The sequence below is a fragment of the Bufo bufo genome, chromosome 2 (assembly GCF_905171765.1).
Source record: "Bufo bufo chromosome 2, aBufBuf1.1, whole genome shotgun sequence".
NCBI lineage: Eukaryota > Metazoa > Chordata > Amphibia > Anura > Bufonidae > Bufo > Bufo bufo.
In genome coordinates this window covers 191,607,789-191,751,967 of record NC_053390.1, presented here as the reverse complement: position 1 = coordinate 191,751,967, position 144,179 = coordinate 191,607,789, and the positions used below count along the sequence as shown (strand labels likewise).

General features: G+C 44.7%; 1 protein-coding gene across 1 annotated transcript; it reads right to left on the bottom strand.

Moving 5' to 3' along the window:
- Positions 1-48,067: 48,067 nt before the first annotated feature.
- ISOC1 (isochorismatase domain containing 1) lies at positions 48,068-111,511 on the bottom strand. The gene is made up of 5 exons (XM_040415983.1): positions 111,054-111,511; positions 64,473-64,592; positions 62,992-63,195; positions 56,308-56,424; positions 48,068-48,592 (listed from the first exon to the last, which is right to left on the bottom strand). The coding sequence occupies exons 1-5, from the start codon at positions 111,330-111,332 to the stop codon at positions 48,446-48,448; spliced, it is 867 nt and encodes a 288-aa protein (XP_040271917.1). The 5' UTR covers positions 111,333-111,511; the 3' UTR covers positions 48,068-48,445.
- Positions 111,512-144,179: the final 32,668 nt, after the last annotated feature.

The window sequence follows — 144,179 nt, the reverse complement described above, 5'->3', positions numbered from 1 at the left end:
ACCTTCCTCTTGACAGCGCCAACACCTATCTGACGGTATCAAGTGGATTCTATATAAGAAGTCTGGTGTTCTGTACCATCTAGCTATAATTTTAAAGGAGTTCTCCTGGAAACGGATACACCTCGAAAATCCATGAGAGTGCTTCAAAATTATATTGGCTTCATCGTCTGAAAGAGATATCTGCAGCTCCTGTTCCCAGGCTCTTAAGTATGTGGGTTTTTCCTTTGAGGAGTTTAATATAAGTTGGGAGTACACCTTGGAGAGAGTTTTTGTGGGGGGGGAAGGAAGCAGAACATAGTTTTCTAGCCAAGTGGGGTCATTATGAGGTTTCGTATGTATCTTTCTATATTTTTTGCAGCTAAGCTCTAGATCCAACTCCACCAGTCTGGAACGTTGAGATTCAGGTATTTTAGTATATATCTTCTCCAGGAACTCCTGAAGGTTTTTAGTTTTAACCAGGTCTGAAATTTTAAGATCTGAGAGGTATACCCAAGCTTTATGAAAGTCACATCTATCTTTATTAAGATAATGTGGGAGGACCGATAAAGGAGCTAAGGGGGATAATTTATTAGTAGATATTGATAAAGCCTCTGAGCTGTTACAAATTTGGAGCAAGCTATTCGTAAGAGCACTAAGAGGTTTCTTTTTCTTTCTAGTTGGAGATGGGACCCAGAGCATGTGAGTGGCGTCCTCTCCCAATAGAGCTTTTTCCAGTGCCACATGCATTGAGTCATTAAGGGGTCTAGCCAGTTCAACCCATCTCTCCAATTGTATGGCATGGAGATATGTTCTTAGATCAGGTAAGGATAAGCCTCCTCTATTTGTCTTCCTGATAAGTAGGGGGTATGCTAGTCTTGGTTTTTTGTTAGACCATAGAAAGTTACTGAAGAGAGTCCGAAAATTAGACAAAAACCTGTTTGTCAGAGGTATAGGTACGCATCTTAGAATATAAAGAATCTGCGGGAGAACGTAGGTCGCCAGCAGATTTTTCCTACCTAACCATGAAAGGAATGGTAATTTGATAGAGGCCAGAAAGTTTTTGATTTTATCAAATAAAGGAACATAGTTAAGCTTGAACATGTGTAAGGGGTTAGCCGGAATCATGATTCCCAAGTGTTTAATAGCCTCTTTCGGCCATTGAAAGGTGGTGTGTTTTTTAACGTCTATCATATGTTTATTCGGTGCTGAAATATTGAGTATCTCAGATTTATCATAGTTGACCTTAAAATTGGATATTTCTCCAAAATTCGTGAAAATTTTTGTCACCTCTGGGATTGCAACTGCTGGATTTGTAATGAAAAGGAGCAGGTCATCTGCGAAAGCTGCCAAAGAATGAGTTTTCCCCTTCACCTGGAGTCCCTTAATGACCTTGGATGTTCTTAATTTGCAGAGGAGTAGCTCTAGGGTCAGTATAAACAGAGCTGGAGAGAGAGGACAGCCCTGTCTCGTTCCGTTAGAAATATTAAAGGACGGAGATAAGGCGCCATTAATGAGAACCCTAGCTGAGGGTTTTGAGTAAAGCGAAAATATAGCAGATATAAATAAGGGTGAAAAACCAAAATGACGCAGGGCACTGTCAATGAAAATCCAATTGACCCTGTCAAACGCTTTTTCAGCATCGGTTCCTAACAGGGTCAACGGGATCTTGTGTTTCTTTGCGTAGTATATGGCGTGTAAAACTCTGCTCACATTGTGCTTCCCCTCTCGTCCTTTCACAAAACCTACTTGTTCTTCACCAATCAGCTTAGGGAGAAGTTTCGCTATTCTATGGCTTAGAAGTTTGGCCCATAATTTAACATCTACATTAAGTAGAGAGATCGGTCTGTAGCTACTGAATTTAGCAGGGTCTTTCCCTTCTTTGGGGATAACTGTTATGTGAGCGATTAAAGATTGTGGTGGGAGGGAAGTGCCGTTTAATAATGAATTGCACAGCTCAGCTATATGTGGGACCAGGATATTTTTAAACTTTTTGTAATATATTATAGGTAATCCGTCTGGACCCGGGGATTTCCCTGACGGGGTATCTGCAAGGATTTCTAGTACCTCCTCTGGCGTAATCGGGGATAGTAACCTATCTCTTTCAAGTGAATCTAAAGTCGGGACTTTAATTGTCTCTACAAAGGTCTTAATTTTGGCCAATGTATGTTCTGGGTTATTGGATTCTAAGTTGTAGAGTGAGGAGTAAAATTTAGCAAATTCTTCCGCTATCGCAGGGGTGTTAGTGATCTTATGTCCCTTTTCCGACTTAATTTCCTGTATAAAAGTTTTCACTCTTTGTCCTTTAATCATTTGTGAGAGAAGCTTGGAGCCCCTGTCACCATGCATATAGATTTTGTATTTAGCAGCTCTAAGGGCTTTGGCTGACTTAATGTTTAATAAATCCCTCAGTTGATTTCTTAGTTTGACAAGTTCTTTATAATGGGAATCTGAGGGGTCTTTTTTTGTGATGTTTTCTAGGACAGATATTTGGGTCAAGATAGAGTCGACCTGAAGCGTTCTCTGCTTGCGCACCCACGACCCCAAGGAAATCAATTCACCTCTCATAAACGCCTTATGGGCCTCCCAGATCATAGCCTTATCCATAAGAGGAGTACAGTTTAACTCAAAGAAGGTCCTAAGTTTTCCCTCTAGCCTAAGTCTGTCTCTGTCATTCTCCAGGAGAGTCTCGTTAAGTCTCCAAGACCATGCTTTGGGAGGGAGTCCTCTCAACTGGAAGACAAGAGAGACAGGGGCATGATCTGATATTGTAATTTGCCCAATAGTTGAGGATTTAATCCTATCCAGGACATGATTAGAGAGAAAAAGATAATCAAGACGTTGAAAGGACTTATGGACAGCTGAGTAAAATGAGAAGTCTTTGTCACTGGGGTGACTCAATCTCCATGTGTCTGTGATCTGATGATCAGAGAGTGACCTCCTTAGTTTACGAAGTTGCGCAGCAGAGTATTTGGGGGAACCCGAGGTAGAGTCCATGGGGTGATCTAAAGTTAGGTTCAGATCGCCTCCTAGGACTAAAATCCCCTCCCTAAAGTCTTTAAGCGATTTTAATACTCTAATCAGCCAGGGAATTTGTTTAGTATTGGGAGCGTAAATGTTTACCAGAGTCAGTTTATTACCAAAAAGTGTGCCCTTTAAGAATAAGAATCTGCTCTCTGGGTCTACATATTGCGCCTGGATCTGAAAAGGAATGTTAGCTCCAATGCCAATGGATACTCCCCTAGAGGCTGAAGAATGGGAGCTATGTATCCATTTTGTATATTGTTTAGAGAAAAGGGTTGGAATATGGTTGTGCCTGAAATGTGTCTCCTGCAGGAACAGAAGGTCTGCCCTCTCTCTCCTTAGCATCTGGAAGACCTGGCTTCTCTTCTGAGGAACATTAAGCCCATTTGCGTTTAGTGAAGTTACCTTCAGGGAATCCATGAGTTGGAGAAGTTTGTGTTACCACATGAGGAGTTGCATCCCAGAGGATCAAAAATTTCTGAAATCAGTACCCATCTTGAGAAACTATATACAGAACACATAAAAACAGAATTAAGTTTGTTAATATTTGAAGCCATCAGTTAGTGACCTCCTCAAAGGAGGCTTATTCAAAGGAGAAGGTAAACAGGGAAGAGGCGGAAGTTAATAAAGGGTTTAAAGAAATAGGTAAAAAAGAGAGTAATTAGGTAGAGGGGGGGGAGAGACTGTGAGAAACACAAAGCCTGTGTGGGCCACCCACAGCACAAGCGTATTAACAGACAATGAGATCCCATGTTGATAATGTCTGGTGCGACCCATGCAGAGCATGAATCCCCCTGACATCTTCAAGTAGTGGGGTACGAACATGGTATCAAAACTATCTCATCAATTGAAATACTATTGCATGGTGGAATAATAGTACAATATGCTAGGGCCATTAGTTAAACAGAAGTATATGGTGTACCACTGCCGTCTTACTTAAGTAGAGATGTCCCTTGTAGTATTTATTCTCAAGGTTCTGATAGTATTGGCATCTCAAGCAGTATTTTACCATAAGAGGTAGATATTGGGTAAAAGGGCAGTGGTATATAAAGAAAAGGGTCACAGTATAGTAGCTTGCAAACAAAGACAAGCTTTTTAAGCCCCTTATATTACTCTTGGGGTTATGGTGGTAATCAGGTTAACCTCGGGACATCTCCCTAGGGAAGAAAGGCATTAGTAACAAATATAAGAAGGCATTCAAGTGTCCTGCAGTTCTGCCTGGCGTTTCTTCGCTTGCGGCGATTTGAATTTCTTAGCTACCTTCCATTCTTCTATTGCAGGTAACGGTGGCATCTTCAAGACACCTGTCATAGGTAGCCAGGAGGGGATATCTAGAGGGTCTATCTGGAGAGCGTCCCACATTTTGACTAGGTCATCTGGGTGACGGACGGAGATCTGTTTTCCGTTAATGGTGGCGCAAAGGCCGAACGGGAAAAGCCAGCGTATTGGGTGTCTTCTCTCCCCTAGGATTTCGGTAAGCGGCTTGAGTTGTTTCCTCTTCGCTAAGGTGCTTGCAGCGAGATCTTGATATAGCTGTATTTTAGCGTTTTCAAAAGACAGTTCGCCCTTGTGTCTAGCGGCAGTTAAAATGGCCGCTGTGTCGACAAAACTTAGCAAGCCGCATATAATATCGCGTGGCGGTGCGTCTGGTAAAGGCTTAGGCCTAAGGGCTCTGTGAGCTCTCTTAATAACTATTTTTTCTGCCCTTTCTTGGCCCAGTAAGGAGGCGAATATTTGACTGACCGTGTCTAAGATGTCTTCTCTTTGCACGTTTTCAGGAACCCCTCTGATACGAACATTCTTCCTGCGACTCCTGTTCTTCTGATCTTCCAGGTACAGGTATGTTGTGTTCATATGTTCGTGCATTTCCTCCACTTTCGTTTGCAAAGCACGGCTATGCTTAGTTATGGCTTGCTGGGAGTCTTCTAGGGCTGCTACTCTTTGCCCCGTCTGCTTAAACTCGGTTTTTATAGCCGATAATTCTTTCAGAACTGGCTCAAAAGCAAGGGCCAGGGATTCTTTGAGGAAGGCTCTGGTGATGGGTGTCGAGCCTCGATCGCTACGTGTCTCAGACATTGCGCACGAGCCTTCATCATCTGAATCTTCTGTACATGTAGCGGCGGCCGCAGCTTCCAGCGCCATCTTGGATCTAACTGTCGGTGAAGATAGTTTCTTTCTAAGGAACTTATCCAAGTCGGATTGTCCCCTGGCTTGTTTAGGCGTCATCTGGGCCTCTTTGGACTTGTCCCTGTTCGGTTTCCCCATATTCAAGCGATGCGGGATCTCGTCTAATAGCTTATAACAGGGTGCTGCTGTGTGGAGCTCTCAGTTCAGGCGGCCATTCCCTGACGCGGCTAGCTCCGCCCCCCGGCAGAACGTTTTATTAAGGCAAGCTAAGGTCCTCTTGTAGGTGTAATCTTTTAAAATGGGAATAGGAAGGTTAAACTGGTTTTTATTCAAGAACAAGTAGAAATTATTCTATTTAAGCACAAGCTTTCATTTAATTATAACATGCAGACATCACTTTGCACTAACAGATTATGCTTTCCCAGTAAGAACTATGTCACAAGTCATTTGTTTAATGTCCTTTTTATAAATTAAAACATTATGTAGAACCACAAAGCAGGAAAGAATATGCTCAGATCATACTTAAAGGGGTTCTGCACTTTGTTTTAACTGATGATCTATCATCTGGATAGATCATCAGCTTCTGATCGGCGGGGGTCTGACACCCGGGACCCCCGCCGATCAGCTGTTTGAGAAGGCAGTGGCGCTCCAGTAGCACCGCGGCCTTCTCACTGTTTACCACCGGCCGAGTGACGTCACGACTAGTATCAACTAGCGTGGGCGCGGCTAAGGTCCATTCAAGTGAACAGAGCTTAGCCCCGCCCACGCTAGTTAATACTAGTTGTGACGTCAGTGGGCCGGCGGTAAACAGCTGATCGGCGGGGGTCCCGGGTGTCGGACCCCCGCCGATCAGAAGCTGATGATCTATAGAGGATAGATCATCAGTTAAAACAAAGTGCAGAACCCGTTTAAAGGCTATGTACACCTTTGGGGGCAATTTTTATTTTATTATTGCATTGTACTTATTTTGAGCTAAAATATATAACGTAACGGATGCGGACTCATACTTAGGCTACCATCACTCGACCGTATGAATAAGGGTTTTCTTTCTTTATTCCTTGTCCTTTTTCTTTTTCCCTGGTAGTACACCAAAAACTAAAATGAACTGAATATAGCTAAGGCTACTTTCACACTAGCGTTCGGGGCTCCGCTTGTAAGTTCCGTTTGAAGGCTCTCACAAGCGGCCCCGAACGGATCCGTCCAGCCCTAATGCATTCTGAGTGGATGCGGATCCGCTCATAATGCATCAGTCTGGCACCGTTTGTCCTCCGCTCCGCTCAGCAGGCGGACACCTGAACGCAGCTTGCAGCGTTCGGGTGTCCGCCTGGCCGTGCGGAGGCAAACTGATCCGTCCAGACTTACAATGTAGGTCAATGGGGACGGATCCGTTTGAAGTTGACACAATATGGCTCAATTTTCAAACGGATCCGTCACCCATTGACTTTCAATGTAAAGTCAAAACGGATCCGTTTGCATTATCATGAACAAAAAAAAAAAAATATATATTTTTTTTTGTTCATGGTAATACAAACGGATCCGTTCTGAACGGATCTAAGCGTTTGCATTATAGGTGCGGATCCGTCTGTGCAGATACCAGACGGATCCGCACCTAACGCAGGTGTGAAAGTAGCCTAAGCTGCACGTTATGTCGCCAGCCCCTGCCTGCCACTATCCCCCTCACATAATGGACGCCATTCCACTCACTCTGCTGCTGCCATTCCAATGTTACGGGTCCAGTGGCCCTCCTCTGCCATCCAGCAGATGGTCTGGCCACTGGAGTTTCCTCTGCCAAGCAGGATGAAGCCTGATTGTTGCCTGAATAGGCCTCCCTTTCCTCTCTCTAGGGCATGTGTGCATGCTCCCTCTTACAGAGCCAACACGCACCCTAATTCTTCCCCTACCCATGTCTGGTTATCCCTGGGTATTTCAATCACCTTCCCCTAATGGAGGGTGCCTGAGCAATAGGCTATTCTAACTAGCTAGTGTTCTGGTTCTGATCAATGGTCAGGTAGGTTGATACACTGCTCCAAATTAGATAGAGAGAAATAACACTGACACTCTAGATAAGGTCAAAGCATAACTCTAATTTATTAGATGGGGGCTTCACATTATATACCCTCCATATTAGTGGGAGGAGTGGGCTCACATGATTGGTCTTTTAGCAAGAAGGAATGTAAACAGGAAATAAGTTTAAGGCATGTCTATGATAGACTCAGAGGAATTCCTGACAGTTTCAAGTCTTTGCTGCAAATAGTTTCAATCATAGAATGCATACTGGGGGTTGTCTCTCGGACAGACACCATTTTGTTAGTGACAAGCAAGTGTCTATTATATTCCATAACACTAGTTCCTGTGAAGGTGTGCTGTTCTGTCTGCCAGTGGACTGACTTCATCCCAGTTTCTGATTCTCTGCTGCCTGACCTGATTACTGAATTTACTTATGCGCTGCCAGCCCTGATCTTAGACTGTTCCTTGAATTGTCTGTACTCTGCCCTGACCACAGCATGTCCCTGACCGTGATTTAGTTTGAGCCCATTGAGTGAACGCACGCGTCGGTCCCCGTGGGCGTAGGGCGTGGTGCGTTCAAATGCGTCGGCAACCGACGGCTGGCGCCGGGCGGCTGTGGAGGCAATAGAGAAGGGTGCCGTGGAGGAAGAGGTCTGGCTTCCGGTACCAGTACCTCTAGGGGAGGGAGCGGGAGAGTGGGTATGCATTGTTGGAAGGGGTTGGGGTGGCTGCAGTACAGTGGCAGGAGCTGCTGTCCCCTGCGCACTGCTGGTGGCGCTGCTATGACCACCCTGCATCTGTTCCCACTCCTGCCAGTGGTTTACTCTTATGTGCTTGGTAAGGGCAGTGGTACCCAGCCGAGCAACAGACCTCCCTCTCCTCACCATGGCATAGCTGACAGATGGCAATTGTTACATCGTCTGCTGCCAGGGTGAAGTAGGCCCAAACAGGCGACTTGCGCACCGGGTGGTGCTGACTTGTGCCTGTTAGGGCTTGGTGCGCACAGGTGGAGCTGGCGGCTGCCTCCTCCTGCTGCCATTACCAGTGGAGCCCCTGACACTGGGCTCACTGGAGACCTGGCGCACCGTTTGCCTTGGGTGCCTGACTTCCTCATCAGTGCTGCTGTCAACTCACAAGGGAGGTGGCGCCCATTCTAAATCACCCTCCTCTTCATCGCCTGTAATGTAAGACCCATGGTCGACCAGTGATTCACTGAGGGGAACAGCAGACGTGGAGCCCCTGAACTGGCTCCGATGTCCCCTCACTGACGCCTGGGTCTGACTAGATGTGCGGGTTCTGTGGCTGAAACCACCAGCACCAGTTGGAAGGTATATCACTGGGGTACTGATGGGAGGTACCCCCCCTCCTCCTCCTCCTCCATCCCTTCCAAAAGGTCCTGACCATTCGGACCAAGCTCTAGCCCACACTCCTGCATTACCTCCCCCAAGATGTCGCTGTCAAACAGCATCAGGGTCGATTCTTGGGGGCTGGGCCTGCAGGAGGTGGAGAGCTGCTGAAAGCTGGGGCAGAGGACTCCGTGCCACTGGTTTGGGTCACGAATGACACCACCGCCTAGGCATCCTGCGATGAAATGAGGCGGCTGCTGCGCCCGAAGAAATCACAGATGAGGCGGATGCCCCAGACACCTGCGCCCACCCCTCTGTGGGTAGAGTGGTGGCCCCGTGCTGGCAGCGGTACAGCACTTGAACCCACTCCACTACCACGGCTGCCTGCACAACCACGTCCACTCGCGTTGTGGGTTTATATACACACCCAAAAATAAATAGAGGGAATTTGTGCAAACTTTAGTGGGGTGGGGATAATGGGGCAATAATGAACTAAAATATACAATAAAACTGTAAAACTAATTTTTTTATATATATATTTTTTTTTCACCCACAAAAGACGCAGACACTAATCACAAAACAGAAAGCCTAAAACACTAGGACTAAAAGACTTTTTTTTTTGTCTTGTTTTGTTTTTTCCACAGACGAAACAGACAGCTAAACCCTACACTATACTATATCCCTATGTAACCTAAAGTACACCCTGCCCTGGAAACGATCAGCTAAAATATTCCCTAACTAACCTACACTATCTAGCACTAACTATATGGATTATATATTTAAGCTAACTAACTCTATAACCTACACTACACCCTACACTGGACCATATCAGTTATTCAGCTACACAATTCCCTATTACTATCTAACGCTAACTATCAGGATTATTTATATGCAATTTGGAATGTAATTTGAAAAAGCACAGCACAGTATTCAAGCTCTTCTCTTTCACATGACACTTCACAAAATGCCTGCTGGGGAGTGTCTTAAAGGGGTTGTCGGCATTACGAATATATAGCACTATATTCTAAATATTTGCGAATTATCGAAGTGCCGATATTTGTGATAAAAATTTGTATTACGAATATTCGTGCTCAACACAATTGAGGTATTTTAAGAAAACATTCTATCATGTTCCATAGAATGGTATAAGAGATGCTGAGTTTTCCCTAATGAAGTCAGAGAAAAATCTTATCCATGTAGATAAATAATTTTTACAAGCGATAGTGTAAGTACTGTATTTCGCCTATAAAAACAGGTAAGGACTAGTAATGGACGAACATCGGTCGGGGCGGTTCGCGAACGCGAGTTCGCAATCAAATGTTTGTGAAGCGCAAGTTTGCAGCGGGCCCTTTTACTTTAATGGCAGGCAAACCGGAAAAACCTTCAGGTCATATTTGCAGCCACCAAATACTTGCAAGAAGTGCACAAATCGTCCCACAACATGGACAGTTACATACCAAAGGGGGATAAATGGCAAGAATTCCCCCCAAAAATATGTATTTTAATCAGGGGCTATTTTTATGTGTCTTAAAGGGAAATTCTCGGAAATGTGTCCTGCTGGAGCCTAGAAAAAAATTATTTTAGGCCATGGGAGTACGGTCCTTAAAAATTAGGCATTCACCTGACATAAAAGAAATTGTGATTATGTGGCTCGAGCTGGGGTGTCGTTAGGTCAAAACATTTGAGGCTGGAGCCCCGAATGTTTTGTCCAGTTCCCCGAATGTTTATGCTGGTGGTGGGCATAGGCGTTGAGGTTGTGTCATGGCCGGGAAGCGCTATACTCACCTCTTCCTTCCTGGTTCTCGGCGCTCCACTGTGAAGGCTGCGCACAGTGTGAGGCCGGGCTGTGATGTCACACTGTGCGCGCCCACACAACAGACTATACAAGAGGATTACCGAGTGGGGGAGGTGAAAAGCGGCAGCATCCGGAGCAGGGACGGTAAGTGGTTGGTTTATTTATTTATTTTTTATTTGGGAGCTGATGTGGGGCTGCTGGTGGGCTGATGTGGGGCTGCTGGTGGGCTGATGTGAGGCTGCTGGTGGGCTGATCTGGGGGGCTGATGTGAGGCTCTGGGGGGCTGATGTGAGGCTCTGGGGGGCTGATGTGAGGCTCTGGGGCTCTTATCTGAGGTCTGATTGGGGTCTGATCTGAGGTCTTATTGGGGTCTTATTAACATTGGGGTTCTTATTGGGTCTGTCAGCTGAGGTCTGATTAACATTGGGGGTCTGATTGGTGGTCTGACCTCGGGTGTAATGAAAAATATTTTTTTTCTTATTGTCCCCCCTCTAAAACCTAGGTGCATCTTATAGGGCGAAAAATACGGGTACGTTTAAAAATGATTTCTTCTCCCTTCATTATATTAATAGTGCGGGTCTGTATGTATGCAGAGTGTATTTGTGTATATATATGTATGTGTATATAATATATACATACACGCGCGCAAACCCCTCCAACTATAAACTAATCCCACAGATCATCCCCCAAACCCCCTTGTACTTGTTCCGCTACTTGCAGGCTGCGCGAGCATGAGTTCAGAACTTCAGTCACTTCGGTCCGAAGTTCTGAACTCATGCCCGCGCAGCCTGCAAGTAGCGGAACAAGTACAAGGGGGGTTGATGGGTTCCAACTTCTGTGATTAGTTTATAGTTGGAGGGGTTTGCTTAATTTAAAATTAGGCTGATCATAGGTTAGGATGATCTGTGGGGTTGCCCAGACGGCTAGGCCCTTCACTGTAGTTATTAACCCCTTTCAGCTGTCCCCCATTCACTAAAGGGTTGGTTAGTTTGATACAGCCTCATTGTGATTAGACTTTATGTAGGTGTGTCATTCGATCTAACTGTCGATTGGATCATTACGATTGTGGGAGTTACTAGTTTTTTAGATTTATATGTTGGTTTTTCATTTGTAACATATGCTTGACAAAGGCTATACTTAGCCGAAACGTTGCCATTGTTTTTACACTATGCTGTGAAGTTTTCGACAATAAAGAAGAAATTGCTGGAAATTCTGCTGTGGCCCTCCATTTCTACTCCATTCACTAAAGGGGTGACTGCTAAAAGGGGTGGACATCTGTCGGTCTAGTCGTTCCCTGAGGCTGGATCCGGAGCGGCTGTCGATGAATTGGCTGCAAGAATGATCTCATATCTGAAGTGACCAACACATCTTCAAACCGCCCTCTTTTTACATGCGCTGTAGGATTGGTACTCGCAACTGTTTCTCTATGGGTGGAAATTCCTCTGCCAGTGCCCGCAACAGCAGAATGCAGCATCTCTCACAGCAAGGCCTGGAAATGCTGCATTCTGACAGCCCTCTGTGATGCTGATAACATGTCCGCCATTTTATGTTTGTACCAGGGTTTTAAGTATGTTGCCACCCAGTACTGGTCCTTGCCCTTTATGCTTTTTATACGGTGGTCCCTCTTCAAACTGGAGCATGAAGGCCCCATTTGCACAAAATTGGAAGTGGTGGAACGGCCTGGCTCCTGCCCATTGCCCAGGAGAATGTCGTTCTCTGTCTCCTTCCCCCATCCACGGACAACACCAGGGATCCCTGAAAAGTTTCAAGCCTGGTCTTCTTTCTCCTTTGCTCATCCTTCCCCCCCCCCCCCAGGGTTGCCACCTTTTCTTCAAGCCAAACCCGAACAGAAGGGAGGGAGGGCCCCCTTCCAGGCCCCGCCTCCAGCCACGCCCATGTCCCGCCTCCAACCATCTCCCGTCTCCACCCCTGGTCGCTGTCGCACCGCGATCGTTACGCCCCTGATCCCACGCCTGCGCTGTCCCGTTCAAGATCTCGCGCCTGCGCCATAACAGTATTCAGTCGGCGCAGGCGCACTGAGAGGACGCTCGCTCGGCCGCTCCTTCCTCAGTGTGCCTGCGCTGATGACGTCACATCTACACCCGGCGCAGGCGCACTGAGGATGGAGCGGCCGAGCGAGCGTCCTCCTCTCAGTGCGCCTGCGCCGACTGAATACTGTTACGGCGCAGGCGCAATATCTTGATAGCAGACAGGGCCAGCCAGAGAAAGATCCCGTCCGCTGGCCCTGTCAATCAACATGCGGAGGGGGCGTCTTTATTATAGGAGGATGCGGCTGCTGCCAGCAAGTAACCGCCCTACTTGCTGGTAGACAGGTAATTTACATATTATAAAAGTCTGTTTTATTCATTAACTACTGAACCAAAATGACTAATAACAGTATGTATTCATATATCACAGTATGGGGATTATAAGAAGGCAAAAAAAAAAGAGTTTAGTGGGGTGACAGAAGCCCACACTGTTACATACAATTACACAATTCAAATGTTTTATATTTATACCTTTTTAGAAATAAGTGAGTGACTATCTAGGACAGGTGTCAGGATTCAGAGTCAGGACTGTCTTGGTCAGGTTGTCTGCAGGCAGGGCACAGTGGGCACTGGGCTGGGCACTACATGGGCAGGCTGCTGGAGCTGGACTGGAGAGGAGAAGAAGAATGATTTCAATTCTCCCACGGACCTGACTTCCTTATCAGAGAGAGGGAGGGAGGGACTGGGAGGCAGGCAGGGGAGGAGCGAGGGAGACCGGAGACACTGAACAGTGAGTGAGCAGCTGCGCTGCCTGGCAGCCGCATCACTGTAGTGTAGACTGGAGGGAGGAGGGGGGAGGCTCGGGAGCGCTGCGCTCAGCTGATCACCCGGCCGCTGCAGTGAGTGACAGCTTAAATATGCCATCCGTCCACACTGCAGTTTGAATGAATAATCCTGTGCCCGGGTCTAAGAAAAGCTTGTACCCGGGCACAGGATTACAATCCCGGACGGGTGGCAACCCTACCTACACCCCCAGGCACCATCCTCCTCTGACTCCTGCTGACTTGCCTCAGATGGAGTAGTTCCCCCTGGGAGTTCATTCTGCATTGCGACTTCCTCATCTTCCTGCTCCTCGACAGCTTGATCATTGACATGACGCAATGCACACTCCAGAAAGAAGGCGTAAGGTACGAAGTCACTGATGGCGCCCTGATCGCGCATGAGCAGCCACTGGCGCGGTGAAAAGAAACCAAGCTCGCCAGAACCTGTCCTGTCGCAGAGTTCGTACAGGTAGTCGTTAAAGGATGTTTATGCTGGAGCAGCCTATAAAGCATGTACAAGGTGGAGTTCCAGCGTGTCGGGCAGTCATAAATTCTGACGTGCAAGTGGTGCCGCCGCTGAACGTCAGCAAGGCGAGCCATGGCCGTGTAAGATCTTCTAAAATGGACAGAGCTTTTCCTGGACCCCGGGGTATTTGGCACCGAATCGCTGCACGACTAAGTTCAGGACATGTGCCATGCACGGCACGTGTGTCATTTTGCCCTGTTTTAGTACTCTCAGCATATTGGCACTGTTGTCGCGCACCACTTTACCAACTGTGAAATTGAGCGGGGTTAGCCACTGATCTGCCTGTGACCGCAGAGCTGAAAGCAGTGCAGGATCGGTGTGGCTCTTGATTTCCAGACACAACAGCCGCAGCACAGCATGGCAACGTCTCACCTGGCACGTCGAATAGGTTCTGGGGAGCTTGGCGGGTGCAGCGGAAGAGGCAGTAGCAGTGGAAAAGGAGTCAGCCAAGGTGGAGACGGAGGAGGAGAAGAGGCAGGCCTGCATGCAATCCGTGGCGGTAACACCAAATCCACACTGGTGCAACGGGTTACATGCTTGACTGCTGTCAGAAGGTTCACCCGGTGGGCAATAAGTTATGTACCTTCCCTGCCCGTGTTTGCTAGACCATGTGTCTGTGGTCAGATGTATCTTGGCACCAACACTGTGTGCCAGAGATATATCTGACTTGCCGCTGAACGTGGCCATATAGTTCAGGGATGCCCTTCTAGGAGAAATATTTCCTTCCGGGGACCTTCCATTGCGGTGTGCCAATGACCACAAATTTTCTAAAGGCCTCCGAGTAGACCAATTTATAGAGCAATAGTTGGTGGGCTAGCAGTTCTGACAAGCCAGCGGTCAGCCGTTGGGCAAGATGGTTATCCGGCGTCATCAACTTTTTACGCTCAAACATTTGGGCCACGGAAGCCTGCCTTGTACCAGATGAACGCTACAACGGCACGGTGGAAGGTGGAGTGGAGGAAAAATAGAAGGAGAAGATGAAGGACGTGGAGTGCCGGTAGTGTGGCTTTGTTCTGACGGCGTTGCTCCCACTGGGCTCAGTGATGGGAGGCCGGGTGCCTTCTTAAGGCAGTCGTCCCTAGGTGAGTGGTGGGCTTATCGCGACTTATGCGTTGACAGCACAGGCTGCAGATGGCAACACTATTGTCAGCAGCTGACATATTAAAAAAAGCCCACACTGCGGAGCCAGCAAGATGTGACCGTGCATGGTGGATGGCTTGCTCCAGATACATTTGCGCTCTGCTTTTTGCCTCCTGTGCACTGCAAGTTCTCCCTGTTTCTCCCCCTTCTCCTCCCTATCTGATGCTCCGTCTCTCCCTCTGAACTCCCCTCCTCTTTCTCTCTTGTGGGCACCCACGTGACGTCTATCGATGCATCATCGTCACCTTTACCAACACTGACATTACAGATCTCTGAGTAGGCAGCAACAGCAGGTGATCTGGGTACTGTCTTTAGACCGCTGGGTGGTGGCCGTTGCTACCTCCTCTTCCTCATCAGATTCCAAAAATGGTTGCGCATTGGCAAGGTCTGGAAATTGATGGGAAAATAATTCCTCTGACTCGAGTGGAGGGGCTATGGTGGTGGTGGTGTCTTTGGGGGTGCACACAGCAGAGAGTGAGGAGGGTGCAGAAGCGGAAAGCTGAGTGAGCCACTCAACCAACTCTGGTGCGTCCTTTTACGTAATCGCACGCACTTTCTCCAACTTAGGCTTCGGCCTGGTGCACCTGCCCGACCCCCCTCCCTTTTCTCCCCCTACCACCCCTGCAGAATGGCCTGCCTCTTCCTCTGCCTTTCATTTTCAAAATGACCCTGCGCCAAAGTCCCTAGAGAAGAGCAGTATTTGTGGAAGCAGGTATATAGAACCCCTTAATCCTTTTTTTGGGGGGGGCAACTGGTATATCACACCAGTTGCAATTAGTTGTCCCAATGGCGTTTGTTCCTCTGTATATCTGTGGTATGCTGCACAATACAAATGCACTATATACAAATTATATTCTAGGTACATCGCACCCCTGCCTCAATCAGATTTTTTTTGCCTTTGATACTGGGAAGGTTTCCAGCCACCCTGAAAAGAGATCCACACACAAGGACAAATTCATATACTCTTACCTTAGGCAGTTGTATATAGTCTATCTGCAGTCTCTGGCACTGGTAAAGTGGCCTAGAGGTTTGCTTGCTTGGAGTCCTCACCACTTGACCGGGATTGTTCAATCCACAGACCATACATCCTTGTACAAACCGAGCGGCTACTGTAAAAAATCCTGGAGCAATCCACCCTGCATTAACCTTTTACCATGGCATCTTTTGATAGTTGAGTGGGCCCATGGGCCTCCTGAGCCATAGCTGGGTATAGAGTGCGCGGTAGACAAATTGTGTCCTTTTCTCCAAATTCCATGTTCATTAGGTTTGGCCCCTTGTTTTGCCCAAAGTTCTTTTTCCTCAGGAGGGGCTTGTTCGAGCATTCTTTTAAATGTACTTACTGAAATGTCCTCAGGTCTCAAGGCTCTCACCAGGGTCGTCAGCATTTAGTCGCTGGAGTGCAGCTTGTTTGGCTGCCTTGTCTGCTCGATCATTGCCTTTTGCTTTTACCGTGGTACGTCTTGTGTGAGCCTTTACCTTAATAATAGCGACATCCTCTGGTAATAACAGAGAGTTTATAAGTTCAAGTACAGAGTCTTAATTTTTAATTGGCTGACCTGCTGATGTTAGAAAGTCTGTTGCCTGACATATGGGTCCATAGTCATGTGCAATACCAAAAGCATACCTTGAGTCCATGTAGATGTTCACCTTCTTCCACTTGGCCAATTTACTTGCCTCAGTGAGTGCCTTCAACTCCGCCTCTTGCGCTGACGTGAGGTGGGCGTGGTTCAGCTTACCCTACCTCATGCTGTGTGACCACTGCATATCCATTGTGGAACCGGCCGTCCTCTCCCATCAACCTGCTTCCATCTACAAAATACTCAAAATCAGGGTTATTTAATCCTGACGTTTCATTTGGCATTAATTGTACACAGTCATGGGGGTCATGTTCCATCATGCCATTTAGGAGGATGCCTGTACCTTCTATGCCCCCTTCCCCCATTTCTGAATCTGTGATTGGTAACAAAGTAGCTGGATTCAGAGTAGTACATCTTTTGAAAGAAATGTGAGAGGGCATGAGGAGTGCACACTGGAGTCTAAGTTGCCTAGCCATAGAAATATGCTTGGGTTGAACCTGTGTTAATATGCACTATATGTCATGAGGACTTTGTACAATCACCGGGTAGTCTAACACAATTTCTGAGGCTTTTTCTATCATTGCCTGCACTGCCCCTATCGCCCTGACACAGGAGGGGGCTTATCTGGCGACAGGATCTAATCTGGCTGAAAAGTACGCCACTGGCAGCTGGCGGTCACCATGTTTCTGAGTCAGTACAGCCGTGCTGTGACCCTGCACTTCTGAACAGAACAACTGGAATTCCTCATCATATTTTGGAATACCCAGGACTGGGGCCGAGGTTATGCACAGCTTCAATGTATGAAAATTATTCACTGCCTCTTCTGTCAGGTGAAGTGGGTCAGATGACAGACAATCATATAGAGGCTGCATTAACATGGAGGCATGTCTAATCCAGGGGCGACAGTATGACACCAGCCCCAAAAACACCCTTAGGCTTTGTGCTCCTTTGGGCACTTGTATCCTTTCAACAGCCTCGTTTCTTTCTGGGGTTAGGTGGCGAGCTCCATGGGAGAGACAGTGTCCTAGAAATACAAGCTTGTTTTTACAAAACTGCAGCTTCTGTTTTGAGGCTTTACATCCATTCTGATGTAGGAAAATTAAGAGATATAGTTGCTTCACAGCAAATTTCATGGTCTTCAGCGCACAGGAGAAAATCAACCACGTATTGTAACAGGACTACTGAGCCGGGAGGTGCCCAGTTTGTAAGGACAGATTGCAGAGCCTGTGTATACATGGTCGGGAAGTTCTGAGCTCCCTGAGGCAGGATGGTCCAAGTATACTGGTTACCCTTAAATGTAAAGGCAAACAGAAACTGACAGTCTTGGTGCAGCGGGACACTAAAGAAAGCATTTGCCAGGTCTATCACTGTGAAGCACGTAGCGGTGGATAGAACATGTGACACTAAGGTATGCGGGTTTGGCACTATTGGAGTTTTAGCCTCAGGCAGGCCTAGTGTCGCTATTAAGGGACATAATACTTCTTCTACACGGGCAGTGCCATCGGGGTCAAAGTGTATATGGGCTCCCAGTGCTTGCAAAACATCAGTCCCTAAAAGAGGTTCTGGCAGGATCCTTTATCCAACCACGTGTCCTACTGAATCTTTTCCAGACTAGCTTCCTCCCTAAATCAAGATGCCACCGTACTAGTACTCCTAGGGTTAAGATTCCCATACTTTATCCCTGCCTTCTCTAATCCGTGCAGCTTCTCCTTCCGTTTCTCCTTCCACCCCCACTGATGGGAGGGGAGCCCCACATGCTAAACAAGTCTCTTACATCAGGGTTTTGTTGCCCACATTGTCTACAAATCCATCAAGCTGGGCCAGTGCCATTTTAGGGCGCTGGTCGCCCTTCTCCTTTTGTATATTTTCAACTTCTCATCTTTCTGATCCACCATCTGCATGCCATATGGTACCAAGCTTGTGCGGCTCCTAACAATCCTTCATCACTCAAAATCTCTTGTTTGTCTCTAACAACTTTCTTCCATAATTCTGGTTCCAACTTGCCGCCTTTATTACAACTTGCTATCTCCATCAGTTTTTTACAATTTTTCACATGCTTTTTCCCTTCCCCCTCGGCCACTAACTGCAGAGCAGTATATTCACCAGGCAACAAAGACACGGTACTTCCCATAATGTGGAAACACTAGAGACACACACAACGTTCTCTGATAGGGCCAGTCACAACCGGACTCAACCTTTGACCACTAGCTCCCACGTCTGGTCTGCTAGCACAGAATTATCCTATCTGTCCCTGACCTTCACACCTTGGGAAAGCCAGTACAGGAACTTATAATCCTCTCACTCGTCCCACTGTCAGGTCGCTCCTTCTCTCCCTCCCGCCCTTTCTCAGAGAGGACAAATACTTATCTCAGAGTGAACAAAAATTCCTTTGTGACTAGGGTTCAACCAGCAAAAAAGACTACCATAGCACGGTGGAGTATAACAAGAGGTAGATAAGATAACAACCACTTTTCTTATCTTCTCCTTGGGGCTGCAGTCCCCGTCTTTAAGTGTCATCCACCAGGCTCCAGGAATCTAAACTTTTGGCTACAGACGTTACTTTCTCTCGAGCCCCACATTGAGCGCCATCTGATATCGATGCTCACAACCACACCACAACATCAGCTTGAGGGATTAGCCAGTGTTGTCAGTTGCATATCATTGTGGTGCACCTTTCGCAGTGATTTATGTATTATATTTTTATCCACACATGCTTTTATCTTGTGTAGGATGCTCTTGTGGTGCATGTGGTCCACTGCCGACATCCTCCATTGTATGCATTTCTGCTGGGGATTGCCGTTAGCAACGGATCACATGCAGAGGAATTGCTCCCCCGGTTAAAAGCACGCTACAGTGTTTGGGGTTTTTGAGCATTTCCTCCCATTTTGGCCACTTTATTTCAGGGATTTTTTATATATATTTTTTTCTTTATATGTTTGGAATGTACAATTGCGTACTGCTGGTAACATTTTGTTGCACCTGGTAGCCTGTGTCAAATGATCTGTTATAGGTGGGGCTTGCATTCTTATCTCTCCCACTACATGAGTGATTTTACTATGGAGGTATGTGGGAGTTTGGCTGGATCTTAGCACCTTTTTAGACCGTCTTTACACACCATAGGTAGTCTAGTGGTAGGAACCCATGCCACACTGAGATACCTTGACGGTGGTGCAAAAGGGCTCTGATGTGTTCCTGACTGGAATACATTGGCTAAAGTCTCAGTTTTTAACATTAGCTTGAGGGATTAGCCAGTGTTGTCAGTTGCATGTCATTGTGGTGCACCATTCGCAGTGATTTATGTATTATATTTTCATCCACACATTATTTCATCTTGTGTAGGATGCTCTTGTGGTGCATGTGGTCTGCTGCCGACATCATCCTCCATTGTATGCATTTCTGCTGGGGATCACCATTAGCAACGGATCACATGCGGAGGAATTGTTCCACCGGTTAAAGCACGATACAGTGTTTGGGGTTTTTCAGCATTTTTCTCCCATTTAGGCCACTTTATTTCAGTGATATATCTACAGGGTGGCCCACGAAAAGGTAGCCCACCTTCAGTGATAGTATGACCAGATGAACAAGTAAGTGGATTGTTTTTTCTTTAATTACCCACAAGTCACAAAAGATGCTGAAAGTGGTCCCCGTTCACGTCTATGCATCTTTGGGCACGTCAGATTATGTTGGCTGATACTGCTTGTGATGCTCTGGACAGCGCTTGTAATGATTTCCTTGAGTTCATCCAGGGGATGTGGATTGTTAGCAAACACTTTCTGTTTTAGATTTCCCCACATAGACGTGATTTCCCTGCATAGACGTGAACAGGGATCACTTTTAGCATCTCTTGTGGGTAATAAAAAAATTAATAAAATCCACTTGCTTGTTCATCTTCTCATACTATTGCTGGAGGCAGGCTACTTTTTATGGGCCACCCTGTAGAAGGGAAAAAAATCTCACAAACTCATTTAAAGCATCAGTGGCATCCTATTACACTACCAAAATGAAATTACGTGAGCTCTTTAGAATGACCCATCCTTCGCCTTCACACATGTTTGAAAAGATAGACTGCATCACTAGATGCTGGATTTTATATACCTATAGCAATAGGACTGAATGAAAGACCTTAATTCAATGTTTTTATCTAGTGTATATGGATAGGGATGAGCGAACCCGTGGAAGTTCAGGTTCGGCTGAACATCAGGTCAAAGTTCGGTTTCGGGACCCAAACTTGACCCCCGAACCCCATTGAAGTCAGTGGGGACCCAAACGTCACTTTATTATTTTCCGTTTTAACATCGTTATATCGGAAAATAATAGCATTCTTAAGACAGAATGCAAAAGAATATGGCCGTTTAGGGGTTAAAAAAACTCACCTCATCCACTTGATCATGCTGCAGCCGTCTATTCTATCTTCATTCAGCAGGACCTGCCAAAGTACTTGTGATATAAGTGATGATGTCACCACGTAAGCGCAGTGACGTCATTGCGCACATTGCAGGTCCTGCTAAATGAAGATGGAAGAGACTGCTGCAGCGCGATCAAGTGGATAAGGTGAGTTTTTTGTTTTTTAACCCATAAATGGCCATATTCTTTTGCATTCTGTCTTAATGCTATTATTTTCCGTTATAACGATGTTAAAACGGAAAATAATAAAGTGACGTTTGGGTCCCCACTGACTTCAATGGGGTTCAGGGGTCAAGTTTGGGTCCCGAAACCGAACTTTGACCTGATGTTCAGCCGAACCTGAACTTCCACGGGTTCGCTCATCCCTATCCATATACACTAGATAAAAACATTGAATTAAGGTCTTTCATTCAGTCCCGAACCCGAACTTTGACCTGATGTAATAAGATCACCTGGACACTGAACCCGGACTTCAGTGAAAAAGTTCGGGTCTGGGTACGCGATCTCGCAAAGTTTGATACAAACCCGAACTTTGTAGTTCAGGTTTGCTCATCCCTGTATATTAAAACTGCTTCAGTGCATATTATGTACCTGTACAGAAGTACATGGAATTAATACAATACCTGTATGCAACACCATATGGACACATACAGATAAAAATACCAATTACACCTTCACAAATGCAATTTGCACATCTGTAACATCAGTTCTAGGGAAAAATGACAAATGATCATCCAGTTGAAGTTTTGTGTTTTGTCTCTTGAAACCAGCCTTCTGTGATTCTGAATCTATACTGTCCTTTATTCTTTGCATATGTAGGTCAAGGGCAAATCTGTGTGTTTTCATGAAAAACCTTCACATTGTGTGAGTTGTGTATAACCTTTACAAATCGGTAACATCAACGGAATTTATATTCAAAATAATATCTTGTGCCATTCTCACAATTTTATTTTTAATTTTTGTGTCCTCTGTGCAATAATCATTGTAGTGATAAAATTAGCAAAACTGTATGTGGCAATATTACAAATTTAGAAAAACAAATTATAGTAAAGAGAAGACTACTTGTAGAATTCATTAGCAAGGGCAGCATTGAATGATTTCATAAAGAGAAAAGATATCTTGTTTTGTAGCTAGAAATGTATAGCTTGGAAGAAAGACGAGACAGAGGGGATATGATAGAAACTTTTAAATACATAAAGGGAATCAACTCGGTAAAGGAGGAGACAATATTTAAAAGAAGAAAAACTGCTACAAGAGGACATAGTTTTAAATTAGAGGGGCAAAGGTTTAAAAGTAATATCAGGAAGTATTACTTTACCGAGAGAGTAATGGATGCATGGAATAGCCTTCCTGCAGAAGTGGTAACTGCAAATACAGTGAAGGAGCTTAAGCATGCATGGGATAGGCATAAGGCCATCCTTCATATAAGATAGGGCCGGGGGCTATCCATAGTACTCAGTATATTGGGCAGACTAGATGGGCCAAATGGTTCTTATCTGCTGACACATTCTATGTTTCTATAAATGATTTAGGGATGTACAGGGAGTGCAGAATTATTAGGCAAATGAGTATTTTGACCACATCATCCTCTTTATGCATGTTGTCTTACTCCAAGCTGTATAGGCTCGAAAGCCTACTACCAATTAAGCATATTAGGTGATGTGCATTTCTGTAATGAGAAGGGGTGTGGTCTAATGACATCAACACCCTATATTAGGTGTGCATAATTATTAGGCAACTTCCTTTCCTTTGGCAAAATGGGTCAAAAGAAGGACTTGACAGGCTCAGAAAAGTCAAAAATAGTAAGATATCTTGCAGAGGGATGCAGCACTCTTAAAATTGCAAAGCTTCTGAAGCGTGATCATCGAACAATCAAGCGTTTCATTCAAAATAGTCAACAGGGTCGCAAGAAGCGTGTGGAAAAACCAAGGTGCAAAATAACTGCCCATGAACTGAGAAAAGTCAAGCGTGCAGCTGCCAAGATGCCACTTGCCACCAGTTTGGCCATATTTCAGAGCTGCAACATCACTGGAGTGCCCAAAAGCACAAGGTGTGCAATACTCAGAGACATGGCCAAGGTAAGAAAGGCTGAAAGACGACCACCACTGAACAAAACACACAAGCTGAAACGTCAAGACTGGGCCAAGAAATATCTCAAGACTGATTTTTCTAAGGTTTTATGGACTGATGAAATGAGAGTGAGTCTTGATGGGCCAGATGGATGGGCCCGTGGCTGGATTGGTAAAGGGCAGAGAGCTCCAGTCCGACTCAGACGCCAGCAAGGTGGAGGTGGAGTACTGGTTTGGGCTGGTATCATCAAAGATGAGCTTGTGGGGCCTTTTCGGGTTGAGGATGGAGTCAAGCTCAACTCCCAGTCCTACTGCCAGTTTCTGGAAGACACCTTCTTCAAGCAGTGGTACAGGAAGAAGTCTGCATCCTTCAAGAAAAACATGATTTTCAGGACAATGCTCCATCACACGCGTCCAAGTACTCCACAGCGTGGCTGGCAAGAAAGGAGAAAATCTAATGACATGGCCTCCTTGTTCACCTGATCTGAACCCCATTGAGAACCTGTGGTCCATCATCAAATGTGAGATTTACAAGGAGGGAAAACAGTACACCTCTCTGAACAGTGTCTGGGAGGCTGTGGTTGCTGCTGCACGCAATGTTGATGGTGAACAGATCAAAACAATGACAGAATCCATGGATGGCAGGCTTTTGAGTGTCCTTGCAAAGAAAGGTGGCTATATTGGTCACTGATTTGTTTTTGTTTTGTTTTTGAATGTCAGAAATGTATATTTGTGAATGTTGAGATGTTATATTAATTTCACTGGTAAAAATAAATAATTGAAATGGGTATATATTTGTTTTTTGTTAAGTTGCCTAATAATTATGCACAGTAATAGTCACCTGCACACACAGATATCCCCCTAAAATAGCTAAAACTAAAAACAAACTAAAAAACTACTTCCAAAAATATTCAGCTTTGATATTAATGAGTTTTTTGGGTTCATTGAGAACATGGTTGTTGTTCAATAATAAAATTAATCCTCAAAAATACAACTTGCCTAATAATTCTGCACGCAGTGTATAAGTACTGTATTAATACCATTCAAAATGTTCTACTTTAAGAATAGGAGTATTAATTGATCTTTAAATCTCCAATTTAAGGTCCATTCACACGACCGAGTGTGAGTAGTGTCCATTTTGCGGTCCGCATATTGCGGATCCGTGGTTCCGTGCTGATTTGTTATTATTACATTGTGTATCCATGTCCGTTCCATATGTCTGCAAAATACGGCCATTTTCTTTCCGTATGTCTTCCATATTTATGGTCCCCCCCCCCCCCCAAAAAAGGAAGGGAATTGTCATAGTTGCCTTGGTTACAAATATAGGAAGATCCCATGATCGCTTAGGCACCATTTTCTTGTGCCTTTCTTATCGTATAGAGTTTTGTTAGACTCCTGTGCTTGCCCGCCATTGGTTTCTGGAATTTTCTTTGCGACCTTCCTGTCAAAAGACATTGCGAATGAGGTTCTCCTGCACTGGCAAGTTTCTCAGCTATTTGGACGGACGGCAGTCCACGATGCTGGACGAAGAACTGGGGAGGAGAAGGCAGTGGGCTCATCCCATTGTCTCCCAGAGGCTCAGAAAGGGCCACTTTCCGACTTTGTACACTGACCTGCGGCAGCATCCTGATAGATTCCACAGCTAGGGTCATATGCCAGTGGATACTTTCGATCGCCTACTTGTGTCTCTGTCCTGACTTCATCTTCCAGGATACTACGAGGCACAGCATAGCACCAGAGCTAGAGTTCATTGTCACGTTGAGGTTTTTACCTTTTCACATAAATTTTTTTTTTTCTTTTTTAATTTCCAGATTCCTTGGGTCTGGAAACTCTCTTGTACAGACACTTACCAAGTGATGTGCGCTCCTTCGGTTTAGAAGTTTCCCATTCGCTTCCAAGAAGTGCATAGATGACGGTAGTGGTAGAGGTCGCTGCGGGTATCCCATAGTTCACCTCTTTCTTGACTAAGGGCAATTAAACATCCACTTTTGACATTATCTCAGAGGAAGGTCAGCAAAGGCCTTTGACTGTATGCTCTGCCTTGGTAGTCTGCACAGTTTGCACATGGTTTCAGTTTCATGGCAACGGATCGGCAAAATAACTATTTTGGACCACTCCTCTGTCATTTCTACTAGACGTTTACGACTGGCCAACTGAGTGTCACCAGCTAAGGTATATTTCTAGACCATCTGACATGGTATGATCAGAGTTGCCAGTGGCAAGGGCACACCATCAATGGTAATACACAGATGGCAATTCATTCATAAACCTCTTGTAGGAAACATTGAGGAATGCAGGATAACAGGCCGAACTGGATGGACAAATGCCTTTTATCGGCCTTATGTACTATGTTACTATGTAATGCTCCAGAACTGTTAATGCATGGGAAATGCAAATGCCCCAGCAGAAGCAGGATTGTGAAACCCAAGTTGGTTGGGACCAGCCATGTGTTGATGGTGTCAGTGTGAGCTGCAGTTTACATGGTTTTAAAGGGGTAGTACAGCGGCTTAATATTGATGACCTACCTTTAGGCTCCATACACACGTCCGCAATTCCATTACCCATTTTGCGGAACGATTTGCGGAACTATTCATTTCTATGGGGCCGCACGATGTGCGGCCCGGATCTGGAAATGCGGACCCGCCTTAATGTTTGACATTTTGTGAGTACAATAAAACCCTTGCTTGGAGGGTTCCCCTGTTGCAGCAGTGTTTCACTAATAGAGGCACAAGTTTCTTGCTTTCTCTATAGGAATGCAGAAGATGTGAGAAAAAGGTGTTTAGCTGTTACTATTGGCAATGGCATGATCTGATGTCAATCGGGAAAATAATTCACACTTACTACAAACTAGCAGTCATTGAATATTTCTGACTGCTCTTTTGGAGGAGAGCAGCGCAAGTTTCATTTTTATCTTATAGGTGTATTGGAAGTATTGACCTCCATCTAAAATGGTGTAGAGCTCTTACCGAGTCTATTGCTATAGATTGTTCCTGAGCCATTGTTTTTATAAGGGGAATGCATGCAAGTTATTACTAAAAGATGTTAAGAGAGGTGACAGACCTGTTGAAATCGGTGGCCTGTCCCTTGCCTGCTAAAGTTAAACTGCTGCCAAAAATGCTCGGCACATACGCCAGAGCAGAGTCATGAGCTGCCAGAGGAGTCATATTTATTCATGAATGTTTTCCACACCTACCAGTCAATGGTTAACAGTTCTCTCCTTAATTTTCTCCCCAGAAGAAACTGTCAGTCTTCAGGGTGAAAAGAGCAGGAGCTCATGAATAAGCACTGCCAATCTTCAGGGGTGGGTGAGAAGAGCTCATGAATAAGCACTGCCAATCTTCAGGGGTGGGTGAGAAGAGCTCATGAATAAGCACTGCCAATCTTCGGGGGTGGGTGATAAGAGCTCATGAATAAGCACTGCCAATCTTCAGGGGTGGGTGAGAAGAGCTCATGAATAAGCACTGCCAATCTTCAGGGGTGGGTGAGAATAGCTCATGAATAGGCACTGCCAATCTTCAGGGGTGGGTGAGAAGAGCTCATGAATAAGCACTGCCAATCTTCAGGGGTGGGTGAGAAGAGCTCATGAATAAGCACTGCCAATCTTCAGGGGTGGGTGAGAAGAGCTCATGAATAAGCACTGCCAATCTTTAGGGGTGGGTGAGAATAGCTCATGAATAGGCACTGCCAATCTTCAGGGGTGGGTGAGAAGAGCTCATGAATAAGCACTGCCAATCTTCAGGGGTGGGTGAGAAGAGCTCATGAATAAGCACTGCCAATCTTCAGGGGTGGGTGAGAAGAGCTCATGAATAAGCACCGCCAATCTTCTGGGGTGGGTGAGAAGAGCTCATGAATAAGCACTGCCAATCTTCAGGGGTGGGTGAGAAGAGCTCATGAATAAGCACTGCCAATCTTCAGGGGTGGGTGAGAAGAGCTCATGAATAAGCACTGCCAATCTTCGGGGGTGGGTGAGAAGAGCTCATGAATAAGCACTGCCAATCTTCAGGGGTGGGTGAGAAGAGCTCATGAATAAGCACTGCCAATCTTCAGGGGTGGGTGAGAATAGCTCATGAATAAGCACTGCTAATCTTCTGGGGTGGGTGAGAAGAGCTCATGAATAAGCACTGCCAATCTTCAGGGGTGGGTGAGAATAGCTCATGAATAAGCACTGCCAATCTTCAGGGGTGGGTGAGAATAGCTCATGAATAGGCACTGCCAATCTTCAGGGGTGGGTGAGAAGAGCTCATGAATAGGTACTGCCAATCTTCAGGGGTGGGTGAGAAAAGCTCATGAATAAGCACTGCCAATCTTCAGGGGTGGGTGAGAATAGCTCATGAATAGGCACTGCCAATCTTTAGGAGTGTGTGAGAATAGCTCCAGCACGTCTGTCACAATACTATGCTGCCCAGTTGCAAGAAAAAGTATGTGAACCCTTTGGAATGATATGGATTTCTGCACAAATTGGTCATAAAATGTGATCTGATCTTCATCTAAGGCTACTTTCACACTGCCGTTTCTGGGTCCGCCTGTGAGATCCGTTTCAGGGCTCTCACAAGCGGCCCAAAACGGATCAGTTTAGCCCAATGCATTCTGAATGGATAAGGATCCGTTCAGAATGCATCAGTTTGGCTCCGTTCCACTTCCATTCCGCTCTGAAGGCGGACACCAAAATGCTGCTTGCAGCATTTTGGTGTCCGCCTGGCGATGCGGAGCCAAACGGATCCGTCCTGACTTACAATGTAAGTCAATGGGGATGGATCCGTTTACATTGACACAATATGGTGCAATTGTAAACGGATCCGTCCCCCATTGACTTTCAATGTAAAGTCAGGACGGATCTGTTTGACTTACACATAGACTTAGACTTTTTTTGGACAGAATAATGCAGACGGATCTGTTCAGAACAGATACCAGCATTTGCATTATAGGTGTGGATCCGTCTGTGTAGATACCAGACGGATCCGCACCTAAACGCAGGTGTGAAAGTAGCCTTAGTCACAACAATAGACAATCACAGTCTGCTCAAACTAATAACACATGTTGTTTTTATTGAACACACCATGTAAACATTCACAGTGCAGGTGGAAAAAGTATGTGAACCCTTGGATTTAATAACTGGTTGAACCTCCTTTGGCAGCAATAACTTCAACCAAACGGTTCCTGTAGTTGCAGATAAGACGTGCACAACGGTCAGGAGTAATTCTTGACCATTCCTCTTTACAGAACTGTTTCAGTTCAGCAATATTCTTGGGATGTCTGGTGTGAATCGCTTTCTTGAGGTCATGCCACAGCATCTCAATTGGGTTAACGTCAGGCAGGGCCGGCCTTTGGGGTGTGCGAGCTGTGCGGCTGCACAGGGCGCCATGACAACAGGGGTGCCCGGCGGCCGACACAGCTCGCAGTCGGTCTCTTACAGCAGGCCGGCCCGAGATTGTGTGAGGTGAGTCTGGCGAGCTGAGCCGCTGCAGCTGCCAGGTCAGGTTCCGGAGCGTGGAGGAGGAGCTTAGGGGCGCAGGCACAGCGTCCAAGTGCTGCGCCTTCACAGAGAGCCGCGGAAGGATCCGCTCAATGTGTGAGGGCGGCGGCCGGTGCTCTGCAGACAGGGAAGGAGCAGAAGACTTCAAATAGTGAGTACCTGTTCTTCATATATAGAATATATATATATATATGTTAGAGTAGGTCCCATCTGATAAGAATCTACCTTGTCGTCTGGTAAGTGGGCCCGACATATTTTTGATCAATAACATGCGCTAAGAGCTTCTTCACTGCTTATTAGCAAGTATTGGCGTCATGTATTTGACCCTGTTCACACATTCACCTGTTCACTCAATCTTAGTGCATTTAGTGGTGTGCTGCTACTTTATTTGTTTGCTGTATTATTGCCGGGTAGCTTGCACCTGCGATTTGTCTCTGGAGGTGCTGTTCGGTTTTTTGGATATATATATATATATATATATATATACACACACACACACTCACCTAAAGAATTATTAGGAACACCATACTAATACGGTGTTGGACCCCCTTTTGCCTTCAGAACTGCCTTAATTCTATGTGGCATTGATTCAACAAGGTGTTGATAGCATTCTTTAGAAATGTTGGCCCATATTGATAGGATAGCATCTTGCAGTTGATGGAGATTTGAGGGATGCACATCCAGGGCACGAAGCTCCCGTTCCACCACATCCCAAAGATGCTCTATTGGGTTGAGATCTGGTGACTGTGGGGGCCATTTTAGTACAGTGAACTCATTGTCATGTTCAAGAAACCAATTTGAAATGATTCAAGCTTTGTGACATGGTACATTATCCTGCTGGAAGTAGCCATCAGAGGATGGGTACATGTTCTCATTCCGTTTTACTCCAAATTCGGACTTTACCATTTGAATGTCTCAACAGAAATCGAGACTCATCAGACCAGGCAACATTTTTCCAGTCTTCAACAGTCCAATTTTGGTGAGCTCGTGCAAATTGTAGCCTCTTATTCCTATTTGTAGTGGAGATGAGTGGTACACGGTGGGGTCTTCTGCTGTTGTAGCCCATCCGCCTCAAGGTTGTGCGTGTTGTGGCTTCACAAATTCTTTGCTGCATACCTCGGTTGTAACGAGTGGTTATTTCAGTCAACGTTGCTCTTCTATCAGCTTGAATCAGTCGGCCCATTCTCCTCTGACCTCTAGCATCCACAAGGCATTTTTCCCACAGGACTGCCGCATACTGGATGTTTTTCCCTTTTCACACCATTCTTTGTAAACCCTAGAAATGGTTGTGCGTGAAAATCCCAGTAACTGAGCAGATTGTGAAATACTCAGACCGGCCCGTCTGGCACCAGCAACCATGCCACGCTCAAAATTGCTTAAATCTCCTTTCTTTTCCATTCTGACATTCAGTTTGGAGTTCAGGAGATTGTCTTGACCAGGACCACACCCCTAAATGCATTGAAGCAACTGCCATGTGATTGGTTGACTAGATAATAGCATTAATGAGAAATAGAACAGGTGTTCCTAATAATGAGTGATGAATTAGGTGAGTGTGTGTGTGTATATATATATATATATATATATATATATATATAATTATATTTTATTTTTTTTACCAAATATCTTAACTGAAAACCTAAGTCCAGCCCTGAGGTCAGGACTCTGACTGGGCCACTCAAGAAGGCATACTTTCTTCTGTTTAAGCCATTCTGTTGTTGATTTTCTTCTATGCTTTGGGTCGTTGTCCTGTTGCAACACCCATCTTCTGTTGAGCATCAGCTGGTGGACAGATGGCCTTAAGTTCTCCTACAAAATGTCTTGATAAACTTGGGAATTAATTTTTCCTTCGATGATAGCAAGCCGTCCAGGACCTGACGCAGCAAAGCAGCCCCAAACCATGATGCCCCCACCACCACACTTCACAGTTGGGATAAGGTTTTGATGTTGGCGTGCTGTGCCTCTTTTTCTCCACACATAGTGTTGTGTGTTTCTTCCAAACAACTCAACTTTGGTTTCATCTGTCCACAGAATATTTTGCCAGTACTGCTGTGGAACATCCAGGTGCTCTTCTGCAAACTGTAAACGTGCAGCAATGTTTTTTTTTTGGACAGCAGTGGCTTCCTCTGTGGTATCCTCCCATGAAATCCATTCTTGTTTAGTGTTTACTTTACAGTTCGGGTTCGGTCAACCCTAGTTACAACCAGAGTTTGGTAATTAATGCATTTGCTCCAGAGCTATATACAGAAACATGTAGGCTCTCAATTATTGGGTGTAGTAACCTAGGCATAAGAATGGATAATGAACATCACTTGAAATATCATGTGGATTATCAAGATGAGATGAAATTCACTGCAATGAGATTCTTAGCATGGTCCAAAACATACCCTCATCATTCATGTGTCAATTGATTACTGCTGATGATGAACTGCTGACAGTACTATCTTTTGTCAAGCTTTTATTATCAGAGATAGGGGTATCACAGTCAGTAGTGACCGTGGCATCTGAGTTTACAGAGGAAGTAACCTCCCTCTCTGCTCCATCGGCCCCCCACAATTTGGTTGCATAGTCCCGATGCTAGCCACGGCAACAAGAGGCCTTAAAAAAGCCTCCAGACCATTCATGTACCAATCTCTACCAAGCACTGATAGGGCCAAGTGTCAGCGTAAAACTGACACTGCAATAGATGACTTTGAAGTGTATTATATCAGTGATTGGACAACTGTAGTTTCAAGTCCCCAAGTGACATTTAAAACTTAAATAAATAAAAATAAATAGCTTTTTCCCCATATCCATTCCTTTATAATTGGTTAAAAACATCGAAAAATTTAATAAAAAGTGATTAAAAAGTAATACAGTATGTACCCCAAAATGGTACCAATAAAAACTACAGTCCATCCTTCAAACAAGCCCTCACATAGCTACGTTACTGGAAAAATATAAATGTTATAGGTCTTAGATATGGTGATACAAAAGAAATATTAATAAATGATAAAGTAGTAAAAAATAAAAACTATAGAAATTTGCTATCTCCATCATTGTATCAACCCGCAGAATAAAGTTATATCATACATGGTAAATCCCATAAAAAATACAGATAGAATTGGAATTTTTGCCTGCCTCATCTGCCAAAAAAAATATAAAAAGTGATTTATAAAGTCATATGTACCAATAAAAAAACCTACAGCTTGTCCTGCAAAAAACAAGCCCTGACACAGCCTAGTCAACAACCACAAAAAAAATAAAAAAAGTTTATGGCTGTTAAAAATCAAAATGTGGGCCACATTCACTTTAATGGCAGGCGAACCTGAAAAACCTTAAAGGTCATATTTGCAGCCACCAAATACTTACTAGAAGTGCACAAATAGTCCCACAACATGGACAGTGACATAGAATAGGGGGATCAATGGCAAAAATTCCCACAAAAAATATGTATTTTAATCAGGGGCCATTTTTATGCATCTTAAAGGAAAACTCTCAAAAATGTGCCCTGCTGGAGCTTAGAAAAAATTTATTTTAGGCCGCGGGAGTACAGGCCCCAAACATTAGGCATTCACCTGACAGAAAAGAGCTTGTGATTTTGGCTGGAGGTACATTAGGAGGTTATTGGATTCAAATTTTACTGTAGGCCAGTACCAGTCCCAAAAATTAGGCATTCACCTGACAGAAAAGGCCTTTTATGCCACTGTATCTACATAAGACAAGGACCATTCATTGTTCTGGGTGGTGGCGGATATGTGTTCTTGCAGGCGCGGTAGGATTGGTACCTGCACCTGTTTCGCTGTGGGTGGAAATTCCTCTGCCAGCGCCCGCAACAGCAGAATGCAGCATCTCTCGCGGCAAGGCCTGGAAATGCTGCATTCTGCCAGCCCTCTGTGATGCTGGTAACATGTCCATTTTGTGTTTGTACCGGGGGTCTAAGTACGTTGCTACCCAGTACTGGTCCTTGCCCTTTATGCTTTTTATACAGGGTCCCTCTTCAAACACTAGAGCATGAATGCCCCATTTGCACTAAATTGGAAGCGGTGGAGCGCCATGGCTCCTGCTTATCGCCCAGGAGAATGTCGTCTTAGGTCTCCAGCCACGGATCCCTGAAAAGTTTAAAGTCCCCCTCAAAGCCTGCTCCTCTTGCTCCTCCTCCTCCCCCCAGCCTCGATCATCCTCTGACTCCTCTTCAGATTCCTGCTGACTTGTCTCAGATGGAGTAATCCCCCCATGGAATTAATTCAGCATTGCAACTTCCTCATCTTCCAGCTCCTGCTCCTCAACGGCTTGATCAATGACACTACGCAATGTATGCTCCAGAAAGAAGGCGTAAGGTACAATGTCACTGATGGTGCCCTGGCCTGCCGCAGGATGACCTAGACCCTGGGGTATTTGGCAACGAATCTCTGCATGACTGAGTTCAGGACGTGTGCTATGCACGGCACGTGTGTCATTTTGCCATGTTTCGGTGAGCTCAGCAGATTGGCACCGTTGTCGCACACCACTTTACCAACTGCCAAATTAAGCAGTGTTAGCCACTGTACGGCCTATGACCGCAGAGCTGAAAGCAGTGCAGGACCGGTGTGGCTCTTGGCTTCCAGGCACAACAGCCGCAGCACAGCATGGCAGCGTCTCACATGGCACGTCAAATAGGTTCTGGGGAGCTTGGGGGTGCAGCAGAAGAGGCGGTAGCAGTGGAAAAGGAGGAGTCAGCCGAGGAGGAGACGGAGGATGGAGTAGGAGGAGAAGGAGAAGAAGAGGCAGGCCTGCATGCAATCCGTGGTTGTAACACCAAATCCACACGGGTTACATGCTTGATGGCCGTCAGAAGGTTCACCCAGTGGGCAGTAAAAGTTAAGTACCTTCCCTGACCGTGTTTGCTAGACCACAAGTCTGTGGTCAGATGTATCTTGGCACCGACACTGTGTGCCAGAAATATATTCACTTGCCGCTGAACGTGGCCATATAGCTCTGGGATGCCCTTCTAGGAGAAATATTTCCTTCCGGGGACCTTCCATTGCGGTGTGCCAATGGCCACAAATTTTCTAAAGGCCTCCGAGTCCACCAATTTATATGGCAGTAGTTGGCAGGCTAGTAGTTCTGACAAGCCAACGGTCAGCCGTTGGGCAAGAGGTTTATGTGGCGTCATCAACTTTTTACGATCGAACATTTGGGCCACGGAAGCCTGCCTTGTGCCAGATGAACGCGACGACTGAATGGTGGAAGGTGGAGTGGAGGACAAATGGGAGGAGAGAGGAGAAGAGGCAGGATGTGGAGTGCCGGGAGTGTGGCTTTGTGGGTTCTGACGGCGTTGCTCCCACTGGGCTTGGTGATGGGAGGCTGGGTGCCTTAAGGCGGGCTTACCGCGACTTATGCGTTGACAGCACAGGCTGTAGATAGCAACACTATTGTCAGCAGATGACACGTTAAAAAAAGCCCACACTGCGGAGCCATGTGACGGCGTCCTGGGAGCACAAGATTTGACCGTGCATGGTGGATGGCTCGCTCCAGATACATTTGCAGTCTGCTTTTTGCCTCCCATGCACTACGAGTTCTGCCTGCTTTTACTCCTTCTCCTCCCTATCTGCTGCTCCATCTCTCCCTCTGACCTACCTCCTTTTCTTCCTCTTTTGTGGGCACCCACATGACGTCCATCGACACGTCATCATCGTCATCTTCACCACCACTGACATTAGAGATCTCGAAGTAGGCAGCAACAGCGGGGACCACCCTCCTTGGGCTGATCTGGGTACTATCATCAGACTGCTGGGTGGTGGCCGTTGCTACCTTCTCTTCCTCATCCGATGCCAAGAATGGCTGCACATCGGTAAGATCTGGGAATGGATGGGAAAATAATTCCTCTGACTCGAGTGGAGGGGCTGTGGTGGTGGTGTCTTTGGGGGTGCACACAGCAGAGAGTGAGGAGGGTGCAGATACAGAGGATGAGGAGGGTGCAGAAGCGGAAGGACGAGTGAGCCACTCAACCAGCTCTGATGCGTCTTTTGACGTAATCGCACACACCTTCTCCAACTTCCCACTTAGGCTCCGGCCTGGTGCACCTGCCCGACCCCTACCACCCCTGCGGAACGGCCTGCCTCTTCCTCTGCTTGTCATTTTCAAAATGACCATCTGCCAAAGTCCCTAGAGAAGAGCAGTATTTGTGGAAGCAGGTATATCGCAGGCCTCAATTAGTATTTGGTGGAAAAAGGTATATAGAACCCCTTAATCAATATTTTGTTGTCCGTCTTGCATAACGGGACCCAGACGGATCCGTTATGTTTTCCCAAAGACTTCTATTAGGATGGAGCAAAACGGAATGCCTTTTAAAGGCTTCCGTTTTGAATTCCAACCTATGGATTCCGTTATGTTCCGTTATAACGGAATGCCATAACAGACTCCATAACGCTAGTGTGAACTCACCCTAAGAGGAGTGTCTCAAATTGTGCATATAAACAGGTTGTTCACAAATGAAAAGCAGAAAATATTATTTTTTGCTCAAAATGAGTACAATGCAATAATAAGAAAAAGTTGCCACCAAAAGGTGTACATAGCCTTTAAGGGTCCTTTTACATGAACAGCTTTTCCATCCCGATGCAATGTGATTCATTTCAATGGGTTGGTGCACATGAGCATTGTTTTTCACACATCATATTTGCGTTCAGGAAAAATCGTGGCATGTTCTATATTGTGCGTTTGCCACGCAACCCTGGCTCCATAGAAGTGCATGGGACTTGTGTGAAAAACGGAAGGCGTCTGGATGTAATGCATTTTTCACTGATGGTTGCTACTGTAGATGCAATCCAGATGGAGCAAACGAACACCCTGAATGCAATTGCAGAAAAAAACTGATTCAACTTGCGTGCAAAACCATCAGTTCTATCCTGAATAGATCCTGACATAATATGTATCGCTCGTGTGAAAGAGGCCTGACAGACTACTAAAGCTGAGGTCTCTGATCATACCTAGGGCAGTCACTTGTGTAGTATTAGGAAATGGCTGCTTTCTTCGAGAAAGGCCTCATGCACACGGCCGTTGTTTTGGTCCGCATCCGAGCCGCAGTTTTGGCGTCTCGGATGCGGACCCATTCACTTCATTGGGGCCGCAAAAGACACGGACAGCACTCTGTGTGCTGTCTGCATCAGTTGCCCCATTCCGTGGCCCCGCAAAAAAAAATATAACATGTCCTATTCTTGTCTGCGCTTTACAGTCATACAGTCCTGATCAAAAGTTTAAGACCACTTGAAAAATTGCAAAAAATCATATTTAGCATGGCTGGATCTTAACAAAGTTCCAAGTAGAGCTTCAACATGCAACAAGAAGAAATCGGAGTGAGGCAAAACATTTTTTGAGCATTCAATTTAATGAAAACAAAGAATAAACTGAAACAGGCTGTTTTTCAGCTGATCAAAAGTTTAGGACCACACAGGGCCGGCTCCAGGATCATGTGGGCCCTTGGGCGATAAAGTCTCAGTGGGCCCCCTTACACAGTGGTAACTCTCTGAGTACAGATAATACAGTAGATATCACCTGCAGTCCTATGTAACAGCATAGATAACACAGTCATGGCTATCTGAGTACAGAAAATGTAGTAGTGTTACCTGCAGTCCTATGTAAAACCACAGATAACACTAGTGCTGATAATGTGATAGGGTTACCTGTAGTCCTATGTAAACCACAGATAACACTAGTGTAGATCATGTAGTAGTGTTACCTGCGTCCTTAGTGTGCCTCCCTGTGCCTCTACCACAGACTCCATGCTGGCGGTGCTGCCTCCTCTTCCATCTTCATCTTGCCCCGCACAGAATGTCCTGATGCAGCTGTGTCAAGACAAAGGGAACACTGTGGGCATGGTGATGGTGACACACACACAGGGACAGACACACACACACACACACACACACACAGGGACAGACACACACGCACACACACACAGGGACAGACACACACACACACACACACAGGGACAGACACACACACACACACAGGGACAGACACACACAGGGACAGACACACACACACACACACAGGGACAGACACACACACACAGGGACAGACACACACACACACAGGGACAGACACACACACACACGGACAGACACACACACAGGGACAGACAGACAGACAGACACACACACACAGGGACAGACAGACACACACATCATGGCCCTCAGAATACACCTGGATCTGTATGATAAACCCCCTTAATTGCACCAGATTCCACTCCACTTGAACCCCACTGCCCCTGAGTGCTCCACCTGCCCCCCTCATATCTCAGCTTCACCTGCCCCCTCATATCTCAGCTCCACCTGCCCCCCTCATATCTCAGCTCCACCTGCCCCCCTCATATCTCAGCTCCACCTGCCCCCCTCATATCTCAGTTCCACCTGCCCCCCTCATATCTCAGCTCCACCTGCCCCCCTCATATCTCAGCTCCACCTGCCCCCTCATATCTCAGCTCCACCTGCCCCCTCATATCTCAGCTCCACCTGCCCCCTCATATCTCAGCTCCACCTGCCCCCCTCATATCTCAGCTCCACCTGCCCCCCTCATATCTCAGCTCCACCTGCCCCCCTCATATCTCAGCTCCACCTGCCCCCCTCATATCTCAGCTCCACCTGCCCCCTGATATATGAGCTCCATATGCTGCCCCTCACAAGTTCTGGTTCTCCAGCAGCACATCCTACCTCACTCTGCATCTTGCAGGCACAGCCCCTCCTCCTTCAACAAGCTGCTGCTGCCGTCAGGGTTTGTCATGTGACCATGAAGGAGCATGTGACCAGTGATGTCACAGAACTCCTTCTAACAACTACATTCTAGCATAGGATCGATCATCTACCGAAACAACTCCATCTACCCTGTTCTGAGTCCTGGGGCCGCCCACCCCAGCAGTGCACATGGCGAAAATGGTCTGCATTGCTGGGGTAAGCTGCCCCAGAACTCAGAACAGGCAGGACACAGCTGCAGAAGTGAGCGGGCACAGTGGGCCCCCCCAGGAGCAGGGGGCCCCGGCATTTGCCCGGGTTTGCTGGGTGGTGGCGCCGGCCCTGGGACCACACCTCCAAAAAAAAACTAAACTCCCCCAAAACAGAAATCCAACTTCCAAACATGAACTCAGTAATGAGTAGCTCCGCCGTTATTGTTGATCACTTCAAAAATTTGTTTTGGCATGCTTGATGCAAGCGTTTCCATGAGGTGAGTGGGAACATTTCTCCAAGTGGTGAAGACAGCCGCACGAAGGCCATCTACTGTCTGGAACTGTTGTTCATTTTTGTAAACTTCCCTTGCCATCCATCCCCAAAGGTTCTCAATTGGATTTAGATCAGGACCAAAAGAGTGATGTTATTCTCCTGGAAGAAGTCCCTTGTCCTGCGGGCATTGTGTACTGTAGCGTTGTCCTGTTGAAAAACCCAGTCGTTACCACACAGACGAGGGCCCTCAGTCATGAGGAATGCTCTCTGCAACATCTGGACATAGCCAGCGGCCGTTTGACGCCCCTGCACTTCCTGAAGCTTCATTGTTCCACTGAAGGAAAAAGCACCCCAGACCATTATGGCGCCCCCTCCACTGTGGCGCGTAGAAAACATCTCAGGTGGGATCTGCTTGTCATGCCAGTAACGTTGGAAACCATCAGGACCATCAAGGTTAAATTTTTTCTCATCAGAGAATAAAACTTTCTTCCACCTTTGAATGTCCCATGTTTGGTGCTCTCTTGCAAAGTCCAAACGAGCAGTTCTGTGGCGTTCAAGGAGACGAGGTCTTTGAAGACGTTTTTTGTTTTTGAAGCCCTTCAGTCTCAGATGCCATCTGATAGTCAGCACCAGTAAGGACCTTAATTTGGGTCGAGGATCATCAAGTGTCTTGACTGACAGCCAATTGGATCCTCCGGCTCAGTGCTGATGAATTTTTTTTGGGTCTTCCACTCAGGGCCGGATTAACGTAGGGGCGGATGGAGCTGCAGCTCCAGGCCCCTGCATGAAAATAGGCCCAGCAGCCCGCCTCGCTGAGGTTGCCTGGCGGCCGCCCCGCTGCCCTTTAGTAGGACCGAACCGTGCCAACTGTCAGATGATGACAGGGCCGGCACGCAAGGAGAAATCTCCCAGGCCGGCCCTTTACAGAACTCACCAGGACAGTGACAGCTGACAGATCAGGTCAGGTGACAGGTCAGCTGTGCACGCTGTGTTGCGTCATCACGTCAGACTCCTCCCCCTGGGGCCTAGGCCATGCCGTAAAGTGAAAGACCGGGACGGCTGCTGCGCGCGGGAAGTTCAAAATTCTTCCTGCGTGGAGTCAGGGGTGCTGCCAGCGGTGAGTCGCGTTCAGCAGCCTTCCGTGTACTGCCCAGAAAACAACTCATAGGCGGTAAGTAAATCAGCATTGGCTCACCTCACCTATTATACTGTATACTGTATAATTTATACATGTCATTCAGGAGCATGGAAAAGCTGGGTGATGATTTTTTTCACCTAGCTTTTCCATGCTCCTGAATTGCATATCTGCTTATAGGCATATATATCTTTATAATAGCTGAGCCTGATCTATTATAAACAGATATGCCATTCAGGAGCATGGAAAAGCTAAGTGAGAAATAGTCACCTAGCTCTTCAATGCTCCTGAGTGGTATATCTGCTTATAATAGATCAGGTATTATAAACAGATATGCCTATAGGTAGATTTGCCACTCAGGAGCATGGAAAAGCTAGGTGACTATTTCTCACCTAGGTTTTCCATGCTCCTGAATGGCATATCTTCTTATAATAGATCAGCTATTATAAACAGATATGCCTAAAGGCAGATTTGCCATTCAGGAGCATAGCATGGAAAAGTTAGGTGAGAAATAGTCACCTAGCTCTTCAATGCTCCTGAGTGGTATATCTGCTTATAATAGATCAGGTATTATAAACAGATATGCCTAAAGGCAGATCTGCCATTCAGGAGCATGGAAAACCTAGGTGACTGTTTCTCACCTAGCTTTTCCATGCTCCTGAATGGCAGATCTGCATATAATAGCTTGGCTATTATAAACATGTATGCATATAAGCAGATATGCCATTCAGGAGCATGGAAAAGCTAGGTGACTATTTCTTGCCTACCTATCTTTTCCAAGCTCCTCAATGGCATATCTGCTTATAATAGATTAGCTTTTATAAACACATATGCCATTCAGGAGCATGGAAAAGCTAGACGTGAATAGCTTTTTCATGCTCCTGAATGACATATCCAGCAGCACTAGTTAACTCCTTGGGGGGTGGCTATACATAATACAGCCATCTATATAGATGGCTGTATATTTAAACTGTGACCAGAGATGTACACTTAGGCTAAGTTCACACAGCAGATTTTTCACACGCAAACCCATGCGTAAATCTGCTTCAAAATTACGCATGAACTTTAGTCCAATAGCCTTGAATGGGATTACGCAGACCCGTTCACACTTCAAACTTTATGCATGCGTATTTTCACATGTGTAATTTTGCGTAAATTCACACTTTATTTGTGCTATAAAAAGTTGCTCTGCGTTGCGTTTTCATTTTCTATAAAAAGGCCCATTAAAATCTTCTGCACCAGGCCCATGATGCTCTTAATCCGGCCCTGCTTCCACTTGACTTTTTTGTTCCATAACCCTCAGGATCATTTAAGAAATTCCAAATGACTGTCTTACTACGTCCCACCTCAGCAGCGATGGCGCGCTGTGAAAGACCCTGCTTATGCAGCTCAACAACCCGACCACGTTCAAAAAGGGAGAGTTTTTTGCCTTTGGCATCACAACGTGTGACTACCTGACAGAAAATGACAATGAATCCACATCTTTGCACAGATTTGGCCTTTTAAAAGGCATGTGATCCTAAAATTTGGATCAGCTGAAAAACAGCCTGTTTCAGTTTAAAGGGCTTCTGTCACCCCACTAAAGTCATTATTTTTTTTGGGCTACTTAAATTCCTTATACTGCGATATATATCAATCTATAATGCTCTTACTCATTTTCGTTCAGTAGTTTAATAAAAAAACTGACTTTTATAATATGTAAATTACGTCTCTACCAGCAAGTAGGGCGGCTACTTGCTGGTAGCAGCCGCATCCTCCTCTCATAAAGACGCCCCCTCCTCATGTTGATTAACAGGGCCAGCGAACGCGCTCGTCCTCTGACTGGCCCTGTCTGCAATTCAAATCCCGCGCCTGTCTTCATTCGGCGCAGGCGCTCTGAGAGAAGGAGGCTCGCCTCCTCAGCACTCCCTCAGTGCGCCTGCGCCGATGAAGTCACCGAAAGAGAAGACGTCATCGGCGCAGGCGCACTGAGGAGGCGAGCGTCCTTCTCTGAGCGCCGAATGAAGACAGGCGCGGGATTTGAATTGCAGACAGGGCCAGTCGGAGGACGAGCGCGTTCGCTGGCCCTGTCAATCAACATGAGGAGGGGGCGTCTTTATGAGAGGAGGATGCGGCTGCTACCAGCAAGTAGCCGGCCTACTTGCTGGTAGAGAGGTAATTTACATATTATAAAAGTCAGTTTTTTTATTAAACTACTGAACGAAAATGAGTAAGAGCATTATAGATTGATATATCGCAGTATAAGGAATTTAAGTAGCCCCAAAAAAATAATAAATGACTTTAGTGGGGTGACAGAAGCCCTTTAATCATTATTTTCAATTAATTGAATGCTCAAAAAATGTTTTGTCTCACTCTCATTTCTTCTTGTTGCATGTTGAAGCTCTACTTGGAACCTTGTTAAGATCCAACAATGTAAAATATAATTTTTTGCCATTTTTCAAGTGGTCTTAAACTTTTGATCAGGACTGTATTAAAGGCTGTCTGTGCCGTTCCGCAAATTGCTGAACGCGCACAGACGCCATCCGTGTTTTGCAGATCCGCGATTTGCAGACCGCAAAACACACAACGGTCTTGTGCATGTAGGCAAACAGTGACATACCTGAAAACTGTCTCTTCTGACCTCCCTGTAAATATGCTTGTTTGGCTTGGCAAAGAGAGCGAAACACTTTTGTCAGATATCTCTGATGGCATTTATCTATATGCATAGCCACAAATCCACTACAAAAAGTTAGGGATATTTGGCTTGTGGGTAAAATTTCTGAATGAACCTAAAATGTACTAAACCTTTACAAGTGAATTTAATGTGACCATCTCTAAACATTTGAATGCACATGTCCAACTGTTAAATGTTTCAGTACCTTTTGCACAACTTTTCTAACAAGGAGCTTAAGGGCAAAATTCACAACAGGTATTTGATCCATGAATTACCCAATAAATTTCCAGGTTCAGTTAGAATTGGTATTCGAACAGTCCTCCTCATCATGCTGTTCGCATTTTGACATCAGGAGACCAAGATGACACCTAACAATTGATTGACTGTACCTTGCCATTGCGAAGCTTTAAGCAGGATGTTCTCAGATGGAAGTGGCCACTGAGCCACATTGAGTGTCATCAATAGGTTGCAACAGAGATAGAGAGAGACTGGAAGAAGTCACATAAAAAGGCATAGAAATGGACGTCCTTTGGCCACATCCCACACTGATGACCGTTTTGATTGTGAACAATGCCACACAACTCCAGGCACATATAAGGGCGGGGTGAGAGGCACCCAAGTGTCACGTTAGACCAAGGATGGCCAACCTGTGGCTCTCCAGCTGTTGCAAAAGTACAATTCCCAGCATGCCCAGACTGCTTACAGCTATCAACCTACAGCAGGGCCTGGTGGGAATTGTAGTTTTACAAAAGCTGGAGAGCCACAGGTTGGCCAGCTCTGCGTTAAACCATTCAGAACAGTTTACATCAGCGTGGTCTGCATGCTAGACAACCTGCAAGGATACCTGAACACAGGCGTCATCGCTATGCATGGGCCAGGAAGCATCTACGCTGGACGAAAGACCAGTGTGCTTCAGTGCTGTTTACTGATGAGTCACTCTGCGCAGAAAATGATGGCCGCCAACGATGCTGGAGACGTCAAGGAGAACGCTATGCATCAGCCACTGTTGTCACCAGATGATCCTTTGGTGGTGGCGTTACAGTGTGGGCAGGTGTGTCTAGTCCATACAAAACTGCCCTACACTTTGTGAATTGTACAGTGATAAGCTCATACTACTTGAATAACATTCTTAATCCAGTCATTGTGCCTCTGTATGTACAACACAGGTCTTATTTCATCTTAATTTATGACAATGCGCCAGCTCATCAAGGTTGCATCATTAGGGAACGGCTGCTGGAGACTGGGGTACCTCAAATGGAGTGGCCTGCACTTTCTCCAGACCTGAATCCTATTGAAAACCTATGGGATCAGCTGAGTTGCTGTGTAGAGACTTGTAACTCTGTATCCCAGAACCTCAATGACCTGAGGGCCGCCCTTCAAGAAGAGTGGGACGCCATGCCTCAGCAGACAATAAGTCGATTTGTGAACAGCATGAGACGTCGTTGTCAAGCTGTGTTTGATGCTCAAGGCCACATGACAAGTTTTTGAGACATTGGGCCAGATTTATCATTACTCTGACAGCTCACTCCACTTTCACATATGGCTAAAATCAGATTTATGATCGGCCCTTTAAGACTGTAATAAATGTGGTTTGATGGTAGCAGTTTATCCGTCAGTAAACAGCTTTACAAAAGTCTCACTTCTTTACAAAAAAGTTGCATGTTCTATTAAAAAGTCTCATAAGATAAGCATGGTCCACACTGGAGTGAAATTGCGTGTTATTTTGCGACTTTTTAAATAGTCGCAATAGTAAATCTGTCTAGAGATTCATTTACATAAGAAAACATGCCCACTTTCAGAAAACTGGCGAGCATAGTACAGAGCAGAAAAAAGTCGCAATTTTTTGCGCAGTTTTAGCGATTGCGCAAAAATCTGCAACTTTTTCACTCCATTATTCTGACTTGAGCTAATGATAAATCTGGCCCATTGACTTTTCGGGGGTATACCTACCACTGCTGTTGGCTTTTGTTTCAAAAAATTTTTGATATGAGGAAATATCCATAGAATGCTTCTACTTAAATGCCCTACTTTCATAATATAATATCACTGTAGCAGGAACTTTTAAAGTTTTCCATAAATTTCACCCGAAAGCCAAATATCCCTTTTTGCGAGTAGTGTAATTGATCGGCCATGCTCGATTCACATATCCTCTACATCTGTTTTCAGGGGGCAGCTTGGAGCACTCCACAAACACTAGATTTGTTGGTGGATCATGCTGAAATGAATTAAATGCATATGTGACATAGAATTTAGGATATACAGGTGAAACTCGAAAAATTAGAATATCGTGCAAAAGTCCATTTATTTCAGTAATGCAAATGAAAAGGAGTTGCATTAATGCAGCTTAAAATTCAAAATTTGTGAAAAAGTTCAATATCCTAGGCTTAAAGTGTCACACTCCAGTCAGCTAATTAATCCAAACCCCCTGAGCAAAGGGTACCTCAAAATTGAGACTTTGGGGTTTCATAAGCTATAACCCATAATCATCTAAATTATAACAAATAAAGGCTTGAAATATCTTGCTTTGCATGTAATGAGTCTCTCTCATATGTTAGTTTCACCTTTTAAGTTGCATTACTGAAAAAATGAATTTTGCACAATATTCTAATTATTTCAGTTTCACCTGTACTGCACTGAAGGTGTTGCTTAGATCAAATACAGAAAAAAATAAGATAACTTAAATCAAATAACATACATTATAAATAGTAGGACTTAAATCAACTGCTATGAGGAAAGACAGGGCACAAAAGAAAAATCTCAAGTTTCTAAAATGATGTTAATCACTCTATTCTGCCATCTGGTTTTAATTTCCCTCCACCTGTCATGTCATTTGACATTGTAAGCACTAAACAGAATGGCTGCATTAATCTAACGTTTCATTAACAAAGCAGACCCCACCCCAGACTGATGTTTTCCAGATGGAGTGATATGTGAGGGACAGAAGAATGAGATTAAGACAGGATGTAACGGATTGTCTGCAGCACAGTAAACCACATTAAAAGGGGTTTTCCAGGAATTAAGAAAAGGAAAATACGTAAATATTACTTATGGTCCTGAATACAGTTTAATATGATCTTCAGCTGAACCTCTGTAGGAATTAAGTTTATAAGGAGATATGAGGTACAGAGAGGACGTACAGGACAGACTGTGGTAATGGAGACTACATACAAGAGCTGCTGCTCATCAGCCACATCCCCACCTCCTCTCTGTACCTCATGAACTCCATTCCTACAGAGATTCAGCTGAATATCATATTAAACTGTATTAAGGACCATAACCCCTGACAAGCAGAGAGGAGGATGAGGCAGCTCTTTTTAGCTCAGTGTCGTGAAGTAACTTGTCCTCCTGTGTGATTAGGACAGGTTTTGTGTGCACTAATAGGACGGCGGCCATTTTATTTCTCCTAATGATTGCTCCCTAGACAAAACAAGCCATTCTAAGTAATAAAAAGGTATTTGGGAATATATTTCTAAGAAAATAATATTTAGGTATTTTCATTTTCTTAATTCCCGGAGAACCCCTTTAATCTAAGCTTCATCTGCATCAAAGAACAAAACTACGGTAGAACGTAGGTGGAAAAAAGTCACATTTTATTTAACAAGGATTCACCAAAAATGGAAACGTACAAATACAGAGTGTACAAACTAGAAAGATTTTCACACAAAAAACTGCACTTTATAGAGGTGTATTCCAACCGAGGTACTGTACAGACGACGCAGGCACCGCACTGAGAGTCACTCCTAAAGTGACATCATAATCATAAGTACGTTACTGGACAATACAAAGTGTGGAGTTTAAATGGAACCATAATAAATCCATTGACTGACATCTACTGTATGTGACCACATTCTCTATTACTAAAGCAGAATTCCCTCTAAAGTCGTAATCAATACAACATATCACCAATATGAATGACCTGTGTGGTTCAGGCACAAGCGCTTCCTTCTACCACAGGTCGTAAACTACTGTAAGTAGTAACAGGCAAAAATTAGAGAGCAAAGCTAACAAATTATTTAAACATAGCAATAAGTTTGTTGTACACTTATCAGTAAAATAGATTTTTTGGAACTTTACATTAGAGGTTTGGTCCATCTAAAACATTGATGGCATATTAATAGTATATGCCACCAATTTCAGATAGGTGTGAGTCCCACCTCTGGGACCTGCACCTATCTCCAGAATGAGGCCCCAAAGTAAACGGAGATGCAGAGAGGAGCTCTGGCTTGACTATTTCCGGCTGTCCCACAGCAGTGAATGGAGCGGTGGTCGCACAGTGCACTCTCTTTTCCCAATGTGGAACTTCCGAAAACAGCCGAGTGCGCTCGCTTGGCTATTTTTGTTAAAAGGAGAGCATGCTGCACATGTGCGGTGCGCTCTCATTCACTTTGGAGGCCCCATTTTGGAGAAGGGAGCAAGTACCAGAAGTGTGACCCTCACCTATCTGACACTGATGGCATCTCATAGTAATATGCCATCAATGTCCCAGATATGTAAACCCCTTTAATGGCACATGGTGGGGGTCTCATCCCCCAAACTCTAACCAATCTGGAAAACAAAGGGGGAGCAACAGTTGTTCCAGTGAAAGTCAATGTAAAGTCTCAGAAAACCTCTTTATTCTGTTTGTAACATCGCTCTTGAATCAAGCTCTCAAAACCAAATATGGAACATCTGCAGTTTTCAGACCATACATATAAATATGGGTTTTAAGAAGTGTTTATACACATTCGGCATTACCTCTGCCACATTGAGGAACTAAACCTGCCATATTTATATAATCACTTTAATAAAATGTACAGTCTCTGAGCATACAGCCCATATTGGAGATTTTCTCCTACATCTGGACCAACAGCTTGAATCCACATCTTGTCAATTCCCAGGGTTCATTTTTTTTCAAACTGAATGAATCAATCATTACTGGAGCACAGACCTAACTGCTGCCGCATAGATATGTCCTCTAAATAATACAGAGGATAAACTCGCCTTAGTATTTGATCTTGTATTAGTAGTAGTCAGAGAAGTAGACAGCTAAAAAAAACGTACACAAGGATCATGCGTTTTATCCAAGCCCAACATTCAAATTAAAGCACAAATGGGAAGACTGGAGCTTGTCATCTTCTTTAGGACATGTTTTTGGAGAAAACCTGATTATTGTTTTACCTCTAAGCTCCCTTGAGCACAGAGATGGATGGATGCTGCCATAGAAATGAAGGATAGACCATTAATGAGCCCGAGACAAAAAACAGGACATGGGAGAAAAAGGCTGCAGAGATACAAAAGACTTGACTGTCTCCTTATTAATAATAGTCCTTTCTACCTACGTTAGTGGAAGTTTGACGTCCTTAAGGTACAACAATCTTTGGTTCCGAGGTGACCATTGTATTTTGAAACCATTGCAATTTGAGTTAATAACTTTACGGAAAACTAATAATTGGTTCCAAAGCCCCAAATGTCACCCTAAGATGTGAGAAATGAAGATTTAACAAAATAAGCAGATACATGCAAGAACTTGGTTTAACAGACAGCAATAGATGATGAAAGCTGTAAATCATTTTCTATGATGAGGACAGGAGCTTCTTCAGGGTCCTATATAGCACACAGTGTACCAGAAGAATAAAGTGGAGCCCTCCTCCTCATCTGACAACCAAAGGAGCAGCTCATCCTGGAACAGGCAGAGGGCAGTACAGGAGATGTAGTACCACACTGTACTGTAAAGAAGAGATACTAGGCAGCCAATACAGGTTTTACCTGTGAAATGGCCAGGTTGATTGGTTGGGTCTGAGTCATTGTTTGTTGAGTCTAGTTTCTTGTTATGATGATCCAGGAATAACCATTGTAAGGTGAAATATTGTATCCTGAGGTCATTGTATCTTGATGGACCAATGTACAATTATTTTTTAAGCCGAGTTACAGCTGGAATCTAATAGTGCAATATATGAATGCAGGTGACTGCTATAATAATTTGGTTGGTCACATAAAAACCATTCATGTTATGTAAAGTACTTGGATCTTGCAAGTGTTTATGTTTATTTCCAGTAATGACTAAAGAGGCTCTTAAAATCCTGTTCCTATACATGGTCATGCATCCCTAAGCCCACATTTAAGGCTGTATCAGACAGCCCAATTCTGAAAGCGCTCATCAGAAAGGAAGCGTTCCTTCCTGGCAATCGCCTGCTCGCTAGTGGAGGAAACCTCTGCTATTACATGCAGAGATCTCTTCAACAGCATGGGAGGAGCGATCCTTATACCATCGCTCGTCCCCATGCTGTCCAGGTATTTGCCGGCAGCACATTGTGATTAGACACCCCGATCAGCCACCTGCAAACAATTTTTAAACCAGTCAAAAGATTTGGATTGCCCGATGAACGAGCGCTTGCTGGTTTATCAGGTAATCGGTGGCAGTATTACACTGCCAGATCATTGCTTACGAGCGTTAGCAATGATTGGCCCGACAATCGCCTGGTGTAATGCAGCCTTTAGTACACATATGGCACAATAGGGGTCATTTACATAAGAAACTGGGGCAAAAAAGTTGCAAGCCCATGGTTTGCAACTTTCTGAACACCACTGCTTAAATCTGGGTGCAAGTGGCGTTTAAATGCTGCTTTCGACACTTTCTGAAAAAGGGGAGTGGTGTCGGTGTGGCCCCAGAACACTCTCTCTTAGCAATGCCAGTTTTCTGGCATAAATGCCAGCTGAAATCTACTCCAGCTGGGGTACACTGCAATCTTGGGACTAGGCCTAAATTAATAACATCCTCCGGAGGCACAGGGGATATCTAAGACTGACCTTCATAAATGATCCCCAGTATGTTTTTTTTTTTTTTTACCAATCTGTGGAATATGGACCAAGTGATTGTCGCCTCTTCATGCCATATACCTTTACCAATCATCCAGCCTATACTTATGCAAACTAGACTCCACAATCTACAGAGTCCTGCAAGTTGCTCTGAAAATTGACCAAATTGACTGCACACGGTCCTGATCTATCACATATAACTGCTCTCATAGTTAATATCTATAAGAAGCTAGACAACATTACAATATTCACTTCATTTGACACGCAGGCAAACAATAATTTAGTTTACGGAGGAGTCCGTGAAGATATTGGAGTCGTTAGTTTGCTCCAAAGTATAATCATGCAGTTCTGTAATTATTCTGTACTGGAAAATACAACGAGTAAATGGAATCCAATTAGGAGAGTCATTTCATTTGTAGTTAAACTTTAGAAAGGAGTCCTGACTCGGGAGCACTTGCTTTAATAAGGTTTTGGATTTCTTTGAACTTTGGATGGTCCTTATCAGCAACCAACTGCAGGAGTACAGCCTCGCTTGTGGTGATTATGATTCCATTCCTTGCAAGGCGCTGAAAAACAGAAAGGTGCAAGCATGAAAGAAAATATAGTATACATCATGGTGCACTGTGAATGTTTACATGGTGTGTTCAATAAAAACATGGTAACATTTAATTCTTTGTGTGTTATTAGTTTAAGCAGACTGATTGTCTATTGTTGTGACTTAGATGAAGATCAGATCACATTTTATGACCAATTTGTGCAGAAATCCATATCATTCCAAAGGGTTCACATACTTTTTCTTGCAACTGTAGATAGCTGTTGGGCGACTGCTATTTTTCCCAACTTCTCATACACAAGCATACTCAATGTTCTCTTTGGGGATAGGAGAATAGTCTGCTGCTAGGCACATTTGACAACATTCTCCCATGAGAACTAGAACAAGGCTTCTAGGGCTGCACTGTAGGAGAGCTTAGCGCTGGCATGCTCCTAGAAAGCAGCGGTGTGATCTCATGTGGAAGCACAAAAAAAATCTGGGGAAGGAGTGGTATCAGTATTGTGCTCACCTGGGTTGAATGTGAACACTACATTGATGTCACTAAAGTATGGTATCCCTGGTGCTGGTTCCTATTGTGTGGGGGTTTGGAGTGCCTGAGCATTTTGTATTAAAAGGGGGAAAAAAAAAAGAGCATGGCACTCACACATAATGATTAGGCCCAAAAGGACTAGAATGTGTTCCCCAGATATCCAGGCTTAAAGAGCTCTCATTTAGGTCAATTTCACACGTGTGTATTCAGTCTGGGAAACACGCTAGATGCGAGTGCTGTATTTTCTGGACTGAACACTGCTGCTCTGACGTGAGCTCACTGCATCATAATGACTTCTGATGCCGTGCGTTCCTGCTTTACTGTAGGTCTTCTGCACTGTAGGGACGGTACCAGGGTGGATAAAAATAAATGATTTTTATAATTAAATTTTTTTTTAATTTAAATCGGATTTCTTTTTATATAAAATGCTTTTTGAGGAAAATATATTATCATCCAAAGGTTATTCCATCATGAAATAAAGATTCGTTTTTTAATTATGTAGAATAAGGCTGTACGTGGACTCCCATATTGTTTAATGGATCAGGCAGTGGCTGAGGGACAGACAACAGAGGGTTGTAGTCAATGGAGTATATTCAGACCATGGTCTTGGTACCAGGGGGGTACCTCAGGGATCTGTTCTGGGACCCATATTGTTTAATATCTTTAGCAGCAAAATTGCAGAAGGCCTCGATGATAAGGTGTCTTTTTGCTGATGACACAAAGATTTGTAACAGGGTTGATGTTCCTGGAGGGATACACCAAATGGAAAAGGATTTAGGAAAACTAGAGGAATGGTCAAAAATCGGGCAACTAAAATCTAATGTTCATAAGTGCAAGATAATGCACCTGGGGCGTAAAAACCCAAGAGCAGAATATAAAATCAGTGATACAGTCCTAACCTCAGTATCTGAGGAAAGGGATTTAGGGATCATTATTTCAGAAGACTTAAAGGTAGGCAGACAATGTCACAGAGCAGCAGGAAATGCTAGCAGAATGCTTGGGTGTATAGGGAGAGGCATTACCTGTAGAAAGAGAGAGGTGCTCATGCCGCTCTACAGAGCACTAGTGACACCTCATTTGGAGTATTGTGCGCAGTACTGGAGACCATATCTCCAGAAGGATATTGATACTTTGGAGAGAGTTCAGAGAAGAGCTACTAAACTGGTACATGGATTGCAGGATAAAACTTACCAGGAAAGATTAAAGGACCTTAACATGTATAGCTTGGAAGAAAGACGAGACAGGGGGGATATGATAGAAACTTTTAAATACATAAAGGGAATCAACAAGGTAAAAGAGGAGAGAATATTTTAAAGAAGAAAAACTGCTACAAGAGGACATAGTTTTAAATTAGAGGGGCAAAGGTTTAAAAGTAAAATCAGGAATTATTACTTTACTGAGAGTAGTGGATGCATGGAATAGCCTTCCTGCAGAAGTGGTAGCTGCAAATACAGTGAAGGAGTTTAAAGCATGCATGGGATAGGCATAAGGCCATCCTTCATATAAGATAGGGCCAGGGGCTATTCATAGTATTCAGTATATTGGGCAGACTAGATGGGCCAAATGGTTCTTATCTGCCAACACATTCTATGTTTCTATATGTGTAATTTTTTGGGTAAATAAATTCCATTAATCCATTCACAACGTCATGCTCTTCCAGGGGTTTTTGTAAGATTATTGGGCAGTTTCTCTGCCTACAAGATATTATCACAGATGCTTGGTTTACTTTTGCAGTTCTCAAAACTGAATTTGACTCAGCAGAGATCACATGCCTCTTCTTCACAGCAAAAATGTTATAACACGAACAGAGTTGAGAAAAAGACCTTAATCCTAACTTCTACAAACCTATGAATGCAGAATCAATCTAATCAAACTAATATGAAAAGTTGTTATTCTAAAAATCTTCATCTACTTGCATATTATAAGTTATACCAGCAAGAATTAGTCTTTATGTAGAAAACTATGATTTAAATCAAGCCTTACTGACTAGTGATTTAAATCGTGATTTAAATCATTTTGATTTAAATCAAATCCACCCTGGACGGTACTGAGTAAAGTTACAATACACAAAACAGAGTTACAATAAAAATAAAATAGTTGCTGGAATGGTCCTGAATTTTCACAGACAGTCCCAACAAATTAGGCTTCACCAGGCTTGACAATGAGTGGGGTTTATGAAAAACCCAGCCAGAACTGAGTGTTCTCAGAAAGGTATGGGACGCCCTATGTTCGTAAGTATGCAACTATAAAGTAATAAACATTCAAGAACAACCAGCACACCAATTACGGATCATGTCTACTCTGCAGCCCGCATTATATCAGCATACCTCACAAGTCAGGGGGTAGAACAACATCTGCTGCCCAATGCAGAGCAGCTCCAACAAGATTATTAATTGTGAGCATTCCAAGCCAGAATATCTGATAGCCCCTCAGGCCTAATCATTATGTGTGACCTACTACTACTCTAGGAAGCGCACATTTCTTCTTTCCATTATAGTGCACGAATGCTGAGATGGAAAGAACGGAGGCCCTCAAAAACAAAATTAGCTTGGTACTGAAGGGATTAAATAGCAAATATAAAAATAGCATTTTCAGTAAAAAAAAATCTACTGTATCAGAAAGCTTTAGCTCTGCAGCATATAAACCACCTTTACCTCTAATCCTCTGCCATTTACACAAATCTAAATGCCATTTTGTGCAATGATTTCACAGTGCACAGCAAATGATGCATGGATTTTGCCCGCAGTGTGTGCCTTTCAAAGCTGTAAATGTCAGCGCAGTGTGTATTCAGAGGATTCAATTTGCCCTTATGCCACAATAATTTAGTCGCTTAGTGTAGAAACTAGCTGGGGGCACAGACGGCAAGGTCTTATCGCAATTTAGCTGGGTCATTCAAAGCTCTAATGCTTCTACCCACTTTCACCATCTCAAACTGGCATATATCAGCTAGCAAACTGCTCATCGCTGGTTCTGACACTGGAAAGAATACATTATCTTTACAATATAACAGGATAATAAATCAGAGCAACTTCAACAAATTCTACAAACCTTCAGCCCAGTTATTTAACCACCAGCTATAACCTACATTTTGGTTTTAATAACCCCCAGTGGGAAGCATGTGGAGAAAGCTATGCCGATGTATGATGTGGGACTTTTCCACTAAAAGAGTGATATTCGTATAAAAGTGCTGGAAACAATATAAAGTGAAACTCTGCTGCTTAAACGGAAAACCTTTGCTTCAGAATCAATCACTGCTGTGTAAAAAATGTCATCAAATGTAAATCGGATCTATCATTCATAATATGCTGCCCTAGTTGAAGGGGTTGTATGGGAGCAACAACAAAAACAAAAAAAAATTGGCCAAGAGGAAGAAATTGCACAAAATCATAAAAAAACATTACTCATCTACCTCAACGCTCTTATGACCCTACAGGAACGATATCAAGTCAACTAACATGATCGCCGCAGCCAATCACTGGCATCAGTGGTGATGTTAGGATGAATGCTATGCGGCCGATAAGCCCAGCGATTGCCTGCAGCAGTCATGAGAATAATGTACATCAAGACATAGCTATAGTTCCAGCGGGGACCAACAAGTGGAAGTTTAAAAGATGAAAAGTGATTTTATTTTTATTTTTTATACCATTTTCTGCTCTTATTAAAGTTTATTAAAATCCCAACCCAGACAACTCCTTTCAGCTCTAGGTGGTCAGAGAGCGTAGCTTGTGCATACACCAGGCCCTCTCATTTTCTAGCTGGATTCATAAAACGATCATTGTAATATCAGGCCAGAAAACTTATAAAAAGGACTGTACAGCCATTATGATATGGCTTTCAAAAAAAGTACATCAGCCTCACCAGGTCTAACAGCTATTTAATAATGAAAGCAATCTGGACTGTGAAATCTAGTGGCACAGATCCTATTTAATACCACACTAGAAAGAAGGTAGCAGACTGGTGCCGTTAGTCCTCTGTATCTATCAAGACAGCACTCTCCCCCTCCCCCCATCTTTAACTGTGTATAGTGAGGTGGCTGTCTCAGGGCTTGTTTTATGTGGGAGAAATGCTATTTTTTGGCATTGTTTGAGTAATTGTTTTTGCTGTGGATATATATATATAAAAAATGATTTTGGTGTATTTATTTTATTTGTTTTTTACGCTATTCATGTTTAACACGAAATAATCTGATAATCAATTTCTTTGGATTATTATGAATATTATCAACATGTGTATTTTTATTTTACAGTAAATAATGGTGATTTTTGTGTGTGAAAGTGTGGAATATGCTAATACATTATACACCACATCACTACAACAGAGGCTGCTGTTAGGACAACTGTGGATCGCTCCCCCGCTCTCTGATTGGGTAAGTGAGAAACCTGGTGACCCCACTGGAGGTGGAGACCACTTTGATCATGCTGCGATAGACCGCGGCATGATCAAAGGGTTAACAGCTGAGGTCGGAATGTCCTCCGACAATGGCTGTGAAGCGCAGGAAGTGCTAAGAAGGCATGTTGTTAGTAACAGACGGTTCTTAATGTGTTCCGGCTGCTTTTAAGGCCTCCTCATCTGGGGACTTGATTACAATATTTTCCAATATTATAGTAAAAGAACAGGTTTATTGGGGAAAACTGTACAACTGAAAGTAGGCTCCAGGCCACCACTAGCCTGGATGGAAGATATGATACAGTTGGGCATGGAGGAATATAGGTTCCATATGGTATCATTCTGCACTTTTGCTCACAGAAGCTGGCATCCCAACTGGTCCCATAAATACTAAATTGGCAATAAATCTGGCGATCTTCTAGATTTAAAGTGGGGGGTTCAGTCAGCACAACCCTGTATGCAGGTGCACATCGCTATGGCGAAATACACATACAAACGCAAAAACACAAATGCAATAGCACTCTGTAACCAGCACTCTGCCCTGCCTCCATGCTGGATGTTGAATGAGGCATTGGTGTACATTTTGGCCAAAGCGTAATAAGCCACTCACCACGTCAAGGTCGCCTCTATGAGTGGTCCCTAACACTAGTACCTACCAGTTATGGGCAATGATAGCCACACAAAGTCCAGGGAGCGCAGGTACATCATGCACGCCAGGCACACTCTGCTTTTAACCCCGTCCGGTGCCGTGACAGCTTTCATCGGATCCAGGGATGCAAGTACCAACATGCATGCTGAGCCCACTATAAACTTCTCCTGGAGCCAAATGGCTACTGGTAGGCGCTGTAAAAGTAGACTCAGTTTTATACTGACTTTAAAACCAGCCTCCAGGGCAGACTAACTGGTCAGGTTTGAATGACTGCATGGCGATCGCCACGCCTCCAATATATACTACAAAGAAAAAATGTGGGGGGTTCAGTCAGCACAACCCTGTATGCAGGTGCACATCGCTATGGCGAAATACACATACAAACGCAAAAACACAAATGCAATAGCACTCTGCAACCAGCACTCTGCCCTGCCTCTATGCTGGATGTTGAATGAGGCAGGTTCCATATGGTATCCTTCTGCACTTTTGCTCACAGAAGCTGGCATCCCAACTGGTCCTATAAATACTCAATTGGCAATAAATCTGGCGATCTTCTAGATTTACTTCTGCTAAGTGCCTGGATATGGTCCAGGCAGAGACAAGGGTGTGTAATGAAGGTGCAACATGTGTCTGGATGGTGGACAATAAAACTGTGGGAGCTGCTCCTGCTTGTTGGCGGATCAAATGACCTTTTCTACTGGTTGCCTGTCTGGGCCATCCAGAGCCCTCACGTTACTGCTCCCAACACCTCCTAACAGCTGAGTCAGAACCGCGTAGATGGCAGGCACTTCACCGATTAAATGACCATCCTGCTTCTCTCAGTCCATCAATATGCCCCCAGTTGAAGTCTATCAACTGAACAAAATGTCTTCACATACATCGCAGAGGCAGGTCTAACAGTCAACAATTTCTCACCAAGTACACTACACAAAAGTAGCCTCTGAGAGCCTTTTTATAGGGCAGCAGGGGAAGCATTTTTAATCCTCTTTTTGCAAGATCCAGTGTCTAACCTAATACTAATCTAATCTTGTGGCAAGAACCAGTGTCTAATCAGAATGCACCTGTAAGCAAGCATTTATGAATCAGTGGGACATAACAGCACATTGAATTTTGCAGAAAGCTGACATTTCTACCTGGATGCAGAAGCACACGGAAACATCTCTGTGTGCTTCCGCATCCATACTGCAAAACATGGGAAATATCCTAAACTACGTCAAAACATTTGGACCACAGACCCATTGAAGTCAATGGGTCTGCACTGTGATGCGGTGTGTACACAGTCAGTATCTGTGTTTTGCAGATCAGTGGTTTGTTGAAAGCAAAACAATTATGGTTGTTTGAACTCACCCCAAGTCCTTATTTACACAGTCAGTGATTTCTATTAGTGATTGTGAGTAAAGACAGGTGAAGAGTAGTGTTGAGCGAACTTGTGTTTTAAGTTCGGCGTCTAAAGTTCGGGTTCGGGTCATGGAAGAATCGCTATGGATTCTAAATTCCGTTATGGTCTGTGGTAGCAGAATCCATAACGCGATTCTTCGATAACCCGAACTTTAGAAGCCGAACTTAAACACAAGTTCACTCAACACTAGCGAAGATCTTTCCCTTATGTCTGTAGAGGCTCCACTCCTGGTTTTGGCTCACAATTACTGACCAAAACACTGACGTGTGGATAAAGCCTTAGGGCTAGTTCACACGACCGTGCCGTTTTTTGAGGTCCGCAAATAACGGATGCCGCCCGTGTGCCTTCTGCAATTTGCGGAAAGGAACAGGAGGCCCATTATAAAAATGCCTATTCTTGTCCGCAAAACGGACAAGAATAGGACAGGAGAACGGAGCAACAGATGCGGACAGCACACAGAGTGCTGTCCGCATCTTTTGTGGACCCATTGAAATAAATGGTTCCATATACGGAACGCAGAAAACTGTCCGTATACAGAACGCAAAATACGTTTGTGTGAACGAGCCCTTAGTCTGAGAGAACAAGCACCAGTGTGTTATGTCTGTTATACAGCTACGCGAAAACTGCCTTTTCAGCGTCAATTACCAGCACTATAGTTATATGTGTATTCCAGTGCTCAACAAGCCAACATTTTCTATAACACCAGTAAACCTAGAAAATTAAGAATTGAGTGAATGCCATTAATACAAAGAAGTGCATTCTTACCTCTAAAGCAAACATCCTATCCATCATGCTCCTTGATGAAGACGCATCTGCCACAATATGAACTTCTACCCCTCGGCCAATCAGATCCAGTGCAGTTTGTTGAATACATACATGAGTCTAAAGACACAAAAATGTAGATTATTAGAAGTCAGTAGTTTGAAAAAGTTATACGAGAAAATAAAAGCTCCATTTAAGGGAAGATTTCTGATAAAGTATTAAAGAGCAGCTATTATCACATACAACTAGAAGTTTATCAATTTCGGGGTTACCACAACATATGCCCATGAGTGTCCCTTCTGTGGTCTCTTTTCCTTCTGTTGTCCTACTTGACCACTAAGCAGCACCTTGAGGACTCGTATCATATCTAGTTTCCTTTCAGACACCTTCTGATTAATTACCAATGTGTTAAGAAAAAGTAAAGGACCACTGAAGCCAGAATCAAAACCAATAAAAAAACTATACCATGATCTCCTTTAGAGATAAGCGAATTTCCACTTATGAAATTCGTTTGCACTTCGCTTGTTGGTAAAAGGTGAATTGCATTATGGATTCAGTTACCACGGACCATAACACATTTAACATAGTAACATAGTACATAAGGCCGCAAAAAGACATTTGTCCATCCAGTTCGGCCTGTTATCCTGCAAGTTGATCCAGAGGAAGGCAAAAAAAAACTGTGAGGTAGAAGCCAATTTTCCTCACTTTAGGGGAATAAAAAATTCCTTCCCGACTCCAATCAGGCAATCAGAATAACTCCCTGGATCAACGACCCCTCTCTAGTAGCTATAGCCTGTAATATTATTACACTCCAGAAATACATCCAGGCCCCTCTTGAATTCCTTTATTGTACTCACCATCACCACCTCCTCAGGCAGAGAGTCCCATAGTCTCACTGCTCTTACCGTAAAGAATCCTCTTCTATGTTTGTGTACAAACCTTCTTTCCTCCAGACGCAGAGGATGTCCCCTCGTCACAGTTACAGTCCTGGGGATAAATAGATGATGGGATAGATCTCTGTACTGCCCCCTGATATATTTATACATATTAATTAGATCTCCCCTCAGTCGTCTTTTTTCTAAAGTGAATAACCCTAATTTTGATAATCTTTCAGGGTACTGTAGTTGCCCCATTCCAGTTATTACTTCAGTTGCCCTCCTCTGGACCCTCTCCAGCTCTGCTATGTCTGCCTTGTTTACAGGAGCCCAGAACTGTACACAGTACTCCATGTGTGGTCTGACTAGCGATTTGTAAAGTGGTAGGACTATGTTCTTATCACGGGCATCTATGCCCCTTTTGATGCAACCCATTATCTTATTGGCCCTGGCAGCAGCTGCCTGACACTGGTTTTTGCAGCTTAGTTTGCTGTTTATTAAAATTCCTAGATACTTTTCCATGTCAGTGTTACCGAGTGTTTTACCATTTAGTATGTACGGGTGACTTGCATTATTCCTTCCCATGTGCATAACTTTACATTTGTCAGTGTTAAACCTCATCTGCCACTTATCTGCCCAAGCCTCCAATCTATCCAGATCCCTCTGTAGTAGTATACTGTCCTCTTCAGTGTTAATTACTTTACACAGTTTAGTGTCATCTGCGAAAATTGATATTTTACTATGCAAGCCTTCTACAAGATCATTAATAAATATATTGAAGAGAATAGGGCCCAATACTGACCCCTGAGGTACCCCACTAGTGACAGTGACCCAATCTGAGTGTGTACCGTTAATAACCACCCTCTGTTTTCTATCACTCAGCCAGTTACTTACCCACATATAGACGTGTTCTCCCAGTCCGAGCATTCTCATTTTATATACTAACCTTTTATGTGGTACAGTGTCAAATGCTTTGGAGAAGTCCAGATATACACGACATCCATTGATTCGCGGCTGTCAAGTCTAGAACTTACCTCCTCATAGAAACTGATTAAATTAGTTTGGCATGACCGATCCCTCACGAAGCCATGCTGATATGGTGATATTTGCTTATTTCCGTTGAGATGCTCTAAGATAGCATCTCTCAGAAAACCTTCAAACAGTTTACCCACAACAGATGTTAAACTTACCGGCCTATAGTTTCCAGGCTCTGTTTTTGGACCCTTTTTGAATATTGGCACCACATTTGCCATGCCTTTAGAGGCATTCCGTCATAATAGAAGTCTATGGGCTGCATAACTGATCTGTCCCGTTTTTGTTATGTAGGAGAGGACTCCCCTGCATAATGGAAACGGGACGGATCCGCTTTGCAGCCCATAGACTTCTATTATGACAGAATAAATAATGGAATGCCTCTAAATGCATTCCGTCATAGTCCGTGGTAACTTAATCCTTAACACGATTCAACTTTTACCAACAAACGAAGTGTGAACGAATTTCAAAATATGAAATTCCCTCATCTCTAATCTCCTTATGTGTCTTGAGAGTTTATTACTCAGCTTTCTCAGACTGCTGAATTCAACATTTGCCTACTTATGTAGAGATAAAAACCACCATATAGGTTGACCAACTTGCCATTCAGGATCCTGGAAAAGCTGGGTGATGACACAGTGCAGTTGTATTGGCGACAAAAGATTATGTTGCTCTGGTACCATATGATGGATTCACAATGTATCAGGGCAGCATTGAATGTATTTTATAAAACCAATGTGTCCCTTGTTACGGCCCCGTAGAGATTGCTATCCAGCTTTTCCAAAACGCAGAATGGCAGATCAGACTGTTTATGAATTGGTAAATTTCCAGGATTACAGAAACCTAGCTAGATTTGATAACCAGGGGCATGGAAAAATTAAGTAAAAATCCCAGTGACAAACTCTTTACACGGTAGCTAGGCAGATTTGTAATTCAAGACCCCGGGAAACCTGGGTAATACATTACGTGGAGCTGCAATAGGGACTGCTAAATACCAAATCTACCTAAATAAATCCCCCTCCTCACTGCCTTTTGGCTGTAATAGAAAATGCAGAATAATAAATCTACCAAGACAAATCCCCCTCCTCACTCCTAAAAAGTGCCATAGATAGGAAGATTAGCCTCTCGGGGTCCTGGGAATGCTAATTTATGTGCACAATGTAAGGGTAAAAGTATCTGGACAGTGTGTAACGATCCACAAGATCTGTAATCCAGCTTTCCCACACTGATGGATGACAGATTTGCCTAGATATACAGTGAGAAATCCTCCATGATTATATAGGCAAACGTGACTGCTAACACTCATACCAGACAATCTGCCCGTCTAACGAGGCAGCCAACCACCGATGAACGAGCCATATGCTCGTTCATGGGGTGAAATGATCATTAGTGCAGGCAAATTATATTTTCTGGGCAGCAGATCTTGCTGTCTAAACAACGAAATAATGAGGATGTAAGGACGAGCGATTGCAATAGCCATCCCTCGTTCTCATACTGTGGGGGTGATCGCTGCACGTAAATACAGCACTTCACCTCCACTGAACGAACAGCCGACTGTCAGGAAGGAGCGCTTCCTTCTACACAATCTGCTCATCTGCCTGTGTAAATGCATCTCAACTGCACAGGCAGTGATTAAATTGTCGGGAAAGGTGTCATGTGACAGAGTTGCCAACCCAGTTGGGCCCATTAAAAGCAATGGACACATGGCATACACAGCGGGAGCATTTTCTGGTGTATGTGCAGGATGCACCCTACTATATAGGCCACAAATATAGCACATCTGCTTAGTTGACCTTTTGTAATGCAGGTGGACAGTTCATCTGTGTCAGAATTCTGAACATTCCTTTAAATAAAAATGACTTTCTAGAACGTGAATCAGAGCAAAAATGATGAGCGATTTCAGCTCTGAAGCCTGCAGAACTGTGAATGCACTAGAACTCAGGATCAGTACAAGATAAATAAGGAAATGTATTGTCTATAATACCTTACGAAGATCACTAAAGAGGATTTCTGGGACTTTGATATGGATAGTCTATCTATTCAGGCTCTGTGGACCCTTTAGAGAGGCTCTGTCAACCGGTTCAAGCGTACCCTACCAGGCAGATAGCCTGGAAGGGCTGATGACACAGACAAAAACCATACCTTTATTTCTCATGTAGTAGGTCTGGTATGACCGAAAAAGCTACTTTTAAAAATATGCAAATGAGGACATCGAGCACTCAGAGGCGGGCTTATGTCTTCCTAGCACGGCTTCTGCGACGACCCCGTTCCTTACTAATGCCAGCCTTCTGCACTTACCGGTAATCACACCCCCATGTCCTTTAATTGACAGCGCTAGACCCGGTTTAGGACTGATATCATGCGCCTGTGCACCCGCAACCGCGCAGGCGCGTGCGCACTGGATCTTTTCCTTCCTTCCCGGGTTTGTGTGTATGTCCAGTGCGCACGAGCCATCATGGAAGCGAGTGCGCAAGTGCAGGATAGACCAGAGGGTCCAGCGCTGCCAATCGAAGGACATGGGGGTGTGATTAGGTGCAGAAGGCTGGCATTTGCAAGGAACAGGGGCGTCGCAGAAGCAGTGCTCGGAAGGCATAAGCCAGAGTGCTCAAATTCCTCATTTGCATATTTTTCTAAGTTGCTTTTTCGGCCATACCGGGCCTACTACATGAGAAATTAAGGTATGGGTTTTGTCTGTCATCAGGCTGTCACCAGTAGGGTAGGCTTGAACTGGGTGACAGAGCCTCTTTCGCCCTCCTGCCCAGGCAGTTTTTTGCAAATTTGACATGTTCCACTTTATGAGGTTTGGAACACTTACTTATTCAAGTCCACTGATGAAGAAGGCTGCGGGAATTAAAGCGCCCGAAAAAAATCGTGCGCTAAACTGCCGCACGTGGCAAGAACGTCAGACACAGTCAGCAGCCCTATGAGGAAAAGACAGCAACATTCGCATCGACAGACCGATCCACAAACAGCAGCCCTTCGCAGTCATCACATCCATCTGCAACCGCGCTGCCGGCCCCGTCTATCCATAACCGCACTAAGCATCCACAGCTCACAGAGGATCCTGCGCGGAGACACCTACATAGAAGAACTGACGATCCTCCAGAAAGGTAACAGCGACCAGAGTGGTGGGACGCCACCAGGCACTGGTTCGCTGAAAATAACTTTCGCATAGTTGTGTATACACATACATCGGATCTGGAATGCTGCTGATATATTCTTTTAAACCTGTCACAATTTAGATCTTTGTACTAACTTTTTACTTATTTTAATCAACTGAATCCATCTCAGACTATTGACTATATTTGTCTACTATTCAAAGTTCTACATACCATGATTCTGGACTTATAGCCCAATACAGTGTGTTTTATCATCACTTTTTCACATTATTTTTCTTTATTCATTTATCCATTTTTCTATTTTACACCACCCACTCCTCTCCCTGTACATTGGGAGTGACCTATATTGATAACGTTTTTATTACTACCCAAATAAATATAGTTTTTCTCATATACACACTATCCCTTGTCCTTTGTTGATATCTGCTGGTGACCTCATATAGAGTGCCTGTCTTCCCATGTTCATATACGACTTACTTATTCAAGCCATTCTGAGATTTTTTTCTCGTCACACATTGTACTTTATGACAGTCATAAATTTGAATCAATATATTTCACCTTTATTTATAAAAAAAATCTTAAGTTTACCAAAAAGTTGGAAAAATTTGCAATTTTCCAAATTTCAAATTCTCTGCTTTTAAAATTGAAATTGATCCCTCATAAAATATTACTTAACATTCCCCATGATGTTGGCATCATTTTGTAATGGTCCTTTTATTTTTTTTAGGACGTTTGAAGGCTTAGAATTTTAGAAGGAACTTTTAAAATTTTGAAGAAAATTTCTAAAACCCACTTTTTCAGGACCAGTTCAGGTCTGAAGTCACATTATGAGGCTTACATAGTAGAAACCACTCATAAATGACCCCATTTTAGAAACTGGTTTTACAATTCTTCAAAACTGATTTTACAAACTTTGCTAACCCTTTAGGTGTTCCACAAGAATTAAAGGAAAATTGAGATGAAATTTCTAAATGTCACTTTTTTGGCAGATTTTCCATTTTAATAAATTTTGTCCTGTAACACCTCAAGGGTTAACAGCCAAACAAAACTCTATATTTATTACCCTGATTCTGCAGTTTACAGAAACACCCCTCATGGCTGGATCTTCTCGGCTTCCATAGAAGGCAGGTCCGCGGCATAGAAGGGGTTAATGCGCCAGCATCGGCTCTTACAGAAATGCCGGCAGATACAGCAGGGGCCCGGCTATCAGTGACTGCCGGGCCCCTGCAGTGATCAGGTGCGCACTGCTCCTGTGCCCGCCCGATCACCATGATGTAATAGTACGTCAAATTGTGGCAAAGTCATCTGTCATGTGTCAGGAAGAGGTTAATCAGACTGACAGTAGGATTGGCGAGAGTCAGACCATCACTAATCTGATACTGTTGGCCTATCCTACGGCTAGTCCCCTCTAAAGGGTACCTAAACCTTTGCTGAAAACTCAAAGGTGCAAAAGCTCTGCTCACAGCGCTCTGCATCTTCCACTTTCATTTCTTGTCAAGCATGTAGTGTACAGATCCATAGAACGTACATGGGTTCCGTAATCCACCTACTTGAACTTGCACTTTCTAACACTTGTTCTCTCCAAAATAACTCCAAATACTGTATTACAATAGGAGAGACTGGTAAATGAAACTAAAACCAACAAACAAAGCCCAACTCACCTCAACTCCAAACAGCACAACACTACGAACCCCAGGAATTTCAGCCAGCGCTGCCTCTACTTCTGGTAAAACCATAGAAAATTTGGTCTTTGGGACCACAAGCTTCACTCCGGTTAGGTCAAGTTCTTGCACAGTGCTCCCAAGTCCTTTAGGATACTGTTCTGTGACGATCACTGGTATTCCTAATATACGTGCTCCTTGTAGCTAAGATTAAGACAGTAAAACATTTGGTTAAAGAAACTACAGATGGCAAGATAAAGCAGAAACTTGCAAATCATATATAGGAAGTATACAATGTTATGGCTCACTACTAGTCAATGGAGTCAATTAGCCAAACCAGTAAATAACCTGTACCTTCAGTGATAAGGTAGATATGAGTAGAGCTCTGATAAGTCTATGGCAATCCTTAGATTTGCAAATGCTGCAAAAAGGGCCATATATAATCCCCAATGAACACTTTAAAATAAATATGGAGTGTTTTGAAGTTAAAGGGGTTGTCCAAGATTTTAAGACTGATGGCCTATCCTCCCATCCCCACCGATCAGAGTATCTCTGCTCTTTCGTTGAGCCTGTAACTGCAGTGCTACTCCGATTAATTTCACTGGAAGCAGTGCCGCACTTACCAGTTCTGCCCACTACACAATGGACAGAGCTGCATGGTTCATGTACAGATTTCCAGTATTGAAACTACTCTAAAACAGCTGTGCAGCAAGGGTGGGGGGGGGGCGGGGGTGTAGGCCCCTCACTGACCAGATATTGATGGTCTATCCTGAGGACAGGTCATCAATATTAAATCCCAGGACTACATTTTTAAAGGGAACCCGTCACCAGGATTTTGTGTATAGAGCTGAGGACACGGGTTGCTAGATGGCCGCTAGCACATCCGCAATACCCAGTCCCCATAGCTCTGTGTGCTTTTATTGTGTAAATAAACCGATTTGATACATATGCAAATTAACCTGAGATGAGTCCTGTCCCTGAGATGAGTCACGTACAGGACTCATCTCAGGTTAATTTGCATATGTATCAAATCTTTTTTTTTTGGACACAATAAAAGCACACAGAGCTATGGGGACTGGGTATTGCAGATGTGCTAGCGGCCATCTAGAAAACCATGTCCTCAGCTCTATACACAAAATCCCGGTAACAGGTTCCCTTTAAGACCAGATTGGAAGTATAAAAAAAGAAAATTTTGTGTGTAGCCACTTTCAACTTAACAAAACTTAGATTATCATAGCAGGCAAACAGTAACAATAGGGTAATGAGATGGGTCTATGAATCAAAAATTCAGTTCTGGCTGCTCCTGCTGGACAATCTGCTCCTAGCTGTACCCGTTTCTCACTAGCCACCATACAAGACCCATCTCAGGCACGCATGATGCTGGTCTCCATAGCTTCCTACCTGGTGTAAGTGATCTTTTGATCCTTCACTTGGTTTGGAAGGGAAGGTACAATTGTTCACACCAGAATCATAAGACTTACCAATCTTTGTCCTACGCTTATAATATCTCCAAAATACTTGATTGCTGGTCTGAACCTCTCCTGCATGTCACAACAGAAAAAGACAGTACTAGTGGGAGTAAGGTTTCCAAGTGTTGTTAGCTGCCAAGACAAAGCACAGGAAAATTAAATCATACACAGAAAGGTGGTTTAACAGCATAGATACAACATTTGAGCTATTTAAATAAAAAAGGATACAAATCACTCTCTAAATATATACATCATTTATATATAGCAGATGAAAGTGGTCTATAAAATAGTGCCTTATATTACAGAATTGGACTGCTATGGTAGTCTCAGTTCAGGCTACACACCAAACAAAGAGGTAAAGAACATTTACCATAAAGGGAATGCATCACAACTGACGTTATTTAAAGGGGTCCTCTGTGTTTTTAACAATAAAGATCAATCAGGTTTTTATTACTGACAAATATACACATGTATAATTCACAGACACAAATTTAAAAAAATATTCACTCTGGCCATTAAGGATCTGTCAAAATGACACCTTGGAGGAATCGGACAGGTCACTGGGGTAAAGAGGGCACTGCCAGTCTCTGTGGTGTAATCCATTATAAAACAGAACTTATAACACTGTTAGAGTCTACTATATAGAAAGTCTATTGTATTACTAGGCAATGGGCATCACTATATCACGTGAAAAAGAAAGGACACCATTTGAAGATTATATATTTTTTTAACTCTAGTGGACTTTGCAATATTTAGATAAAGGTGTGACAATAAAACAAGGTGAACAATAAAAAAAATTGAAGTTTATCATTTAAAGGGGACCTTTCACCAGGATACATGTATAGAAATAGTTATATTACCTAACAGTGCGACCCCAAGTGATTTTTTTCAAAGGACCCCACCTTTCGTCTGCTGTGGTCTCTGGTAGTTCTGGTGCCTCATATGCTGGATCCCTGGATAAGAGCGCATCCAATCAGAGCATCACGCTCTTAGCCAGGGAGAAGGAGCTCAAGTTCGCGAGATTCGCGAGAACTTTAGCTTTTAAACATCCCGAGCTGTACGCCATCTTGGAGTCCCCGGCGGAGAGCATCGCAGCGGCAGCATAGGCGGCAGCAGCAGTAGGATCCTGTCAGTAAGTATGAAAAACAACCCTAGAAAACGAGCAACTTGTTCAACCTTTACTAATACTCCCCCTAGGCAAATGAGCATGATGTTAGTTTTACAAATTTACCTCCCACCACTCCTTAAGGGACTCCAAGATGGCGCACAGCTCGGCTCCTTCTCACTGGCTAAGAGCGGGGCACTCTGATTGGATGCGCTCTAAGCCAGAGAGAAGATAATCCCGCCCATGACAAATTCAAGTCACCGCCTAGTTGAACCAAATCACCTCATTAGCATATAATAAGTGGAAATACATCACTGGGGGCCGCACTGTTAGGTAATATAACTATTTCTATACATGTATCCTGGTGAAAGGTCCTCTTTAACCCCTTAAGGGCCGGGGTCATTTTTACTTTAAGGACCAGGCCATTTTTTGCAAATCTGACCAGAGTCACTTTATGTGTGAATAACTTTAAAACGCTGTTACTTATCCAGGCCATTCTGAGACAGTTTTTTCGTACTTCATGACTGGTAAAATGGTTTTGAATACCTTGAGGGGTGTAGTTTCTTAGATGGGGTCACTTTTATGGAGCTTCTAATCTAGGGGTTCATCAGGGGGGCTTCAAATGGGATATTGTGTCAGAAAACCAGTCCAGCAAAATCTGCTCCTTTCCTTGTGCACCCTGCCGTTTGGCCATACAGCATTTTACGACCACATATGGGGTGTTTCTATAAAACTACAGAATCAGGGCAATAAATATAAAAGATTTGTTTGACTGTTAACCCTTGCTTTGTTAACGGAAAAAATGGATTAAAATGGAAACTTTGGCAAAAAATAGCACTGTTGGCACTGTTTTTATTAAAAAATTTTGACCGTGTTCATTTGAGGGGTTAGGTCATGTAAAGTGAAGTTTTTAGCCGATTGTCTTAGGTAAGGGCTCATTTTTTGCGGGATGAGAGGACGGTTTTATTGGCACTATTTTGGGGTGCATATGACTTTTTGATCGCTTGCTATTACACTTTGTTCATCTGAGGGGTTAGGTCATGTGGTATTTTTATAGTTCAGGTTCTTACGGACGCGGCGATACCTAATATATGTATACTTTTTTTCATTTATTTTAGTTTTACAAAATAATATTTTTTGAATTTTTTGTTTTTGTTTTAGTGTCTCCAAAGTCTGAGAGTCATAGTTTTATTATTTTTATATTTTTCTTGGCAATTGTCTATGGCCAAATAGAATTAAAATTGGGGAAGGGGATTATAAATTTAGTACTCCATGGAAGTGTGGTACTCCCTGAAGCAACCGTCAATGCAGAGGCCCGGATGATTGGGGCAGGTGTCACACAGTGGTGGTGTCCTTCCGTATCCCCCTCCTGTGACACACTCTGAACTTTTTTTGGGACCGTCCCTTCTTTCCAGTATTAGGGACCACGCCTGGAAAGTGTTGGCCAGGGACGATCCGAGTGCCTCCAGTTCCCGAGGTACTCCGGCCTGCTCTTTCCCGGTCAGAAAAGATCAGGGCCTTGAGGACTGCCTCATAGAACTGAAGGAATTTCCCTGTGTTGCCAGCGCTCCAGGACAGCACAAAAGAGTTGTACAAGGCAACCTGTACCAAGTAGACCGCAACTTTTTGTACCATGCCCGGGTTTTGCACATGGCATTATATGGCTTGAGGACTTGATCAGAGAGATCAACTCCTCCCATATACCAATTGTAGTCCACGATACAAATCGGGCTTGAGGACAGTTGCCACAGTACCTCGCACAGGGACAGGGGTGATGCCGTTACCGTGAATTGTGGACAGTACAAGGACATCCCTCTGGTCCTTATATCTGACCAGCAACAGGTTTCCACTGGAAAGGGAACGGGTCTCACCCCTGGGGATAGGTACCTGGAGGGGGTGGGTAGGGAGGCAGCATTGATTTTTCCACACGGTCCCACAAGCGGATGTGGATCTGGCAGCAAGGGACTGGAACAAGGGGATACTAGTATAAAAGCTATCCACGTACAGGTGGTAACCCGCCCGCTTAGAGGGAACATATTGGGAGAAAATGAGTCTGCCCTTGAAAGCAATGAGAGACTCATCAACAGCGACCTCCCTTCCACGTACATAGGCCTCCAAAAATTTGGCCCTGAAGTGATCGATGACCGGCCTGATTTTGGCGGTCATAGACAGGATCACCTCGGGAAGACATGCTGCATTATCTGCATAATGCAGGCATTTCCGAATGGCCTCAAAACGGGAACGATTCATGGCCATACAGTAGAGTGGCGTCTGGTAGAGGATGTCCCCACTCCAGTACTGCCTGACACAACCATGTGCAGCACGAGACCCCAAAACGTCCTCATCTCGGCTACACTGACCGGAGTCCAGCCACCGGACCTAGCCAAAAAGGAGCCCAGGTGTGGAGCAATGAACTGTTGGGCGAACAAGTTCATTGGCTCCATCATCAGATTCACAAAGTGGTCACTGAAAAAAAAAAAAAAAAAAATAAGAAGTCATATTAAATGAAGCCCACTGTAGGAATCTGGATTCCTGGTTGGCCAACAAAGTCAGGAATTATGGGCTCAAAATCCTCTGGGGTACACCAGACAAGTTCACCAGTAGGGGGCTCAGGTGGACCTATCTGGTGGGCCGGAAAACTAGTACGAGCCCCAGGGCGGCTCATACTAGTGTGGGCCACAGGGTCCCTGACATGAGGGTCCCCTGTCTCCGCCGCCTTGGGGGCTCATCATCACTAGATGATGAGGAGGACACGGATGAGAAGAGGTAAGTGGGGTCATCCTCGTCCTCACTGGGGCTCTCAGAGTCGGAGACAAGCAGGGCGTATGCGTCTTTGGTCGAGAACGTCTGGCGGGCATAGGGGAGTGTGTGTGTGCGCGTGTGTGTAAAACTTTATTTAGTGTGCATGTGTGTGGGGGGACGGGTGTTCACGTTCACTACCCTAACCCACCCTAAACCTAACCGAAAAAATAAATAAAACTAAATAAATAAATAAATTAAAGCCCCAAAAATTTTAGGGGAAAAAATAAAATAAAAATTCAAACTCGCTGATCAGCGGTGGGGTGGGCGCTGCAATAACAGTGGCCGGACACAAAAAAAAAAAAAAAGCGCTTACGCCCCAAAGAGTGTGTCTTTCCCCCCCCCCTAAAACTATCCCTCAGTCTCCCTGCCTAAAACTTTTCCCTAAAGCTGTCCTTGCGAACTTTTGAGTGCCAGATGGCACTATGCTGGCTCATGTGTGGGTGCTGGGCTCTGAGGTGGACGGACAGCCTCCTCTCCCCATGGAAGCAGTGTGGAGGAGGAGAGCAGAGCTGGGGGAAGTTAACCTCCGCCCATCCAGCCAATAGGATGTGATCCTGAGAGGTGATGTCCCTGCCACCTCTCAGGATCTAAGGATGGTGATTGGTGGTGTGATAATACACCACCAATCACCATCCTATTCCGGGTTATCGGGTCACCGGAGACCGAAAACACAGAAAACCGCAGGTCTGAATTGACCTGTGGTTTGCTGAGATCACCGATAAGGGGGGGGGGGGGGGGGGGGGGGGGGGGGGGGCACAGGACCTGCCTCGGCATTGTCACACAGTGTGCCTGCAGAATGTTTTTCGCAGGCACTCTGTTCCGATCGGAAATACACAGGGCGTACCTGTACGCCCCCTGTGTCCTTAACCCCTTAGGACGTACCGGTACACCATGTTTGCTGAGTCCTTAAGGACCCAGGACGTACCGGTACGTCCTAACTTTAAAACGACATTGCGGTGTGGCGGGGGTTAATCGGAACAGGATGTCCGCTGAAATCATTCAGCGGGCATCCTGTCACAACCCCCTCGCTTCGGCGATCGCCGCAAACCGTTTTACCTTATCCGGCGGGCGGCGGTGCCATCGGATCTCCCCCCTGGATCTCACAGGCCGGAAGCTGTATGAGTAATACACACTGTATTACTCATACAGCCATTGCATTCAAATACAGAACGGGGGGAGTATACATATTAGGTATCGCCGTGTCAATATCGACCGGCTCTATAAACCTATCACATGACCTAACCCCTCAGATGAACACCGTAAAAATTAAAAACTGTGCTAAATAAACAATTTTTTTGTCCCCTTACATCACAAAAAGTACAACAGCAAGCGATCAAAAAGGCGTTTGCCCACCAAAATAGTACCATTCTAACAGTCGCCTCATCCCGCAAAAAATAAGCCCCTACCTGAGAAATTCGCCCAAAAAATAAAAAAAAATATGGCTCAGAATATGGAGACACTAAAACATAATTTTTTTTGTTTTAAAAAAAAGATGTCATTGTGTAAAACTTACATAAATAAATAAAAAGTATACATATTAGGTATCGCCGCGTCCGTATCGACTGGCTCTATAAAAATATCACATGACCTGACCCCTGAGATCAACACCGTAAAAAATAAAAACGGTGCTAAATATAAAAAAAAATTGTCACCTTACACCACAAAAAGTGTAATAGCAAGCGATCAAAAAGTCATATGCACCCAAAATAGTGCCAATCAAACAGTCATCTCATCCCGCAAAAAATTAGACCCTACCCAAGATAATCGCCCAAAAACTATGGCTCTCAGAATATGGAGACACTAAAACATGATTTTTTTTTTGTTTCAAAAATGATATTATTGTGTAAAACTTACATAAATAAATAAAAAATTATACATATTAGGTATCGCCACGTCCGTAATAACTTGCTCTATAAAAATATTACATGACCTAACCCCTCAGGAGAATACCGTAAAAAAAAAAAAAAAAAAAACGGTGTAAAAAAAGCCATTTTTTGTCACCTTACATCACAAAAAGTGTAATAGCAAGCGATCAAAAAGTCACACTCATCCCACAATAGTGCCAATAAACCGTCATCTCATCCCGCAAAAATCGTACCCTAACCAAGGTAATCGCACAAAAACTGAAAACATCATGGCTCTCAGACTATGGAAACACTAAAACATGATTTGTTTTGCTTCAAAAATGAAATCATTGTGTAAACCTTACATAAATAAGGAAAAAGTATACATATTAGGTATCGCAGCGTCCGTGACAACCTGGTCTATAAAAATATCACATGATCTAACCTGTGAGACGAATGTTGTAAATAACAAAAAATAAAAACTGTGCCAAAACAGCTATTTCTTGTTACCTTGCCTAACAAAAAGTGTAATATAGAGCAACCAAAAATCATATGTACCCTAAACTAGTAACAATACTTCCACCCTATCCCGTAGTTTCTAAAATGGGGTCATTTTTAGGGAGTTTCTACTCTAGGGGTGCATCAGGGGGGCTTCAAATGGGACATGGTGTCCAAAAAACCAGTCCAGCAAAACCTGCCTTCCAAAAACCGTATGGCATTCCTTTCCTTCTGCGCCCTGCCGTGTGCCCGTACAGCGGTTTACGACCACATATGGGGTGTTTCTGTAAACTACAGAATCAGGGCCATAAATATTGAGTTTGGTTTGGCTGTTAACCCTTGCTTTGTAACTGGAAAAAAATTATTAAAATGGAAAATCTGCCAAAAATTGGACATTTTGAAATTGTATCTCAATTTTCCATTAATTCTTGTGGAACACCTAAAGGGTTAACAAAGTTTGTAAAATCAGTTTTGAATACCTTGAGGGGTGTAGTTTAAAGAATGGGGTCATTTTTGGGTGGTTTCTATTATGTAAGCCTCGCAAAGTGAGTTCAGACCTGAACTGGTCCCTAAAAATTGGGTTTTTTAAAATTTCAGAAAAATTTCAAGATTTGCTTCTAAACTTCTAAGCCTTGTAACATCCCCAAAAAATAAAATATCATTCCCAAAATGATCCAAACATGAAGTAGACATATGGGGAATGTAAAGTAATAACTATTTTTGGAGGTATTACTATGTATTATAGAAGTTGAGAAATTGAAACTTGGAAATTTGCAATTTAAAAAAAAAAAATTGGTAAATTTGGTATTTTTTTTATAAATAAAAATTATTTTTTTTACTTCATTTTACCAGTGTCATGAAGTACAATATGTGACGAAAAAACTGTCTCAGAATGGCCTGGATAAGTCAAAGCGTTTTAAAGTTATCAGCACTTAAAGTGACACTGGTCAGATTTGCAAAAAAGTCCTTAAGGTGAAATAGGGCTGAGTCCTTAAGGGGTTAAGGACTCGGACATCAGGGCGTACCTGTATGCCCTGTGTCCTTAAGAGGTTAAAGGGGTCTTCTGCTTTCTACTGAAAGTGTCCCTGTATTTTGGCAAAACTTTTGATCAGTGAGGATCTAAAAAAATATCACTGAGCATGAAACCCCTAAAATGTAACTTTTAATATAATCATCAAGGTAAAATAACCAAACCCCAAAAACATAAATAATATAGAGATAGAATAGATAGCTTAATATCTTATGCCTACACTCAAGATGCAACAGTCAGTGTAGTGCATACATCATATTAGAAAGAAGCAAGGGACAGTAACCAGCATGACACCTGCATATTTGATAGAGCTTAGAGCATGCAATTAAATAACCAGAGGTTGTTGTTGTTGTAAAACTCATGGTTATTTGTCACCAGATAGTCTCCAAATATTGAGAGACTCACAGTTACTTGACACCAGGTGATCTGTAGGCCAGCAGCCGACAAGATGGGGTTGGGAAGGTGTACTCTCCCTGAATTGTCCCTACCGGCTACCCCTGCCTTAAAGCGCCCCCACTTCTCGTGGCTAAGCCCTCAGAGACCCTAGGTGTTTCCCCAAGAGGAGATATCCAAATGGTTCATCAGGGGACATTCAGCACTTAGTTGATAGATAAGTGCTGCAAGTGGTAAAAGAAACACATATGATATGGGCACCAAGATAAAAAGGAACGCGAGGATCTAAGTGTGAAGACACGTGCCGATCGCTAGAACAGGGAAAGAGAAACACTTGTGTAGCGCGCGCTCTCTCCTCACTGCAGTAGTCTGACTGAATGGAAAGTCTATGGGCCTGTCTCAGTTCAGTCTCTTGCAGCAAGGAGAGCCTGCTATCCTAGTGCATCTCTCTACTCATTTGGGGGTCCCAGCACTCAGACCCACATCAAAAGTTTTCCCAAAGTACGGTGCCACTTTAATGCGCAGCCGCACTGTCACATAGCTTTTCAGAATAGGATGTGTGTACATGACTGTTGGAAATATATTATTTATGCAAAGTTGTAAAAAGCAGTGAACATTTAAAGTTCTGAAATGCCATGCCATTTATCATATACTTCTCCACCTTTTGTCTAACGATGCACTAAATCACACATTGTGAACCACTGTGATCAATCTTCCACATCATGTCTGGTCTAGTTTTAAGCTGTCCAAATGTATGGTAGTTACACTAAATCTCCCCAAATGTGCTCTGGACAGACACGGAAAAGACAGAGTTATTTGCCTACAGTATCAATACATCAGGGCCTGGGCAGTTCATCACCATCAAATCCACTATGAATTCTTCATTGCACCAGAAGGTGCTTGAGGATAAGGTGATTTTAACAGCTTTTTTGCTAAACTAATTATTACAGTCATCCTGTGATGGTGTTTTTTGCTCAGTTAAATTACAGTTATCTTTATGTTAGGTTTAAAAAAGATCACACGTTCACAAAGGTTAAAAAATAAAATCCTTTTAATGTCTGGTATCTTTACGTTTTCACATCTACGGTATGTTATGGAGTGCCCCCATAACAGCCAAGCACCATAATAAAAACACCCCCATAAAAGCATAGTAATCCCATAAAAGTATGAACGCCCCAATTAACAGCCCATGTGCCTTTGCTAAAATGTCCAGTGTTCACCACTCTCAGATATTGTAAAGTAGTCCGATCATTCACCATTAAAGACTCTGCATGCTGCTGTCTGTGTCTTAAAGGGGTTTTCTAACGAGATAGAGGATAAGTTACTGATTGCTGAGGTTTCGATTACTGGGACTGTAGCGATCGCAAGGATAGAGCTACCTAATTTCCCATCTAAATTGAGTGCTAGTGCGTATGTGTGACAGATAGTCAGAGATGGCATGTAGCTCAATGCAGGACAGTCACATAGAAGAGAATGGAGAGGTGAATCCCACAGGGAAGCTTCCACTCCATGCACATGGAGAATAGAGGGACCTCCATTCTCTTCATCAGTGGGGGATCCTTTGGCCATACCCCCAGGGATCAACCACTTCATGGTATATAAAAACTATTTATTTCCTATAACAAGCACAAAATTAAACATTGTTAAATAATAAATTTAAAGGTTCTCAAAATGCCTCAAAGACAAAAAAATAAAATAAAAAATCATGTCAAAACAGGATTTTTACTTAAGGCCCCTTTCAGACGAGCCAGTGTCACGCTCCGGACTAGCAGTGCAGCTCCCGTCCTGAACTTCCAGCACTGCCAGGGTCTCATAGCATTATAGGGATAAATCCTTAGGCCTCTTTCACACGAGCGTGACGGATTAGGTCCGCATGCGTTCAGTGAAACTTGCACCATTTTACAAGCAAGTTCAGTCAGTTTTGTCTGCGATTGCGTTTAGTTGTTCAGTTATTTCCGCGCGGGTGCAATGCGTTTTGATGCGTTTTTCACACGCGTGATAAAAAAACTGAAGGTTTACAAAGAACATCTCTAAGCAACCATCCGTGAAAAATGCATTGCATCCGCACTTGCTTCCGGATGCAATGCGTTTTTCACTGAAGGCCCATTCACTTCTATCGGGCCAGGGCTGCGTGAAAATATAGAACAGGCTGAGTTTTTCACGCAACTGATTCGTGAAAAAAACGCTCATGTACACAGACACATTGAAATGAATGGGTCAGGATTCAGTGCGGGGGCTATGCGTTCACGTCACGCATTGCACCCACGCGGAAAACTCGCTCGTGTGAAAGGGGTCTTAGAGGTCTGGAATGTACTGGATAACAATGCTGTCAGTTTTATACAATACATTCCAGAACTGTAAGGCTGAGTTCACACGTTGCGGGAAAATGTGCGGGTGCGTTGCGGGAACACGCACGATTTTTCCGCGCGAGTGCAAAACATTGCAATGCGTTTTGCACTCGCGTGAGAAAAATCGCGCATGTTTGGTACCCAAACCCGAACTTCTTCACAGAAGTTCGGGCTGGGGATCGGTGTTCTGTAGATTGTATTATGTTCCCTTATAACATGGTTATAAGGGAAAATAATAGCATTCTGAATACAGAATGCATAGTAAAATAGCGCTGGAGAGGTTAAAAAAAAATAAAAATAAAAAATTAACTCACCTTAGTCCACTTGATCGCGCTGCCGGCATCTCCTTCTGTCTCCTTTGTTGAACAGGACATGTGGTGAGCATTCATTACAGGAACAGGACCTGTGGTGACGTCACTCTGGTGATCACATGATCCATCACCATGGTAAAAGATCATGTGATGGATCATGTGATGACCGGAGTGACGTCACCACAGGTCCTATTCCTGTAATGAATGCTCACCACAGGTCCTGTTCAACAAAGGAGACAGACGAGAAGCCGGGCAGCGCGATCAAGTGGACTAATTTGAGTTAAATTATTATTTTTTTAACCCCTCCAGCACTATTTTACTATGCATGCTGTATTCAGAATGCTATTATTTTCCCTTATAACCATGTTATAAGGGAAAATAATAATGATCGGGTCTCCATCCCGATCGTCTCCTAGCAACCGTGCGTGAAAAATCGCACCGCATCCGCACTTGCTTGCGGATGCTTGCGATTTTCACGCAACCCCATTCACTTCTATGGGGCCTGCGTTGCGTGAAAAACGCAGAATATAGAGCATGCTGCGATTTTCACGCAACACACAAGTGATGCGTGAAAATCACCGCTCATGTGAACAGCCCCATAGAAATGAATGGGTCCAGATTCAGTGCGGGTGCAATGCGTTCACCTACCGCATTGCACCCGCGCGGAAATCTCGCCCGTGTGAACTCAGCCTAAGGGTTACATAGCATCATAAATCAGTATAATACTATGCGACCCTGGCAGTGCTGGAAGTTCAGGACGGGAGCTGCGCTGCTAGTCCGGAGCTTGACACTCGCTCGCGTGAAAGGGCCTAAGAGGTTAATTTTCCCAGTATCTATGGTAAAAAAAATAAATAATAATAATTATTAGACTTACCAGTAATTATTTTTTCCAGGAGTCCAACATGACAGCACATGGGAGGATGTCCATCCCCATCTCTGTAGGGACAGGAAATGAGACCAGTTTAAAAGGTCCCATTCACCAGTGTTTTCCAAATTACTACACCGGATAGATGCCACTTAGATTTATTTTTTCTTTGTCACATCTTACAATGTTAACTTCACACTGCAAAATCAAATAACATAGGTGGGTAATAGAAGTGCTGTCATGTTGGACTCCTATAAAAACAATTACCGGTAAGTCTAATTACTGATTTCCAGGACATCCCCAATGACAGCACATGGGAGATTTACCAAATTAACCCATTAGGGAGGGACCACAGCTTGAAGGACCTTCTGACCAAAGATCAATTTGCGACTCGTTGGCAAGTCCGAGTAGTGTAGTGTCCGAGTAGTGTAGTGTCTACAAAAAGTGCCATAGCTAGACCAAGTTGCTGCTTGGCAAATTTGGTCTACTGTAGCGCATGCCCTTTCTGCCCAGGAGGTAGATATCGCCCTGGTAGAATGAGCCCAAATAGAGACCGGACAGGGTTTGTTCTGAAGACGATAGGCCTCTTGAATAGTCTGCTTGATCCATCTGGTTAATGTCCTTTTGGTGACTTTTTCCCTCTACTGCCTTCTCCAAACTGGACAAAAAGGTTAGAGTCCTTTCTGTCTCTGTTTCCTGTAGATATTTAAGAACAGTTCTCCGTACGTCTAGGCAGTGAAACCGCGCCACTCGTGGATTTCTAGGGGAGTCACGGAAAGAGGGCAGTATTATTTCTTGTTCCCTATGAAAATATGTTACCACTTTAGGTAGAAAGGCTGGATCTAGTTTTAAAATTAATCTATCATCCAAAATTCTCAAGTAAGGTTCTCTTATAGATAGGGCCTGAATCTCTCCTATTCTACAGGCCGAAGTGATTGCTACCAAAAAAGCGGCTTTCTATGGTAAGTGTTTTAGGGATATAGAATCTATTGGTTCAAAGGGAGCTTCACATAGGGCATTTAGTACTAGCGAAAGATCCCAAGGTGGAATAGTCAGTCTCAAGGTGGGCCTCAATCTGCTTATAGCTTTTATGAATCTTTTAATCCACTAATGTTCGGCTAAAGGGTAGTCATAAAAGGCGGATAAAGCTGAAATCTGTACATTCAGAGTGTTAGGCCTCAGCCCTAGATCAAATCCCTTCTGTAAAAAAAAAAAAAAATCTGATTTGTGCTACTGAAGGGGATGAACAGCATGGGTAGACTACTGATAACCAGGAACCAAATTTTTCCAAATCTTATTGTATATTGCCGATGTTACCGGCTTACGGCTCTTTTGTAGGGTTGAAAAAACAGTGTCAGATAGACCCCGCCTTTTTAGGATCTGCCTTTCAGGATCCATGCTTTCAGATTAAATTTCTTCAGATCTGGATGAATTAGAGGTCCCTGGGAAAGAAGGTTTGGTATCAACTGTAGTGACACTGGCTCCTCTAAGGCCATATTTTTTAGGAGAATATGATTTTCCCTGGGCTCTCGTTGATTTTTCGCAGAACCGCTGGGATGAGAGGAATTGGTGGAAAGGCATATGCTAACTTCATGTTCAATTTTTGAGACACTGCATCCACCCCTAACAGGCTTTCCTTAGTGTTTAGAGAAAAAAAAGTTGTCTGAGTATTCTTCCTGGAAGCGAATAGATCCACCTGAGGATATCCCGATTTGTGGCACAGCTCCCGAAAAAACTGTTTGTTCAACATCCATTCTCCTGATAAAAATGTTTTCTTGCTTAGGAAATCCGCCGTAATGTTTTCTACCCCTCTCATGTGTAAGGCCGAGATTGATAGTGCATTGTTCTGAGCCCAGATGAAAATCTGAATCGCAATCCTTTGAAGCTGAGGGTTTTGTGTTCCTTCTTGGTGTCTGAGGTAACATACTGTGGTCATACTGTCTAACAAGATTTTTAGATGTCCCCCCATCCACCCCTCATGTTCTGCCTTGCTACTTTTAACGTTTTCAGAACTGCTTTTAGTTCTCTTGCAGTCAAGGATCTTTTTTATTTTTCTATCAAGGACCATTCTCCTTGAAAAAACTGGTCTTCTACTTCAGCTCCTCAACCTCTCAGGCTGGCATCGGTAGTCACTACCGTGAAGGAATTTTTGTTCCAGAGTACCCCTTTTTGAAGATTTACTGGATCTATCCACCAGCTTAGAGTATTATTATTATTTTTCGTTGGTATTAAAATCCTCATGTCTAAGGTCTTTTGGTTTCTGTCCCATCTGGAGAGGATCAGATTTTGTAGAGGTCTGGAACAAAACTGTGCCCAATGCACCACGGGGATACAGGCCATGATTTTTTCTAACACATGCATCGCTTCCCTAATGGAACAACTTCTTTTCTTTTTGAAGTAGGATATTTCTGTTATGAACGCCTTTCTTGAGTGTTGGAAGGAAGGAAGCTTGTTTTACAGAATCCAGAAGCGTCCCCAGAATTTTTTTTCTGTCATTCATCTGGACATCAGATTTTTTTAGATTGACCAGCCACCCCAGGTCAAAGTAGATTCAGAGTTGTCTGAAGATGTTCTGTCAGGACTTCCTGTGATTCTGCTGCCAAGAGAAAATAAATAGTCTAGATATGGGACGATGATTATGTTCAGTTGTCTCAAATAGGCCATTATTTTCACTACTATCTTGGTAAAAATTTGTGGGGCCGATAAAATCCCGAAGGGTAGACACTGAAATTGGTAGTGATATACTATGTCGTCTATCTTTACTGCAAACCTGAGATATTGATGATAATCTGGATGTATGGGAATGTGGTAGTAAGCGTCCATAAGGTCTATTGTGCACATTAACGACCCTGGTGTGATGAGAGGGGTTGCTGTCTGCAATGATTCAATTTTGAACCTGTAGTAACTGATCTACCTGTTTAGAAACTTCAGATTTATGATAGTCCTGAATGATCCATCAGTTTTTTGTTTTGTTTTTTAAATCAAAAATAGTTTTGAGTAATGGCCCTTGAATTGTTGGGACTGTGGGACTAGAATTATGGCTTTTATGCTGGATAATTTTTGTATATCCTGTACCATCGGGTATTGCAGCAAGGTTGTTTGAGGGATTGTTACACAACATTTTTGAGGAGGAAGGGATCTGAACTCTAACTTGTAGCCCTCTTGAATCATCTGGATTACCCAAGGGTTTTGTGTGATCAGAGTCCATTTTTGACTGAAGAATCACAGCCTTCTTCCTACTGGTCTGGCGTCATTGCTTCCCTGTGTTATCGGAGGTATTCGGATTGAGTAGGAACCCTCTGCCTTTCCCACCTTTAGGGTAGCTCCATCTTCCGGTCTTACCCTTTCCTCATCCAGAAAAATTTTGCGCTTGGCGTTTTCCGAAAGGACTGGGTCTTCCTAGGTTTTTCTTCTGGGAAACCTTTTTTCCTGTCAGCCGCCTTTTCTAGAATCGTGTCTAATACTGCCCCGAACACACAGGAACCCAAAAAAGGAATGGAACATAACTTGTTTTTTGAAGCAATGTCGCCAGACCAGTTTTTTTTAGCCATAGAGCCCCCCTGGAAGTATTTGCTAATGTACCATTATTCTTGGCCGTGAACCGAATAGACTCAGCTGAGGCATCCGCTAAGAAAGCTGTAGCCATCTTTAAAAGCGGGACAGAGTCAAGAATCTCTTCCCTGGCTGTTTTTAGTCTAAGGCTACTTTCACACTTGCGTTCAGAGCGGGTCCGTCTGGTATCTGCACAGACGGATCCGCTCCTATAATGCAGACGTTTGGATCCGTTCAGAACGGATCCGTCTGCATTATAGTTTAGAAAAAATTCTAAGTGTGAAAGTAGTTCAGACGGATCCGTCCAGACTTTACATTGAAAGTCAATGGGGGACGGATCCGTTTGAAAATTGAGCCATATTGTGTCAACTTCAAACGGATCCGTCCCCATTGACTTGCATTGTAAGTCTGGACGGATCCGATTGCCTCCGCACGGCCAGGCGGACACCCGAACGCTGCAAGCAGCGTTCGGGTGTCCGCTTGACGAGCAGAGGCTGAACGCTGCCAGACTGATGCATTCTAAGCGGATCCGCATCCACTCAGAATGCATTGGGGCAGTACGGATGTGTTCGGGGCCGCTTGTGAGACCCTTCAAACGGAGCCCCGAACGCTAGTGTGAAAGTAGCCCAAGATGGTTTTCCAACTGATTTAACCACAGCCCAATCACACTGGCTACAGATGTAGCTGCAATATGAGTGTTGATCAGAGCTGAAGAACATTCCCAAGCTCTTTTAATACGACCTTCGGTTTTCCTATCCATCGGATCTTTCAAATGAGAGGAGTCCTGAAAGGATATAGATGTCTTTCTTGCAACATTGGCCACCTGAACATGTATTTTTGGGATGTCGTCCCATAGCTTAGTATCGTATGTTTGAATACAAGACTATTTTTGAATTCTCTTGGGATAAATTTTTTTCTGTATCTTCCCACTCTTCCAAAATAAATTTCCTTTAAATTGGAATTAACAGGGAATAATTTCCTCCTCTTACCATTCAAGCCCCCGAACATTTCATCTTGTGTTGATTTAGTTTGCTGCATCTCTTCCACCGTCATAGTCTCTCTTACTGCTGATACCAAAGAGTCTAAGTCCTCTAAGGAAAATAAATATTTTTTCGAGTCATCCGAAGCAACTGAAGGCGGACATTCATCTATCTATCCTTCAGAAAAATTCGGCCCTTCCAAATGCTCATCTGAATCCGACTCCATTTGAATCCTCATCTTTTTGGGTGCAGGAGGGGAGACCGGAGGAGGAGAAGTTAGACAAGAAACTGTTGCCTGAACCTCTTCCCGAATTATACATCTAAGATCCGATAAAAAAGATGGTTGTCCCTCTTTAAGCAGTTTGGCAATGCAGTCAGTACATAGTTGTTTTTTTGTGTCTCTCTTGTAATTTTTTGCCACAAGTCGCGCATTTCCTCAGTCTTTTCCTAGGTTCTGGCAGGGATTTATGTCCCGCCTCGTTTTCCACCTAGGAAACAACCAAAGAAGCCATCTTTTTAGTTAAAAAGGAACACCTGTCTACTGTTTTAAGAGAACTTACATGCCCCTGTGCAGAGGTGTCAGAGACTGGCTCAGCCTTAGAAGAAGACATAAGGGTCTTCATGGTAGGGTTTGTAGACCTATCTAGGAGCGGCTTACCTTCCTTGCCCATCCTCTGCAGCCGTGACGCTCCTCCGTCTTCAGGGGACTCAAACCCCCCCAGGGGGGAGTCGACCCCATACGCGAGACCACATTTGCGGGGTCTTCAGCGTACTAGCTGGGCGCCGCCATCTTATTTTCGTGTGCCGCCACCTAGGTGAAGGAGGAGAAGGCGTCCGCAGAGCAGAGAGCCCCCAGAGGGGAAGCGGCCTCAGCCTATAAACTACCTTGGCCCAAAAGAGTAAGATGAGGTGTGCTAGAGAACCCCCGGAGGAGTAGCTAGTGGGCTCCCTGTTTCAGAGCTGTGAGGGGAGACCAGACATCCCCCGACCAGCTCGAGCCCTTATAAGTTTTCTTTCTACTTGTTTCTGTCCCTACAGGGATAGGAAGTGAGCTCCCATGCAGGGGGACGAAAAACACTGGTGAATGGGGGTGGGACCTTTTAAACTTGTCTCACTTCCTGTCCCTACAGAGATGGGGATGGACATCCTCCCATGTGCGGTCATGGGGGACGTCCTGGAAACTGAAGTTTTCACTCTGGCCCCTGAGCCTCATAATAGACTGACACTTCTTTTTCTGCAGAGATCACCTCTCAGCAGCACTCGCATTATCATCACATCCAGTGAAAGGTAACAACTCTACTATACAACTAAAGGCAGATAAGAAAAAAGTGGGGGTTGAGTCAGCACAACCTGCCTGCAGGTGCAGATCACTATGGCGAAATACATATACAAACGGAAAATGCAAATGTGATCGCACACTGCATCCAGCACTCTGCCCTCCATGCTGGATGAGACATTGGTTTATATTTTGGCCAAAGCATAGTAAGCCACTCACCGCGTCAAGGTCGTCTCAATTGAGTGGTCCCTAACTCTTGTTCCTACCTGTTCATGGGCCATGACAGCCACATAAACTTGCATGCTGACCTGCATTCCCTGGATTTTATGTGGCTGTCATGGCCCATGAACAGGTAGGAACAAGAGTTAGGGACCACTCAATTGAGACGACCTTGACGCGGTGAGTGGCTTACTATGCTTTGGCCAAAATATAAACCAATGTCTCATCCAGCATGGAGGGCAGAGTGCTGGATGCAGTGTGCGATCACATTTGCATTTTCCGTTTGTATATGTATTTCGCCATAGTGATCTGCACCTGCAGGCAGGTTGTGCTGACTCAACCCCCCACTTTTTTTCTTTGTAGCATATATTGGAGGCGTGGCGATCTCCTTTGAGTCAAGCACACCTGACCAGTCAATCTGTCCGGGAGGCTGGTTTTAAAGTCAGTATAAAACTGAGCCTGCTTATATAGAACCTACCATTAGCCATCTGGCTCCAGGAGAAGTATATGGTGGGTTCAGCATGCATGTTGGTACTTGCATCCCTGGATCCGATGAAAGCTGTAATGGCACCGGACGGGGTTACAAGCAAAGTGTACTTGGCTTGCATGCTGACCTGCATTCCCTGGATTTTATGTGGCTGTCATGGCCCATGAACAGGTAGGAACAAGAGTTAGGGACCACTCAATTGAGACGACCTTGACGCGGTGAGTGGCTTACTATGCTTTGGCCAAAATATAAACCAATGTCTCATCCAGCATGGAGGGCAGAGTGCTGGATGCAGTGTGCGATCACATTTGCATTTTCCATTTGTAAAGGCAGATAAGGCCTCATTCACATGTCAGTGTTCCACGGACGTGTGCTGTACGTGTTCCCATGGACCACAAGTTTTTTCTTTGGATTACGTTTGTACACAGTCAAGTCCCCACTGGGTCCGTGTTTCCGTGAAAGCAACAAAGGTGAGAGCTATATAATATATATATATATATATATATATATATATATATATTATATACAGTACAGACCAAAAGTTTGGACACACCTTCTCATTTAAAGAGTTTTCTTTATTTTCATGACTATGAAGTAGGGATCGACAGATTATCGGTTTGGCCGATATTATCGGCCGATATTGAGGATTTTGAACGTTATCGGTATCAGCATCTATTTTGCCGATATACCGATAACATATTGGGAACACAGAACGCACTGCTGTCAGCGCTCTCTGTGTTCCCTCAGCAGCACAGGGGAGAAGGAAGCAGTGTCTCCTCCCCCTGTGCTGCTGCTGCCGCCAATGACAGGAGAGAAGACAAGAGGAGGGGAGGGGCTGTGGCCGCTGCGCCACCAATGAAGAGGAGTCTTTCATTCATTCATATACAGGAGGTGGGAGCTGGCTGCAGAATCACATAGCCGGCTCCCGACCTCTATGAACAGTAGCTGCGATCCGCGGTAGTTAACTCCTCAGGTGCCGCGGATCGCAGCCACCGCTCATAGAGGTCAGGAGCCGGCTATGTGATTCTGCAGCCAGCTCCCGCCTCCTGTATATAAATGATTGAGAGACTTATCTTCATTGGTGGCGCAGTGCGCCCCCCCCAAGCCCCCCAGTATTAATCATTGGTGGCGCAGTGCGACCCCCCCACCCCCAGTATTACTCATTGGTGGCAGTGGCCACAGGATCCCCTCTCCCCTCCTCCTCCGATCGGAGCCCCAGCTGTGTAAGCCTGGGGCTCCGATCGGTTACCATGGCATCCAGGACGCTACTGAAGCCCTGGCTGCCATGGTAAGCTCCATGCTGCTGTGTGCACAAAGCACAGGGCAGCAGGGACAGTGTGAGCTCCTATTCCCCCTGATAGAGATCTATCAGGGGGAATAGGACAAGGGTTCTAGTCCCTAAGGGGGCTAAAAGTTAGTAAAAAAAAAAACACAAAAATATTAAGTATAAATGAAAAAGATTTATAAAAAAAATACACATTAACAATAAACCAAAAAATACACATTAACAATAAACATATTAATTTTCAGCAGATTTGTGTAGGATTTTTTTTTTCCTCAAAAATGAAAATTCCCAGAATATCGGTATAAATTATCGGCTATCGGCCTGAAAGTTCACAAATTATCGGTATCGGCCCTAAAAAATCAATATCGGTCGATCCCTACTATGAAGGCATCAAAACTATGAATTAACACATGTGGAATAACAAACAAGTGTGAAACAACTGAAAATATGTCATATTCTAGGTTCAAAGTAGCCACCTTTTGCTTTGATTACTGCTTTGCACACTCTTGGCATTCTCTTGATGAGCTTCAAGAGGTAGTCCCCTGAAATGGTCTTTAACAGTCTTGAAGGAGTTCCCAGAGATGCTTAGCACTTGTTGGCCCTTTTGCCTTCACTCTGCGGTCCAGCTCACCCCAAACCATCTCGATTGGGTTCAGGTCCGGTGACTGTGGAGGCCAGGTCATCTGGCGCAGCACCCCATCACTCTCCTTCATGGTCAAATAGCCCTTACTTTCAAAGTTTTCCCAATTTTTCGGCTGACTGACTGACCTTCATTTCTTAAAGTAATGATGGCCACTCGTTTTTCTTTACTTAGCTACTTTTTTCTTGCCATAATACCAATTCTAACAGTCTATTCAGTAGGACTATCAGCTGTGTATCCACCTGACTTCTCCTCAACGCAACTGATGGTCCCAACCCCATTTATAAGGCAAGAAATCCCACTTATTAAACCTGACAGTGCACACCTGTGAAGTGAAGCTCATCAAGAGAATGCCAAGAGTGTGCAAAGCAGTAATCAAAGCAAAAGGTGGCTACTTTGAAGAACCTAGAATATGACATATTTTCAGTTGTTTCACAGTTGTTTGTTATGTATATAATGTATATATATACCCAGACATACCTGTGGCAATGCATGGCCACAACCTGGGGGAATACAAATCTATCCCAACATATACTGGCCACATTTAGGATAATATAAGTATATATATGCATATAGATAATAGAGCACATCCATATACAGTACAAACCAAAAGAACCTTGAACCAAAAGAACTTTGAAGAACCTAGAATATGACATATTTTCAGTTGTTTCACACTTGTTTGTTATGTATATAATTCCACATGTGTTATTTCATAGTTTTGATGCCTTCATAGTCATGAAAATAAGGAAAACTCTTTGAATGAGAAGGTGTGTCCAAACTTTTGGTCTGTACTGTATATGTATATGTATATTTGGAAATTCAGACATCAGTGTTTTAGCACGGTCCGTGGGCGCACTGCGCCACCAATGATTAATACTGGGGGGCTTAGGGGGGCACACTGCGCCACCAATGAAGAGAAATCTCTCATTAATTTATATACAGGAGGCGGGAGCTGGCTGCAGAATCACATAGCTGGCTCCCGACCTCTATGAGCGGTAGCTGCAATCCGCGGCACCTGAAGGGTTAACTACTGCAGATCGCAGCTATTGCTCATAGAGGTCGGGAGCCGGCTATGTGATTCTGCAGCCAGCTCCTGCCTCCTGTATACGAATTAATGAGAGATTTCTCTTCATTGGTGGCGCAGTGGCCATAGCCTCTCCCCTTCTCTTGCCCTCCTTCCTCTCATTGGCGGCAGCAGCAGCAGCACAGGGGGAGGGAGACACTGCTTCCTTCTCCCCTGAGCTGCTGAGGGAATAAGGAGAGCGCTGAGAGCAGCGCGATCTGTGTTCCCCATACGTTATCGGAATATCGGCAAAATAGATGCCGATAACGGTCAAAATACTGAATATCGGCCGATAATATCGGTCGATCCCTAGTTCATACATTGTGAAAATGCTGCATATTTTCTACAGCAGAAATCAACAGCAAAAGAAACAAAAATAAATAAATAAGGCTACTTTCACACTAGCATTTTTCTTTTCCGGCACTGAGTTCCGTCACAGGAGCTCAATACCGGAAAAGAACTGATCAGTTTCATCCCCATGCATTCTGAATAGAGAGCAATCCATTCAGGATGTCTTCAGTTCAGTCATTTTGACTGATCAGGCAAAAGATAAAAACGCAGCATGCTACGGTTTCATCTCCGGTGAAAAAACACTGAAGACTTGCCTGAATGCCGGCATTTTTTTTCCATAGGAATGTATTAGTGCCGGATCAGACCGAAAAAAAAGGTGAAAAAAATAAATGCTGGATCAGTTTTGCCAGATGAGGCTACTTTCACACTTGCGTTTGGAATTCCGTTTGTGAGATCCGTTTCAGGGATCTCACAAACGGTTCCAAACGGATCAGTTCAGCCCCAATGCATTCTGTATGGATAAGGATCTGTTCAGAATACATCAGTTTGGCTCCGTTCCGCCTGACGATGCGGAGCCAAACGGATCTGTCCAGACTCACAATTGAAGTCAATGGGGACGGATCCATTTGGCCTGGCTCCGCTTTGACACAGATCCATTAGAAACCGTTCACGTGTCTGCGCATGCCCAGTAATTTCCTGTCCCTCCCCTCATCGTCGGCCATTTTGGATTATCGACTTGATGAAGACTGGTAAGTATATGAAGTTTTGTCTGTTAGAAAAAAAGAAAGATAGATAGATAGTCTATCTCTAGGGGGGCTGCTGGCACTTGGGAAGGGGTGTGTGTGTGTCTGGAACAGTGGGGGCTGCTGGCACTGGGGATGGGCGCTGCCTTTATGGGGGCTACTGGCTCTCAGGGTGGCTGCTGGCACTGGGGTGGGGGGGTCTGCTGGCACTGGTGGGGGTGGCTGGAACTGTGGGGTCTGCTGGCACTGCGGGGGTGTTTGTGGCTGGAACTGTGGGGGCTTCTGGCACTGCAGGAATGTGTGTGACTGGAATTGGGGGGTCTGCTGGCACTGCGGGGGTGTTTGTGGCTGGAAATGTGGGTGTTGCTTGCACTGCGGGGATGTGTGTGGCTGGAACTGTGGGGTCTGCTGGCACTGCGAGGATGTTTGTGGCTGGAACTGTGCAAAGCTTCTAGTACTGGGGGTGTGTGGCTGGAATTGGGGGGTCTGCTGGCACTGCAGGGGTGTTTGTGGCTGGAACTGTGCGGGCTTCTGGCACGGGGGTCTGCTGGCACTGCGGGGGGGTGTCTGGAACAGTGGGGGCTGCTGGCACTGTGGCTGGAACTGCGAGGATGTTTGTGGCTGGAACTGTGCGGGGCTTCTAGTACTGGGGGAGGTTGTGTGGCTGGAACTGGGGGGGTCGGCACTGTGGGGGCGTGTGTGGCTGGAACTGTGGCGGCTGCTGGCATTGGGGGGGCTGAGGGCACTGTGGGAAGATTGTTTGGAACTGGGGGGCTGATGTCACTGCGGAGGGCTGCTGGCACTATGAGGGGCTGCAGGCACTATACGGGGCTGCTGTCTCTGGGGGTGATTATGGCACTTGGGGGGATTATGGCTCCTGTCGGATTAATTTTTCTAATCATTTTATTATTAGGGTCGTCCCAAAAAAAAAAAAAAAAATTCAAGAAAGTTCTGAGGTGGGCAAGCACCAATCTATATTTTAAAAAGCAAGTATTAAAAATAAAAATAAATTTGTTGATATATGAGGAAATAGTGCTCTAAACAAGTTCCTTTAACGTTATCTGCATTTTGTCTGGAATTCTGTTGCGTACAAATGTCATCAAAGAAGAAATCCATCGATTGGAAAAACCCACCCAGAAGGCGCCGGCGTATTCAGAGGCCGGTAAGTATAAAATCAACACTTGGAGTTTGTACTGTTTGATTTGTTGCATTAATCAGTATGTGCTCTTATTATAGATTTCGTCATCATCATCAACGGAGTGCTCTCCAGCTATGGCCAGCTCACCTGCCGGGGCTCGCTCGCCAGTGCTGGAATCGCCAGCGTCCAGGAGAGGTGGAAATAAAAAAAAATATATATATATATATATATATATAGATATAGATATAGATATAGATATAGATATAGATATAGAGAGAGAGAGAGAGAGAGAGAGAGAGAGAGAGAGAGAGAGAGAGAGAGAGAGAGAGAGAGAGAGAGAGAGAGAGAGAGAGAGAGAGAGAGAGAGAGAGAGAGAGAGAGAATCTAAATGCGGCGGCTCAGGAGAAATATGGCAAGTACAAAACGTATTTTAATACATTAATATAGTTATTTTCCTTACATCATGCTAAATTAAATTTTTCAGTTTTTTTTCTATAGTCAAACAGGTTACAACGCGTTGGCGATCTATCCAGGACTGATTCAGGAGGGATTTTAACAAAGAGGTTCAGGCCCCGAGTGGCTCCGGAGGAACCTCAGGGACCACATATGTCCATACGGCGGCCCTGGGGTTCCTACGAAAGGCAATGGCACCAAGAAGGTAAATATTTTTAACAACTGTAAAAAAATTATTGTTTAAAGGGTTCTAGATATTTGTTTAAATGGGCTGTCCGAGACAGCGGAGCGTTTGGCTCCCCTGTTTTGGCCAGCCCCCTGTAGTATAAGGTAGACATAGCATAGAACATCAATGTTTTATTTAAATTTATTTAATTTAAAGGAAAATTCTTTACTTTCTTTTTTTTTTTTCTACAGAAGTGCCTGCAGCACTCGGGAGCCTGAACAACCCCCTGAGGCGGAACCGGAACAGATCGCCAGCGCCAGCCCTCCTGTATCGGCTCAGGATAATCAGGGTCCCCTACCGGATCCCTCCGCTCAACAAAGGTTCTTTGGTTTTTGCCAAAATTTGAGAGCCCTGGTGAGCAGGCAGAGATCTGGTAGGCCAAATCGAACTGATTATGTGAACTTTGTAGAGGAAGTTTCCGACGCTCTAGAAGGTTTTGCCTTGCATCAGAAGGAGTTTAGTGCTGACTTGATTCGCCGCCGCGAGGGGGCGGAGTCGGCGATTCAACGCAGCCCAAACTACCATTATGGGCTAAGCATGATCAGTTTGATGGACTCAATGACGCCCGAGCAGTTGCATGAGTTTAAGATCATGCTAGAGAACGGGTCATGGGAAATCATGCACCACCCCCCACCCCCCTTCCACACCAGTGGACAGTACCGCCAACCTTTCCCTTCCCACCCCCCCCCGAGCATGTGTTGCCTTCTATCTCTTATTCTTCTCCTGCCCAGTATTTTCCTTCTACTTCTTTTCAAACTCCCTCCACCTTTACACATGCTCGGGTCCCTCCTCCTCAGACCCTTCCTTTCTCCACAGCCCATAATTACGCCCTGCATCCTTTCCTGTGGCCCGTAGTTTCATCTCAATAGATCAACAGGACAGGGGGGCTACCATTGCCAGCCCCAGACCATCAACCCCACGAAAGTCCACCTCCCCCAACCAGTTTGAACAATTGTAAAACTATTGTTTAAAAAATAAATAAATAGTTTACTTCACTGTGTCTGTGTTTTTATTGTCCTGTACAGAGTAACCTTGGCCACTACACCTGCATTGAAATTAAAACTACCTTAGTCTCACTACTGTGTGTTTTTTTATTTCGGCCAATGTTGGAAGAAAGATGAACATGACCAACAATAATCAGCTATCTTTTGGCTCTTTATTGATCGTAGACCCTATGCTCAATATATGTGAGGGTACCAGCGGTGGGACCCGCACCTATAAGACAATGTGGGCATATCCTAGCGGTATGCCCCCATTGTCTGAGATAAGAAAACCACTTTAAGGCCTCTTGCACACGACTGTATGCCCCCAGAGACATACGGTCCGTGAGCGGGCCATATGTCCCGTAGTGGCATTGATCGTGCGCACAAGAGTACACAGCATCATAGTGTACAATGATTCTGTGCAAGTCGAGCTGCCCGCGGGGATATTGTCTTGCACTAATAGATCATATGAGTGCGGGACAATAGCCCAGTGTACAGCACAATATGGTCAGCATCATGATGCTCTGTACTCTCATACGCACGATCAATGAGGATAAGGGACATATGGCCCGCTAACGAACACTATACATCTTTAAGTGCATGTAGTCGTGTACAAGAGTCCGAAAGGTGTTGTCCATGATCAAAGCTAAAACCGGACCATCTTTAAATTTCAACAAGATAGCCCTGGAGAAATTTTAGGAGCATGACAACCTTGGGGATCTGAATACATGAAGAGGGGGGAACCTAATTGCTACTCATTCCAAAACGGAATGGCTTCCGTTTGTCTCCGTTTAGACAGGCTACTTTCACACTGGATCCGTGAAACGCCAGTGTGAAAGTAGCCTGACACCGGAAAGACGGATCCAGCATTTCAATGCATTTTTCTGACTGATCAGTCATTTTTAAGACTGATCAGGATCCTGATCAGTCTTACTAATGCCATCAGTTGGCATACGTTTTTCCAGGGACGAAAATGCGTGCCGGATCACTCTGCCGTAAGTGTGAAAGTAGCCTTAATGCTGCAGTTTTGGTGCTCATTTTGTTGCAAAAAACGCTGCTTGATTGGAGTGAAATCCACAGCATAGACATGCTGCAGATTTAAAATCTGGACCACGGCTCAGTTTCTGCTGCAGGTTTTTCTCCTGCAGTGTGTGGATGAGAACACCTGTACAAGTGTTATTGCGGCCACTGGTAAACACATCTGATGGATTCCTGTGCAAAAAAGTTAAAAATCCCTCACTAAATCCATGCCTGGAATGGGTGAAAAATAAATAAATAGTCTCAATATCAAGACCTGGAATGGCGGTATATTTACTTTTTGGTTAATACAATAACTTCCCGTGTGCATTCCACACAAAATGTGCCAAAAACCGATGTGATAACATACAGCAAAATCACAAAGCACACAAACCAGTAGTCGATGTAACGCTAGATAAAAGGGTCTGTTCCTGCACCAATTTTATCATTCAGCCTGAGCCCCTGCGATAAATTTGGGGCATTTTTTTACACGGTCTACTGTGATCAGTAAATCTATCCCACTGAATGTATTCTGCCCCAAAGTGTTCTTTTCTGATCCTTATTTTATGCATTTTCAGCACTGCAATTAGTTAAAAGCACATCTGCCAGCAGATTTGTACCTATGACACTGGCTGACCTGGTACACGTGTACTTGGCAGCTGAAGGCATCTGTGTTGGGCCCATGTTCATATTGCTGAGAAAAATGAGGTCTTAATATATGCAAATGAGTCCCTAGGAGCAATGGGGGCGTTGCTGTTACACCTAGAGGCTCTGCTCTCTCCCTCTCCACTTTGACAGGGCCAGGTAGTAAAAATGTCATCACCTCTGGCCCTGTCAATTAAAGAGCAGAAGGGGCAGGAGTTACAGAGACCCCAGCCTCTAGGTAGAACAGTCGGAATATTCGACAATCGATTGCCCACCTTCTGGTTAATCATAATCTTACATGTGTGGGCAGCTTTGCACTGCCCATTATCTGCCAACGATCGTTCGTATGGCCCGTTAAAAGATGCTGACGATTACACAAAGCCAAACACTTGCTCATAGGGTAATAAATCGCTCGTGCGGATGCCTAAATTATCATTAGTGGGCAGCAGATTGTGCCTTCTAAACAGCACTGTACTGCCCACAAACAATTATTCTGTATGAGGGCAAGTGACGGAACTAGTGATCACTACTCCCCATACTGTGTACTGTAGGGGGATCGCTACAAGTAAATGTAACCGACACCTCCACTGACAAGCAGGTGGGAAGAAAGCAGTGTATGGAGACCATAAGACAACTGGCTGGAGGACAAGCCTCCCTCTTCTGCCCTGTCTGCAGAGAACAAAAAGTGACTGCTCCACTGGATGGACGCTAGATCTGTAGCTCGAGTATGGCAGTATTTATAGAATCAAAGAAGATCACTGAGGCTTGATAGAAACGTTGAATATTTAATAGCACGGATAAAATATAAAAGAAACTAATCCGCCCTGACAACAGGTGGTAAATGTGTCATGGTCTTTACTGTGGGATTACTTCGTAGCCTATCTAATGAACTTGCCTGGAAAACCAAAATCTGATTGTTTCCGGCTCACAAATAACTTGCCCTTTAATTGCTTTCTGTGGCTCGATGCCAACCACGGTCGCTCCCATTACATTGCAGCAAACAATCTGCTCACGGACTGGATTACTGGAGGCTTTCATCTCCTGACAATTGTCCTACCTGGATTCTGCTCCTGTTCTGTCACCGAGAATTATCCAGGGCAGCAGTAAGACGTGAGCGAGCATTAATCACTGGCTACCGGGGAAACCGCTGCATATGGTCACCTTCTGCCATCCAAGGAGTCATGTACTTATCAAATACACCCTCCCTCTGACTGTGGCATGGCAGGCAGGCAATCCAGAAAACGTCCATATGATCACTGTATTCCATCACTTATCTATGTATTAGTGTTGGAAAGCGAACAACGTGATGCCTGACGAGTACAAAATATAAACCGTTAAAGCGTGCCTAAACCTCTCCATATACTGGAGACCTATTTACTGACAAAATAGGCACCTGAATTTCAGATATCTACCCCTGTTTCCCCGAAAATAAGACAGTGTCTTATATTATTTTTTGCTCCCAAAGATGCGCTAGGTCTTATTTTCAGGGATGTCTTATTTTTCCATGACACAGGGGGATCAGAGGGGGGAATCAAAATGACACAGGAGAATCTGAGGGGGGATTACCATTTTAGTACCCCTTTCTTATCCTCTTGTGTCATTTTGATTCCCCCCTGTGCCAGCGGACAGTGGATTATTTAGCCTTTCCCCCCTCCCACCTTTACCAGACATCCCCCAACCACTTTATCAGACATTTCCCACCCCTACCTCAGTCACCCCTGTGTGTCCGTGCCGGCCAGATTCCACACAATGTGCCCGACTTCTGCCCTGCACAACTCACTCACTGTCTAAATGTGAGTCAGCCAGACTCAGTCAGGGCAGAGCGAGCAGCAGGCGGCAGCTTGTCCTGGCGGCGGCGCGGGCTCTCTGATTTAAAGAGACCTCGCACCGCCTGAACAGCTCTGGCTGCACTGCGGCCAATCAGTGAGCTGCGCGGCGGCGCCCGCCGCTATGATCCAGAGGAGTCAGACGCCTTACAGTAACTTCTGGGACCTTATATTCCAGGGGGGGGGGTCTTATTATCGGGGAGGCCTTATTTTCGGGGGGGATGCCTTATATTACAGCAAGAGGCAAAACTGGAAGTAGGTCTTATTTTCGGGGGATGTCTTATTTTCGGGGAAACACGGTATTGCGCTTTAGAATCCGTACTCCCATATAGCGCAGTGTATGGGAGTACAGACGCCCCTGCAGCACCGGCCGGGGAATCCGTACACCAGCAGAGCATGGGGATACGGATTACAAAACAGTATAGGCACTTGAACTTTAGCTGCCTATATGGCAAGGAAAATATTTAAAAAATATACAGTCAGGTCCATAAATATTAGGACATCGACAACAATTCAAAAATTTTGGGCTCTATACACCACCACAATGGATTTGAAATGAAACGAACAAGATGTGCTTTAACTGCAGACTGTCAGTTTTAATTTGAGGGTATTTACCTCCAAATCAGGTGAACGGTGTAGGAATTACAACAGTTTGTGTATGTGCCTCCCACTTGTTAAGGGACCAAAAGTAATGGGACAGAATAATAAATCAGAAAACAAACTTTCACTTTTTAATACTTGGTTGCAAATCCTTTGCAGTCAATTACAGCCTGAAGTCTGGAACACATAGACATCACCAGACGCTGGGTTTCATCCCTGGTGATGCTCTGCCAGGACTCTACTGCAACTGTCTTCAGTTCCCGCTTGTTCTTGGGACATTTTCCTTTCAGTTTTGTCTTCAGCAAGTGAAATCCATGCTCAATCGGATTCAGGTCAGGTGATTGACTTGGCCATTGCATAACATTCCACTTCTTTCCCTTAAAAAACTCTTTGGTTGCTTTTGCAGTATGCTTTGGGTCCTTGTCCATCTGCACTGTGAAGCGCCGTCCAATGAGTTCTGAAGCATTTGGCTGAATATGAGCAGATAATATTGCCCGAAACACTTCAGAATTCATCCTGCTACTTTTGTCAGCAGTCACATCATCAATAAATACAAAGGAGCCAGTTCCATTGGCAGCCATACATGCCCACGCCATGACACTACCACCACCATGCTTCACTGATGAGGTGGTATGCTTAGGATTATGAGCAGTTCCTTTCCTTCTCCATCCTCTTCACTTCCCATCACTCTGGTACAAGTTGATCTTGGTCTCATCTGTCCAAAGGATGTTGTTCCAGAACTGTGAAGGCTTTTTAGATGTTGTTTTGGCAAACTAATCTGGCCTTCATGTTTTTGAGGCTCACCAATGGTTTACATCTTGTGGTGAACCCTCTGCATTCACTCTAGTGAAGTCTTCTATTGATTGTTGACTTTGACACGCATACACCTACCTCCTTGAGATTGTTCTTGATATGGCCAACTGTTGTGAAGGGTGTTTTCTTCACCAGGGAAAGAATTCTTTGGTCATCCACCACAGTTGTTTTCCGTGGTCTTCCGGGTCTTTTGGTGTTGCTGAGCTCACCGGTGCGTTCCTTCTTTTTAAGAATGTTCCAAACAGTTGTCTTGGCCATGCCTAATGTTTTTGCTATCTCTCTGATGGGTTTGTTTTGTTTTTTCAGCCTAATGATGGTTTGCTTCACTGATAGTGACAGCTCTTTGGATCTCATCTTGAGAGTTGACAGCAACAGATTCCAAATGCAAATAGCACACTTGAAATGAACTCTGGACCTTTTATCTGCTCATTGTAATTGGGATAATGAGGGAATAACACACACCTGGCCATGGAACAGCTGAGAAGCCAATTGTCACATTACTTTTGGTCCCTTAACAAGTGGGAGGCACATATGCAAACTGTTGTAATTCCTACACCGTCCACCTGATTTGGATGTAAATACCCTCAAATTAAAGCTGAATTTTAGAATTGTGTCAATGTCACAATATTTATGGACCTGACTGTATAGTATAAGTACCGGTATATTCGAAAAATTATTTTATGCCATTTACTATAGTATATAGAAAGGTTTAGGAACACTTTAAAATAAGCATTTGAATTGGGGGGGGGGGGCTGTTTGGTGGATGACATCTCACTCACAAGCCCCCTGAAGTCACTGCTGGGTCACATGCCATTAGGGGACACATCACCCGGCGAGTGACCCCATCCGTGCAGAAGCAGACCGGCAGAAAATCCTGGACAACCCCTTTAAGAAAGAGCTATTTTGATAGACTTGGCACATTTTTAGGGCTCATGCACACGAATGTATGATCGATTCGATACTGGGATTTGCCATTTACCGATACTAGGCTGCGCTACTGCGCAGCCTAGTATCAGAGAACATGGAGCACACTGCTCTCAATGCATACCATGTTCTCCTCAGCAGCACAGGGGAGAAGGAAACAGTCTCTCCCTCCTCCCTGTGTCGCCGCTGCCACCAATGAGAAGAGAGAGGGGCGGAAGAGGGGAGGGACTGTGGCCACTGCGCCACCCATGATGATAACTAAACCATTAATACAAAAAACAAGAGGAAGGTGCCGGCGGCAGAAACACAAAGCAGGCACCTGACCTCAGGTGCAGCACCTGAGGGGTTAACTGTGGCTGATCACAGCTCTCTGTTATATAGGTCGGGTGCCTGCTATTGTGTTTGCATTAATGGTTTAAAAAACACTGGTAGGGAATGTGAAAGGCTTGCGTTCACCTGCTAAATGCAATATGGTCCTTAAATACCTGCACTGCTTTAAACCAGATATAGCTTTATTGCAAGAAACACATTTAGCTGAGGAAGATATCTTCCGCATGAAGATGTGGCTGGGGTAGGTAATAGGATCTTCATCAAATGCTAGGAAAGAGAGGACTTTAATCTTGTTCCACAGAGGTCTGAACTATACACTACTTGGTCATGAGACTGATAAAGAGAGAAGATGGCAAAAAGCCCATATTAAATCACCGGTAGGTGAGATATGTCTGGCAAATATATATGGCCCAAACGGGGAAAATAAGATATTTTTCAATGATCTTAGTTCAATTGTAGGTACGGATCATAACCTGAACATGGTAATAGGTGGGGATATGAACACAGTTCTAAATGTAAATGAGGATAGAAAGGCCCCTGCAGGAAAGAAAATCACACCGGTTAGCAGGGACACTACATTAACCACCTCAGCCCCCAGTGCTTAAACACCCTGAAAGACCAGGCCACTTTTTACACTTCTGACCTACACTACTTTCACCGTTTATTGCTCGGTCATGCAACTTACCACCCAAATGAATTTTACCTCCTTTTCTTCTCACTAATAGAGCTTTCATTTAGTGGTATTTCATTGCTGCTGACATTTTTACTTTTTTTGTTATTAATCGAAATTTAACGATTTTTTTGCAAAAAAAATGACATTTTTCACTTTCAGTTGTAAAATTTTGCAAAAAAAACGACATCCATATATAAATTTTGCTCTAAATTTATTGTTCTACATGTCTTTGATAAAAAAAAAAATGTTTGGGTAAAAGTTATAGCGTTTACAAACTATGGTACAAAAATGTGAATTTCCGCTTTTTGCAGCAGCTCTGACTTTCTGAGCACCTGTCATGTTTCCTGAGGTTCTACAATGCCCAGACAGTACAAACACCCCACAAATGACCCCATTTCGGAAAGTAGACACCCTAAGGTATTCGCTGATGGGCATAGTGAGTTCATAGAACTTTTTATTTTTTGTCACAAGTTAGCGGAAAATGATGATTTTTTTTTAATTTTTATTTTTTTCTTACAAAGTCTCATATTCCACTAACTTGTGACAAAAAATAAAAAATTCTAGGAACTCGCCATGCCCCTCACGGAATACCTTGGGGTGTCTTCTTTTCAAAATGGGGTCACTTGTGGGGTAGTTATACTGCCCTGGCATTTTCCAGGGGCCCTAATGTGTGGTAAGTAGGTAAATGACCTGTGAAATCCTAAAGGTGCTCTTTGGAATATGGGCCCCTTTGCCCACCTAGGCTGCAAAAAAGTGTCACACATGTGGTATCTCCGTATTCAGGAGAAGTTGGGGAATGTGTTTTGGGGTGTCATTTTACATATACCCATGCTGGGTGAGATAAATATCTTGGTCAAATGCCAACTTTGTATAAAAAAATGGTAAAAATTGTCTTTTGCCAAGATATTTCTCTCACCCAGCATGGGTATATGTAAAATGACACCGCAAAACAACTTCTCCTGAGTACGGAGATACCAGATGTGTGACACTTTTTTGCAGCCTAGGTGGGCAAAGGGGCCCATATTCCAAAGAGCACCTTTCAGATTTCACTGGTCATTTTTTACAGAATTTTATTTCAAACTCCTTACCACACATTTGGGCCCCTAGAATGCCAGGGCAGTATAACTACCCCACAAGTGACCCCATTTTGGAAAGAAGACACCCCAAGGTATTCCGTGAGGGGCATGGCGAGTTCCTAGAATTTTTTATTTTTTGTCACAAGTTAGTGGAATATGAGACTTTGCAAGAAAAAAATAAAATAAAAAAAATCATCATTTTCCACTAACTTGTGACAAAAAATAAAAAATTCTAGGAACTCGCGATACCTTGGGGTGTCTTCTTTCAAAATGGGGTCACTTGTGGGGTAGTTATACTGCTCTGGCATTTTCCAGGGGCCCTAATGTGTGGTAAGTAGGTAAATGACCTGTGAAATCCTAAAGGTGCTCTTTGGAATATCTTGGCAAAAGACAACTTTTCCCATTTTTTTATACAAAGTTGGCATTTGACCAAGATATTTCTCTCACCCAGCATGGGTATATGTAAAATGACACCCCAAAACAACTTCTCCTGAGTACGGCGATACCAGATGTGTGACACTTTTTTGCAGCCTAGATGCGCAAGGGGCCCACATTCATTTTATGAGGGCCTTTTTAGACATTTGGATACCAGACTTCTTCTCACGCTTTGGGGCCCCTAGAATGCCAGGGCAGTATAAATACCCCACATGTGACCCCATTTTGGAAAGAAGACACCCCAAGGTATTCAATGAGGGGCATGGCGAGTTCATAGAAATTTTTTTTTTTTGGCACAAGTTAGCGGAAATTGATATTTTTTATTTTTTTCTCACAAAGTCTCCCTTTCCGCTAACTTGGGACAAAAATTTCAATCTTTCATGGACTCAATATGCCCCTCACGGAATACCTGGGGGTGTCTTCTTTCTGAAATGGGGTCACATGTGGGGTATTTATACTGCCCTGGCATTCTAGGGGCCCTAAAGCGTGAGAAGAAGTCTGGAATATAAATGTCTAAAAATTTTTACACATTTGGATTCCGTGAGGGGTATGGTGAGTTCATGTGAGATTTTATTTTTTGACACAAGTTAGTGGAATATGAGACTTTGTAAGAAAAAAAAAAATAATTCCGCTAACTTGGGCCAAAAAAATGTCTGAATGGAGCCTTACAGAGGGGTGATCAATGACAGGGGGGGTGATCAATGACAGGGGGGGGTGATCAATGACAGGGGGGTGATCAGGGAGTCTATATGGGGTGATCACCCCCCTGTCATTGATTACCCCCCTGTAAGGCTCCATTCAGATGTCCGTATGTGTTTTGCGGATCCGATCCATGTATCCGTGGATCCGTAAAAATCATACGGACATCTGAATGCAGCCTGACAGGGGGGTAATCAATGACAGGGGGGTGATCAGGGAGTCTATATGGGGTGATCACCCCCCCTGGAAGGCTCCAGGGAGACGCCTGTATGTGTTTTGCGGATCCGATCCATCTATCAGTGGATCCGTAAAAATCATGCGGACATCTGAATGGAGCTTTACAGGGGGTTGATCAATGACAGGGGGGGTAATCAATGACAGGGGGGTGATCAGGGAGTCTATATGGGGTGATCACCACAGTCATTGATCACGCCCCTGTAAGGCTCCATTCAGACGTCCGTATGCGTTTTGCGGATCCGATCCATCTATCAGTGGATCCGTAAAAATCATGCGGACATCTGAATGGAGCTTTACAGGGGGTTATCAATGACAGGGGGGTGATCAGGGAGTCTATATGGGGTGATCACCTCCGTCATTGATCACTCCCCTGTAAGGCTGCATTCAGACGTCCGTATGTGTTTTGCGGATCCGATCCATCTATCAGTGGATCCGTAAAATTCATACGGACCTCTGAATGCAGCCTTACAGGGGGTGATCAATGACAGGGGGGTGATCAGGGAGTCTATATGGGTTGATCAGGGGTGATCAAGGGTGAATAAGGGGTTAATAAGTGACAGGGGGGGGGGGGGGTGTAGTGTAGTGGTGCTTGGTGCAACATATTACTGAGCTACCTGTGTCCTCTGGTGGTCGATCCAAACAAAGGGGACCACCAGAGGACCAGGTAGCAGGTATATTAGACGCTGTTATCAAAACAGCATCTAATATACCTGTTAGGGGTTAAAAAAAACACATCTCCAGCCTGCCAGCGAACGATCGCCGCTGGCAGGCTGGAGATCAACTCTCTTACCTTCCGTTCCTGTGTGCGCGCGTTCACAGGAAATCTCGCGTCTTGCGAGATGACGCGTATATGCGTGATTGTGCGCAGCGCTGCCACCTCCGGAACGCGAATCTGCGTTAGGCAGTCCGGAGGTGGTTAAGCACATTTATCCGAGATCATGATCTCATTGATCCACGGAGGTTACATAATCCGGAAGGCAGGAAATATACATTTTACTCCGCACCAAATGACTCATGGTCTCGGATAGACTATATCATCACTTCCTCGGCTATGCACACTAAAATTCAACAGGCTAAAATATTTGACCTGGCTATTTCTGACCATGCTCCGGTTCAATTAGACATAAAGGACATGATCCCAAAAGGCTCTGATTATATTTGGCGTTTCCCCTCGTTACTTCATGGTAATGTTAACTTTAGGGGTTTACTAAAGGGATGGTATCTAGAATTCATCTCTGATAATGAACAACACAAAGACAACCATTCTCTATTATGGGATGCAGCAAAAGTTGTTCTGCGAGGTAAAATAATTTCTTATACCCATTCCTTGAAAACTAAGCTGAGATTAAACGAGGTAACAGAAAAACTCAGGAGATCTTATACAGCGTTCCTGTCCACTCCCACAGATTAAACCAAACAAGAATGGATACTGGCGAAGAAGGATTTTGAATTATAGTACTCTCGGTGGGAAGACATGTTCAGATCCAAAAAAGAATCCAATCTGTTTAAATTTGGGAATAAATCAAGTAGGCTATTAGCGAGACTATCTAAGGGGCCAAAGGGACAGTCACACTTACAATCATTAAAAGACAACCAAGGCTTCCTCCAAACAGAACCGGAACAGGTTCTCAATATATTCCAGACCTTCTTCCAAAATCTATATGCTAGGGACCCACAGACCCAGATTCCTTCACATACAATCTTAGACAAAATTTGTATCCCAAAAATCCAGGAGAGTCAGTTAACAGACCTTAATAAGGCCATCTCTAGTGAGGAAGTAGCTCAAACTATTAAAGAACTGAAACTACGCAAAGCACCTGGACCAGATGGATACTCAGGGGAGTTCTATAAAATATTAAAGGGAGGATATAACTCAATTGTTAACTGAAGATGTTCTAAGTGGTCAGGCTAAAACGATAAAAAATAATACAGCCTACATCCGACTTGTGCCAAAACCAGGGAAAGACCCACTAATACCCGCATCATATCGCCCAATTTCTCTTATAAATGTGGATCATAAGAGATTCTCAAAAATAATGGCTGATAGGCTAGCAAACATTTTACCAGATTAAATAGGTCCATCCCAGGTATGCTTTGTAAAGGGCCACTCTGCAGTTTTTAATATGCGAAGGGTTCTTACAGTCCTAGACCACACGCATCGTAAACATACGGGACGGGAGACACCAGTTCTCCTTACCATTGATGCCGAAAAGGCTTTTGACAATGTGGGGTGGAGCTGGTTGGACGTGGTGATGGACCGTATGCTCATAACAGGGGCTTTTAGGACATATGTGGGAGCGTTCTATAATAACCCTAAAGCACAAATAGCTATTCCTGGTTTCTTATCAAAACCCTTCCAGTTATTAAAAGGCACCAGACAGGGATGCCCCCTCTCACCTTTATTGTTTAACATCGCAATAGAACCACTAGCGCGCTAGTTGGAAACAGAAAATATATTTGAAGGAATCAAAATTGGATCCAGAACAGTACGTATATCTCTCTTCTTGGATGACATTATTCTGTTTCTGGCTAATCCTTTAAGGGATCTCCACAAGATTTTTGAGGCAATAGAGGAATGTGGGAAATATTCAGGTTTTAAGGTCAACACAGGAAAATGTGAGTTATTATTTGTTGGAACGGGAAATAAGGGGAGACAGTCTTTAATACAAAACTGTCCAGTCTTGATAGCCAAAAATGACATCACTTACCTGGGGATCAAAATAGGAAGGTCTCCTCATTCTTTGTACACCCTTAATTATGTCCCTCTGATAAATGGGATTACGCAAGAACTGCTTAGGTGGTGGAAGTTGCCGCTTTCTATGTTAGGTAGATGATTAGTTTCCCTAAGCTGCTTTATCCGATGCAGACTATACCTGTGTTAATCCGACACAAGGATATACAATCATTAAACTAAGCATTCTCGAGATTTGTATGGGCTGGTAGAAAACCTAGAATAGCTATGAAAACGCTGTGGTCTCCATCGGATAAAGGTGGGGTTAAATTTACGGATCTGAGAAGATATAATCTAGCAAGCCTCTTTCGACCTTGTAGAGATTGGCTACATCAGACCTCTCATTATTCAAACACTTTATTGGAAAAGGAACTGGCCGCAGGGTGGGACTTGGGAGCTCTATTGCATTCCAGACTGGCATCTCTACCTCCAGAGATCAAATTGTCAGTGATGATTAGGGACACAGTAGTGACTTGGAAGGAAGTGAGGAAATTATTTGGGCTCGCATTTTTGTCTTCCAAACATATGCCTTTATGGAACCATCCAGAATTCAAAGCAGGTAATAACAATAAATGGTTTCGCACGTGGAAGTCTAGAGGAATATACTCCGTAAGACACTTACTCCATGACAAGGAAGCTCGATATCTGTCTCTGTCCGAATTCTGGACAAATATGCGCTTTCACAGAGTCACGTTCTACAATTCTATCAAGTACTGTCTTTCTGTAAAGCTAGATTAAGAGATGTTAGTCAGGAATACGTCACTAATTGTTTTGACACTTTACTAGGACAAAAAGAACACAAACTTTCACTCTCAACCATCTATAAATCCCTGAGGGAAAGAGAAAATGATAAAACTCAGGCTCATCTATTCTCGGGGTGGAAATCATTACTGGGAACAATGGAGTGGAAGGATCAGTTGATGAGAGTTAGGAAGGCCATCACACGTGAGGGATGGCAAGAGACGCAGTTTAGGCTCACACATAGAGCAATATTTGCATTTAATCTGCCTGCCTCGGATGTGGCTCCCGAAAGGATAACAGCATGTCCAAAATGTAACCAATCAAGGGCAGATTTGGATCATTGTATATGGTCCTGCCCAATGGTACAAACCTACTGGAGTTGGATAGTATCTTGGATCAAACAGACTTGGCAGATAGACCTACCATATGAGCCACTCGTAGTTTTGTTTCATAGTTTTCCTGAAGGAAAAAAGATACCGAGACTGATAGATGGGGTTTTATTGGTAGCATGGAGACGCCTATTAAACAAATGGCTAACGCCACATACACCATCTGACAGGGAGTTCCAGGGGCAAATGCAATACTTTTTATTAATGGACCAATTGGAAGCAGAAAAAAATAAAAAACATATTTGAACTATCTTCTTAAACAAATGGCAGACTTTATTGGCAAACATCTGACGAATGTAGAAATACAAAATCTCCTGCGTAATTTTCAACACACAGAATGGGACCTGACAAAGGATATCAATGGACATCTTAACCACCTCAGCCCCCAGTGCTTAAACACCCTGAAAGACCAGGCCACTTTTTACACTTCTGACCTACACTACTTTCACCGTTTATTGCTCGGTCATGCAACTTACCACCCAAATGAATTTTACCTCCTTTTCTTCTCACTAATAGAGCTTTCATTTGGTGGTATTTCATTGCTGCTGACATTTTTACTTTTTTTGTTATTAATCGAAATTTAACGATTTTTTTGCAAAAAAATGACATTTTTCACTTTCAGTTGTAAAATTTTGCAAAAAAAAACGACATCCATATAGAAATTTTGCTCTAAATTTATAGTTCTACATGTCTTTGATAAAAAAAAAATGTTTGGGTAAAAAAAAAATGGTTTGGGTAAAAGTTATAGCGTTTACAAACTATGGTACAAAAATGTGAATTTCCGCTTTTTGAAGCAGCTCTGACTTTCTGAGCACCTGTCATGTTTCCTGAGGTTCTACAATGCCCAGACAGTACAAACACCCCACAAATGACCCCATTTCTGAAAGTACACACCCTAAGGTATTCGCTGATGGGCATAGTGAGTTCATAGAACTTTTTATTTTTTGTCACAAGTTAGCGGAAAATGATGATTTTTTTTTTTTTTTTTTTTTTCCTTACAAAGTCTCATATTCCACTAACTTGTGACAAAAAATAAAAACTTCTATGAACTCACTATGCCCATCAGCGAATACCTTGGGGTCTCTTCTTTCCAAAATGGGGTCACTTGTGGGGTAGTTATACTGCCCTGGCATTCTAGGGGCCCAAATGTGTGGTAAGGAGTTTGAAATCAAATTCAGGAAAAAATGACCTGTGAAATCCGAAAGGTGCTCTTTGGAATATGGGCCCCTTTGCCCACCTCGGCTGCAAAAAAGTGTCACACATCTGGTATCTCCGTACTCAGGAGAAGGTGGGGAATGTGTTTTGGGGTGTCATTTTATATATACCCATGCTGGGTGAGAGAAATATCTTGGCAAAAGACAACTTTTCCCATTTTTTTATACAAAGTTGTCATTTGACCAAGATATTTATCTCACCCAGCATGGGTATATGTAAAAAGACACCCCAAAACACATTCCTCAACTTCTCCTGAGTACGGGGATACCAGATGTGTGACACTTTTTTGCAGCCTAGGTGGGCAAAGGGGCCCATATTCCAAAGAGCACCTTTCGGATTTCACTCCTCATTTTTTCCTGAATTTGATTTCAAACTCCTTACCACACATTTGGGCCCCTAGAATACCAGGGCAGTATAACTACCCCACAAGTGACCCCATTTTGGAAAGAAGACACCCCAAGGTATTCCGTGAGGGGCATGGCGAGTTCCTAGAATTTTTTATTTTTTGTCACAAGTTAGTGGAAAATGATGATTTTTTTTTTTTTTTTTTTTTTTTCATACAAAGTCTCATATTCCACAAACTTGTGACAAAAAATAAAAACTTCCATGAACTCACTATGCCCATCAGCGAATACCTTGGGGTCTCTTCTTTCCAAAATGGGGTCACTTGTGTGGTAGTTATACTGCCCTGGCATTCTAGGGGCCCAAATGTGTGGTAAGTAGGTAAATGACCTGTGAAATCCGAAAGGTGCTCTTTGGAATGTGGGCCCCTTTGCCCACCTAGGCTGCAAAAAAGTGTCACACATCTGGTATCTCTGTATTCAGGAGAAGTTGAGGAATGTGTTTTGGGGTGTCTTTTTACATATACCCATGCTGGGTGAGATAAATATCTTGGTCAAATGCCAACTTTGTATAAAAAAAATGGGAAAAGTTGTCTTTTGCCAAGATATTTCTCTCACCCAGCATGGGTATATGTAAAATGACACCCCAGAACACATTCCCCAACTTCTCCCGATTACGGAGATACCAGATGTGTGACACTTTTTTGCAGCCGAGGTGGGCAAAGGGGCCCATATTCAAAAGAGCACCTTTCGGATTTCACAGGTCATTTTTTACAGAATTTGATTTCAAACTCCTTACCACACATTTGGGCCCCTAGAATGCCAGGGCAGTATAACTACCCCACAAGTGACCCCATTTTGGAAAGAAGAGACCCCAAGGTATTCGCTGATGGGCAAAGTGAGTTCATGGAAGTTTTTATTTTTTGTCACAAGTTAGTGGAATATGAGACTTTGTATGAAAAAAAAAAAAAAAAAAAAAATAAGCATTTTCCACTAACTTGTGACAAAAAATAAAAAATTCTAGGAACTCGCCATGCCCCTCACAGAATACCTTGGGGTGTCTTCTTTCCAAAATGGGGTCACTTGTGGGGTAGTTATACTGCCCTGGCATTTTCCAGGGGCCCTAATGTGTGGTAAGTAGGTAAATGACCTGTGAAATCCTAAAGGTGCTCTTTGGAATATGGGCCCCTTTGCCCACCTAGGCTGCAAAAAAGTGTCACACATGTGGTATCGCCGTATTCAGGAGAAGTTGGGGAATGTGTTTTGGGGTGTCATTTTACATATACCCATGCTGGGTGAGAGAAATATCTTGGCAAAAGACAACTTTTCCCATTTTTTTATACAAAGTTGGCATTTGACCAAGATATTTCTCTCACCCAGCATGGGTATATGTAAAATGACACCCCAAAACACATTCCCCAACTTCTCCTGAGTACGGCGATACCAGATGTGTGACACTTTTTTGCAGCCTAGATGCGCAAAGGTGCCCAAATTCCTTTTAGGAGGGCATTTTTAGACATTTGGATACCAGACTTCTTCTCACGCTTTGGGGCCCCTAGAATGCCAGGGCAGTATAAATACCCCACATGTGACCCCATTTTGGAAAGAAGACACCCCAAGGTATTCAATGAGGGGCATGGCGAGTTCATAGAAATTTTTTTTTTTTGGCACAAGTTAGCGGAAATTGATATTTTTAATTTTTTTCTCACAAAGTCTCCCGTTCCGCTAACTTGGGACAAAAATTTCAATCTTTCATGGACTCAATATGCCCCTCACGGAATACCTGGGGGTGTCTTCTTTCCGAAATGGGGTCACATGTGGGGTATTTATACTGCCCTGGCATTCTAGGGGCCCTAAAGCGTGAGAAGAAGTCTGGAATATAAATGTCTAAAAAATTTTACGCATTTGGATTCCGTGAGGGGTATGGTGAGTTCATGTGAGATTTTATTTTTTGACACAAGTTAGTGGAATATGAGACTTTGTAAGAAAAAAAAAAAAAAATTCTGCTAACTTGGGCCAAAAAAATATCTGAATGGAGCCTTACAGAGGGGTGCTAAATGACAGGGGGGTGATAAATGACAGGGGGGTGATCAATGACAGGGGGGTGATCAATGACAGGGGGGTGATCAGGGAGTCTATATGGGGTGATAACCACAGTCATTGATCACGCCCGTGTAAGGCTTCATTCAGACGTCCGGATGCGTTTTGCGGATCCGATCCATCTATCAGTGCATCCGTAAAAATCATGCGGACATCTGAATGGAGCTTTACAGGGGGGTAATCAATGACAGGGGGGTGATCAATGACAGGGGGGTGATCAGGGAGTCTATATGGGGTGATCACCACAGTCATTGATCATGCCCCTGTAAGGCTTCATTCAGACGTCCGGATGCGTTTTGCGGATCGGATCCATCTATCAGTGCATCCGTAAAAATCATGCGGACATCTGAATGGAGCTTTACAGGGGGGTAATCAATGACAGGGGGGTGATCAATGACAGGGGGGTGATCAGGGAGTCTATATGGGGTGATCACCACAGTCATTGATCATGCCCCTGTAAGGCTTCATTCAGACGTCCGGATGCGTTTTGCGGATCGGATCCATCTATCAGTGCATCCGTAAAAATCATGCGGACATCTGAATGGAGCTTTACAGGGGGGTAATCAATGACAGGGGGGTGATCACCACAGTCATTGATCATGCCCCTGTAAGGCTTCATTCAGACGACCGGATGCGTTTTGCGGATCCGATCCATGTATCAGTGCATCCGTAAAAATCATGCGGACATCTGAATGGAGCTTTACAGGGGGGTGATCAGGGAGTCTATATGGGGTGATCACCACAGTCATTGATCATGCCCCTGTAAGGCTTCATTCAGACGTCCGGATGCGTTTTGCGGATCCGATCCATCTATCAGTGCATCCGTAAAAATCATGCGGACATCTGAATGGAGCTTTACAGGGGGGTAATCAATGACAGGGGGGTAATCAATGACAGGGGGGTGATCAGGGAGTCTATATGGGGTGATCACCACAGTCATTGATCATGCCCCTGTAAGGCTTCATTCAGACGTCCGGATGCGTTTTGCGGATCCGATCCATCTATCAGTGCATCCGTAAAAATCATGCGGACATCTGAATGGAGCTTTACAGGGGGGTAATCAATGACAGGGGGGTGATCACCACAGTCATTGATCATGCCCCTGTAAGGCTTCATTCAGACGACCGGATGCGTTTTGCGGATCCGATCCATGTATCAGTGCATCCGTAAAAATCATGCGGACATCTGAATGGAGCTTTACAGGGGGGTAATCAATGACAGGGGGGTAATCAATGACAGGGGGGTGATCAGGGAGTCTATATGGGGTGATCACCACAGTCATTGATCACGCCCCTGTAAGGCTTCATTCAGACGTCCGGATGCGTTTTGCGGATCCGATCCATCTATCAGTGGATCCGTAAAAATCATGCGGACGTCTGAATGGAGCTTTACAGGGGGTTGATCAATGACAGGGGGGTAATCAATGACAGGGGGGTGATCAGGGAGTCTATATGGGGTGATCAGGGGTGATTAGGGGTGATCAGGGGCTAATAAGGGGTTAATAAGTGATGGGGGGGGGGTGTAGTGTAGTGTAGTGGTGCTTGGTGCTACTTTACTGAGCTACCTGTGTCCTCTGGTGGTCGATCCAAACAAAGGGGACCACCAGAGGACCAGGTAGCAGGTATATTAGACGCTGTTATCAAAACAGCGTCTAATATACCTGTTAGGGGTTAAAAAAAACACATCTCCAGCCTGCCAGCGAACGATCGCCGCTGGCAGGCTGGAGATCAACTCTCTTACCTTCCGTTCCTGTGAGCGCGCGCGCCTGTGTGCGCGCGTTCACAGGAAATCTCGCGTCTCGCGAGATGACGCGTATATGCGTGACTGTGCGCAGCGCTGCCACCTCCGGAACGCGATCCTGCGTTAGGCGGTCCGGAGGTGGTTAAAGGGCTTCTGTCACCCCACTAAACTGATTTTTTTTTTTGTGTACTTATAATCCCTATCCTGCCATATTGCTATACCTTATGTTATTAATAATTTTCGTTCAGTAGATTTTGCAAAAAGCTTACTTTTATGATATGCTAATTACTTTTCTACCGGCAAGTAGGGCGTCTACTTGCTGGTAGCAGCCGCAGAAAACCGCCCCCTCCTTCTGTTGATTGACAGGGCCAGCCGCGATCTCCTCCTCCGGCCAGCCCTGTCAGCATTTCAAAAATCGCGCGCCTGTGCTAATTCGGCGCAGGCGCTCTGAGATAAGGAGGCTCGGCTCCTCAGCACTCCCCCAGTGCGCCTGCGCCGATGACATCACCGAAAGAGAAGACGTCATCGGCTCAGGCGCACTGAGGGAGTGCTGAGGAGGTAAGCGCTGCGGCCTTCTCACTGTTTACAGCCGGCCCACTGACGTCGCGACTATTATCAACTAGCGTGGGCGGGGCTAAGCTCTGTTCACTTGAATGGAGCTTAGGCGCGCCCACGCTAGTTGATACTAGTCGTGACGTCAGTGGGCAGGCGGCCCGGCGGTAAACAGTGAGAAGGCCGCGGCGCTGCTGGAGCGCCGCTGCCTTCTCAAACAGCTGATCGGCGGGGGTCCCAGGTGTCGGACCCCCGCCGATCAGAAGCTGATGATCTATCCAGAGGATAGATCATCAGTTAAATGAAAGTGCAGAACCCCTTTAAGGTAAGTAAGTATATTCCCAAGAAATACCAATTCTGGAGTGTTGTTCTATTCCTCTGTTATACCTACTACAAATTTATGAACAAACTGCCAACTGGGTGTTACCCGGGGCCGGGAGGGGGGTCACTGTGGGCTCTCTCATTGTTCAATCCGTGCTGCCAGTGTTAGACTAAAAATTAAGCCCTACCCGGTGCTGCGGTGTTTCCCCGAAATTAAGCCCTACCCTGAAAATAAGACCTAGCCCTATTTTGCAGGGTTTTGGGAGTAGGGCTTAAATATAAGCCCTACTCCAAAAATAAGCCCTAGATAAATTTTACATTTATGGAAGTGTGGGCGATTCAGCAGCTCAGGAGCGCTCACTAATGGCTCCTGAGCTGCCAGGGGGGGCGGGCAGGACCTCAGCGCCGGAAATCTCCGCTCTCCCAGCTGATCGGAGGCGGGAGTTACAGTAGCGCATGCTGCCAGCACTTAGCCTTCAGTGAAGCCGCTAGCCTGCACATACATCGCGGCTTGCGGCTTCACTAAATGCTAAATTATGACAGTAGCCGCGCTTCCATCTACCGTACGGGTACATCGCTGGGCGGGCTGGACAGCTTCTCTACCCTGTACACGTTCTAACTTATCCCTACCGTAGATGAATGAGGCAGCAGGAGGATGTCCTTCTCCTCTCTGCTGCCTGGAACTGGCGGTGCTGATTGGTGAAGGCGGGGGAGGGAGCAGGACGCGCTCACCACCAATCAGCACCCTGTCATCTCTCGCGCCGGATCTCCCTGGTAACGTACACATTGCTGCCTAGGGGTTCAGGGGCAGTGTACGTACCAGAAAGAAGTATGGCATTGCCTCCCAGAGTACTGTACCGGTATCATAGTACTGTGCCACCCACTGACACTACCATTTACAAGTACATCTGAAGTTGGGGAAGTCTGAGACTGACTTCTGACACGGCGGGCACAACCACAATAAGGAACGGTATTTACCCCTATTTTTCTTTTTACTACCGTACACCACCCATTGTAAGTTACTGTAGGGTTATGGTTACTATGGTTACTGACAGTTGCGTTGCCAATGCGCTACAAGCAGGCTACTTGGACAAGAGGTGCTCAGTTCAGGAAAGCGCTATAGCTAGACATGAGAAGTTGGGGCCAATGCTTTTGAAGGAAATGGAGAGTTTTGCTGTTTTGCCAGATTATACTGTATTTGAATAAATCGACATTTTTTGTTCAGGCATAAAATGTGTGATTGTTGTTCATGGAGCCAAAATAAGCCCTACCCCGATAATAAGCCCTAACCCTTTTTTTGGAGAAAAAAAATAATATAAGACCCTTTCTTATTTTCGGAGAAACATGGTAGGTTCACATGGAGGATTTTGTCCACCTCTATGGTTTCTTCTGTGGGTTTTCATGCTGCCCCTCTCTGAATTGAGCCGCTGCCGCATTGGGGAAGGGGGGGTCCACGCGGTCTTGAAAACCCTCACCCGCATTAACTGTGGCACAGGGAGGCAGTTTCAGCCCAGTTTTCGTTACCAAATCTGTGCTGGAAGCCACGTGAGAATACTCCACCTGAACATACCCTTAGACTCTGTACAAACACAACATTTTAGCAATTTATTTTTAAGCTTCTAGGGGGAATAATGGAGGAATGGCTCAACAGAGTTAGAAGAAAAGATGCTCCAGAATAACTTTTTTTTAATGGAGTAGAAGAAGAGCATTTACCACTACAGACATCTCAGAAGAGCAGACAGGTCCTCACATCCTACAAGGACTATAGAACAACGGAGATCACTTAGGACGACTATTGGGCTGGGTACAAATAAGGAAGCGGAACTTTGCGGACTTTGTTGTGGGCAGCCAGGCGTTTGCTAAAACATTCATTTACACAGTTACAAAATTTGTGTGGATGCTGGATCCCAAATTCTGCAATGTGTGAATGTAGACATAATCAGGGGCCCGGGGGTGACATGGGGGGGGGGGGGGGGGTGATGTGACATGGGGGGAGAAATGTGACATGGAGGGGGAGTAATGTCACATCACCCCCACCAAGATCTGGGGGGGGGGGGCGCCAAAATGTAGCTTTGCTTGTGTTGGCAAAAATCCTTGCACCGGCCCTGCACATATTCCACTTTTCAATGGACTCAAAAATCCAAACATGTCTTCCACGTGTTACCCTCTGTTCACACTGGTGCTAGTGCTACTGACGGCAAGAAAGGCGCAGTTTACATCTCTATTTCCATCAAAATAGCACAACCCCTACAGACTCCCGAAAAAAAAAATTATTGGGGGAGATTTATCACAACTGATGCAAAGGAAAACTGGCTTAGTCGCCCCTAGCAACCAGATTCCACCTTTCATTTTTGGAATTGGATTGGTTACCAGAGGCAAATAAACCAGTTTTCCTTTGCACCAGTTTTGATAATAAATCTCCCCCAATGGGTCCGTCCGTATCCAGTCCATAAGTGATAAACATTAGTCATCCTGGCACCAGTGTGAACAGGGGGCTACACACAATGCAGCGCAGGAGCCCATCAGTAAGCAGGTTGCCACCTCAAATTCACAAACTTACAGGGGAGTGTCCCTCTGAAAGTGGAGAGAGGATTATTATCCTGGCACAACATACAGCTATGGGAATGCTGGCAGCAGATGGCAGGCTGCCACTCACCTGGATCTGCAGGGGCACCAGGCGGACTTTGCACCTGTCACTGACCACGAAGCCTTTGGGCAGGTCGATGTACTGCCCCCACTCCTCCGCGAAGAGCTGCACCACAAACTTGCGGTGCATGTCTAGCTGGTCCCCGTACAGACTGAGGAACTTCTGGATCAGGACTTCATAGCCGGAGCCGTGCGGCACGGAGGAAGGCCGGGCGAAGACGGAGAAGCAGAAGAGGACGGGCACACTCCCGCTCACCTGTGCCGCGCACACCGCCGGCTGCTCTGCCATAGCGCTGCTGACAACAAGGACACGACAACGAGGGGGGCTGTGTGTACGGTCGCCTCCCCCCCGCCGGAGAAATGGTCCCTGCCCCTCCCACTGTCACCCACTCTGGAGGAGGAGGAGCCACACAGGCTGCGGGGGGAGCCTAGGTGATAGCCCTTTCCCGAGAGGCTGAGAGGCTCCAGCCCAGGGCTGTGATTGGAGCCTGCGCCGCACATCATTCATACACACTGGCTCTGGCCCTCCCAGCACCTCGGCCACCTGTGGCTGCACGACTACAACTCCCAGCATGGCGCCAGCACTGATCCCTGGGATTTGTAGTCCTACAGCCGTCACTGGTGTCAGGGCTCATGCACACGCCAGAGCGCAGTGACGTCACAGGAGGCGGCTTCCCCTTCTCTTCAGTTTGCATTGGAAAGCCTGGAGCTGGAGCCTTGTGACCGAACTCTCCAGTCAGAGAGGGTGTAGCGCCATGACTGCATCCGGAACTGGCTCCTGTAGACAGCGCTTATATACCAGGGACCGGGCTATGTAGATAAGATATATAATGGGTTCTGCAGCCTTTATTGTTTTAATACAGTATATAAGGTTTAGGGCTCATGCACATGACCAGAGGCGGCTCTAGACTTTGTGAGGCCTTAGGCGAAACTCGAACATGAGGCCCCCACAAAGATTGTTGGGATGCTCGTGATCTCCCGTACGGCGCCCCGCCTCAATCCTCAAGAAATAAGCTGTGTCAACCACTGCACGGAGCGGTGGTGTGGTCAACACTCCCCGTCCATGTATCTCTATGGTGGACTCGGAGATACACAAGTGTTGTATCTGCGGCTCTCCCATAGATACATGGAGAGGGAGTGTTGACCACCGCTTTGGGCACAAGGAGATCCGGAGTACCATACAGGAGATCGTGGGGAATCCCAACGGCCAGACCCCCCTGATCAGACACTTGTCTCCTATCCTTTGGATAGGGGATTTATTTTCCTATCCCGGAGTACCCCTTTAATATGCAGTGACATCACAGTAAAGGGTTAATATGCACAGTGACAACACAGTACAGGGCTTATAGTCACAGTGCATATTAACACTTTGCATTAACCCTGGCCCAGTTCTCTAAATCGACCCTCCCCCCACACACTGCATTGGACTGTACTCGCTATACAGCAGCACTTACCTGTCACATCCGGTGCCTCCAGGTGACATCTCCTCCGATGTAGATCTTCTCTCTCATCATCTTCTCCATTCGGTCCCGGACACTTCTCTCAGCCGCCTCGTCTCTGTAGAGTGTGACACACGGACATCTTAGTGTCCTCACATTTTATCATCATCCCCCAAACTGGAGCCCCCACAGTGTTATCCTGCTGCTCGCTGTGCCCCCAAATACTATCCTGAAGAAATATTTGTGCCCCCCATAGTAATAGTGCTCCTCATAGTCCCACCAATAGTAATTCCCTTCTAGAATGCTCTCATTAGTAATACTGTCCCCCACATTGCCCCCATTAAGTAAATTGCCCCCACACTGCCCACATTAAGTGATTTGCCCCCCACACTGCCCACATTAAGTGATTTGCCCCCACACAGCCCCCATTAAGTAATTTGCCCCCCACACTGCCCCATTAAGTAGTCATCCCACACTGCCCCCATTAAGTAATTTGCCCCCACACTGCCCCCATTAAGTAATTTGTCACCCCACACTGCCCCCATTAAGTAATTTGCCCCCCCACACTGCCCCATTAAGTAATTTGTCCCCCCACACTGCCCCATTAAGTAATTTGTCACCCCACACTGCCCCCATTAAGTAATTTGCCCCCCCACACTGCCCCCATTAAGTAATTTGCCCCCCACACTGCCCCCATTAAGTAATTTGCCCCCACACAGCCCACATTAAGTAATTTGCCCCCCCCCCCACACTGCCCCATTAAGTAATTTGCCCCCACACTGCCCCATTAAGTAATTTGCCCCCCACACTGCCCCATTAAGTAATTTGCCCCCCACACTGCCCCATTAAGTAATTTGCCCCCCCACACTGCCCCCATTAAGTAATTTGTCACCCCACACTGCCCCCATTAAGTAATTTGCCCCCCCACACTGCCCCCATTAAGTAATTTGTCCCCCCACAGTGCCCCCATTAAGTAAATTGTCCCCCCACACTGCCCCATTAAGTAATTTGTCCCCCCACACTGCCCCCATTAAGTAATTTGTCCCCCCACAGTGCCCCCATTAAGTAATTTGTCCCCCCACACTGCCTCACAAATTTGCCCACACACTGCTTCATATTATGAAATTCCCCGGCCCCCCCCCACCTTGTACTTGTCCGCTGATCTGCTAGGCTGCTGCGCTGCGCGGGCATGAGTTCAACTTCAGTCACTTTACAGCGCAACCCCATCCTGTGGCGCGTAATCCTGCGAGACCCGTGACCTCCCGCCGGTCTCGCGAGATTACGCACGTAACGCACCGCACGACTGGGTCGCCTTGTCAAGTGACTGAATTCATGACCGCGCAGCGCAGCAGCCTAGCAGATTAGTGGACAGACAAGTACAAGGGGCGTGGGGAATAGCATTCGGGGCCTGGAATGTTTTGACCTAAGGACGCTCCCACCCGACACTGCCGCAAGTACTTGTGGCAGTGTCGGGTGGGAGCCAGAGCGAGGCCCCCACCAGCGCGAGGCCTTAGGCGGTGGCCTAAGTGGCCTAATGGAAGAGCCGCCTCTGCACATGACTGTTGGATGTATTGCAGAACCGCCAAGTGGACTTTCGGTTTTTTTCTTTGCAGCCCCATTGGAGTGAATGGTTCCGCATACGAGCCGCAAAATAAAAAAAAACCTGGAATGAGCACGAAAAAAATATATACATTTGTCTGCATGAACCCTTATAAAGTTTTTACAATCCACATACCCTTTCAGGAGCAGGTCTGTATTACCAGTTGCTTTAAAAAAAAAAAAAGACTTCTACTGTAGGTAACTTTGATACCTAGTGTACATCTGTAAAGGGGGAATATTAATCACCAATATTTATGCAAATATCGATAATTAATATTCATAAATAGGAGGAGCCGTCTATTGATAACTCCGCCTATTTATGCCTTTATATAACAACAATACTTTCGCTATGCTCTACACTGATCGCTACACTAGCTGCAAGCGCCTTACTAGACTATCTACCGCCAATAACTACACGCCACACAGATAGTTATAAACCAAACACAGTATTTATTAATACTAAACAATACACTATGCACGCCGCGCACTAACAATACAGCACTAAATATACAGTCCTAAACTACACTACACGTTCCCAATTCCACCCATCAACTAACTATACAATACACACATTCAATATTAACAGCCCACCCACCTAGTACTATATACTATCCCTATGGGGTAGACGAAGGTTGACGGTGGTCTTACAAGGGTGTAAGCCAACCACAAAGCATAAATATACAGCGGGAGGTGATTAGGGTAAATCAGGGATCAGGGCAACAAGGGGCGTAAAGGGTTACGAGGGGTGTAGGATTACCAGGGGTATATAGGGTAGGGTTACCAGGGGTATATAGGGTTACCAGGGGGTGTATAGGTTTACCAGGGGGTGTATAGGGTTACCAGGGGGTGTATTATATAGTAGGGGGGTATATAGCGCAGGGGGGTATATAGTGAGTAGGGGGGTATATAGTGCAGGGGATAGCAAGGGGGTATATTGAGTAGGGGATAGCAAAGGGGTATAATGTGCAGGGGATAGCAAGGGGGTATACAGTGCAGGAGGGTATATAGATAGAGCAGGGGGGGTATATAGTGATACTTAGGGTTAATGCGCGTTGTCCAGGGGTTGCTCGTTCGTCTAGGGTTGCTCGTTAGTCCAGGGGGTCTCCTTCCGTCAGGGTGGGTGGGCGGCCGGCTCTCTTCTACCTAGTGCAGGGCCCGCCGGACTTATATGTCCGGCCGCCCGCACTGCCGTACCGCCCACACAGCGGCGCTCGAGCGCGCACCACAGTGAAGGACACGTGGGCCGGCGCGGTGAGATGACGTCACCGCGCCTGCCCGCGCATCCCTGCACTCGCGCCGCAGGGCCGTGTGCACTGGCTGACAGGCGGGAGATCCTTTGATCTCCCACCTGTAGCTCTCAGCATTCTGGACATCGCAATGGTAATTGCGATGCCAGAATGCACATAATAGAGTGAGCGGAGGTATCTCCTCTCTCTCTATTATGCTTAATTATCTCCGGCAGAGCTGCAGATAATTAGAACAAAAGGATTCAAATTCAATTGAATTTGAATCCTTTTGAGTTCACCAGAATGACCGGACCTTGTCCGGTCATTCTGGCGCCTTCACCCAGATTACATCAATGTAAATGCTTGGGGCACATTTACATTGATGCATCTGTGTCCATGTAGGGGGGGGGGATATATATGGTATGGGGATATATATGATACAGGGGGCATTATAGGATACAGGGGGCATTATAGACATATATATCTATTAAAGGGGGCACATACATATATGAATTCCCACAGGGGCATGAATGAGCCCCTGGGGAATATCAGAGGCAGATGGGCGCAGGTGCTGGGCACATCTGCGCACATCGCCCTCTGAGTGGATTATGCACCGCTAATATATACATATATATTTATGCATACCTGCCACCCTTCCTCAACAACATCCATACACATGTCAGCTGCCCCAACACACCCAGCTCTGCTACATCCATACACAGTGTACTGGGGCAGCTGTCATGTGTATGCATGTACACCAAATATCAAAGTTATCTACAGTAGTAGTCTTATATATTTTTTTTTTAAGTAACTGTCTATACAGCTCTCATAGCTGTGTGGGTAAATGTCTTGCCTCTGATGTGAAAGGTTGTGAGTTTGAATCGCAGGAAAAACTTTTCTGAAATTTTTATTATTATTTTTTTTTAAATACCGGACTGCTACTTTACTGCCACGGGGGAGGGGGGGGGGCTATTGGCGCCATGATACTGGCACATGGAGGGGGGAGGAGAGAGGCACTTGATACTGGCACATTAGGGGGCAGGGGGAGAGGATGGCACTATGATATTAGCACATGGGGAGCAAGAAATGGACATGAATCATGAGGGGCAGAAATGTGAAATGATGGGGGGGGCAAAATGTAGATTTGCTTCTGTTGACAAAAATCCTTGCACCGGCCCTGACTTCGGGCGCGCAATCCCGCGAGACCAGTGACCTCCAGAGGTGGGTCTCGCGGGATCACGCGCCAAAGACACATGATCTTGGCAAGAGCCAGATCATTGGGACGTTCTCACAGCTCTGTTTCTCCACCCCTGTGATGATGTCACTACTAGAGCTGGGAGGAGTTCTCACTACTCTGTTTACTTTTGGTTTCTTTCACCACAGCTGTTCTTCATGTGTTTGATTTCCCTCTCTTTATATCACCCCTCCTCCTATGATAGGATGTGGATTATAGTTCTCACTTCAGTTGTGACTCTTGCTTTAGTATCTTCACTTGTAGCTATCTGTTCACTGGACCTGTGTTCTGCTGCAGCTAGCACTCCGGATATTGCCAGCCTGTCCTTGGATCCGTCTTCTCTGCGGCTGCAACACCCTCAGCTAAGTGTGCAGACATTGTTGTGTTCCTGTTTGTTTTCTGACTGGATCTGAGGTGGCCACGGTTCCCTCCATATACTGAGTAGGGCACTGGTGGCCGTGCCCCTTCCACTATTGTAGGGGTTACAGTGGTCATTAGTCTTAGGCACGTGGGCATGCCTCGTTCCGCCATTTGGATCCGGGCATGTGCTGTAGCAGAATAGGGAGAGCGTTGAGGGTCGGACAGGGGTCACCCTTTATCCTCCCTAGTTCTGGGTCCAGTCAGTAGCTCTGTACTGTGTATTACTATTGTTGCTCACATACAGCCGTGACACCAAGGCAATGTGGACCTGGAGCACAGCAAGGAGCAGAACCTGGTGAGCACCCCTGGCAACCGCACTCTGACAACCTGCACTAGGGTATCAGAGGCTGCAGGACAGTGACTGGCAGCAGGGTGGCACACACTTGTGTACAGGGGTCAGGGCACACCTGCTGCTTGACTAGGGGCCATAGATTCTGACTGGCACAGGGTGCCCAGCAGTGGCACATGGAGCCTAATAGGTGGCACAGACTGTCTAAAGGACTATGAATGGTACAGGTTGCAGGACAGTGCCAGACTGGCAGAGGGCACAAGGCAGCATACTGTTTTATGTTGCCCTGGTGGCACAGGATTTCAGACAGTGGCTGAATGGCGTCTGGCAGTGAATAGGTGGCATTGCTCGTGTTTGGTGTGCCAACCTGCTGAACAGCGCATAGTGATTGGCATCACTGGGATGGTACTAGGTGGCAGACAATGGCTGGATATTATATATACATGACCATAGTCAGACTGGCACAGGGTACATGACCATAGACTGGCACAGAGTACACGACCATAGTTAAATGTTGCATGCAATAGGTGGCTGAAAAAGGGGCGGGAAAAGGGGTGTGGTCAAGGGGCGGCAAAATTAGCTTTTGCCTAGGGTGGCAAAAATCCTTGCACCAGCCCTGACCGCCACCTCCAGGCCCAAACCAGCCTGTGCACCGCTCCAGTGAGGAGAGAAAGCAGCAGCAGTGCAGCACACAGTCCCTGAGCACTGAGGCAGTGTTCCTTTTTTGGGGGGGGTCAGTGGGTCTGCACTGTGATGCGGCGTGCACACGGCCGGTATCCATGTTTTGCAGATCTGCAGCCTGTGGATCACAGAACACTTACAGGCATGTGCATGAGGCCTAATGGGAACGGTAGTTAGCTTTCCATGTCTGAAAACCCCTTTTGTGTCGGTCAGTACTTCTTTTTATCTCTTGGGGGGGGGGGTTATATCTGCAGCAGATCTATCACTGTCCCTCACTTCTTACAGTACTGTATATATCTCCATTGGTTTCTTTATGTATCTGTGACGGACTATCCACCTATGAGTGTGTATTTTTTTATTTGATCATCATCATGTTACACAAATGTTATCATTTTTTTTATCCCATTTTGTTTTTCTTTACCTATTTACAGCAACATATTCCTCTACACATTAGTATTCTGAGGGTACGGTACATGTACAAAGGAAATTAGACATCGCTGAGTAACTACGCTCAGAGTGGTCTCCAGGGGTAAAACTCTGCAGACCGCCAGATCACAGATGTGAAAGCTGATTGTACCCATCTCCCTCTTTGACCGGCTAAATGGTACCAGCATTTGTGATCACCGTGACTACTTGTCCCACCGATCACAAGCCTCGAGACCATGTAGAATGGTCTCATGACAAAGCACCATGGACTCAGCTGTCAGGACACATCTGAGTCACGGAGCTCATATGGGGCTGAGCAGAGGACGGAAATCAGCAGAATTTTTAAAAATGCCCCTTAAGAGATGAAGACCAGTGGCCCGGAGATTTATAGTCAATGGGTGGTCAGAAACTGGTTAAAGGGTTTCTCTGGGCTTTTACTATTGATGACCTATCCTCAGGATAGGTCATCAATATCAGATCGGCGGGGGTCCGACACATGGCACCTCGGCCAATCAGCTGTGACCGATGGATGTGACACAGGAACATGCAAGTGTGGTCCCCAGGGCCTCCACTCGTATCGGAAGTGATGATGTCACTTCATCACCTTTAGCAAGTGAGTTAAGCTTTTTTCCTTCTTTTATTAGCTTGGCTGCTCCCCAGAGAATAAAAAAAATGGTTAATAAACCCTTTTAAAAGAATTGGACCAAAACTATGCATAATATTTAAAGGGGTTATCTTCTTAGAGGCATCCCTGTTCAGATAGATGCTGCTGCAGCAGGGGGATTGTAAGACTGCATGTAATATTAAATACACTAATACATGGATGACTTGAGCAGTCAGTTCTAGCTCATAGAGGGAGCCCCTTGCTATATGAAGTACATAGGGCACATGGGCAGAGTTTATCTTGAAAGACAACCCATTAACACTGAGTTATACAATGTAATTGTCTCAAGCCCCTATTACACTGACAGATCAGCCAGGCGATTGTCGGGAGGGAAGTTTTCCTTTCCATCAATTCCCTGGCTGCTAGAGGAGGAGAACGCTGCTATTACATGCAAGGATCTCCTCCTCAGTATAGGGAGGAGCGATCGCTAATGCATCGCTCATCCCTATACTTATCATTGTTTGCCGGCGGCAGAGTGCCTATTACACGATGCGATCTGCTGCCGGCAAACAAGGATTTTAAACATGTTAGGCTACTTTCACACTGGCGTTTTGGTTTCCGTTTGTGAGATCCGTTCAGGGCTCTCACAAGCAGTCCAAAACGGATCAGTTTTGCCCTAATGCATTCTGCATGGAAAAGGATCCACTCAGAATGCATCAGTTTGCCTCCGTTCTGTCTCCATTCCGCTTCGAAGGCGGACACCAAAATGCTGCTTGCAACGTTTTGGTGTCCGCGTGACGAAACTGAGCCAAAATGATCTGTCCTGACACACAATATAAGTCAATGGGTACGGATCCGTTTTCACTGACACAATCTGGAACAATAGAAAACGGATCCGTCCCCCATTGACTTTCAATGGTGTTCAAGAAGGATCCTTCTTGGCTATGTTACAGATAATACAAACGGATCCGTTCTGATTGGATGCAGACGGTTGTATTATCTGAACGGATCCGTCGATGACGCATCCACACAAAACACGAGTGTGAAAGTAGCCTTAAAAGATCCCGATTACCAGTGGCAGTATAAGGCTACTTTCACACTTGCGTTTGGGGTTCCGCTTGTGAGATCCGTTTGAAGGCTCTCACAAGCGGCCCCGAACTGATCCGTTCATCCCCAATGCATTCTGAATGGATAAGGATCCGTTCAGAATGCATCAGTTTGGCTCTGTTCCGCCTCCATTCCGCTCTGGAGGCGGACACCAAAACGCAGCTTGCAGCGTTTTGGTGTCCGCCTGGCCGTACGGAGCCAAACGGATCCATCCTGACTTACAATGCAAATCAATGGGGACGGATCCGTTTAACGTTGACACAATATGGTGCAATTGTAAACGGATCCGTCCCCCATTTACTTTCAATGTAAAGTCAGGAGTCCCTATTAATATACCATCGGATCAGAGTTTTCTCCAATCCGATGGTATATTTTAACTTGAAGCGTCCCCATCACCATGGGAACGCCTCTATGTTAGAATATACCATCGGATTTGAGTTAGATCGTGAAAACTCAGATCCGACAGTATATTCTAACACAGAGGCGTTCCCATAGTGATGGGGACGCTTCAAGTTAGAATATACTAAGAACTGTGTACATAACTGCCCCCTGCTGCCTGGCAGCACCCGATCTCTAACAGGGGGCTGTGATCCGCACAATTAACCCCTCAGGTGCCGCAGGCCAGACCCCCCTCCCTCCCCAGTTTTAAATTCATTGGTGGCCAGTGCGGCCCCCCCTCCCTCCCCAGTATTAAATTCATTGGTGGCCAGTGCGGCCCCCCCTCCCCAGTATTAAATTCATTGGTGGCCAGTGCGGCCTCCCCTTCTCCCCCCCCCTAATTAAAATCACCCCCCCCCCCCCATCATTGGTGGCAGCGGAGAGTTCAGATCGGAGTCCCAGTTTAATCGCTGGGGCTCCGATCGGTTACCATGGCAGCCAGGAATCTACTGCAGTCATGCCATGGTTACTTAGCAATTTTAGAAGCATTATACTTACCTGCGCTGTCTGTGGCCAGCTGGCGCTCCTCCTACTGGTAAGTGACAGCTCTGTGCTATAAGCAATGCGCCGCACAGACCTTTCACTTACCAGTAAGAGGAGCGACCACAGACAGTGCAGGTAAGTATAATGCTTCTAAAATTGCTAAGTAACCATGGCAGCCAGGACTGCAGTAGCTTCCTGGCTGCCATGGTAACCGATCAGAGCCCCAGCGATTAAACTGGGACTCCGATCGGAACTCTCCACTGCCACCAATGATGGGGGGGGGGGGTGATTTTAATTAGGGGGGGGAGAAGGGAGGCTGCACTGGCCACCAATGAATTTGAGACTGGGGAGGGAGGGGGGGGCCGCACTGGCCACCAATTAATTTTATACTGGGGAGGGAGGGGAGGCCGCACTGGCCACCAATGAATTTAATACTGGGGAGGGAGGGGGACCGCACTGGCCACCAATGAATTTAAAACTGGGGAGGGAGGGGGGTCTGTGCTATGATACGCACAATTAACCCCTCAGGTGCGGCACCTGAGGAGTTAATTGTGCGGATCACAGCCCCCTGTAAGTGATCGGGTGCTGCCAGGCAGCAGGGGGCAGTTATGTACACAGTTCTTAGTATATTCTAACTTGAAGCGTCCCCATAACCATGGGAACGCCTCTGTGTTAGAATATACTGTCGGATCTGAGTTTTCACGATGTTAAAACTCAGATCTGAAAAAGCTGTTATGCAGACGGATCCGTTCTGAACGGATGCAAGCGTTTGCATTATAGGTGCGGATTCGTCTGTGCAGATACCAGACGGATCTGCACCGAATGCAAGTGTGAAAGTAGTCTTACACTGCCAGATGATCACTCGTTAGCCATCATCTTAGCGATTATCTATTGGTGTAATAGGACCTTTGCTTTTATGGAATTGAATGCAGGACAATAGGGCGGCATCTGAATGTGAACTGTCTCTTGTGGAATAGTAATTATCAAACAAGCAAGATGAAGCTTAACAGTGTAGATTTATGTTGACAGGGGGTTTAGAAAGGAGCACTTTAAAACCTCAGATAGTACTGTGAAATAATAATATTTGTGCATCGCTGAGTACACTAAACATAGAGGATTACCACTATAAATTCAGACTTTGGAGCATCACCTAAACTGCAGGTAACCGGCTCGCCTTGGTGAAAGACAAGCTAAGGCTGTGGGTCTTTGTAGTTAATTTTTAGGACCAAAGTAGAGACAGATCATTGATCTCAGCGGAGTAAATAACTGATCCTGTCCAAAGCTGCTTAGAATGAAGGATGATAGCACAGGGATAAATGAAAGTGCAAAGTGTTATTCCCTTACTGTTCTCTAGTCTCAGAATATAACACATACAGTGCTGCCCATAATTATTCATACTAAATTTTGACTTAAAGTCACTTTTATTCAACCAGCAAGTAATTTTTTTGACGGGAAATGACATAGGTGTCTCCCAAAAGATAATAAGACGATGTATTGAATGTACAGTTGCAGGGCCCGGTGTATTAGAGTAGAGTTACTGCACCGGGCCCTGCCATGAGTGTCCCCGCCTCCACACTAAAACTTCGCTGGCCGCGCTGTGCAGCATAGCGGCCAGCGAAGTATCCGCTTTATAAGACGCACGGCCATTTCCCCCCCCACTTTTGGGGGGAAAAAGTGCGTCTTATAAAGCGAAAATACGGTACATTTGACCACAAAATACAAGATGTTCCGCACTGTGGAAAATCTCTGAGGACGTGGTCGGAAGCCAAAAGTGACACCTGTGCTCGCCAGGAGGTGAAAAAGAATCCAAGGATCACCACCAAGGCCATCCTGCTGAATCTGGGCTCTGCTGGTGGCAATGTCTCAAGGCAGACAATCCAACGGACACTGCACACTGCTGGGTTCCATGGACGCAGACCAAGGAGGAGGCCTCTTCTCCAGATAAGGCACACAAAAGCTCGCTTGGCCTTTGCAAAAGCTCATCTGGACAAAGAAGAAGACTTCTGGTCTTCTGTGTTATGGTCAGATGAAACAAAAATGTAATTGTTTGGTCACAATGATGTTTCCTTCATAAAAAAGGAGAAGCCTTCAACCCAAAGAACATCATCCCCACTGTCAAACAGGGTGGTGGGAACCTAATGCTTTGGGGGTGTTTTTCAGCCAATGGACCAGGGAAACTAATCACAGTAAACGGCACCATGAAAAAAGAGCAATACATGAGGATTCTCAACGACAACATCAGGCAGTCTGCAGAGAAACTTGGCCTTGGGCACCAGCATGACAATGGCCCAAAACACACAGCAAAAGTGGTGAAGAAATGGTTAGCAGACAACAACATTAACGTTTTGGAGTGGCCCAGCCAGAGTCCAGACTTGAATCCAATTGAGAATCTGTGGAGGGAGCTAAAGATCAGGGTGATGGCAAGAAGACCCTCCAACCTGAAAGATTTGGAGCTCATTGCTAAAGATGAATGGGCAAAAATACCTGTGGAGACATGCAAAAAGCTGGTCTGCAATTATAGGAAGCGTTTAATTGCTGTAATAGCCAATAAAGGCTTTTCTATTGATTATTAAGAAGGGTATGAATAATTTTGGACTGGATACTTTTTGCTCAAATTAAATAAAAGCTGAGAAATGTTTTTACCACAATAATGCCTCTTGTACATGGTCTTATTATCTTTTGGGAGACACCTATGTCATTTCCCATCAAAAAAAATTACTTGCTAGTTTAATAAAAGTAACTTTAAGTCAAAATTTGCCAGGGGTATGAATAATTATGGGCAGCACTGTACATGAGCAGCAATTGCATAGAAATCCCATTAATCCGACTCAATTTATTAATTACCTATAATGTCATATATTGAAATAGAAGGAATAAACCAAACAACTTAACATTAGCTGAAAATGAAGAAAATAGTATTACAAGCGGTTAAATCTGCTGCAAATATTTGTGGGAAATCCGGGACATAACGGACATTCTTACAGGTTTGAAAATCTGCAGCATGGCCACAAAAATGTAGGTTTATGACAAGTCGTAGATGTCAGAAAATCAAGACATCATTTTCTCAATGGGGCCGCAGCGCAGTGAGTACATCGTTTATTGCTGCTCCTGCCTGTGCCCCTTCAGAGGATGACATAACACATGGGTGCCCTGTAACCATGTACTATGCCACGAGCGGAGCGGGCTCCTGCCTGTGCCTGCTAAGCTAAGTGCTGCCATGCAGTTCTCTTAGCTTAGTGAAGCAGGCAGGAGCCCGCTCCGCTCAGCTTATTATGGCATAGTACATGGTTACAGAGTACCCATGTGTTATGCCAGCATTTAGTAATCCTCCGGGGAGCACGGGCAGGAGCAGCAGTCCCCATTGACTTGCATTGGGGGTCATGCCGGATCCGTCTTGCTCCGCATCCCAGGACTGAAAGCAAACTACAACATGTTGCAGTTTTTGCTCTCCTGTATGAGAACGCAACTAAACGGAATGGAATGCATTTTAGAGCATTCTGTTCTGTTCAGTTCAGTTTTGTCCCCATTGACAATGAATGGGGACAAAACTGAAGCGTTTTTTTTCCGGTATTGAGCCCCTATGACGGAACTCAGTACCGGAAAGCTAAAACGCTAGTGTGAAAGTAGCCTTAGTCAGGCTTCTGGCATTAGTGTTCATACAATTTAGGCTACTTTTACACTAGCGTTAAGATTTTCCGGTTTTGCGATCCGTCATACGATCTTAATACCGGGAAAAAACGCTTAAGTTTTGTCTCCATTCATTGTCAATGGGGACAAAACATAACTGAACAGAACGAAATGCTCCAAAATGCATTCCATTCCGTTCTTATACTGGAGAGCAAACCGCAGCATGGGATGCGTTTAACTCTGACACTATAGAAAACGGATCCGTCCCTTATTGACTTTCAATGGAGTTCATGACGAATCCGTCTTGGCTAGGTTACAGTTAATACAACCGGATCCATTCATAACGGATGCAGGTGGTTGTATTATTCATGACCGATCCAGCAAAAACACTTGTGAATGTAGCCTAAGGCCCCTTTCACACGGGCGAGTATTCCGCGCGGATGCGATGCGTGAGTTGAACGCATTGCACCCGCACTGAATCATGACCCATTCATTTCTATGGGGCTGTTCACATGAGCGGTGATTTTCACGCATCACTTGTGCGTTGCGTGAAAATCGCAGCAAGCTCTATTTTGTGCGTTTTTCACGCAACGCAGGCCCCATAGAAGTGAATGGGGCTGCTTGAAAATCGCAAGCATCCGCAAGCAAGTGCGGATGCGGTGCGATTTTCACGCATGGTTGCTAGGTGACGATCGGGATGGAGACCCGATCATTATTATTTTCCCTTATAACATGGTTATAAGGGAAAATAATAGCATTCTGAATACAGAATGCATAGTAAAATAGGGCTGGAGGGGTTAAAAAAATAATAATAATAATTTAGCTCACCTTAATCCACTTGCTTGCGCAGCCCGGCTTCTCTTCTGTCTTCATCTTAGCTGTGTGCAGGAAAAGGACCTTTGATGACGTCACTGCGCTCATCACATGATCCATCACATGATCTTTTACCATGGTGATGGATCATGTGATGGACCATGTGATGACCGGAGTGACGTCACCACAGGTCCTTTTCCTGCAATCAGCAAAGAAGGAGACAGAAGAGAAGCCGGGCTGCGCGATCAAGTGGACTAAGGTGAGTTTAATTATTATTATTATTTTTTTAACCCCTCCAGCGCTATTTTACTATGCATTCTGTATTCAGAATGCTATTATTTTCCCTTATAACCATGTTATAAGGGAAAATAATACAATCTACAGAACACCGATCCCAAGCCCGAACTTCTGTGAAGAAGTTCGGGTTTGGGTACCAAACATGCGCAATGTTTTGCACTCGCGTGTAAAAATCGTGCATGTTCCCGCAACGCACCCGGACCTTTTCCCGCAACGCCCGTGTGAAAGAGGCCTAAGAGTTTTTTTTGTTATTTTTTACCCTACACCTTTCTTTCTGAACTGTTCTAGTACCTCCTTCCATTTCACCCTCAGTTCCATTACCTTGTCCCAGGTCTCTATCTGAACTATCTAGTCCCTAGTTCAAACACTGCTCCAACCTTCTATCCTTGTTCTCCCCCAAAACAGCTGCACCTTCTCCCTAGTTCTTGAGCCACTTGTTTACCTCCCTAATCTCATTTTGCCTTTCTGGTGTGGCTCGTGGTACGCCAGAACAAGACCATTGATCCCCAACTTACCTCAATGCGGTTATCACTGCTGTATCCATGGACAATATACACTGCGTGCAGAATTATTAGGCAAATGAGTATTTTGACCACATCATCCTCTTTATGCATGTTGTCTTACTCCAAGCTGTATAGGCTCGAAAGCCTACTACCAATTAAGCATATTAGGTGATGTGCATCTCTGTAATGAGAAGGGGTGTGGTCTAATGACATCAACACCCTATATTAGGTGTGCATAATTATTAGGCAACTTCCTTTCCTTTGGCAAAATGGGTCAAAAGAAGGACTTGACAGGCTCAGAAAAGTCAAAAATAGTGAGATATCTTGCAGAGGGATGCAGCACTCTTAAAATTGCAAAGCTTCTGAAGCGTGATCATCGAACAATCAAGCGTTTCATTCAAAATAGTCAACAGGGTCGCAAGAAGCGTGTGGAAAAACCAAGGCGCAAAATAACTGCCCATGAACTGAGAAAAGTCAAGCGTGCAGCTGCCAAGATGCCACTTGCCACCAGTTTGGCCATATTTCAGAGCTGCAACATCACTGGAGTGCCCAAAAGCACAAGGTGTGCAATACTCAGAGACATGGCCAAGGTAAGAAAGGCTGAAAGACGACCACCACTGAACAAAACACACAAGCTGAAACGTCAAGACTGGGCCAAGAAATATCTCAAGACTGATTTTTCTAAGGTTTTATGGACTGATGAAATGAGAGTGAGTCTTGATGGGCCAGATGGATGGGCCCGTGGCTGGATTGGTAAAGGGCAGAGAGCTCCAGTCCGACTCAGATGCCAGCAAGGTGGAGGTGCAGTACTGGTTTGGGCTGGTATCATCAAAGATGAGCTTGTGGGGCCTTTTCGAGTTGAGGATGGAGTCAAGCTCAACTCCCAGTCCTACTGCCAGTTTCTGGAAGACACCTTCTTCAAGCAGTGGTACAGGAAGAAGTCTGCATCCTTCAAGAAAAACATGATTTTCATGCAGGACAATGCTCCATCACACGCGTCCAAGTATTCCACAGCGTGGCTGGCAAGAAAGGGTATAAAAGAAGAAAATCTAATGACATGGCCTCCTTGTTCACCTGATCTGAACCCCATTGAGAACCTGTGGTCCATCATCAAATGTGAGATTTACAAGGAGGGAAAACAGTACACCTCTCTGAACAGTGTCTGGGAGGCTGTGGTTGCTGCTGCACGCAATGTTGATGGTGAACAGATCAAAACACTGACAGAATCCATGGATGGCAGGCTTTTGAGTGTCCTTGCAAAGAAAGGTGGCTATATTGGTCACTGATTTGTTTTTGTTTTGTTTTTGAATGTCAGAAATGTATATTTGTGAATGTTGAGATGTTATATTGGTTTCACTGGTAAAAATAAATAATTGAGATGGGTATATATTTGTTTTTTGTTAAGTTGCCTAATAATTATGCACAGTAATAGTCACCTGCACACACAGATATCCCCCTAAAATAGCTAAAACTAAAAACTACTTCCAAAAATATTCAGCTTTGATATTAATGAGTTTTTTGGGTTCATTGAGAACATGGTTGTTGTTCAATAATAAAATTAATCCTCAAAAATACAACTTGCCTAATAATTCTGCACTCCCTGTATAGAGACAGTTGCCACACTGACAGGGTGCAGGGAGACCAGGCATAATATATACATTATACAATAGTATATATTGTCTTTTCTATCGATATATATTTGAGGGAGCAGTGAATAACAGTCAGTCCTGTGTCTTCACAGTTAACCCCTTAGTGACCAGCCTGTTTTGGGCCTTACTGACCAAGCGTTTTTCTTCCTTTGTTCATTGTCACGTTCCAAGAGCTATAACTTTTTTATTTTTCTGTCTATATAGCTTTATGAGGGCTTGTTTTTTGCGGGAAAAGTTGTAGTTTTTAATGGCGCCATTTTGGGGTACACATAACTTTCTAATTAACTTTTATTAACTCTTTCTGGGAGGGAGATGTGAAAAACAGCAATACTGCCATTGCCACTGCCTTTTTCCGTTATAAATTTTACGGCGTTAATTTTTTAGTATAAATAACATAATATCTTTATTCTCTGGGTCAGTACGATTACAGTGATACCAAAAACATAGTTTTATTTTACGTTTTACAACTTTTGTGCAATAAAACACCCTTTTTTTTAAGACAAAAATGTTTTTGCATTGCCACTTCCCACGACCCATAACTTTTTTTTTTTTTTTATACTGATTTGTGTGAGGGCTTGATGTTTGGGGGGCAACTTGTATTTTTCATTGGTATCATTTTGGAGTAAATGGCTCTTTTTGATCTCTTGTTAGTACGTTTTTTCGGTGGCAACCAAGAATAAATTAGAAATTATGTCTTTTTTTTTTACAGCGTTCACCAAAGGGGATAATTTATGTGATATTTAAGTAGTCCAGGTCATTATGGACGTGGCAATACCAAACATATGGGGAAGTTTTGGTTTTTGCATTTTTTTTCATTGAAAAGCATATTTTCAATGGAAAAAAAAAGCATACATTTTTTTTATGGGATTTTTTTAAATCGAATAACTGATTTTTTAAAAGTTTTTTTAACCACCTAATAGTCCCACAAGGGGACTATAACAGACAGCTTTTTGATTGCTTTTAAAATGCAATGCACTATCCCTATAGTGCATTGCATTTTAATGGCAATGCTATTCTAACATTGACCAGCAGGCTGCGCCAGAGAGGCGCAGCCTGCTGGAAATTACTCAAGGCTGGTCTGGGGCCTACATCAGACCCCATGCAGCCTTCACACACATCGGCATCCCGCGAACACATTTGCAGGGTGTTGATGGGAGACAGAGGGAGTCCGCTCCCGCTCTCAGCACTTTACATGCAGCGGCCGCCATTGCCAGCGGCATGTAAAGTGTTAAACAGCCCAAATCGGCACTCCTGCCGGTCCGAGCTGTTAGAGCAGGGCCGCAGCTCTCATGTAAAAAAGCGGCGGCCCAGCCTAAGGCCCCTTAGTGACCGCCGTAAAAAGGCATGATGATGGATCATGTGATGGACCATGTGATGAACGCAGTGAAGTCACCACAGGTCCTTTTCCTTCTGGGCATCAAAGAAGAAGACAGAAGAGAAGCCGGGCTGCGCAAACAAGTGGATGAGGTGAGTTACATTTTTTTTTTTTAACCCCTTTATCCCTATTTTACTAACCATTCTGTATTAAGAATGCTATTATTTTCCCTTTTAACCATGTTATAAGGGAAAATAATAAAATCTACACAACACCTAACCCAAACCAGAACTTCTGTGAAGAAGTCCAGGTTCGGGTCTGGGTACCAAACATGCCGATTTTTCTCACGCGTGTGCAAAACGCATTAAAACGCTTTGCACTCGCGGGGAAAAATCGTGCATTTTCCCGCAACGCATCCGCATCTTTTCCCGCACGTCATCCACAACGCCCGTGTGAACCCAGCCTTAATCATGTAAAATGGCTTTGTGCTCTACGGCACCCATGCATTGTCACGGTCCCTCAGGTGACTGATGTCAGGAAGTCAAGGAGATTGGCTGAGCGTGGAGGAATCTAACAGCCTCCTTGATTTCTCTTGATTCAGTGTTGATAGGGTTAATGACCACTTCCCTTTTCTCAGCTATTGCTCAGTGGTCATCACTTCTACCCTTTATAAGTCTGACCCCACCATTCTGACTATGCGGTAGATAGCTTCATTTGGGTTTGGCTGAGCTAGTGTGAGTTTGTCCCTGGTGTTTCTGCTCGTCCGTCTCTACAGAAGTTAAATGTCGCGTTTGTTTGTGTTTGTTATATTCCCTGTTGTTTGTATATGGGCCTGAGACAGAGACTTCCATTCGTCCATCTTGGGAGGAATGGGTTGTCTCTGGTCCTACCCTTTTCCAGGGCCTTATAGGGATATAAGGGCCTAGGTATACAGCATATGAATATTCCCCGGATTAGGGTTGTCTAGGAGGTGACCTGTTTCTTCCCTAGTTTCCAGGTCCAGTTACTGTTCCCCTTCCCTTCTGTGTTCAGTGTGGAGTTTCCCCCCCCCCCCCCACACTGATCGTGCATAACATGGAAAGTGAACCACATGGTGATTAATTCATATAAGCATAGAAACTTGCTCTTGTAAATTACATTGCAGAGTCGAGCGACTATCTCTCTTAAATCCTTTAAGCTGCTTTCAACATCAAAATTGTAACCGTACCATATGCCAAACTACTCTAAATGCACTCCTGTTGTATTTTGCCTGGGACAATAACAGTGATACAAATTTTAACCATCAGACAAAATCCAGATATGACACATATCCAGGTTTAATGCGGATACTTGTACTTCTCATATAGCCATAGCTCATGTACAACGTACATTGGGGACAACTGGCTAGTAGAAAGGGCCTTAGCATTTCACAGATGTCTTTAACAATGACTTTATGCTAAACTGTTTCTTCAGGAATAGAAACAAACTAAACACCTACCTCTTCATACTTCACCATGCTCATACACGTTTGGATCGTCTGATGTATATGTGTTTGATGGGGAGAGGGGAGGAAGCCACTGCCAGATACTTCTGGAGGTGGCTTATCTCCTGGGAGAACAGAAGGGTTGAGCGATAATATTCACTTTGCCTGATACTTCTTTCCCCGGACATCATCAGTATAGGGAGGGTCGGTAGCCCCCTTACACATTAAACTAATGCCTTAAGAGTGATTTGGGCACCTGGACAATAAAGGTCAGGGACTCCTTGCCAACTACCATCACCCACTATGCTAGGGAGGCTCGTTCCTGTGCCGGTATGAGAAGCAACTCGAATGCCTAGGAGCGAGGTAAGTACAACCTCTGTGAGAGTCCCGGGCATATGGGGGGCATTATAGAACTCGGATAACCCCTTTAAATGATTGCTACATTTGACTTGGAATAGCTATGAAACTTTGAACATGGGGGCTCAGGCATCTTCACTGGCCACAAATGGAAATTATAAATAATGGTCTGCTGTACTTGGTGTTTCACTCATCAATTGACTGTGTGCATTATACAGTTCCAGTCATTTGCCTTGTCCAGCAAAATGATGGAGCTTAGAATGGAAACCTCAAGGACACCAATATAGTCAGTTGGGTCTATCAGGCATTGTTAATCTGGATTTGACACTTCTTTTTTTTTTTTCACTTTTCTTTTCATATATCTAACACAAAAACTGGAAAGTGCAGCAGATCTGAACCTAGGTAGCCTCCCGTATATCTCTATGATATAGGTCTTTTCCTTAGTTTAACTTGTCAAAACATGCTCTCTATGTAAACCGATATATTATATATATATATATATATATATATATTATGATCTTTATTTATATAGCGCCACCATATTCTTCAGCACTTTACAATTCAGAGGGTTCATGTACAAAACAAAAAAGGTCACAAAGTTACTGGCTAATATACAACTGAAACACTAGGAGTCAGGGTCCTGCTTGCAAGGGTTTACACACTCTAAGAGATGGGGGGGGGGTGACACAATAGGTAGTTGATTGTTATATTAAGTAGTCAAGCAATCTTTGTACTGAAATGAGTGTTGTAGGCCAATCTGCATGTGCTAGTGTTTTGGGTGTAGGACTCTCGAAGACTGAGTTCAGGTCTGAAGAGTTGGAGGCTTACTGGGGGGAGAGTCAGTTTATGAATCACTAGCAACAGGACCCGGCTTCGCTCGGGTATATTTCATCTATTTCATTTAATGTTTCTGTGTGTCGTTAAAAAATATCAACACTATCCACTATAATAGGGACATCTACAGCCCCCATCCTTTAAAACTGACCCCCCACAGTGCCCCGTCCCTTAAAATTGGACCTCCACAGCAGCCCACCCCTTTAACTTTGACCTTTACAGCAGCCTTCCCCTTTAACAGTAAGTTTCACAGCACACCACCCCCTTTACAGTGACCTCCACAGAGGCCCACCTCCTTAACAGTGGCCTTTATAGCAATCTGCCCCTTAACACTGACCTCCATAGCGGACCATCCCCTTAACTGTGACCTCCACAGCAGCCTGCCCCTAGGGTGGCCAGAGGTCCAGTTTTAGGCCGGACAGTCTGGCTTTCAGACTCCCTGTCCTCTGTCTGGTGCAGGGCCTGGATGGACACAAGGATGTCCTTTTGAACAGCTCACTCTCAGACAGCAGCACTTTGCTGTCTGAGTGTGAGCTGCAGGAAGAAAGTCACTGTCCCTCCCTCCCCTGCAGCTGACAGAAGTTGATTTTTAACTTCATTTTTTCAATCCCTGTCGGCTGAGGAGTGAGAAGGGGCATAGCCTAACCGGATCGGGGCGTGTCCTTTTGAACAGTTCACTCTAAGACAGCAGCACTGTGCTGTGTGAGTGTGAGTTGCAGGGAGAAATTCACCGTCCCTCCCACCCCTGCAGCTGACAGAAGTTGATTTTTACGTGTCCTAACTGGATCAGGGGCGTGGCGTAGTGGGGGCAGGGTTTTAAGTTAATCTTTGGAGGGTGGACACATTGTGGCTGGGGGCGGGGCTGGGCTCCTTCCTGCAAGAGTGACGACACTCTGGGAACCTTACTGGCTCATTTAAATTTCAAATAAACTGGATTTTCAGAGATAAAAAACATCTATTGCTGATACAAAGGCAAATCTAGAAATAAAGTACTAAGTGCTATTAGGCCATGGCTTTACTTCAAAAGCAATTATCCTGGTGAAAGATTTCCTTTAACCCCTTAACGCAAAATGCTGTGCATGTACAGCGGGGGATGCATTGCCAGAATGCATTCCGCCGTACATGCACGGCAGGCTGATTGGGCAGGCACCGGAGCGTGTATCCACTGGCGTTGCTGTAAAAGCTGATGCCGGCGGATTAACCCCTTCTATGTTGCGGTCCGCGCTGACCGCGACATAGAAGTGGTTTGCGGTGGGTAAAGGAGCGCATCGAGTCCCCACGCTGCTGTGGCGGGGACTCAATGTGTCAGAAGGCAGCCTGATGCCATGCAGAGGTTACCCAATGCCTTGCATGGCATCGGGACCTGCCTTCTACGGGTGCCCAGGAGATCCAGCCTCAGGCTGAGTCTCCTAGGCAACCTGTTAGTGTACTACTCACTGTAGTACAGAAACAGGCAATGCATTACAATACAGATGTATTGTAATGCATTGCTGAGGGGATCAGACCCCCAAAAGTTGAAGTCCCAGAGTGGGACAGAAATAAAGTAAAAAAAAAAAAAGTGTGTTCAATAAAAAAAAAGTTTCAAGTTAAAAAAAGAAAAAAACGCCCCTTTCCCCTGATTTAAGAATTTAAAAAAATAGAAAAAAAAAACACAAAAACACACATATTAGGTTTTGCCGCGTCCGGCTCTATAAATATATCACATGATCCACCCCGTCCAATAGACACCATAAAAAATAAAAACTGTCAAAAAAAGCCATTTTTGTCACCTTACATCACAAAAAGTGTAATAGCAAGCGATCAAAAAGTCATATGCACCCCAAAATTGTACCAATCAAACCGTCATCTGATCCCGCAAAAATGATACCCTATCTAAGAAAATCGCCCAAAACATAAGAAAACTATGGCTCTCAGACTATGGTGACACTAAAACATTATATTTTTTTTTTGTTTCAAAAAGGATATTAGTGCATAAAACTTAAATAAATAAAAAAAAGTATACATATTAGGTATTGCCGCGTCCGTTACAACCTTCTCTATAAAAATATCACATGATTTAACCCCTCAGGTGAACGCCGTAAAAAAATAATATAAAGACGGTGTCAAAAAGCCATTTTGTCACCTTACATCACAAAAAGTGTAATAGCAAGTGATCAAAAAGTCATAGGCACCCCAAAATAGTACCAATCAAACCGTCATCTCATACTGAAAAAAATTAGCCCCTACATAAGACAGTCACCCAAAAAATAAAAAATACTATGGCTTTCAGAATATGGAGACACAAAAAAATAATTCTTTTCAAAAATGCTTTATTATGTAAAACTGAAACAAACAACCCAAAAAATTGTCATATTTGGGGTTGTCGCGTCCGTAACAAACTGCTCTATAAAAATAGTACATAACTTGTCAGATGAACGTTGTAAATAAAAAAAATAAAAATGCCAAAACAGCTATTTTTTGTTACCTTGCCTCACAAAAAGTGTAATATAGAGCAACCAAAAATCATCTGTACCCTAAAGTAGTACCAACAAAACTGCCACCTTATCCCGTAGTTTCCAAAATGGGGTCACTTTTTTGTAGTTTCTACTCTAGGGGTGCAACAGGGGGTCTTCAAATGTGACATGGCAAGTTAACATTATACGAGTGAAATCTGCCCTCCAAAAACCATATGGCGCTCCTTTCCTTCTGTGCCCTGCCGTGTGGCCATACAGCAGTTTTTGAGCACATATGGGGTGTTTCTGTAAACTACAGAATCAGGGCAATAAATATTGAGTTTATTTTGGCTGTTAATCCTTGCTTTGTTAGCAGATAAAAATTATTAAAATGGAAAATCTGCCAAAAAAGTGAAATTCTGAAATTTTATATCCATTTTCCATTAATTCTTGTGGAACACTTAAAGGGTTAACAAAGTTTGTAAAATCAGCTTTAAATACCTTGAAAGGTGTAGTTTCTAAAATGGGGTCACTTGTTTGGAGTTTCTACTCTAAGGGTGCATCAGGGTGACTTCAAATGGGACATGGTGTAAAAAAAAACATCAAAATCTGCCTTCTAAAAACCATATGGCATTCCTTTCCTTCTGCGCCCTGCCGTGTGGCCATACAGCAGCTTTTGACCACATATGGGTTGTTTCTGTAAACTACAGAATCAGACCAATAAATGTTGAGTTTAGTTTGGCTATTAATCCTTGCTTTGTTAGCGGGGAAAAATTATTAAAATGGAAAATCTGCCAAAAAAGTGAAATTCTGAAATTTTATATCCATTTTCAATTAATTCTTGTGGAACACCTAAAGGGTTAACAAAGTTTGCAAAATTAGTTTTGAATACCTTGAGGGGTGTAGTTTCTAAAATGGGGTCACATGTTTGGAGTTTCTCTAGGGGTGCATCAGGGTGACTTCAAATGGGACATGGTGTAAAAAAAAACAGTCCATCAAAATCTGCCTTCTAAAAACCATATGGCGTTCCTTTCCTTCTGCGCCCTGCCGTGTGGCCATACAGCAGTTTTTTTTAACCACATATGGGGTGTTTCTGTAAAGTACTGAATCAGGGCAATACATATTGAGTTTATTTTGACTGTTCATCCTTGCTTTGTTAGCGGAAAAAAATGATTAAAATGGAAAACCTGCCCAAAAAGTTAAATTCTGAAATTTCATCTCCATTTTCCATTAATTCTTGTGGAACACCTAAAGGGTTAATAACATTTGTAAAAATCTGTTTTTAATACCTAGAGGGGTGTAGTTTCTAAAATGGGGTCATTTAAAAGTGGTCCTTAAAAAGTGGGTTTTGGAAATTTTCTGAAAAATTTCAAGATTTGCTTGTAAACTTATAAGCCTTCTAACGTCCCCAAAAAATAAAATGGCATTCACAAAATGATCCAAACATGAAGTAGAAATATGGGAAATGTAAAGTAATAACTATTATATGAGGTATCACTATCTGTTTTAAAAGCAGAGAAATTGAAATTTTTGTTAAATTTGGTATTTTTTTATAAATGAAAATGAAATGAGCTGAGCGCTGAGATTGGCCAGCGCTACAGCATAAGAGAAGGAGACCGCGGCAGGCTCAACTGGGTGGAGCCTAACTACAAACATACTACAAACATACCGGAGGCTATAACCGGAGAACGGAGCGGCGCCCGGGGATAACAGTAAGTGCAGGGGGATCCCTGGGCGCCGCTCTACACGTCTTTATGGTGAGTTTACATACTTTCTTCGGGTGAAAGGTCCTCTTTAAGGTGAAAAATGACCCGATCCTTAAGGGGTTAAAGCTCTCTGACAGCAGTGAAAATAAATGGCTGGGCTGTTATGGAAACCTGGTGTAAAGCTCTGTGTGTGTGTGGAGACTGGCCTGCGAGCTTCTATTGGCTGATAAGGGTCATGTGTCCAAGCTGCTATTGGCTAATGCATTTTTTGGGAACATCTCAGGAACTGTACGTCCTAGAGAGCTGAGACCTGGTCTAAAACCTCCCCGGACACCTGATGTACCTGTGTGCCAAATTTTGTGATTGTAAATGCGACGGTGTGGATTCCTTTAGTGGACATACACACACATATACACTCAGCTTTATATATTAGATATGAGGAGACTGTCTGAAAAGATGTGTTTTTAATGCACATTTGAAGGTAGGGAAGTTGGGAATAGACCTGATATTCCTGTGCAGAGCATTCCAGAGAATAGGTGTAGCTCAAGAAAAGTCTTGAAGACGGGAGTGAGAGGTACTAATTATGGAGAATGTTAATCTTAGATCTCTGGCAGAACAGAGAGCAGGAGTAGGGTGGTAGACAGAAATGAGGGAGGAAATGTATGGAGGTGCAGCACTGTGGAGAGCTTTGAGGGTGAGAAGTTTGAACTGTATTCTGTCGTGGATAAACAACCAGTATGGCACAGGCTAGTAGCATTAGTATAGCGGGTGGACAGATAGATGAGCCTGGCTGCAGCATTTAGGACAGACTGAAGGGGGGAGAGTTTACTGAAAATGAGACCAACTAGTAATGAATTACAGTAGTCAAGACAAGAATGAATCAAAGCAACAATGGCCGTTTCCATTGTAAGAAAAGGGCTAATTCTGGAGATATTCTTGAGGTGCAGGCGACAAGAGTGAGCAAGTGATTAGATATGGGGAACAAAGGAAAGATCCGAGGCAAACATGACTCCAAGACAGCGGGCATGCTTCCCAGGAGTTATGATAGTGCTGCAGACCAAAATTGAAATATCAAGTTTAGCTGGGTTAGTAGGGTTCAGTTTTAGATAGAGAGAGGACATGATGTTAGAGACAGCTGCCAGACAATTACTGGTGTTTTGGAGTAAAGCAGGGGTGATGTCAGGGGATGAAGTGTACATATCAAACTCGAAAAATTTGAATATTGTGCAAAGTTCATTTATTTCAGTAATGCAACTTAAAATGTAACACTAATATATGAGAGACTCATGCACCACATCACGGTGTCTCAGCAAGCACGGGGTCCTACCAGTAAACTACCCGTGGTGTGTGAACAGGGTCTGAACAGTGCTAGAAACCAACTCACAGCCAGACTCTCACATGCCTCCATAGTGGTATCACCAATGCACTGTGGGGTAGAATAAAGCTGTGAGCTGTGTTTTTTCATCTGCACAATGTATCATTTTGTGTAAGATGTCCTTGTTGTGCATGCGGTCCGCACCAGCATCCTCCATTGTACGCATTTTTTGCTGGGGATTGCCGTTATCTGCGGACCGCATGCGGAGGAATTGCTCCCCCGGTTATAGACACGCTTCAGTGTCTGGGTTTGGAGCATTTCCACCCGTTTAGGCCACTTTCCTCAGTGAGTTTTTTGCATTAATGCAATTCCTTTTAATTTAGGACAGACTGAAGGGGAAAGAGTTTAGTGAAAATGAGACCAACTAGTAATGAATTACAGTAGTCAAGACAAGAATGAATCAAAGCAACAATGGCCGTTTCCATTGTGAGAAAAGGGCGAATTCTGGAGATATTCTTGAGGTGCAGGCGACAAGAGTGAGCAAGTGATTAGATATGGGGAACAAAGGAAAGATCCGAGGCAAACGTGACGACTCCAAGACAGCGGGCATGCTTCCCAGGAGTTATGATAGTGCTGCAGACCGAAATTGAAATATTGAGTTTAGCTGGGTTAGTAGGGTTCAGTTTTAGATAGAGAGAGGACATGATGTTAGAGACAGCTGCCAGACAATTACTGGTGTTTTGGAGTAAAGCAGTGGTGATGTCAGGGGATGAATTGTACAGATGAAACTCAAAAAATTTGAATATTGTGCAAAGTTCATTTATTTCAGTAATGCAACTTAAAAGGTGAAACTAATATATGAGATAGACTCATTACATGCAAAGCGAGATATTTCAAGCCTTAATTTGTTATAATTTGGATGATTATGGTTTATAGCTTATGAATCCCCAAAGTTTCAATTTTGAGGTACCCTTTGCTTAGGTGGTATGGATTAATTCGCTGACTAGAGTGTGACACTTTGAGCCTAGATTATTGAACCTTTTCACAAAATTCTAATTTTAAGCTGCATTAATGCAATTCAAAAATCACTTCAGAAAATGCATCAAAATGATACGCAACTGACAATACTAGCTAATTCCTCAAGCCGATGTTAAAAGCTGAGAACTTTGCCAATATCTTCCAGTCAGGAACATATCGGAGCCCCTCATGCACCACATCACGGTGTCTCAGCAAGCACGGGGTCCTACCACTAAACTACCCGTGGTGTGTGAACAGGGTCTGAACAGTGCTAGAAACCAACTCACAGCCAGACTCTCACATGCCTCCATAGTGGTATCACCAATGCACTGTGAGGTAGAATAAAGCTGTGAGCTGTGTTTTTTCATCCGCACAATGTATCATTTTGTGTAAAATGTCCTTGTGGTGCATGTGGTCCGCCTCGGCATCCTCCATTGTACGCATTTTTTGCTGGGGATTGCCATTATCTGCGGACCGCATGCGGAGGAATTGCTCCCCCGGTTATAGACACGCTACAGTGTTTGGGTTTGGAGCATTTACAACCGTTTAGGCCACTTTTCTCAGTGAGTTTTTTGCATTAATGCAATTCCTTTTAATTTGCATTACTGAAATAAATGGACTTTTGTACAATATTCTAATTTTTCGAGTTTCCCCTGTATAGTTGGGTGTCGTCAGCATAGAAATGGTACTGAAAGCCAAATCTACTTTATACAGTTTTGTTGTTTTCTAAGAATGGGAACAGCATCCAAACAGGAAAAAAAAATTCTATCTTAATCAATCACTCTTAACATTCAGAATTGTGAAAGCTAAAGTGATTGAAAACAAAGTAAGATATTTTTAAAGTTATTTTTTTATTTTGAAGCTCGCATGTAGCACCTTCTGTAGGCGACTCCCAGAGGGTAAAGTGGGCATGCGAAGTAGGACATGTGGGGGTGTATGACCCTGCTGGGGAAGCCAGATCAATGGCTAGTGTCAAGGCACACGTACGTTCAATAGCTAACAGCCAAATGCGTGTCTGCCTAGCAGTTCTCTCTCCCAACTCCCCCATAGACATACATGTTCGGTTCAGTTGAGTGTATATGTGTTTTCATTTGTGAGAAAAGAGGAAGCTACAGTTAGACACCTCTGTTTGCTTATCTATCAGGAGATTAAAAGGATCAGGTCTTAAAATTCAAAGTTGATGATGACGGGGGAGAGTTAGGAGTTCCCCATTCACGTTAGACTGTCGTCCAGGAGGTTTGAGAGATGCTAGTATGCTGTATATGAGAGACTTTGTATGTGCTCTCCACTGACAGACCCAAAAAACTTCAGCATCCTATGCCAGAGGAAACACTTTATCTAGAAGTAGAAGCAGGTATTTGCACTCAAGTAGGCAGATTGTGGGTGCTGCTGTGTTCTACAGGCAGTCTAGAAGTGCAGGCTTACTATGCTCCTCTTCCCCTGATGCCATCACAGTGGGACTGGAGGTCATCTGCAGGTGTTCAAAGTAAAATAACCTCATTAATTGCATGATTTTCCTAGTTTATGACGTAAAGTCATGATTTTATGAACGACACGGAGGCGAGTATTGCATTCTCAATCTTTATTGTAACCATAGCAGCAAAGAGAAAAAATACACAGAATCCATCAAACCATCCCACAAGGATAACCCCTCCCATAGTCCAGTCCATAAATAGAAGCTCCCACCGGAACTCTTCCTCTTTCTTTGTAACGAAGAACTTCAATACTGTATAACCGGACCGGAAATAACTTCCACCAACCCGTTCCAACAGGAAAACTCAACCGAGCAGGGCAGTAACGAAACAGGGCCCATCAGGAACACCGCCAGAATCGACAACCACTGGAGGGCACAGAAAAACCAGCCACCGAAACGGCACTTGGAAACAGCAGAGTAGGACATCAACCTAAAGGAAGAAACATAAAGGCACATGGTAATCTGCCAGAATCTAAAAATTCAACGGTAGTATAGACCAACTGGGGTGAATAAATAAATTATGAACAAGTAATAAAAAACATAAATCAGCTCAACAAAACAGATCGAGGAATAATAATAATTACAATAACCACAGAACACAATCAGGGAGGGAACATAACAAACTTTATTAATATAAGCAGTAATAAATGGTAGCAAAATCGGGAGGGGCAATACTCGCCTCCGTGTCATTCATAAAATCATGACTTTACGTCATAAACTAGGAAAATCATGCAATTTTATGTAACGACCCGGAGGCTCCTATTGCAAGTTCAAAGTGTGGAGATAACAGACGCGAAGGCATGTGGAGCCGGCCTAAAATAAAACTCCCGGAACGTAGAGGACCTAGACCAGTCAGCCAATCTCATGATATCCTCCAAGCGAGCTCCCGCCACCGCCATAGAAGTAGCCGAGGCCCCTCTGACCGAATGGGCGGAGAATACAGAAGTGTCCACCCCGGACAGGGAAAGGATCCATTTCACCCAGCGGGACAGGGTGACACTAGTTACCGGGCGAAACGGTCTGCGAAAAGAAATGAATAAATGAGGAGAAGAAACAGAACGGAGGGAAGAAGTACGAGATAAGTATTCCCTCAGGCAACCCACCGGGCAAAGGGCCGGAGAATTGAGAAACTCCGGATATGAGACCGACTTGATGTTAGTTTTAGTACGGCGGGAAATGTTGAAGGAAACTCCATTCGGGGAAAAGGAGAGAGCATTAAAGTCCAGAGCCCTAACATCCGAAACTCTCTTGCAAGAAACAAGACAGAGTAAGGACACTAGTTTCGCAGACAGCTGCCGCAGAGAGAGATCCGAATTGGTAGGCCACTGAGAAAAGAAATCAAGAACCAAACGGACGTCCCAAGAAGAGGAGAACCGAGGCTGAGGAGGACGAGAAAGGTCGATATGCCCGTCTTGTACTGGGGGCCCAAGCGCTGTCCAAAAGGAACCTAGCCGTCCCCGATACTCCAGCGACCTCCCACTGCATCCCGATACTCTGCACCCCAGGAGGCGAAGGGAGCCGTCCAACAGGAGAGGATGATGCTGGTCCAGCGGGCCGAGGAGGAGACTCCGGGAGAACGGAAGGAGACGAGGATCTTCTATCAGGAGTTGAGGAAACTAGACCTGAGCCCGCCAGAAGGGAACTATCAGGACCAATTCCGCCGACTGGCGGCGAATTTGAGACAGCACTCGAGGGATCAGCATGAAAGGAGGAAAGGCATACGAAAGGTGTCCCGACCAGTCCTGAAGAAGGGCGTCCACGGCCTCCGACAGAGGGTCCGGCCTCCAGCTGTAGAACCTGGGAAGATGGGAATTCCAACGCGACGCAAAGAGGTCCAGGGTAAACGGGCTCCAAAGGGAATCGATAGAGGCAAACACCGCCGGATCCAATCTCCAATTGCTGAAGTCCGAGGTGTACCGAGAACTCCAATCCGCGAAGGTATTGTGAAGGCCCGGGATATATTCCGCGATCACCTTGAATCCATTGTCCAGGCAATACGTCCAGAACTCTTTCGCCAAATGAGTCAAAATCGCTGAGTGAGTAACTCCCATGGCGTTGACGTACCGGACCGCAGACACGTTGTCCATCCTGAGCTTGATGCATGCCGAGATCCTGTTGTTGGCAAAACTGCGAATGGCAAATGACCCCGCCAAGAGTTCCAGAGCATTTATGTGGAGATGGGATTCGTCCGCCGACCACGGACCCCCAGTGGAGACTCCTTCGCAATGGGCACCCCAGCCGAGAAGACTGGGATCCGCTTCTATGATGGGATCCAGTTGAGGGCCCACGATGGCTCTGCCATTCCACGCATCGAGGTTGGAAATCCACCATGCCAGCTCGTCTCTCGTCTCCTGATCCAGGACCACCAAGTCCGCATACGCCGCTCCCGATTGAAGGTGAGCGATCTTTAGCCGCTGAAGAGCCCGATAATGTAACGGAGCCGGGAAGATTTCCTGGATGGAAGAAGACAAAAGGCCTATAACCCGAGCCAAATGACGTAGGGAGACTTGGGGAAGCTTCAGAGTATGACGTAACTCCTTGCGGATGGACCTGACTTTGGAACCCGGAAGACAAAGACTCTGAGTGGACGAATCCACCACAAATCCTAAAAATTCTATGGACCTGGAAGGTTGAAGGGACGACTTCTCGGTGTTGATGATAAACCCCAGGCCCGTGAGCAGGGAGATTGACATCCGTAAATGAGCCAGGAGAATGTTGGGGGACTGGGCCAGGATCAGGATATCGTCCAAGTAAATTATGAGACGAACCCCCTGAAGACGGAGCCAAGCCACCACCGGTTTCATCAGCTTGGTGAAGCACCAAGGAGCCGAAGAAAGGCCAAAGGGAAGGCAGGTGAACCGCCAGACCTGACCGCCCCACAGGAATTGAAGGAGGTCCCTGGAAGGTGGAGCAATGGGAACCGTCAGGTACGCGTCCTTCAAGTCCAACTTCACCATCCAATCGTACGGAACAAGAAGGTCCTTGAGCAGGTGGATACCCTCAATTTTGAATTAGCGGTACCGTACAAAATGGTTGGTTAAGACATTTCAGGTTTATGACCGGTCGAAACTGACCCCCTTTTTTCTGTACCAAGAAAATGTCGCTGATGATTCCCCCTTCTGGAATCGGGGCACGCTCTATCGCCCCCTTCAAACGGAGAGAATGAAGCTCCGTGTTCAAACAATGTCGGGATTGACTTGAAAGCACTCTCGGGTGCGGATAGGGGAGGAACAGAGGAGAAACAGTCAGTTCTATATGAAACCCCCGGATCGTGGATAGGATCCATGGGTCGGACGTGATGCGGGACCAAGCATCCAAAAAATGATGGAGTCTGCCCCCTATGCAATGGTTTGAAAAAGACATTTGATTCTGGTAACTTACGGAGGGGACGTCTTGATCCTGAGAATCCTCTGAAGGACCGGGATCTACCGGATGAACCTCTGGATGGAAAAAATGAGGATTGCGGCCTCTGGTCCTGGAACACCTGGCGCTGATTGAAGGAGCCTCGACCGCTGCCACGGGTCTGGAAATGGGCACGGCCGGACAGACGGCCCCTAAAACTGCCGGCCCTGGAAGAGACTTTCCCATGAAAAACTTTTCACATGGAGCTTTGGGCCTTATCCAACGCGGTGAAAGCCCCAACAAACTTGCCCAGATCCTTGATGAAAGTATCACCGAATAGGAGCCCCTGTGCCTCCTTGCCCGACTCAGTAAGAGCCATGTTGGACAACTTCAGCTCAATCTTGATGAGGATTACTTTTCTCCGTTCCATGGAAAGTGAAGAATTCACATTTCCAACCACACAGATGGCGCGCTGAGCCCAGCCACGCAGCTCATCTGGGTCAATGGGAGTGCCCTCAGATCTGGCAGATTCTGCCAACTCAAAAATTCTGGTCAAGGGACCTAAGCTATCCAGCAGTTTATCTTGACAGGCACGTAGTGCCGAGTCGAGCCCTCTGCGGGGATTAAAGCCAGTCTTGGCTAAAAATTGGATCATTTTAGGATCCACATTGGGGGTTTCACAAACTTTGTTTGGGACTAAGGGACGCGGGCACTCGGCCTTTAACTTGCTGCGCGTCTCCTTAGAAAGAGGTCTTCTAACCCTTTCCTCCAAATACCGGGCCACGTGTGGGGTGGGTAACCACTCAGCGGACCGCGGATGATGTAAGCTATCCGGGTCGAACAATGGTTCGCCCAAAGGGTCCATAAGGGTAGTTGCTGACCCATGGGTCTCAGGGGCCGTACTAGCCGACGGGCGTGACCGAGGGATTTCAGTAACAAAATCCTCATCTTACACCAGGACCTCCTCTAGGTCTAGGTCAGAGGCACTATGGCCATCACTACAAGCCTCCTCCTCGGACTCCAATTCTGAGTTGGAACTAGGGACGG

Coding starts and splice junctions, on each gene's coding strand:
- ISOC1 (XM_040415983.1), bottom strand. CDS start 111,332: ATGGCAGAGCAGCCGGCGGTGTGCGCGGCACAGGTGAGCGGGAGTGTG. Junction 63,196..64,472: donor TAAGCGTAGGACAAAGATTG/GTAAGTCTTATG, acceptor TCTTAATCTTAG/CTACAAGGAGCACGTATATT. Junction 48,593..56,307: donor ATAGGATGTTTGCTTTAGAG/GTAAGAATGCAC, acceptor TCTGTTTTTCAG/CGCCTTGCAAGGAATGGAAT.